At 51.1% G+C, this 140,063-nt stretch overlaps 6 protein-coding genes across 9 annotated transcripts in view; 4 read left to right on the top strand and 2 right to left on the bottom strand.

Annotated features, from left to right (window-relative positions):
* ZCCHC7 (zinc finger CCHC-type containing 7) overlaps positions 1-2,166 on the top strand; it is a 119,581-nt gene extending 117,415 nt beyond the window's left edge. Inside the window, exons 8-9 of the mRNA XM_086628971.1 lie at positions 973-1,090; positions 1,523-2,166. Of these exons, the coding sequence (XP_086485097.1) occupies positions 973-1,090; positions 1,523-1,959 (555 nt within the window). The 3' untranslated portion in view covers positions 1,960-2,166. The remainder of the gene's footprint in view (positions 1-972; positions 1,091-1,522) is intronic.
* Positions 2,167-29,928: 27,762 nt separating this feature from the next.
* GRHPR (glyoxylate and hydroxypyruvate reductase) lies at positions 29,929-36,236 on the top strand. Its single transcript, XM_086628972.1, has 9 exons — positions 29,929-29,993; positions 30,094-30,224; positions 30,361-30,433; positions 30,902-31,018; positions 31,640-31,728; positions 32,425-32,529; positions 33,679-33,814; positions 34,531-34,661; positions 36,115-36,236. The coding sequence occupies exons 1-9, from the start codon at positions 29,929-29,931 to the stop codon at positions 36,234-36,236; spliced, it is 969 nt and encodes a 322-aa protein (XP_086485098.1).
* An 8,013-nt stretch (positions 36,237-44,249) lies between these two features.
* On the bottom strand, positions 44,250-63,958 carry ZBTB5 (zinc finger and BTB domain containing 5). Of its 2 annotated transcripts, none has more exons than XM_086628969.1 (2): positions 63,938-63,958; positions 44,250-49,188 (listed from the first exon to the last, which is right to left on the bottom strand). In XM_086628969.1, exon 2 carries the CDS (start codon positions 49,182-49,184, stop codon positions 47,160-47,162), a length of 2,025 nt encoding a protein of 674 aa, XP_086485095.1. In that variant the 5' UTR covers positions 49,185-49,188; positions 63,938-63,958; the 3' UTR covers positions 44,250-47,159. The 2 variants fall into 2 exon arrangements, with proteins under 2 accessions (XP_086485095.1, XP_086485096.1); XM_086628970.1 differs by lacking the exon at positions 63,938-63,958 and adding an exon at positions 54,925-55,265.
* Positions 63,959-64,495: 537 nt separating this feature from the next.
* POLR1E (RNA polymerase I subunit E) lies at positions 64,496-82,873 on the top strand. The gene is made up of 12 exons (XM_086629311.1): positions 64,496-64,556; positions 64,689-64,792; positions 66,991-67,067; positions 69,754-69,839; positions 71,327-71,382; positions 71,777-71,921; positions 73,762-73,869; positions 74,351-74,447; positions 75,231-75,364; positions 76,379-76,460; positions 78,105-78,236; positions 81,160-82,873. Exons 1-12 carry the CDS (start codon positions 64,496-64,498, stop codon positions 81,317-81,319), a joined length of 1,242 nt encoding a protein of 413 aa, XP_086485437.1. The 3' UTR covers positions 81,320-82,873.
* A 6,840-nt stretch (positions 82,874-89,713) lies between these two features.
* Positions 89,714-109,994, bottom strand: FBXO10 (F-box protein 10). Its single transcript, XM_086629624.1, has 10 exons — positions 109,410-109,994; positions 105,704-106,552; positions 102,831-102,980; positions 101,254-101,390; positions 97,609-97,679; positions 96,875-97,027; positions 95,299-95,568; positions 94,872-95,182; positions 93,038-93,219; positions 89,714-89,905 (listed from the first exon to the last, which is right to left on the bottom strand). The coding sequence occupies exons 1-10, from the start codon at positions 109,992-109,994 to the stop codon at positions 89,740-89,742; spliced, it is 2,874 nt and encodes a 957-aa protein (XP_086485750.1). The 3' UTR covers positions 89,714-89,739.
* A 4,495-nt stretch (positions 109,995-114,489) lies between these two features.
* On the top strand, positions 114,490-120,530 carry SLC25A51 (solute carrier family 25 member 51). Of its 3 annotated transcripts, none has more exons than XM_086629628.1 (3): positions 114,523-114,562; positions 117,641-117,753; positions 117,846-120,530. In XM_086629628.1, the coding sequence occupies exons 2-3, from the start codon at positions 117,670-117,672 to the stop codon at positions 118,758-118,760; spliced, it is 999 nt and encodes a 332-aa protein (XP_086485754.1). In that variant the 5' UTR covers positions 114,523-114,562; positions 117,641-117,669; the 3' UTR covers positions 118,761-120,530. The 3 variants fall into 3 exon arrangements, with proteins under 3 accessions (XP_086485755.1, XP_086485754.1, XP_086485753.1); XM_086629627.1 differs by having other exon boundaries at positions 114,545-114,562; positions 117,616-117,753; XM_086629629.1 differs by lacking the exon at positions 117,641-117,753 and having other exon boundaries at positions 114,490-114,562.
* Positions 120,531-140,063: the final 19,533 nt, after the last annotated feature.

Below are 140,063 nucleotides of genomic sequence, written 5' to 3'. Positions count from 1 at the left end.
CACTAGATTTGGGCAGTGAAGTGGAAAGATGATGTTGCAAAGCACAACAGGTAACAAGCAATTTGCAAGGAGAAGCAAGCGTCAGTTAATATCACATATCTGAAAAAAAGACAGAGCCGTAGGAAGCATCCCAGGTAGCCTGGCTCGCAAGACATGGCTAAAACTTTGTGTACAGCGGTAAAAAAATTTGCGTTCCTGAATCAAGTGTTTGGGAAACAGGCTGACGTACACAAGATGCAAGAGCCAACCCCGTCCCACCAGGTTCAAGGCTCTTCCTCTTCCCTGCAGACCAGGCGGCAGAGGCTCCTGCTGGACTTGCTTTTGTTTTGTATCTGAGCAAACGGCATACAGTCAGGCACGCTGTTCTGGCTGCCAGTGGGATGTGTGAGGAGGATGCTGCTTCTTGCACCTGCACACTCTGGCCCTCAGCCCACCCCGGCCCCTCAGTCTGCCACATTTCGCCACATGCTTTCACCCAAAATGAGCCAGGTTAAGAAAGGCCCCCTGCCGTTAGAGGTATTTGTCTTCTGAGGGTACCAGGCATGTGGTTGTACAGGGAGACCAGAACAGGCAGCGGGAAGCGGCAAAAGCAGGTGACAGGGGGACCTGGCCACAGCCAGGACAGCCCTGTTCCCAGATCCAATGGCTCCATTTGCAGTTCACCTCGTGTTTAGCTCGTACTCACCTGCTGCTAGTCCTCTGCTTCCATCAGTGCTACAGATGTGTAGTAATCGCGGGAAGACACTGGATTCCCTCCGTTTGCTGCGAGAGGACTGCAGCTTGGCTCGTGTCATGCGTGTTTTGCTGTGTGCGCAGGAAGGATTCTTGGACAGTAATAAAATTATCAGTTCCTAAAGAATTGCTGGCCACATCCTCCACAGGTACAGAGCAGCACCTGCAGAATCCGACCTATTTCTCTTCCAGGAAAATCGCAACTCAGCCACATCTAGTGACTTGAAATGTGTTTTGCAGGAGTGCTCAGAAAAGCGGATGCATGGGAGCATGTTCCCTACTTCTCCATTTGTCTACTACTATGATGATGAATACGAAATCAAGAGAAGAGCAAACAGATTAGAAAGAAAGGTTGCAGGTACAGTATATTTTGGGAGATCCCTTGTGCCTTTCAGTTCTTTGAAATACTTTCTTCTGTGCTTGCTGCTTTTAGAAATATTGTGAGATTCTTTTCATGTGTTAGGAAAAGCTGTAGGGATTTGAACAGGTAGTCTAACGGTACTAAAAGATTTGTGATGTTATTCATCCGTGTCTATCACGGAAATTTATTGTGTCAAAGCCACTAGGTGGGCGTTGTCAGTTGTTTTCATTCTAAAAGATCCACTGACATTAAAAATGCTATAAAGTAACAGAAGAGGACTAAACTAATTTGTTAAGATTCTAGTCTGTTAACAATAGAAAAACACTATGCTAACTAACTTCATGCATGTGTAAGGAAAGCTGTGATGACTCGAGCACTAGGTTTTAGGTTTTCTGCGTGGATATTGATATAAACTGCTCTCTTTTGCAGAACTACAAGGAGCCGGCCTTCTGCCAGAGACACTGTGGCAGGAAGAAAAACATGGGGGGCACATGCATAAGAAAAAGAGCAAGCCTGGGAAAGAACATGGGAAACATAACAGAGATGGCGAGTGTCACAAAAAGATGAAGATGTCCCGGGCAGAGAAACACAGAAAAGAGAAACACAGAAGGGATGTTGAAATCCGCCATAAGATGGAGGAAGACTTCCCCAGAGGGTGTAAAAGGCAGGCATGTAAGGGCAGCAAAATCCGTTATAAGTCCATTTTCCAGGCATTCTCAGGCAGCAAGACTCCGTATGCGCAGGAGCCTCTGGAAGGTGCTAAAAGAAAGAAGAAATGGAAAAAGCAGAAAGATGCTAGTCCTGATATCAATGAGAATTTATTCCTCATAAAACAGAGGAGGAGGAAATCTAAACAGAAATCCTGATGATGAAGGAGTAGATAGGTCCACTGGCATTTACTGGCTCCGGCTCTGCCTTCTGTTTATTTTTGTCCCTCTCTTAGCACCCTGAATTCGAGTCTGTCCGTGCAGCGGGGCGGCGGCGCCCAGGCGCCAGTCACACATCCACAGTCTCCAGTTCTGCTCCCGAAAGGGAGTGCTCTGTCTGTCGCGAGCAGCCACTTGACAGGCAGGACTTGGTGCTCGTGCCTGGAGTGACTGTACTTGTCAGCAGTCCCAGAGTAGGCTGTAAGTTTATTTTCTTTGCTTGTGGGGGGTTGTTGGGGGAAAGGGGCCATGCTGGGTTTGGTAGATTTTGTTTCTTCACTAGTGAGATGTTGCTCTGCCTGTCGGAGCAGGATCTGCTGGTAGGGAGCACGATGCCTTTGGAGCTGACGCTGGAGAGACTCTCACGTTAGGAGGAGTCAGGATAGAGACCAGGGATGTGGATGTAAAGCACATTCCCCTCAGCCAGTCAATCTTCTCCAGAGTGCAGCTGGGCACTTTTCACTTCTGTCCCTCCTGGAAGGTGCTGCAAAGTCGTTCCCTTGCACTTTGGGACGTGACAATCTCCCACCTTCCACTCCAATGTGGTGTCATGGATCCATCACTGTCAGCGCCATGGCTTTTGGTGCCAAGCGCAGGTGAGCTCTGCGTGAGCCCATTCCCTGTCTTTGCTGGCCAGTCATCATGGCAGCTGTCAGAAGGCAGCTGAGAAATGGGACAGAGTTTACATCTTGAGTTAAATATGTACTTGTACCCGTTGATGTGGAAGTTGTTTCTGGAGAAAAGATAGCAGAGTATGAGAAATGTATTTGATTCCAGACATACTGTGCTAAAATTTAGTAATTTTTTTTAACACAGTTATTTTTGTACACTGGAGTTTAGCAAGTGTGTTGTTAAAAGCTTTGTAAGAATAAATGCTTCATCAAAGGAACAACCCAAATAAAATTTTACATGAGGGATATAAAAAAAGTAGGTTTGTTTTGCATTTTCTTGCATTACCAAGCATAATTAAAAACACTGTCTGCTTCTCTTTCCTGGGCTGAAACTACATCACCTCTGGCAAGAGATTTTCTGGCTTTGAAAAGGAAATTATCTATACTCTGTTGATTCATGACCTCCTCTGTTCTATACCACTCCTTTTGCTAAGCAGTTGATAGTAACTAACAGCACAATTTCGTAAAGGTGCCTGTCCTCTCTTAGTTCGTACTAAAAAACGGACCTTGGGCTATGGTTGTGTTTTAAAACTGGAAAGTATTTGTTACCTGTGCTAATGCAGGGATATCTGAGGAGGGGAAATGTGTGCTCTAGAAGAAATTCAGGGCTGACTGAAATTTATTTTTGCTTGACTTTATTGATGACTTGTTTTAAAAGTTTGTGGTGATATTGAAAAAGTAAATCACTTTTAGCCCTATTAAAAATAATAATAAATTAATTCCGCTCCTGAAAAGACTTACCACTAACATCGAAGCTTGTCTTTTCCTATGTGCTGTTTTTAAATCCCGTTTTGTTTATCAATACCTGGTTCTGTTTGAACAAAAGTCTCCAGTAGCTTTTAGCTGAACTAGCGCATAGACCGGTAGATAGGGAAGGAGGGCTGTTTTGGATAAAGTATTGAGATCAGCTCCGAATCACTGTGGTCATCTAGCCAACCAACTTGTCACAAGATGAGTAGAGCTGTGCCCTTCTTTAAAGAGCCACCAAGAGCTTGGGAGACTCTGTTCCCACTCTCGTGTCCCCTAACACTTCCTTGGACAGAAGTGATATGATGAAGGGAATTCCCAAAGGGGCCAGATTCTCCATCTGCAAGAGATGCATGGCTCAGATGTCAGGAGTCACCATTGTCTGGGGGTACATAATAAGCCTGTACCTACTGTACATGGACAGAGGATTGCATCCATGCAGCTCTTCTACCTCCAGGGATAACTAGAAAGCACATAAATACAAAAATTGGAATGGACAACTCCCCTAACCTGTGGTTAGGCAGATTTTAGGGAATCTTGCCTCCCACAACTCTTTTCTCCACTGTTTTTCAAGCTAATATTCAGTAAGTTTGGCGTTTTTTTAAGGTAAAAATGACTCATTGGAATTGTGGCCTCACCATTCTCTTCAATGTACAATAGTGTGGTAGGGACTGGTCCATGCTCTGGAGAGTTTTCAGATCCTCCATGCCTCTCATTTACTGAAGAACATCAAGAGCAGGTAGTTTTCTGCTTCACACCCCCAAAACTGAAGCATCTGTGTTTTCAACAATGTCCGAGGGCCAAGGAGAAAACTCTGAACTGCAATAGCATCTAACGAGAAATCACTCTGAGCCATCAGTCTGTCTTTTTATTGGTGCCATGTGGTGTGCCATAAAAGAAATAAGACAGTCGTTCTTGGATGTGAAGGCCAGAAGAGCATTATTCTGGTGGCCACTGGGGCAGCATGCTCTGGAGAGGTTCCCCACCGAGACCTTCTCTGAGTCTCTGCTTCTCACTGCCCTCGTTCCACCCTTCTCGTCCTCATTGTCAAAGGAACCTGCAAGAAAATAAAAGGTGTGATTTACTCATCCTCCAGGCATTATGCAGTGATGCATTAGCCAATGCGAGAGGTGACATCAGTAGTGGGGAAATTATATGCACTGAAATTGTTCAGCACCAGAAGGTCTATTGATATCAGCATTGCCATGCTAGCGAGGCTGCAGTAGGAAGACTGATGTGCCATCTCAGAGGCAGCGGCGTAGCCCCTGCGCATAAGAGGTGCAGATACCTTTACGTTGTCCGTGTGCAATGCCAATGGGTGGTCAGATATGGAGCGCGTCAGGGCTGTTCGTAACTCCTCCTCTAAAGATAAGGTGCCTGGCCATGGTGGCAGGAGTTAAGCCAGCCAGGAGTCCCAGGTTGCTTCTCTGATGCCCAGTGGCTTCAGCCAACAATATTTCACCTTGGACTCTTTGATGAAATTTTTCAAAACCAGTTAATCTGCTGGTGAGCAGAAGCCTGCCTCGTGTTGGGAAGCTAATGGTGGAAAGTTTAGGCAAGGTAACTCACTCAAACGCTTGGGTGAAACCCACAGAAGCCTGGTTGTAGTTGTGGCTTCTGCCTGTCACTGGCAGTGATTGCTGCAAGCACCAGATGATACGTTCATGGTGGACATCCTGGCTTTCCCTCTGAGTGCTGCAGCCACCCAGTTCTGCAGATATCTAACCTGGTTTTTGCTCTGATAGATGTCTGTTGCATCTGGTTGCAAGACAATGAGTAAAAGCACAGAGAAAGCAGGGTATTTGGGACCACGGGAAGAGAAAAAGATAAAACAGTTGGAAGCAGTGGGAGCTGCATGAAGGGAGAGCCTTTAGCAACCTTGCAGGTGGAGGCCTGGATCTGTCTGGCGGGGGAGTGTTGCAGCGCCGCTCCCAAGCTGAACACCAGACAGCAAAGCTGTGGAGAAGGAAACAAGACACCGCAGCAATGTGTACAACATGGAGCATTGACCACAAGGCCACAGGGCAAGGCAGGTTAAGACATCAGCTCAAATACTGACTCATGTCAGGCTTTGCACAGCAAGACACAGCGAATCGGCTGTAGAGTGCCCACCAGAGAATTCGGAGAAGAATCAGAAGGTCCAGATATTGCAGCTCACAAGGAAAGACTGACATGAATGAGGCTGTTGTTTTCTAAAGAAAAGCAGCTGGGTGAATAAGGTGTGAAGGAAAATGACTGTTCTTAATACAGGGGGCGAGTAGGACAACAAAGTGCGCGCTTAAGCAACAGAAAGAACGGTAGCTGAGGCACTAAGAAAAAAGATCTCAAAATGGTAAAGATGAGAGAGGATTGCAGCGGGTTGTCTGAGGAGGGCATGCAGTCTTGCTGGAGGGTTTCAGGGAAGAGTTGAACAAACATCTGCCGGAGGCAACAGTTGAGCGAGCCAATGAGCGAATGGACTGCTGAGGTCCCTTTCTTCAGTGGTCTCAACAGCCTGGTCCTGCCCTCCCTTCTGCTTAAGCAGCAGTGCCCTGACATGCTGCTGGGCAGAGTGAGCTGGAGCGTGCCCATGGCCAGGCGCTATTGGAACGGAGAGCAGGAGAATGAATACTCTCAACATCGTACCAGCTGCGTCGGACTGCCCTGTCTTCAGCAATTGCTCCCCAGCCCAGGGTAGTGTTTGGGTACCTGAAACTCAATGTCCCACATCTCACAACCAGCATACTCCACCCCAGCTTCAAAACCTTCCCTCAGACTAGATGCTGGAGCCTTCTTGCACGCAGGAGCAACAAGGTGCAGTGAGACAAGAAGGGTTTGTCTCTTGCCGGCCAGTGGAGCTGGAGCAGGGCCTCGGTCGCAGGTGTGTTTCCAGCTCTGGAGATGGAGTCCCACGGTACACGCCCAGTCAGTGAACCTTCTCCCCCTGGTCATTAAACTCAACATGGACCAGTCATGACATCATCTCTGCTTACCTGCTGGAGAAGCACAACCGAGCGTCTGGTCCGTTAGCCCACGCGGCACGCTCCGCTCACAGCTCGCTCTTGGGCCACTTGAAACAAAATGGGCTGTGTCCAGCAGGAGCAGACCATCACCAGTAACCAGTGCCTCCCAGCACTGCCAGGAGGACTTCTGTCGAGCAGCTGATGAATCCTACAGACCTTAGTGCAGCAGCAATACAATTGAAGATGTTTTTGCGTTAGATGAGAAGGACGGGATAAGGAAAATGCCAAAAAGGGGTGATGCGTTTTCCACCAGCAAAAATATCACCGCATGAGGTACTAGTTAGAGGAAAGTGCTGCATTAAAATCCTGTTCTGGACCAAGTGACTTGCAGACTGACTTAGTTTCATCAAGCTGCATTTTATCCTATTAAACCAAAATGTACTTCAGCCTGTCATTCCTCCCACCTGCTTTTTTCCCCCTCCTTTAAAGAACTGTCAGTCTTTACTCCAGAGATGCCTGGGACTGAAAAACATGCTTATCCCAGGAGAGGATAGTGTCTCAAGGTCACAGTTGATGTGCACTGGTGAAGCAGCATGAGGAAACCTACATTGCGTGAATAAATCAAGGGCCGTAGCTCAGCCCAGACTCTGTGGAGGAGACAAGATGGATGGATCAAAAGGTCAGAGTCTTGTTTGATAATGGGGGCAGTTGTCCCAGGAGTGAAGAGGGGAGAAGAGAGTATTTGGTCTATCATTTGTTGCAGCCACTACACAGCAAGGTTGAGGAAGGACGGAATGCTGTGATTTGAGGTGCACATCTCCGCACCACACCAGCATGCACTGGAAAGGAATTAAACGTGGCTTTGTAACACAGTGGAAGAGAGGGCTGGCTCCTGTTTGACGCTTTCTTTTCCCTAAAGTCTGCCTAAAAATATCTTATGTGTATCTCTCTCTCTCAAAGCACAAGCTATTGTAGAATCTGCTGGGAAAGTCATTTAACCAAGCGTGTCTGAGCTACGCAGCCGCACCATACCGTGCCACAGGGAGTGGTGCCCAGTGTTCCAGCTGCCAAGAACCACTCCCCACACCCCCATGCAGTGGGTGATGGCCATGGCACCGTGGCTGCATCCTGGCTGGAGCCCTTGCGCACAACCCCAGAGGAGAGCTCTGAAACCCGCGGCAGAAAGGTGATCTGCTCCCGTGTCACCAATGCCGTGCGAGTCTCCGGACAGATTATCAGGGAAGCATCAGGCATAACCACCATCCCGCCAACGGCAGGGCCAGAATTTGGGGCCTTCCCCCTCAGACAACACCACTACCGAGATTCAGGTCTCGTACTGGTCTGACCAGTGTGTGCTACCTCCTCCAGGCTGGCACCGTTCCTCCGGCAGCAGTGCTGGGTAGTCTGTCATAGACACCACAGCTCTCCGGGCTGACACCCAGTTTGTCAGCAAACTGGTGAAGGTGTTTGCCCGAGGGCGTTCCTGCAGCAAAACATTAGTTCCTGAGCTCCCTGTGGCATCAGGGCACCACAGGATGGAGCCATGTCCCAGTACTGCCTGGGCAGAGGCTGCAGTGGGAGTCGGTGGAGTGGGATGTCCGGGCGCTGAGCTCATACGGGCTGCTGGGCTGAGGAGGGAGCTGTTATCTCCCCGTTCTGTTGGTGTGGAGCCAAAGCCCAGACACGTATCCCCAAGACCCGCTGCAGAGCCAGGAGCGGAGTGCAGGCATGGCCCCCAGCACCCCCAAAACTATCCTTCCCCCAGCTACACGAACAGCTCTGCAGGCTCGGCAGAGCGCATGGAGCTTTCAGTCCTTGATCTTTGCAAAGAATTAAGTCTCTTGCTGTGAGTCATGTGCAGAGCATGGCTGGGATTTGATTTGCTGTGCTTTGCAAGGGAGCTCGCTGGCTTTGGCCTTCTTCCTTAACCACAGCTCAGAAGACACTGTTGCCTCCCCGCTCTGGAAATCCTGAGCCTGATTTGTCTGACAAACACATCATTTTGTTTTCCTTTGGGATGAGGAGTACACCTCTTGTCTTTGCTGGACAGGCAGGACCTCATGTATCACCATGGCCATGGTACCCTGAGCCGCCTCCGTCAGCAGCGGGAGGCCCATGCGCTCCCACCCCGTGAATTGCAAGCATGGCAGTGCGGGCTCCGGCCCCAGCACCTGTGTTTGCTGGCATGGGTAGACGTTGTCCATCTTGGTAGATGACGGTGGGGAAGGAGCCGTGGCTGGCAGATGGGCAGGACCAGGGGGGGGGCATCGCCAGGCCAGGCTGGAAGAGGGCACGTACCCGGCTGCGGCACCCACCTGGGTGTGGAGGAGGATGCTCTGCGTCGTAGGAGCAGCCGGAGGCCAGCGCCATGTGGGGAGGCAGCCATGGTTACTTCTTGATAGAGACGGCAGAAGAGGTGGAAGCCACGCTGGTTCGGGATCATTTTCTCACTCCGGACAGGAAGCGGTGTTGCTGTGGTGGGTTTGTGCCATGAGGGCACAGATCCCTGCTCCTCCCACACAGGAAGCAGAGTCAGGGTCAAGATCCCCCGGATGAGCTGTTGAGCTGATCCCGGGGAGCGATGGGTGTAATTGCAGCTGTGGTGCCCGCAGAGAGCGGGACAAAATTAACTGTCTTTATCTCCTGTCATTTTGCTTCCCCAGCAGCTCCGGACTAGACCCGACTCTGACAAGTCCAGTCCCGCCCATAGCGACCTTGCAGACCTGCAAGCCGCAGGACAGTCTCATTCTTACTGACAGATCTTGTTCCACCCATGTCACTGAACGGCTCTTCCAAGAGCGCCGAGATTTTGCCCGGTAAGAGAACCAGTGCAAAAGCCAACCCAAGGTCCAGTTTGCCGGATGTAGTGGACAGGGACACTTGGACGTGCCAGGCTTCGGCGGGCCGGATCAGCAAGGAAGGCTGCTCCTACAGTGCCGACTTTGCAAGCACCTTTCAGACGGGACTGCGTTCTGCTGCCAGCGAGTCAGCGGCCCCCACCAGAGACGGCCTTTGCCCCGCTGGGTTGGCTTCTGCCCAAAGGGGCTCCCACAGACACCCCAACACCCGCGTGCTGCAGGGGCTGCAAAGGGCAAAGTCCAGCGTCGGCAAAAGGACTTCTGGTGGAAAAGGGGCTGTGTTCAGCTCACAGCCTGTGCGTCGGTTGGGAAGATGATTTGAGCAGTGAGTCGAAATGCCAAGTCTGGATTAAGCCCTGTCCCCCTTCTCGGTGTCGCGGCACAAGCCCTCTCACGTGTCTCCACGAGGAAATCTTTTGCTCTGCAAGACTTTTTAAACAAGGCAAAAAATATGTCAGGCTAACGAAGCACGAGTGGGGGAAGCTGCCCACATGGGTGAGGTGCTCTGCGGACTGCTACTGCCAAAACGTCGGTGGGCGCGCTTGCTAAAGCAACGCTGGAGCAAGGGGACTGAAATCACCATGAAAGCCGGTCTCCAGCATTGTGACTTACTAATCACTAGGTCCTGCAAAAATTCATTTTTATCCTGTTCTTTCGGGCTTAGGCAGAACATAAGCTCTAAGAGCCCTGCTGTATGGGAAATTCAGCACATGCTGAAGCAGCCCAAGCAAAGCTTTATCCTCATCCTCCTCCTCCTCCTCTTAGCCTGTGTGTTAAGAGGTTTCTATTGAACTCCTGTGGATTTTCTATGCACCATGGTTTTTCATTTTGTCTTACCATTTTTCCTTTAATGATTTACTTCCAACAAAAGAACAAAGTCAACACCAAGCTATAAGATAATATTTTTTTAAAAATACACACTCACACTTTCTGAGCTTTTTTTAACTTTTAAAGTATACTAGCAAAACTGCCTCAGTTAAAGGTAGGAAGCACTACCTAAAGTGGACGTTGTGCATAGATCGTACCCCTCATCATCATCTTTAGAGCGCTAATTTGGTACCTAAAGACCTCTGCTTTTCTGTCTTCTGCATGGGTGCAAGAAAGCCAAAGGTGGTTAGACTCGTGCCCACCCTGTGTGTGCCCTGACAGGTAAAAGTATCTCCGAGGAGCACGGGGGCCAGAAGGGCTTTTGCTACCAGTCCTGCTTCCACCCTCAGTCTGGACAGAAGTTTGAGGCAAGGAGATGCAAGCTGGTGGCTGCATGTTCCTTCTGCTCCTTGCTGCTGGCATGGACGAGGACATCCTGGAGAGGAAAAGAAAGCCCCATGGCCTCAGCATAGCTTTTCCAAGCCGTTTGGGAAATGAATTCACACCAGCTGCTGCGCAGCCCCTGATGGCAGCACCCAGCAGCACAAACAGCCGCCCGTCGTGGGTGACGGTGGCAGAGCCGGACACCGCAGGAGGGGATGGCGGTAGCAGCAGGACTGTGGCATGACGGCATGGGCCAGCCACTGGCACCGCAGCAGCATGCAGGAGATGGAAATCAATGTGAGCCTGCAGTGTCCATGGCACGAAAGAGCCCTGCAGCCACCTGGGTGGGTGCCAATTGAAAAGCAGGGTCCAGCTGGTGGGATGCTCAGCAAAGCCCCTCAGCCCTGCCGGCCCCCCCCCGCCTCCGCTGCCAGCAGAGGCAGAGGGGACTGATCGGGCACTCGCAGCCCCGTGGCGCTGCCCTGCGCTGCATTCCAGCTGGTGCAGGTTTTGTCTCTGCAACCCTGAGTAACTCTTGGCTGCCTTCACTGTGCTCTCCAGTACTGATGCAGACTTTCAGTTACAGCTGACTGTGGCACCGAGTGGCACGGCAGTCGGTAATTGCACTTTTTTGCATTGCAAAACGATTATTAGCACCTCGGTTCATTATCAAAGCAAATTTAATTTTTCAATGTAAAGGAGCCAGTTGTATTTATAAAGGAAACACTGTTGATATAGCCTGGAAAAATTAATTCATGACAAATGTAAGGAAAATTAATAGTCTTTAACCGGGACAATATTTGACTGTGTCTAATTGTGCTTTGCCAGGTAAAGTACACTATCTTTGAAAAGTCCTGACAGAGATTCTTGCAGAAGCATTTTACACTTTTTCTGATGAAACTGCATTTAAAAATTAGGGTTTTTAATTAACCTTGTACCAGTCTGGTCAAATCATATAAAAACTGTTGTGGAAACTCGGTATTCTCTCTTGTATTTGTGCACTGGCAGAGGCATTGGGTACATTCAGAACAGTCTTGTCTAATCCAAACCCGTTCAGGCAGAAAAAAAGAAAAAGGTGAGGAGAAAGCACCGAGGGCAGAACAGCCACGGGGAGCCCCTGGACCGTGGGTGCAGGTCCTCAGTGGCGGGACAGCAGCGTGGACATGCAGACACCAGCCGGATTCGGAGTCAGAATCTGCTGCTGCTTTCCTCTGCCGGCCCTCCTGCAGCCCCTGCACGGGTCGGGGTCCCTCCCGTACGCCTGTACGCAAGAAGCGGGGCAGGGGGCTGGAGCGCAGAGCTGACAAAGTGGGGTGATTCTGCATTCCCCTTTGAATGGGAAGCCAAAGACCCGGGCTCTGCCCTAGGGCCTGCTCCCCTTGGAGAGCTTGTCCCCACTGATGCGGATGGCCTCGGACAGTCAGAGTCCCTGCGCCTTTCCGTGGGCTACGGCTGGCATCGCTGGCTTTCCCTGTGGTAGACAGACAGGGAGAGCACTGCTGCATTGCAACAAAAGCCCAAAGGCTCCTCACCAGACACACGTCCACATTCATCCAGGGCAGGACAAGTCGCCGGGTGATCTCCACTGGGCAAGGTCTTCCCTGGCAGATTCCTCTCCTCAGGCTGACCGTGGCCCGTGGAGCCTGCAGACAAGGGTGGCCACAGGGACCCCAAAAGTGGAAGATTCATCAGGTGTTGAGGGGGATGAGGTGGGGGAAATCTCACAGAGACACATAGGGATCTCTGGTTCTCCTTGGACAACATTTTCTGGTGACAACATGCTGACGCAGTTGACGTTTTGAATGATGGGCTGCTTGTGCGTAACAAGAACAGGTTCAGCGGAAGAGGCACAATCCTGGCCGAGCTTAGATGCCCCCTTGGGTCAGAGCACCAGAGGGTCTGTTTCTGCCTGGTTCTCCAAAGGTTTCCACATTTTCAGCTGTGGCACCTGCTGTCTCCATCCCTTGGATGCGAGTGCAGCTGTGCTGATCAACAGCAGAGAAGAGCTGTGTCCTTTGTGTAAAGAAATCCCAGGTATGAGCTTGTTACCACTTTCTCCATTACACTTGAGCAGGTCTCTCGAGAAGCTGGTTCCAGTGCCAATGCTCCCACTGCCTTCACAGGAGCCGCGTAGGCACCGTGGCCTTCCCCAGCACTCCTCCACCAAATGAAGCACCAGACTCCTGCAGCGCCCAACGGGCTGACAGTGGTGCATAACTCTGAACCAGTCCCAGGTTAAAGTCACATCTTGTCTCGTTTGCACCCATGTTGTCATGCTGTCTGCAGCCGATGACAGAGACGGGAACAGGACGGTGCTGGTCGGGGCTGTCTGCTGATGGATTGATGCTTCCCACTCTCAGGGGAGATTCAAAGCTTGTCCAAGCTTTGGAAAAGCAAACTGGAGGGTCCCAGTGCATGAAAGAACCAGGCAGGCAGGATGGGCCCCCCCATTCTCCTTGCAGGGTGTGGGTGTTGCAGAGGGAACGTCTGCCCCGCAGGGTCCTGCTCCAGTCCCAGCCTCTTGCTCTGCCACCACACTCAGCTCTCCCCAGGACAGCTCGGAAACGCACCGTTTTCTCAACTCAGCCTGCCAACTTCAAGCCAATTTGCATTGGATAATTATTTTCAATTAAGTGATAACAATCCTGTTCTGAACAGAAATAATCTTGTCCAAAGGCCAAACAGTTTATCCCGTCTCAGAGATGAGGCTGCAGCTTTGTGCAGGCGCACGTCAGTGTCAGCGCCGTTATCGGCTCTGCCGTGCCGAAGGGTACGGCTCCCGGCCAGGGCGGGCTGCACGCAGTCCCATGTGCCGAGACTCAGGACCCTTAATGCAGCCCACCCCAGCCACTGCTGCGCCCTCAGGTCCTCACCACCATCCGCTTCTCCTGCACAGGCGCACCAACATGCCCAGGCTCTCCTCCCACTCCCCCAGCAAGCTAAGGGGTTTTGCAGCTTGGTTTTATCCCAGTCCCTGGCTGGGAGCAGAGCTGGTTTTCATTTGCAGACCTCACCTGCCCGCTGGCTCTCTTCCTCCTGCAGCACCACGCGGAGCAGGCGTGTGCTCGGCACAGCACAGTAGAGCCGCAACAGTGGTGTGCACCGAAGCGGCCCCAATGTCCTCAGCCAGCCACCCCGACAGAGGACTTGAGTGTTTTTCTTAGCAAGTTGGCACCTTTCTGCTCCGTGGCTTCCTTCCCCTCATCCCCTGACGCCCGGTGCCACAGCCGGCGAGGGGCAGGCAGAGCCTACGGCTGCAGCAGAGGGCTGGTACGGTGCTCAGCACTCCGGCGCAGCCAGGAAGCCGAGCAGGACCCGCCGGGCAGTCGCAGTTGTATGGACACAGATCTCTTTGCTGCAGAGAAGTTGGGGGTTTTGTTGGTTTCTTTTAATCCACCAAAGCCCAGTCAGTTGGGAAGATTGGACTCCAGCGCTCCTGCAAGTGAAAAATAGCAAATCCAATATCTTTTTAGTGGTGTTTTTATATTCAAATTAGACATAATCTCCATGAATAAAATTACTGTTCCCAAAGGGATCATGCCCAATTTAAATGTATAAAATGTCATTAAAAGGGCGCTGGCTTGCTATTAAAATTTAACTCCAGCAAACCCCCAATGTCATTTGTATTATAGTTTTACAATTAAGCCAGAGATGTTGGAAATAATAGTTTTGATGTACAATCTGGTACCATACAGTAGCAGCGCATTGTTCCTAAGAAAACTGCAGCCGAACCCATCTCTGGAAGCACAGCCACATCAGAACGGTGATGCTGCCAGGGCCAGTCACAGCTCCTGGGGACAGGGCGCAGCCTTGGCACTGCCGAGGGGCATCCGGTCGGGAACAGGCCTGGCGCCACACTGTGCCCTCGACTCCTGCTCACGGAGCGGTCCCACCTGAGGCCAGCGGTTGCGGCAAGGACATGGCCAGCGGAAGCTGACGTCCCGTTGGAAGGACCCATGTACAGGACTGGGACCTTTCCAGGCCACGAAGCTGGCCTGGGACCACGCCAGGAAAAGCAAGCGGGTCCCTTTCCTCAAAGTCTTGCTGTCTCAAAAGCAGAAAGGTGCAGAGAGGGCGCAAGGGCTGGAAAAAGCACCAGCGGGCATGGCTGTGGAGCAGGGGCCATGGGGCTTGTGCAGCTGCTGGAGGCAGGCACTGGTGAGGAGGAGGAGATGGCAGTTAACAGTGAGGTGAGGTCAGAGACTGCACCAGCAGGACGGGAGCACCCAGGTGGTCCCATGCAGCTCCACTCCTGAACGTGTGGTGCCAATGAAAAGGTCCCACAGCACTCAGCTCTGGCCAAGGAGAGGCAAATGCGTCCTGCCCTGCCCCTGGCACCGCAGCTCTGTGAGCTCCCAGGGGCGCGAGGTGCCGCAGCTGCAGCAGCTGGTGTGCGTGTGCTGCCTGCCCCGCTCGTGCCGTGGAGACGGCTCTCCGCAGCCACAGTGGCCTGAGATGGGGACAAGGCACGGCTAGCATGGAGAGCAGCGTGGCTTTGCTCCTGGCTTTGCCCCTGGTCTGCTGTGCCAGTGCTGCATGCCGGGTCTGGACACAGGCAGCTGCACCGGGAGCTCAGCATGGAGCTCAAGGGCAGTTAATCCCCACAGGGATCGTCCCAGGCAGCAGTACAGTTCAGGAAGCAGCTGGAAGTGGCAGCAGGAGGAAGCAGGGCAGGAGGGAAGGGTCTGCCCAGCACGACGGTTCACCCTCCAGGAGCTGCTGGATGTTTCGCCCAAGGCAGAGGCAGGAGATCAGGGTGCTGTCACAGGAGATGACATCTGGGTGCACTTGAGAAAGGCCAGTGAGCTTTCAGACACAAAGACAGCCCCTCAGTTATCGGGTGACCTAACGAAAGGTCTTTTCTGTCTCTGTAACAGATGATGATGATGACTCTGCTGAGCATTTGCTGTAATGAACTACAGCCCAAAAGCAAAACCAGGTAATCCTGAGAGGTGACGGCAACTCTGGGGATGGCCCGCCCTGTCCCGGGTGCTGCCGGTCCTGCTCCCCTCACCGCGCAGGCTTCAGCTTTTATTTAATGCCAACTGGCGTCGCCAAGACAGCTCCCGACTCAGCACGCCAGCCGACAGTGGCCATCGAAAGAACACAACCAATGTTTCCTACAAAATCTGACAAGGCGAAGTGTCCAGCTGAGGTTCGCCAGAGTTGCCACTTTGGCAACAGTGGTCACCTACTCTGGAGCCTATGCTGAGCTCAGGCATCTCAAACCGTGACCCGTTCTGCTGAGATCTGCAGGAGAAAAAGGATTCTGAGTGAGCTCTCCGGACCCTTCCCTGCCAGCACTTGCTACAGCAGAAGGTGCACGTGGTCCCTGGGAGAGAAGCGGCCCCCCCCACCCCGCTGCACCAGCGAGGGTCTATCACTGCCTCCGGACACACCAGGTCAGCTGGCGGAGCCGCGGGCTGAAGCCAACTGGGGCACCACCGCAGTCCTTTCCTCTTCCTTTCACCCGAAAACCTGACCCTTTGCAAAAGGCAGGGGCTCCCTCTGCGAGCGCGCGCCCCAGCGATGTGAACAGCAGGGTGGCCGCAGTGGGAGGCTGCTGGCAACAGGCACAGTCCCGAGGCATCATGTCCGTCGTGTCCCAGGGCTCCGACTGGGCACCGCGAGCCGGGGCAGCACACGCAGCCCGGCCGTGCCCCGTCACCTCAGCAGACCCGACGCGGTTTGCTTCCGAGTCAACGCAAGACTGCACACACAGACGTCTGCTCCCTTGAAAGGGGCGGCTCACAAAGAGTCTTCGCTCTCTACCACATAATTACTATGCATTAAAGAGCATAATGCATATTTAAATATGCATTTAACTGTCACAGTAAGCAGGTGAGTGAATACGCATGTTATAAAAAATACGTATTTAACTAATATGGAATTAATGGGGCAAAACATTCAAAACTATTTATTACTTGTGGGAACAGAACACCTTCCAAAGCATTTTTAATTACTGCAGTAATATTCTGAAAACAAAGATCACATTCAACCTTTCCTCCTCTCTCTTCTTTTCCCCCAAAGAACAGAAAAACTATGTTAAATCCAGCAATCCTACGTGTCTGAGACACCGTTAAGCAAAACGGAGCGTGTGGACCCCTGGGAAGGTCGCGATCGAACAAACATCTGCAACAGGAGAAAAATAAATACCCCGGTGTGGACTTTCCAAATTCCAACCCAGCTTCTGGCCTCTGCCCCAGCAGCGCGAAGCCGCAGCCCCACGGAACACGCGGGCAGCGTCGCCGGGAACGGGGCCACGTCAGGACACGGAGGGGCTGCAGCACAGGTGGCCCCGGCTGCCGCTGCCGGCACTCGCCCTCCCGGCCGGGCGGGAGGCTGCACCCGCGGAGGGAGAGGTCCCATCTGCACGCCGCCAGCAGCACCAGCAGCAGCCGGGCTCCTCTCCTGTCATCTGTCTGGCAGTCGCCAGAGTTACTGCGAGAGCTCATAAAGCACATGCAAACAGCCTGCAAAATGGGAAGCATTCATCTGAGACATGCAGCCCAAGCGCGCTCCTTGCGCTGCGGACGGATCACTTAGCCTTGTCATTGTGTTTATGAGGGTGAGAGAATTTTTCACTGCTGCGATATTTTCCCATTAGCCATTACAAGGAGATGCTGCTGGAGGGAACAAGGAAAAGGCTTCTCCTATGCATGACTGAGCTGCAAAGGCCAAATCAAAGGGACAGGTTGTGCCCTGGGTAATGCTTACCTTGATTTCCATGTTGAAACACGATAAGCTATGTAATAAACACCCCTCTTCCTTCCTGCATCCTCATGTCCTCACTACTGGACCCCTCCCGAGCACCGCCCCATGGCCACGAACCCCATCAAACTCCAGCGACGTGCCCTCCCTCCTTGGGCCAGTGCCATCCCAATGCCCACAGCAGATCTTGACAGGCTGGGGTCTCCTCGTGCACAACAGCGTCTCTGAGGTGCCACTGTGGTCCTGGCAAGCTGCAGAGGTGCAGCGAAGCCTCAACGCGCAGCAGCATGGAGGCAAAGTGAGGCCCGGGGACCACCCTGCAGATCAGTGTGAGATGGTGACAGCGCCGTCAGCAGCCATCGCCGCAACAGGCAGTGCCCGTCTTCCCTCTCCGCGCTCTCTGGCCGGGATCCTCCCGCATGCACTGGCTGCCCTCCCACCACCAGCCGGGTGTGGCACAAAGGGATGTGGGACGAGGCAGCCGGTGGTGACTCCTGCGAGCTGACCCTCCCCAGTCCTCTGGCCACGTCACGCACGTGCCTTGTGGAGAGGGGCCATGGGTCCATGGAGCCCCTGCGGGCTCTGCTGCCAGGGGCTCTCCGGGGGCCAGGTGAGAAGCTGTGCAAGCCATCCCAGTGGTCCCTTATCACACCGGAACCAGCAGAAAGCATCGCAGGGCACCGCTGTGCTTGTCCGCCCCTTCCTGCTTCTCCCCTCCGTGGGGGGACATGTGGCCCCACCAGCAGCTGTAGCAGGAAGAAACCCATGTGAGTACCAGTAGGAACCAAAGTGCAAGTCGCGGTGACTGCGAAGCAAAACCCGTAACGCTACAGGCTTCTCCCCATGTGCGAAGCTGCACGGATCCGCTCGCTCCCGCGTGCTCTCAGACACCCAGAACTGCAGCGTGGTTTGTGCTGCGCCACCTCCCTGAGCCCCTTCTGCACATCCTGCCCAAGGGAGGGAGTTTTGCTTTTATTGTCAGGGAGAAGCAGCAACTTAAAGAAATATAAATTTATTTTTTTCTTCTAAAGGACGTTTCCAAATTTATGCTAATGTTAGAAAGCTCCTGAGTCATTAGGTGGCTGATAACACACTGGGTCATATTTTGCGTTAAAATACATGAAACCAAAATTAAAATACTGGCAGATTTAGCACCCGGTGGTCTCGTGGGGAATTGCCCCCATCCGGGCATTTCCAACAATAGATTGCATCTAAAACAGTTCTGAGTTCGGTCCTGACCACTAATGCTCTGCACAATCACATGAAAAAAGTCCCTTTTAATTCTTAAAAGGAAAACAGTTTAATCATTGTAAGAAACTATACCTTCAGGGTATCGTTTCAAAAATACAGGCAGAGATTAGAAGGGATTTGCGAGATTGTGTTTATTCCCAATTTAGGTGCTTTCCATAAATTAATTATAAAAGCAAGCCCAAACCAGTCAGAAGTACACTGGGAAATTCTCAGAGTGTTAGTCATTTTCATGCACTAATATTCATGCCATCTGCCTGCCTTTCGTCTCTTTTCTCTCATTGCTCCCTTGTTAGCTGTAGCTGTCTCCTGCCTTCAGTCCCACCCCGACCCTGCTCCGGCAGTCACCCTGCGCACGCTGTTAGATTCTTATCGAAAGAGCGTTAAAAGGAGGAAGGCTTGTTTTGGTAACTGGCACTGATGCACCTCATCTCGGTGCACACACGAGCCACTCGTTGTGTCCCTGTTGGGAGGATACTCTCCCGAGAGAGAATCTTCTCTTCATAAGCCTTTGCGGGCTCCCTGCCAGGGCAGTCCGCAGAGGACCACAGACTGGAGGCTCCAGCGGGATGGAGAGCACGGGGCAGGGCTGCACGTGCCCTTGGCCCTCCCCACACACGGTGTGAGGTCTGGGCAGACCTGGCGCCACGGGCGCAGGGTGGCACTGCCGCTGACAGAGGGTGAGGCAAAGCAGGTGGCACATCTCCACGCATGACATCCACGTAACGCAGCCAGCGACCGATTGCCGGGTCAGCCTGCAGTGGCGATGGTGAGATGGAGGTGCCCAGCGTGCCCCAGACAAGCTTCCTCTGGCAGACGTTACATCTCTGGAGAATGACATCAGCGACGCAAACCCAGCGACGCTGCCCAGGGTGGAAGCTTACATGGTAACACTGGGGGATGACAGGTCACCCAGTGACGGGACAACACCTACCAAAAAATGGTCCCAGTGCCATCAGTGCCACTGCATCCTGCTCTGGAGGTGTCTGGGGATTAAGGAACCTTCCCTTGTCTTGGGAGCCATAGTCTCAGCTTAACCAACCCCTCCCTGTCCCGCAGCTTTTGGCCAGGGAAGGGGGATGGGGTGAGCAGAGGACAGCTGCACGGAGGGGTGAGCCGCGTCCGATGCTCCCCCCGCATCCTGGGCACGTGTGGGGTGGGCAGGGAGAGCCGTGCTGGGCAGAGCCAGTGCTGCCAGCTAGGACACTCCTTCCTCTGGCCAGGCTGGTGGGGGTTCACCACCCCTTGCCCTCAGCTCTGGGCCAGCAGCCCAGGAAGGTGGTGCTTCCCACGTGTGCGTGGGGACAGCGGCTCATGCAGCCAGATGACCAGAACTGGAGCTCACTCCTCTTCACGCTCTGGCCACCACTCTGGCCCTACTGGGGCCACTGGTCAGTCACCACCTGTGGAGGAATCCTCCCTGGTCCCTCCGAAAACGGCTGCCTGCTGTGAAAATCCAGAATCCTCATCTCTGCCACCTCTCCTGCTGTTTGGCCAGCACAGCAGGGAAGCAGCCAGCAGTGGTTTGACTTTGTCAATTGAGACACCTGGAAACGGAAAGGAAGGGCAGGAGTTGGCTTGGAGAAGCACCCCAGAGCTGCCCTGGCTCCAGGGCCTGCATGGCTGCTTCTCTAGCCCCTGGTCAGCAGAGAGCCAGCACAGTGGCCCGGGTCTGGCTACGCCATGGCACAAAAGTGACTGACACCAAGTTTGATCCGTCAGCTCTGCATTCTCTCCAGGTAGAGCTTTGAGCCTTTTTTTAAAGATGGCAGTTGTCTCTTTTAAGAAAGGAAAATTAAAATATTGCTCCTTAGAACAGCATCATCCAAAGGTTTTGGTTGATCTTAAATACCAAATCCTAGCTATGCCTTAAGAAGGATTAAAGAAACTGGTGTGGTTGAAATCCCTAATGGAGACGATACGTTTCTCCTCCCTACAGGAAACCTCTGAAAATGCTTTAAAAATAATCTTGTGGTAATAGTCTAACAGCCTAAGTACACATTCGCCCTCCAGTAAGCACAGACTTTCATCGAGCTAATAGGCTTCTGAACATCACAGAGCCTGAAACAGCAGTGTCCTGCGCTGTGTCTCAGGTGCAAAACCCCCGGCCCTGCCAACCGCACAAAGGAGTGGAGTCGCCTCTGCTGAGAGCAGCGCAAGGTGAGCGGGGCACGGGCACGCGGCAAGCGGGGACGTGGGCTGCAGGCGTGCGGCGAGGCGAGCAGGAACTTCAATGGTAGGAAGCTCCGACCAGGACAGGATGGGAACGTCCGAGCTCCCACTGGCCTTGGGTCCCGGCAGGGCAGCCCATGTGCTCCTGTGTGCAGCTCCAGGCCCCTCTGTCCAAGAGGGGGGTCTTGGCAACCCCAGGACAGTGAGGAGAGTGGGGAAGTCGGTGCATTTGGTGGAGTGACCCCAAAGGGCTCCGACTCTGCATGGGACAGGGCGGTCCCTGCACGTGCGCAGGTCCTCAGAGGCTGTGCAGAGCAAAGCCTGGAATCACGGGCTAGGGGGAAGGAGGGATGAGCACCGATGCCTCAGGAGGGCCCGTGGACCACAGCAGGAGGCTCCTCCATGGACCAAACTCTTGGCACCACCAGAGATAGGTGATGACAGAAGAACAATGATGGAGCAAAAAGCTCCTCCCAGTGCACCCTGTGGGTCTTTGCCTCTGTGTCACCTCTTGAGTGGCCTTAGAAGGGCCATAACACCTTCAGGCAGCTTTGCCAAGCCCTCACCCTAAGCGGAAGTCTGGTGTTTGTGGGATAAAGGGGCCAGAGGTACTTGCTCAGCAAATTAACCCATAGCTTTGTCAGTATCTGACCATTTCCACAGTCCCACTGCCACATCCAGCCAGGGGACTCTGGTGACCCCAGTCCTGCTCAGAGCTCCCAACACAGGTATGTGTCTGAGATCCCGGGGCTGTGTGTCTGCCCCCAGAGGAGATGCAGCTGCAGCAGCAGCAGCATGACCGGCAGGGGTGGCAGGCGGCCACCAGCCCTGTCGATGGAAGGCTGTGCGGCATGTGGCAGGCCCATCCCACAGCAGGAGCAGGGCTCCAGCCTCACAGCCACCTTGTTCGGCACGGAGGGTGCCTCTGCCAGCACGGGCAGTGACGGCAGGCGCAGTGATGAGGCTGCAATGAGGTCCTGGTCTGCTGGGGAACGCCCCATGGTGCTGCCAGGACGGCTGGCTCTGGCTCAGGGCAGCCCCTTCCAGCAGCAGATCACTGGTGTGTCAGGAATAGACCCAGGCAGGGGCTTCAGACTACCGCCTGGGCAGGTTCACCTCCGGCTCTCTTGCAAGGAACCGGCTCTCTTCCTTCCGGTTCTCAGCAGGAACCCAGCCTGAGAGCAGCCAGCACTGCTGTGGTGGGACAGGACCACGTTTACCCAGGGGACGCCAAAGAGGAGCTGAGCAGTGCACAAGTGAGCAGAGCACATCCAGCCCCTTCCGCTATGGCGCAGAGCTGGGACTGCAGAGGGGCTCCGGGCAGGAGAGCCGGCCTGGCCCTGCTCCCGCGGGTGAAAGGCACGCAGAGCTGCTGGCACGGACACACAAGTCCTGTCACTCAGGCACACGGGTCCCCTACTCCTCCACGGAGCCAGCACTGCTGCTGGCACCCAGCTGTGACCCAGGAGACATGCAGCACATCCCAAAATGGGAACGCAGCCATGCCCAATGGCAGAGTTACTAATTAACCAGCTGGATCTCAACAAATAGGCTTTGCTCTGAGAAGTGACTGATGAATTTTGTGGGCGTAAGTGCGATTGGATTTGGTCCCATCACCAGCCCTCTGGCAGATGCTCCTCTAGCCCAGACTGACGTAAACCCCTGGGAAATCATTCTCAGCCCCAGCACTCCCTGGAGAATCATGGCTCCTCCTCAAAACCCAGGATGCACAGCCCCAATGGGATGGGATGGATGGACAGACGGACACTTGGTTGTCTGGCTGGCTTTTTGCAAGGAGCTGCTACACCTCCACACTCCTGTATCCCCTGGAGAGCTGCACGCTTTGCCAGGGATGACGCGTATTTTGAGGGACATGACCTTCATATAGTGAAAGGCAGTGGTTGCTTTTGTCCTGCCTGACATGCACTCCTAAAACCCCATCAGACTCCTGCTGTGCCCAAGAGGGTGACATTTCCAGCTCCTCCAGCAGGTCACACAGCCCAGAGCCAGTGGCAGGGGCGGCTGCTCCACTCGTAGCAGCTCCGTGGCCCCGCTGGTGATGCCCTGTGGCTCACGGAGGTGGAGGCAAAGCTCGGACACATCTCCCACAGCTGCCTCCTCACTCAGGCACCCAGCCAGCTTTGTGTCGAACCCACTGGCAGGAAAAAATGAAGGCAGAGTGTTGGGAATCGAACAGCCTCGCACAGGGGAACTGGGAAACCAGTGTTCGGGGAGGCTATTCCCATAGCAAGGCTTTTCCCGACGTGACAGCACTGATGTGCTGGCTGCTAAAGCAAATCCCTGCAAATCTGCACAGGAGGAAGGAAAAGCTGGCCCGGCACCAGGGGGCACCCAGCGTGCCCCTCCTCTGGCAGCAGCCCAGCGAGCAGAGGAAGACGTGGCATCTGGTTCTCCCTCTCATTTCAGCTTCCAGAAATGTTTTGCAGAGCTCTGCAGAGTTTCCCAGGGGTGAAAAGGTCTGCAGCTCTGTCTGAAACAATTCAGATGGTACAAACAGAATTTATAGCTCGGTTTTCACCAGGGTGGGCAGGTAACAGGAAAGATGCCAGGTTAGGGACGAGAGACCGATTGACTACTTCAACAACCTGAAATTGGAGTGAAGCGAAGTGTGCTAGAGGAAGGAAAGGCTCAAGGGGTGCCCAGGCCAGGCAGACTGACGGGCACCGCGCAGCATTTCAGCAAGAGCCAGCAAAGGTGGGCTGGTGGAAGGGGCGATGGTGGAGGACAGCATCAGGTGCAAAGCTGTGAGGAACAAGTGGAGGCAGTGGGATGCCCGTGCTGGACTCCCTGCAGCCACTTGTGTTGGCAGCCCGCCGTGGCCAAGAAGGCAATGGCTCAAACACAGCAGGAAAATGACTCAGAAGGAAAAGGTGGGATGGGAATACTGTGACAACTAAAGATGCCATGGCTAGGCCTGTTGTATTCACCTTCACGGCACGCTCAAAGGAGCGGAGAGCTGGCCAAGGGGTGCTGCGACAGGCAGCACAGGCTGGCATTTCACCAAAAGAAGGAAATTAGAGCAAATACAGAAAATACCAAATGTGAATTACACGTTTATGTGCGTGTATGTGTTTCTTAATAAAGATACACGAGTGTGATATCTATGGAACACCAAAATGGGAAAATGGGAATTGCTATCCATTTTGTCCCACAGGACAAGAAGATGAGAATGTTAGGTTGAATGGCAGCCAGGGTAAAACTGAGGAGAGGAAATAGCTCCTTCTCTGCGTACAGATGTGGCATAACCTCAAACCAGGCAGCGAAGCCATCACAAACAGACTGAACACTCCTGTGCATACAGAGACCGTTCAGGCTTAGAAATAGTCACTGCCCATGTTTTGCAAAGGGCACAATTTCTGTATGCAGGTGAAGTGCTAATTAATAGGGGTTATTTCTTGGGGTGGCTTAATGACATTCCTGCTCTGAGAGACCTGAAGCAGTCAGGACAGGACAGCCTTGGGAGCAGGTGGTGGGATCAGAGCACTCATGGCAGAGAGAGGTGGTGCAGCCACCAACCTGCTGCTCCCTGCCCTCCAGGGACGGGCAGGTCTGCCCACTCAGCGAAGGCTTCAGATTGCTGCTGTCCCTGCTCTTCAGAAGTGGCAGGGCAGCTGGACACCCCTCTGGATGTGCAGTACGGTCTCCTGCCTGATTTCTTATAGGTTTTCCCACCTGCCAGCAGCTGCCCCCATGAAACCCCTGTCCCCTTCCCCCAGACTCTGCTTCACAGTCCTGCCTCAGTCCCTCCAGTTCTCCCACAGTGCTGCAAGTTTTCTCCGCAGTCCCCAAGTGCTGGCACAGCAGGAGCCGGCTGGTGGTCCCAGAGGCTGTGCTGCTGCGACGGGCAAGCTGGCAGCACCGCGCTGGCAGCACGGGCAGCAGCTGCAGACAGACATGCCCCTACCCCTTACGGGGGCTCTGGCCCTGGTCTCCCTCCTCCACTCAGCTTAAGCAAATTTGCTGCCAGGCTGGAATGAAAGTGGATGGGGGTTTCACGTACATCTGGGAAGAGCCAACAGAGATGGGCAGACACGTCCCTGTAGGGAGGGAGGGGATGTGTGTCAGCAGACACTCCTAGCATGCCTGTGCTGGACAGAGAGCGACTCAGACTGCACTCCCCCTGCTCACAGAAATGGCATCAGGCGCCTTCTTCTATCCCCTTCAAATTACTTGCTCAAATAACATGAGGTCTTGGAAACATTGGGCCACTTTGATTTGCACCCTGCGTCTGGAGACGTGAGCCACATTTCTACAGCCTTCCAAATAAAGAGGTGGATGCGCAGATGACCAGACCTTGCCAGCATCCCATGGAGGGGAGGGCTGCATCAAACACTCAGGTCTTGTGAGACACCAGGTCAGTGCCTTCACCCAGTCCATCCTCATCCCCAGGTAACACTTCAATGAGACTCCATCTCCTTCAACACGATCACGGTCATCCACGAGCGAGAAACTCACTGGGAATCAAGCTCCATTTGTCCTGTGCTCACAGAACTCTTGCCTTTTTAAAGTCAGGCACACAATCCCGTGACACCAAGACCCATGGCTTCGAGCGGCATTTGACATGGGGTGATGCTGGGGGAGGAAGCCGTGGGTGTCAGGAGCAATCTCGAGCACAGTCCCATTTGTGCCCAGCCTGACAACACAGTTTTCATCAGTGCAGGAGCAGAGGAAAGAGAAGTCTCAAGGGGTCCTATTCCTGTGTACAAGCACCTGGTTGGGGAACAAAGATGCGGAACCCAGGCTCTTCTCAGCAGTGCCCAGCAGTAGGGCGATGGGCACACACTGAAACACAGGAAATTCCGCTGACACAGAAGAAAAACGCTTTTTCACTCTGAAGGTGGCTCAACACTGGGAGCAGTTGCCTGAAGAGGTTGTGGAGCCTCCATCCACGGAGACACCCCAATCCCAGAGAGCCACGGCCCTGGGCAACCAGCTCTATGTGACCCTGCATGGGGCAGGGCTTGGACAAGGTGACCTCTGGAGGTGCCTTCAGCCTCAGGGTCCTTTGCCTCTGCAGGTACTGAGGAGCTATCACCTTTCCAAGAGGCGGTGAGTTTGTCGGCCCAGTGGCCTGTGGCCTGTGGAGCAAACAGGCATGTAGAGTTAGGCTGCCACTGGCTCATACGATGCAAAAGGATTTTGTCACCAAACTGTGTGACTGAGATCATGCAAAGGAGCAGAGCTGAGTCTGCAAGCAAAATATCTTCAGGTCTGGCATGAGAGGCTGGCTTCATCCTTCTGGACCTGCATGTACATGATCCCTCGTCTGTGCCCAAATCATGTTGTCACAAACTTTTGCCACTGAGCAGTGATTTTCTGAGACATCTTAGACAGTGCATGGGGTGTGTTTACTGGGCAGCTCCTTTGGACCACTGTGGCTGGAGCCGGTGGCCTGCAAGGGTAGTGGCAAGCCAAGGCACTCCAGGAAAGGGTTTTTGCATATTTCATAGAATCATAGAATGGTTAGGGTTGGAAGGGACCTCAAAGATCATCCAGTTCCAACCCTCCTGCCATGGGGAGGGAAACCCTCCACTATACCAGGCTGCCCAAAGCCTCATCCAACCTGGCCTTGAACACCTCCAGGGATGTGGCACCCACAACATCTCTGGGCAACCTGTTCTGGTGCCTCATCATCCTCATCATAGAATCATAGAATTATAGCATCGTTTGGGTTGGAAGAGACTTTTAAAGGTCACCTAGTCCAACCTCCTTGCAATGAGCAGGGACATCTTCAACTAGATCAGGTTGCTCAGAGAATTTGAAGCCACACAGCTAAGGAGACAGTTTATAGATGCTCTCTGCATTTAAGTGTATCAATAAAACCACACTTTTGCCAGCATTGTGTGTTCTGTTTTGTAACTAAATCCTCTGGGGATGGGGGATGGGGGTCCTCTGTTTTGCTCATACCCATGCCACCAGGAGAACTGGCCAGGTGTTCAGACATTGCCACCACATGCGGTGCGCTGGCTCCGGCAACACGAGGCACCGGCAGCTGCGTCGTTTGCCTGGGCGAGGAGGGGAGGGCAGCAGGAAGGGGAAAAGGAAAACCTTGCAGCCATTGTGCCGCAAGATTAACATGGAGATGTCATGCTGGAGAGCATATACTCCTGACACAAATCCTTAGATGATCGGGGGAGAGATAAGATGTCAGCTCTAATGATAACCCAGCTCAGTAAAATAAAATAAACTTTCAAGCAATTATTAAAAAATAAAAAGGATTCTGCTGGCATAATCTGACAATGTACTGACACACATGCATCACGATAAAGGAAAATCCCACCAGTAGAGTACAGTCTCATTAGATAAGCTGATACCTCATATAGCACAGACGATTCGTGCCAGAGAGAAGTACTGCAAGTCCCCAGCCTCCGAGTCTTTTGTAGAACTCCCATTAAGATCCGACTGGTTGTGCACTCCTGCTCTTTCCAGCCCTCTTGCTAAAGCTTCCCTCGGATAAATAAGGCTCTTCTCTCCCAGGGCAATGATGAGGCTTCATAGATCAACCTTTTGTTTTTCCAGCAGTGCCATCACAGTGAGCCAGGGTGACCCAGCCAGGCTCTGACCACCATCACACCACAGCTGACGGACAGGAGTCACAGGGACCAAGCCTCTGGATGCAGATCATCCTCTTTCTAAACTCAAAACCTGTGAGGGAGTGTGCTGGAAGCTGTCCCTATCTCCCCCATGGCACAAGCCTGTGGAGCACCTGCTGTGGAGCAGCAGAAGGAAAACTGGCTAGATATTCTGGGACATTAACTCCACTTTTGCTCTGCCCATGGATGTGTTTTCTTTACTGGTGTGACTCTGTGCTCATTCCCAGAGATAACACACCTGTTTTGCCCCACCTTCCAATACAACCTCATGTCTTCTTCTGTTGTTTCCACACCCACCCTCACTCTTATACCTAGCTGCCTTCATTTTGTGATCATAAAGCAGATTCCGATCAGGTCTCCAGCAAATTTAAATCTGGCTATTAACAAGCAAAGTCTTTTTAACACTGGGTGTGGCTTTACTCTGCCTATATCTGGGCTTCGGAAACCTCCCAAAGTCATCACTGGAGGCTCTGAGGGGGAAACTCTCATCCTAAAACATTACCCAATACCTGTAGTATCACTTGCCAGCTATTCCTCTCTATCATTGAAACGTAGGCAACCAGCTCAGCCCAGACCCTCACTGAGGGGGCAAAGTGTCAGCACAGGGCTGCTCTGTAGCATCTCTTCAAGGAGCTGAACAAAGAGACCTTCAGGAGATGAATGCTGTTTCTGGAGCTGCAAGTTGGGCGGCTTGTTCCTCTTGGCTGCCATGTTCTCACTCTTGCTTTGGAGTAGTTACACACTGCTTAGAGATACAGGTTGAGTCTTAGCAGGGTGTATTATCATGGCTTTTCCCTGCCTCCTTGGCCAGCAGAAAGAGAAGTGCTTAAATGATACCTCTGGAAGGGAGAGAGATCAGAGCTCAGAAAACAGTTCTGGTCAGGGACCAGGTTGGGTGACCACAACAAAACAATCTGGCAGGACCTGTCACCCTGTATGCCAGTGCAGAAACCCACCGTCTCCCAGCACAAGTGGTACAGGTCATAACCAACTCAACTTCAACGACACTGGCACAAAGCCATGTCTAGTATCTGGTTGATGTAGTTTCAGTCTCATCTTGCTTACTTAGATTACCAGGCCCTTGGCTGATTGGTGATGATATTATACAGCATTAGACATTATAGCTTTACAGTGGTACTTCTTGTACAAACGTATGAAATTATCACTGTGATGTGATGATGGACAGATGGAGGAGACACCAGGGCTCACAGATAACACGCTGATGTTGCAAGGAATTTGAAAAGAAGTCAAAAGGAAACCAAATAAATGTGTGTAAATACATGTACATATATACATGCATGTGTGTCTACTCAAATCTTGTCCACACCAGGGTGCCCCTTGGAACCAAGGGCTATTTGGCCCTCCACATCGGCATGCACACCTACACACACACACACAGACACACGTGTGAATAACTGACAGGGGGATGCACCCAAATGGTTTGGTTTTGTCTGTCCTTCCGTTTGCCTGATCTGCTCTTCTGAGCCACCAGTGCATTGACATCTGTAAGAATCCAGCCAGATTCTATTAAAACATCATCTTAGGTTTAAAAAAATCTTTTAAAAGCCCTGCCAGACTCTTGTAAATCTCAGTCCCCTGCCAGCTCTCAGGAAGGGAGCAGGCAGGCAGATCACCAGCAGGTGTGCTCTGAATGCAGACATCTGCAAGCTGTAACACAGCGGGTAAGTCTCCTCTGCCATCCACCGGCACTCCATTTCCTGGGATTTGCAGTGTCCAAATCCATTCCAGTGGAGTTACTAATCTCCCAAAGGCCTACAGAAAGGTCCGATCTCCTGTTCCATGATGCCATCCACACTTCCCCTCTCCCATCCTTAAACATTCCCCATCAGCACCCCAGCCAGACTGCTGCTCCAGCCCTACGGGATGCCCACCTCCAGGCTAGGCACTCCAGGTACCCACAGACCCTCACTTCCTCAGGGTGCTGATCCAGTGGCTCAAAAGGCCGGGAGCCTTTCTCTCCTACTGCCAGCGACAGGGCTTAGGGGCATCTGTCCTGTGCAAGCCAGGGGGTGGGACGCTGCATGCGGAGGGGCTTCTTTGAGGCAGCCCCTGCAGGACTCGGCACGGGGCAGAAATGTTGCTAACTCCTCCTGGCTCTGGGGTCCTGCCACCCACGCCAGCACCAGCAGCAGCATAACGAGTGCTGCCAGGAGGAGCCGCGCTGCGGGAAGGCTTCCTCCGAGGCAGAGGTGGTGGCACGGTACAGAGCACCTGCTCCCACCCGGGCCTCCAAACCAGCTGGCTGCCAGTGCAAAACGGGCTGCGTTTCTCCGCGGGCACGGCGGAGGGCTCTTCAAGGGGAAACCCACACCCGAAACTCCATGATCATTTACCATCCGTTCTCACGACACCCTGCTGGTCCCCCCGCAGCCCGGACGCACGCCTTAGCCCCGAGAAAGCCGAGGCGACGCGAGCAGGACGGAGCAGCTGCAGGGAGGCTGCGAGCCCTCCGCGGCGGGTCGGCAGCCGGGGTTCGCGTCGCGCTCCACGGACGCCCTGCGCAGCCACTCCCGCCGCGCCGCTCCGCTCCCGCCGCGTGTCCCCGCCGGCCCCGCCTGCCGCTCGCCGTGCGCGGGCGCTGCCCGGGGGCGGGGCGGGGGCGGGGGCGGACCGGCGCGGCGCGGCGCGGCCGCCCGGGGTCGCTGCGGCGGCGAGCGGGGACGGCCGCAGGGCTATGGCGGTGTTCGTGACACGGCGGATCCCGGTCGAGGGGCTGCGGGTCCTGTCGCAGGCCGGCGGGTGAGCGCGGCACCGGCCGGGTCGGGTCGGGTCGGTCGGGTCGGGTCCGGCCCCGGCCCCGGCCCCGGCGGCGCGGTGACGGGCCATGCTCCTGCCGCAGGTGCCGCGTCCAGCAGTGGGACTCGGAGGAGCCGGTGCCGCGGGCCGAGCTGCTGGCGGGCGTGGCGGGGAAGCGCGGGCTGCTCTGCCTCCTCTCCGACCGCATCGACCGCGAGGTGCTGGAGGCCGCCGGTGGGTGCGGGCTGCGGCCGCCCTCCTCTCCTCTCCCTTCCCGTCCCGTTCCCCCCACCCTCCGTTCCTGGCCCGGCGCGGCCCGGCCCCGCCACCGGGCGACGCTGGGCAGCCGCGAGCTGGTGGTGTCTTGCAGGGCCCGGCTTGAAAGTCATCAGCACCATGTCGGTGGGGTTTGACCACCTCGCCCTGGACGAAATCAAGAAGCGGTAACCCTCGCCCCGCTCTGCCCCGCACCCTGCCCCTGCCCCTGCGAGGGATGGGGCCCAGCCGGGGGGTGGCAGGGGAGGAGGGCAAAGCTCGGAGCTCGTCCCGCTCCTGGCACAGCAGGTCGCTTTGGCACGGGCCTGGCGGGTGGACTTTGATGGAACATGGGGCTGAACAGGGTTTGGGGCTGAACGGGGTTTGTGATCGGCACCTCCCTCTCGCTGGGCTGTGGCTAGGGTCACCCCCAGCCCAGCTGTGGTGGGACAGGCCAAGGTAAGGGTAGGATAACCCCACCCCACTGCGGTTGAGAGAGTCTTTGGAGGAGGAGCTGAGGAGCCCAAAGGCTCTTGCGCGTGGTATCTAGGTGCAGATACCTAGAAGAGGTGTAGCATTAGCAACTTGCCCAGAAGTTCTGAGGCAGCACCCCAAGGCTGGCAGCATTGCCCTAGAGACCTTTGCTTGCCTTGCAGAGGAATCCGTGTGGGGTACACCCCCGACGTCCTCACCGACGCCACCGCAGAACTCTCAGTAGCTTTGCTTCTGGCTGCATGCCGCCGGCTCCCGGAGGCAGTGGAGCAGGTGAAGACGTGAGTATCAGCAGCTGCCAGCTGGAGCAAGGTCTGGCTTCTGAGCCCAGCAGCCCATTGAGTCGAGAGCTGCAGGAGAAAGCGTGCCACACTGGACAGATGAAAGGGGGCTGAAGCCAGCGTTTCCCCCAGCTTGCATTGAACATCTTGCAGGCCAAGGTGGAGTCTGCTGTGGTTCCTTGACGCTTTGGAGATGTGCTGCTCAGGGGCTGTGAGAAGGGCAGAACTTCCCTCTGTGTGCTAGGCAGAGGACCTGCAGGAGAGGGCACCCAAGGCCCCCACAGACCCCTCAAGGAGGGCGCACGCGTGGAAGGTCTAACCAGAGCTGACTGACTGGCAGGCATTCTAGGGCTGTGGTTGGCAGTGCCTACATTAAATCAGTTCCAAGGCTGCAGCTGCGCACCTGAGGTCCAAGCAGATTCCTGCGGGAGACCACTGCGGTCACTTGAAGCAGGAACCTGAGAGAGGCTGGCCACAAGATCATCTGAGTGTGCCAGAGGGGCTGGCCACCTGAAGTGTTGTACTCTCTGGCACACTTGCCCAAGTGCTGTCTGTACTGGGCTGTGAGCAGGCTCTGCCCTGCTGCTGTCTGACATCTTTCTATCTGGCTCTCTCTGCTAGTGGTGGCTGGACAACGTGGAAGCCCTTGTGGATGTGTGGCTATGGTCTGTCTGATAGTACGGTGGGCATCATAGGTCTGGGGAGAATAGGTAAGTGCAGGTCACGCACCAGATTTGTGTGTCTCCAGAGATGGCAGGGTGGTTTTGGAGGTTCAGCCAAGGTGGTGTCCCCATTGCTCACCTCTTAAAATCTATGAGAGTAACAAGGAGAGCTGGGTAGAGCCTCTCTGAACAGCGATCTTGACTCATCAGGCCTAAACCTTAAAGCATTCAAATGCATCTGCTACATCTGAATGCTGCAGCAAACTGGATGTCATCCTCTCTATTTTCAGTTAAACAAATGCCCTGACAAAGTCCAAGACGACGTACTTGTTATCTGTTCAGTTGTGGACTTTGTTGGCAGATGGATGTTTGTTTCCTCACTTTTCAGTTTACCCCCTAGAGTAGCTTGAGGTTTAACGTCCCACGGCTCCCTTTCCGCAGCTTCACTGTGGCGGGAGTTCGTCCCTGCTCGTGGGAGCAGCAGCAGAAGAAGGCATCCAGCCCCTGCCCCATGCCCACCATGCTCCGGGCTTCGAAGCAGCCTGGCAGGAGTGATCGCACCCCAGCGACCCTCTCTCAAGCAGTGAGCTCTGCTGGCTGTCAGCCGCATCGTGTGCCAGCTTGCTGAAGGACGGACCACCTGGAGCGGCCTGACAGACCCCTGGGGCCCAGTGTTGGTCTCTGTGCAGTACTCCTTGTGCCAGTGCTGGCACATGGCTGGACAGTCTTCCCTCTCACTCCTAGGACAGGCAGTTGCCCGCCGCCTGAAGCCGTTTGGGGTCAAGAAGTTTTTGTACACCGGCAGTCGCCCGAAGCCGGAGAGCGCTGCAGAGTTTGAAGCCGAGTTTGGTAAGAAACGTCCAGGAGCAGGGGCAGTGGCGGGTGGTCCACTGCTGGGCAGCACGGAGCGCAATGGCGGGGATGGTGTCACCCCGTGGGGTGGGTCGGCCAGCCGGAGGGACGGTGGGAGCTGGAGGGTCTGGGTGGCTCCTCGGTGTAGCTGGCATGAACCGCTCCGGGGTCACCAAAGAAGGGAATGGCACATGCCAGACTCTTCCCATGTGATGTTGGTGGACGACTGGGAGGCAAACCTGCCTGTGGTGAGTGGAGCGATTCCAGTCAGAAGGCTGGACACACTGGAGCTCTACCTGACCATCCGCCGTAGTCGTGGGCTGTGTCTGTTTCTGCTGCTTTTGCCTTTCATCATCCCCCTGTGTCCCTCTGATTTCTGGTTTAATTCCCACAAGGAGATGGAACATAATGAACCGGGAGGGGAAGGTGGTGGCTGCCCCTGGAAGGACGGGAACGGTCTGTGGACCATCCCTCATGGGATGGGTACTGCAGCATGCTGCAGGGAGGAGAGAGTAGGCTGAGGCTGACGGCTGATCTTCACTGGGAGTAGATGTTGTTTGCTGGAAACAAACATCAGCTTTAACCTCCTGCTTTAAAATCAATGTCACAGTGCAGCCAAGCCCAGGCATGTCTCTCAGCTGCTGAACGGGACTTTTCTGTGGGTCTGTTGGAGTCCCCAGACTTGCATCAAGGGCTAATTTTTAAATCCAAAGCCAGCACATTTCCAGTTAGTACTTTTTTGTATAAAGCCATTAGCAAACCTTTTCCTGCTTCTTGTCCTTTACTGTCCTCACATCCAGGAGTGAAAGTGGCACAAGTCGTTATCTGGAGGTACCACAGAGAGAGATGTAACGGCAGTATAAACTGCTGCTGTCTAAATGTGAAATACGTACCAGAGCTGCCTTTGGGACAGATGGCTGAAGCATCACTAGATTCCACTTTGGCTTGATTTTAATTTAAAAGTGAAACAAAACACTGCAGTAGTGTGTGTAGGAAGGTGCATTGTTTCTGTCTGGTGTTTGCTAGTCCTGGTGTCTCCCCCTCTGTGGAGAAGGGTCAGCCGGGTCTCTCCGGAGCAGCACTCTCTTGCTGGTGACTCGTAGGGATCAGAGGGTTGCTGAGCTGTGACTGTGTTCCTCCTTGCAGTCCCACTCACGAGGCTGGCCGAGGAGTCGGACTTCGTTGTGGTGACGTGTGCTTTGACTCCGGCCACCCAGGGAATGTGCAACAAGGACTTCTTCAGCAGAATGAAGAAGACCTCCGTGTTCGTCAACACGAGCAGGTAACGGCGGCCCAGCCTCCTGCACAGCTGTGGTGGCAGCGGGGTCGGGCAGGTGAGATGTCCGGCATCCAGGCAGCACATGCAGCCTCCGCGGCTGCAGCCGCCAGGACTGTGTGCCCCGCGTGCGGCTGCTCCCTCCACCCGAGGTCTGTCGGGACCAAACCAACGGCAGGATAAACTTATCGGGGGCTACAGCCTCTGTCTCCTGCCCAGGGCCTGTCCTGCTGTGGTCAGGTGGATGGACGAGTGACCGTTGGGTGGAGGGAGGGTGAGGCTGAGAGATTGCCCGGGAGAAGGCTGCGGCTGCCAGACGCCGTGCTCTTGGGACGGAGGCAGCTGTGACAGGCCTCCATGGGTGGGTCTGGCAGGAGCCTCTCATTCCCACTGCCTTCTCACCATGGTGAGGCAGAACTGGTGCTGCCCCCCATGCGGTGGCCACCCGGCCACCCAGGACACATTAGGCTGCCTGTGCCTCTCTCCATGGCTGCCTGTGCTCAGGCGCCCAGCGCTTCTCCCTGGAGCAGGAGCAGGAGCAGCTGGTTGTGCTGGGAGGCTCAGGCATATCCAGAGGGGTTCTGACCCCCACTCAGGCAGCCCCGGGGACGCAGGTGCCACCACCCAGACTGTCCCCCATGGCCCGTACCTCGGCTGTGTGCCCCTGGGAGCCCGTAGAACCCCTTGGCAGCAGCGTGGACCTCTCCCTCTGTGTTCTCCAGGGGGGCCGTGGTGAACCAGGAGGACCTGTATGATGCGCTGGCCCACGGCCAGATCGCAGCAGCAGGCCTGGACGTCACGACGCCGGAGCCGCTGCCCACTGACCACCCCCTGCTCTCCCTCAAGAATTGCGGTGAGTGGTGGTCTGGGCAGCCAGCCCTGCTCCGCGCTGGCAGCCCACACCTGGGCACCTGGTGTGCCCGTGGCTGGGGACCCACCAGCTGCCGTGGTGGGGTGCCCAGTCCCAATCAGCCAGCCGGTGCCAACAGGCACTGACACCTTATCAATGAGGTGTAAAGCAAGCATGGGAGGTATTTTAATTCAGCTGAGATTGGCTCATTTTTGAACACCTTCCTGATGGATCTTCATTTGATGGACCGAGGCATGGAGTGAAATTCATGGACGAGTCTGATACCAGCGGGTGACTGAATGAGAAACCAAATCCCTGCTCATGCCCTGCCACACTCCGGTGTTCTGGTAGTTCCTGGGCATATATTCTGCTGAAAACCTTCCCATGTTCTAAGCAGCTGGTGCTGAGTCTGCCCAGAGGAATCAGCCTCTGGAGCGCTACAGCCACTGCAGGACTCACCAGGGAGCCCGTGCAGCATGAGCCGAGGCTGCCCGGCGCAGTTTTGGCACATGTGCTCGGAATCACAGCTCATTTAAGTGCTGACCTTGTCCTGACATCCACCTTCTCCAGCGGATGTCAGCAAATAAGGCAGCCCTGAGCTGCAGAGGCCAGGAAGTGCCTACACTGTGGGACGAGCTGGTGTTTCTTTGTGGATGGTCTAGTGCATCCCCTGGGCAGCCCGAGGCAACTTTCATTGGGAAACTGGAGCCCGGCAAGCTCAGACAGCCTCTGTTCTGGGTAGTAACAGGCTTCAGGCAGTTAGGACAGTGCTGGTCCCAGGACCAGCACATGTCTTCTCCGGAGGTTATGTCGAGCGACGTTGTGGTTTAACCCAGCCGGCAAGTAAACACCTTGCAGCCGCTCGCTCACCCTCCCCCACCCCCAAGGGATGGGAAAGAGAATCAAAGGGGAAAAGGGAAGGGGAAAGCTCATGGACTGAGATAAGAACAATTTAATAATAACATAAAATTAAAGGTATTAGTGATATAATAATAATAATCTGTGGAGATAGATAGGTAGATTAGATAGATAGATAGATAATATATACAACCGAGTGATGCACAGAATAATTGCTCACCACCTGGTGATGCCTGTCCTGTCCTGGCAGGCGATCCCAAACTAAGTCTCGACATCACAGTCCCAAAAAGTGAGAGGCCCAAAAAGAGAGCATGTGAGAGGGAGAACGCTGAGAGTCTGAGAGGGTCCTCAGAAGAGAATTCCAAACTTCCCAGTCAGCTCTCATCAATACACTGGGCATGACATTGCATGATATGGAATGCTCCATTGCCCAGTTTGGCCCTCAATCCTAAATCCAGTGTCCAATGTGAGCTCCTGGTAGGGTGGCAGCTGGTGCAGGACCCAGGTTGACCTCCCCCCATGGGAAGACCCCCGAGAGAGGCTGTACAAGGTCAGCAAAGGTAAGAAACAAGCAAGTAACCTTCCCTGTCCTCTGCAGTGATTCTGCCACACATCGGGAGTGCCACGTACGCCACGAGGAGCACCATGGCGGTGCTGGCAGCCAACAACCTGCTGGCCGGGCTGCAGGGGCAGCCCATGCCCCACGAGCTCCTGCTGTGACGGCCCCCACCCCCTGCTCCTGCAGCGTGGCAGCACTTGGCACCACGCTCCCCGGAGAAGCCATGCAGACCAGTCCTGTGCCTTCCCACCTCTGCAGCGGCGTGCCCGCGGTGCTGGGTGTGAGGGAGCTGCACAGCACCCATTAAAGAGAAGCAGTGAATGTGTCGTGCTCATTTCGTTTGAGAACAGGGAGCCCTTGGGCATGTGGCGGAGCACACAGCGTGGCGGGGAGGTGGGGGCTGTGGACTCCACAGTTATCACTACTGCGCTCGACTGGCGACGGATGGTCTTGGGCCCCGATTCAGGAAATGTTTGCACTTTGAGGACTGCGGTGTGTTTTGCTAGCGAGCATCTATTGCACTGTAAGGGACTGCTGCTGCAGCAGCTGTCCTTGAAGCCTGGCTCCGGGGGTCACAGCAAGAGGCCGGGCAGTGCCGTACTTGAGCTCCCAGTTTGTAGCCAGGAACGGAAGAGAGGTAATTTCTCAATTGGCACAGGCCCACTGCTGCCAAGGGAGCTGCTGCCAGCCCACTGCCAAGGGCTCATTGAATGTGTGCCAAGGTGCGATGTTTCTGTTCTTCAGGTGTCTAAAGAGAAGCAAAAAAGGCTTGCATGGCTCCCCTGGCATCTCCAGCTCTGCCTTTTGCATCTGTAACTAATTCTGGGCATGGCTCTGAAGTGGATTGCAAACTGGAATTCATGCTGGGAGGTTCTGCAACCCCCCAAGTCCCACTGGCTCCAGTCTGGACTCCACTCCCCAGTTAATTTTTTTCCCAGATGCGCAATGATGTGTTAGTACAAAGAAAGACCTGAGCAGGTGCCAAGCCGCCAGCTGCCAGGAGAGGCCTGGCTGAGCACATTCAGGGACTTTGCGGGTTCCACCTCTCCTGCAGCGACTGTCCCACTTCTGTAAATGGGGTTTGGAACCCTTCTCTCCCATCTAGTCCTCCCCAGAAAGCTTTTGCTCCAGCTGGTGAAACAATCAGTGAGGCGTGCTCTTCGGATCACTCCTGTGTGCTGCTTGCTGTGCCCCGTTTGAGGGCAGCGTGCCCTGATGACATCTTAAGCAAAAGAGGAAGGTGGCTGCGACATTGCGTTGCAGTGGCAGGAGGAATTCAAAGCTTGTCAGAAATCCTGCTTTGAACACCTGTGTGTTGGGTGTGATTCCCAAGCACCTTCCTGCTGCAAGGGTGGAAAGGGTCGAGAGGGACGTTTTCGGGTTTGGAGGGGCCGTGCCCATGAGCCATCTACAGCAGTGTCTGCAGCAGCAGCACTGCAGCACCCAGCTGTGCTCCAGGACAGGAGCGCATGCTCCTTGTTCCTCAGTGGTGGGCTTTGCTGTGGGCTTGCAAAGTTTTCTTCCCAAGAACAAAGAGTGAGTGAGCCCCTTTCCCAGCGTTACCTTGCTTCCTCTGGGAGCTTGACTGAAAGGGGTAGCTTTCCTTGGAACGCCTTGCAGCTGCATCGGTCTTTCCTAGTCTGCTGCAAGCAAGCCCAGGTCACAGGGGTGCTCCTCCTCAGATGGGAACAGAGCCCTTTGGGGACCCTGGGGAGTCTTTTTTGTTTGGGAGCCATGGTTCCAGCTTGACAGTCTGTATCAGCGAATTTCGCATCCTCCTGTGCAGCCAGCACTCGGGGAACAGTTCTGAAAAGATCACTACACAGCAGGGGAAAACACTCAGCTGGGATTTTCAGAATAAAAGACAAGGATTTGATGTATAGGATTGTTGTATTTTGAAATCCACAGCAAAGTGTGTCAAACAGGCACAGTCACGTTACTTTGCTGGAGTTCCACGAGAAACTTGTTGTGCACCGACAGCACTGCCACAACTGGACACATCTGTGAATTCGTGTTCCCCACGTATGAACACATGTCTGATGAGGACGCCAGTTCAATTTAACTTCTCGTGTCCTACCTCTGCGGGGTGGTGGGGAAGCCTTGGCAAATGCAGCCTGCCGGGGCTGGTGGGGGGCAAGATGGGGGTCCGGCCGGCCCATCCCTGCTTGGTGGGGGTGAGGCTGCTTGCGGACACTTGCTGGCCTTGCCAAGGTCCCGTTCCCTCATGCCCTCCTGGCACCTATGGCCATGAGGCGGACGGGACAGCCCTGCCAGCTGCTGCGCGTCCTGTTTACAGACCTGCCAGTTGTGGCTGCGCGTCACCACCAGCCCCATGCATGCCCCCACTGCATGGTGTGGAGATCCCTCTCACCAGGTTTAAACCAGCCTCCTCCCAGCACCGTGTGGTCCCAGTCCTCGTGCTGGGGAGAGTGGTGAAAAGCAGACCTGGACTCGGGTTCTTTGTGAGCTGTGGCTCTCTGTCAGCCATCCTCCTCTCCCAGCCCCATCGCTCCTCCCCCGGTTTTGGCATTCAGAGCAGCATTTGAAACAAGGGACAGCCTTGTTTCCAAGGCTGTGGAAGGTGTGGAGGAAGTGAGTGAACATTTCGGTTCACTTTGCCCCAGGGGAATCCGTCTATCTGTCCCACAGACACGCAACACAAAGCATGCACGGTGCATCCAGCCAGGGCAGGGGCTGAAGCTGCCCAGCAGCGACAAGCTCTGCCAGCAGCAGCACCTGCAGCAGCCACCGGCTGCTCTCGGCTCATCTCCATCCCGATTCCTCTGAAGGCGGGAGTGGAGCAGCTCTGTTGGCCTCACAGGCCCAGGAACCCAGCATGCGCTCCACAGCATATCACATAAACGTGGCCCAGGAGCTCGTGGCTTTGGAGGAGCCACCATCAATCAGGATCAAGCATGATTAGAGATCGTGCCTTGCAGCTTGAAGCAAGGTTGAAAAGCTGTCCTCGTCCTGGGGTGAAGCACTGGGATTTCCACTCGGTGCATGGGGTGGGATGTGTGTGCACCCCGCGCTTCTAGCCATGCCAGCTCCAGCACGATCTCCTGACCAGTGCCCTACCTCATCCCCCAGCCCTGACCCAGCACCTGCCCGAGCCTGGTACCATCTGAATGTGTTCTTTTAGACAATCCACACAAGGAGGATTTGATGCTTAATACCAAATTTACTTCTCGGTAGGTGTTTGATGTTACCTTGGATTTTGATTTAGCAGAGTGATACAGCGATACCATTACAGTACTGCAGTTGTGATACATACACTGCAGTTGCAGTTGAAACGTGATGCCCATCACTGGTCTTCAGATGCCCTGCTGTCACCATCTTGGGCGTCCCCAGCCGCCAGGAGGAAGCATGTGAGCTGGAGACTGCTCCAGCCTGTTGCTCTCTTCAATGCTCTTTTTGCTGTTGCTCAGCGCTCACTCTCTGTGTTGGACTGAACTGGATGAACCTCCCCGTGGTGGCCAGGCTTGTGCAGGGGGATACTGGAGCTCCTTTGGTGATGTCCAGGGTGAATGGTAGCACAAGTGGCTGATCCACCCAGCTGGGAGGCGTGTTTGTGCAGGAGAGCCCCTGTTCCTCCATGGTCACTCACGCCCTCTCCTCTGCGCCTCTGCCTTTGCAGGGCTTTGCCAACAGCACTCAGCCCTGGCAGCAGTGGTGGCTGGGCCTGTGCCAGGTCAGGCACAGGCTGACGCCCACTCCAGCGCCAATGCGATGCTGCAGCTGGGCAAATGCCCCTGGGCTAAATGCACGACAGGCTGGTGTCCATCTCCGGGCCGAGTCAGGTTTACCCAGTCCCAGCGAATGTCACCCTTTGGCAGCAAGATGGGGTGAAGCACCACTGGCCAGCAGCTCAGCTGCTGCACCCCGACCCCACCTGCCCTCCAGCCATCACCGGGACTCTGTCCTGGGGCACGTCCCAGGAGTGGATGCCCTGACAAGGCAGCGTCAGCCTCACCAGCCCAGGCACCTCTCCGCATCCAGCACAGGGGGACACAGCAGGGACGAGGTCTGAGCACCAGAGGCAGCTCTCTCCTCCCCGCCGGCCAGCTGCCTGCTTCTTACAGCCGCTAAAGAACGTGCCAGATGCTGCGGGTGGCCTGGGACCTTCAGCCGGTACAAACGTTGCACCCACAGTGCCCCATGCCTCCCTACTGTGGCTCTGCCCAGACGTGCCACGTGCCCAGCCAGTGCTCCCGTGCCCTGGGAGGACGGAGCCTTCCCCTCCCACACTTCAGGTCTTGGTGAGAGTCGTTCGTGCCCACAGAAATTGTGCTGAAAAAAAGAGAAGTAAGACAAAGCCTCGCTGCTGGATGGATGCAAACCCACCGCTTTTCTGAAATGACAGCGCAGGGGGAGAGGGAGAGAGAGCTGCAACAGGCAAGAGAAGAGTGTCTCATTCGCAGCTCTGGAGCTTGCTGGCAGCGCTCCCAGCAGCACTGCCAACATCCCCTCTCTGCCAAGCTCCGGGTAGGGGTTCTTGGTGCCCACAGGCCAGGAGGAGAAAGAGTCTCGTGCTTCCTCCCGCAGGGAGGCTGCAGCCCAGCCAGACGCTTCCTGGAGGGCAACCCGTGCGCAGAGCGGCTTCGCCACTCTCCTCCCAGCGGGTTGCGCGCGGGGCGAGTGGCCAGAGGCAGCCAAGCCTGGAGGCAGTGAATGCTGTGCTGCAGCTGGATGGACGGAGAAAAGCCTCTGGAGGAAAGCCCAGGACAGTAACTGGCTGTAACGTGCCTGAACTGCTCAATTCACTGTTCATTATTGTACAGCACAGGAAGGTTTCTGGCAAGGGTAAAAGAAAATGCATGAGTCTGCACCTCTGAGGGCAGCAGCACATTGTTTTCTCCAACTCTCATTCTGTATAGAAGCTGAGCAGGGTGCTGCATAATAATCCAAAACATTTCTTAAGAGATGAGAGGGGAGAGCAGCAGCTGGCAGTGTCCTAATCCCAGTGCAGGGGGGAGCTGAAACACACAGAGAAAAGCCTGTGCTTGGGAATTAAAGTTCATCTAGTACACTCTGTACTTCTCTTTCTGTCCCATGGCAAGTGTTCTTCATGCTGAATTCTCTGCTTGAGTTTCTCTTGATGTTAAATGAACCATACTTTGATAGCAATAATAGCTATTGGAAGCTGTTCATTAATTAGTTATTGATGCTGGCTAGTTAAAGGAAGACCTTTGCTTCATGCCTCAGAGAGTATCTGACGTATTTATCAATAAGTTTTGATTCACAAGGCTTGCTGAATACTGTATGCCTGCCTGTCAGAAGCAGAAAGCGTTTGGGAAGTTTATAATGAGACCTCTGCTGACCAAGGAAAGGTTTGTAGCTGTGGTTGTAAATAGGAAGGGAGTGGGCTCCTGTGCAACTCAACTGGCTGGAAAGTTTCCTATTGATAGGACAGAAATTAGAAGGATTTACTTTGGTGTGAAAACCTTGGCTGTATTACCTGGGCACAAGTCCATCAGGTTAGTTTGCTGGTCTGTATGATTTTGGAAATCTGTTAGTTTTGACACAAAAGATTCTGGTATTGGTGAAGTTACTGTAATGCTGAAGGATGTTGACTAAATATTTGAGAGGTTATTGTGACCCCTAATGATGTGAGAAATAGTTAAGTGTAAAGGAGCACTTGTATTATATTCCCCAAGTATATTAATGGACATGAGCTTGTAAATAAGGCTGCCGGAGTGACTGAAGCACATTTCAGGTGTTGCATCTTGTAATTTCTTCAAGAGTAACTTCTGCAGCTGTCAATCATTTTGCTCTGCTAGCCACAGAAACCATCAGTATGTCCTTACTGAAAAGATTTTGTGTTCTAAAAATACTTTAAAACCGTAAAGGATAAAATGTTAACCTTATCGCTCTGCTCCTGCTTAAAGGAACCTGTAGTTTTTCAGGCAAGTCTGAGTGTGGCTGGTAAGGCTGAACCCACTGAGAGAAGCCTTGACGGGTCTCCGTCCGAAGGCAAACACCTCTTAACAGGATTTCTTGCTCAGCACGTGCTGCACATATTCCATACCAACAATCACTAGCCAAAACTTTGTGCCACCAACAGCTAAATAGTGAGCCAGCGTGGTGAGCTGCAGCAGCTTCCAGGGCAGAATAGCTGTGCTGAGCCTCCAGATCATTGCATCAACGTCTTCCCACAAGGAATTCAGAGAGCAACTATGACAATGGATTACAGATTTCACAGATGTCGCATAGATATCAACATAATTCCACTAACAACCATAATAATAAGCTCTTATGAAGAATATATTCTACCAGGAACAAAATTGTTACTGAGTAAAGTACAGGTTTTTACAGTCAGTGTTCCCTAAGAACAAGTATTTCTTTGCATGTGGGGATAAAGAGTAATGATCACTTTGCAGGTGCCTTTCCAGTGGCCTGTTGTGGTGAATAGCTGGCTGACGGTGCTGGTGCAAACAAGGAGACTCACACTTGGGCTGCTGTGGGGAGCAGCATTTCACATGAGCAGAGGGATTTCTCCATTCACCACGTGCTCGTAGCCGGAGGAAGAGCTCAGAGCACAGCAGGGAAGAGGTGCAGAAAGCTGTCCCTCTGGACAGGCAGCTGTGGAGGCGAGTGCCACGCTTGCTCTTTCAGCCGCTGGCAAGAGTCAGTCCCATCACGTAACACATGGCAGTAAATGTGTAAAACTGCCGCAGAAGAGACAGCATTCGCTGCAGCAATTCAGCACTCCAAGTAGCTACTGATGTTTAAACAACCATTGCCAGGGACAGACCCCTCCCTTGGACAAAGGTGCTCATGGTGTGGTTTGATAGTGTTTTACAGGGTTGAATTAAGAGCAAGAGATGCTCCTTGACTGACCTAGTGAGACTGGGGTACCCTGCAGGGTCACTGACCTGCACCGGCTGTCTGCAGAGACAACCGGCAAGGACAGAGCATGCGCCAGCATCTGCGCAAGTTTTGCAACAGGAAACTTTGCCACAGTCTTCCCGAGACTATTTTCTCTGGCAGGAACAGCAAGCCTTGAAAAGTAATTCCCTCGCGTAAGCGAACACACAGCCTCAGCTAAGCACACGCTCCCACAAAAGTTACACAGGTGGATGCATGGCTTCTACCAATGGACATCTGACATCAGTTCAGTCATTCCTTTTTATAGGAAGCTCCAGAATGAACTTATTTTCATGTTATTAAGAAAAATTAAGAGAGTGCAATACAGCATTTAAATTAGAGAGTACTGATTTTATGCCTTTAAAAAATCTATTCAACTACCTTGATGTCTATTCAAGACATGAATTATGCTATCATGTCATGCAATTTAGTCTCATCAGCACTAATACATTTTATTAAGCACCAAACCAGCCTGTATTAGCTCCCTTGAGCAGTAGACCTGGAAGGTCACTGATGGGCATTCAAAGACTGCTGCCAAAAACATTCATGCCGTTACCCAGCCACTTATCCTTGCTCCCTTGCCAGCACAAGCACCGTCGCAGTTGTAGAGTGAACTCATCAAGGAACTGATACAGGTGAAAAAAAGGTCAATAATTTCCATGTGTAAGTGGGGACGCTCCCAGAATCCCAAGGCTTTGCAGCCTTCGTCTGACGAGGGAGATGCAGGCAACATGCCCCTTCTCATCAAGGTTACAGTAGGAGCAAGAATCCCTGCAAGTGGGTCAGCTAGCCACAGGGCATCTCAGATGATCTGCAAGAAACATCTTTCATGTCACCTCCAGAGCAGAGTGCTAGCCAGAAGACAGCCCTCCACGCTGAGGCCGTGGCTCCACAGACACTAAACCATCCTGAGCCTGATCAAAGCCACTATGGTGAAGCCCAGCCATGCTCTGCTCATTCACACCAGCTCACAAAGCATTGATGGGACAACGCAGTCCTGCAAGACTATGTACTGGCGCAAATACACACCCACTTCTTGTTGATAGACATTACACGTCCTCTCAAAATTGGTAAAGCCTCAGCACGAAGCAGGAGGCTGGCCATGGGCAGCACTGTGCGTGGCCTCATTTGACACCTACGCGTGTGCCTACGTTTCAATAGGATTACTTTGCACTGCCAAGTGATCTAGTAACACAAAGAGCCCCATCAGCTAACACGCAGGCACTACTTGTTTAGTCAATCCATTATATGCTGTTGGCAAAGACACCAGGATAACATAAACAAGTAAATGAGGTCAGACACAGCAGCACAAAAACGTAGGGTTTATTTTCAGATGTTTCATAACACTAACATACCAACATCTTCACATGAGATCTTACCATAGCATTTGCAAAGTTAAATTTTGAACAAAAGTCAGGGTGATAAACTCCTTGACAACATTACCAGGCTTTAAGATGAGACACTCTCATTTTACAATAGGGAATAGCTGAGTGGAGACACCATTCTGAGATATTGCTTCGTACTGGAAGACTCGGAAAGCAACAAGCCGGCCACAGCCTCCTGGGTTTGCAGTGTGCTCCTCCAGATGTCACTGAATAATGAAATCTGAAGTTGTTGCTTCCAAAAATGTCCAAGTTTAATTTTTTCTTAAGGAGACAGAAGACCTCCTGCACAAGGTCCGATATTTCACTATGACATAATTTTTATAAAAACAGATCAAAAGTACAATTAAATATGTTTATCTGCTCATATTAGTTCTTAATTACTCTAATCTCCTTACTCACATAGATGCCTTATTTTTAGGTGTTGTAATAATTCAAGAAATTCGGATGTGCTATAAGAAACACATAGGAAATGTTAAAAAAAACCCTATTTTTAAACAAAACACTAGAAATGCAAGGAAGATGAAATAATCAGAACGTTACTAGTAAGGCAACACAAGAAAATATTAACGTAAAAAATACTGCATTTTATTAATGTCTCAGTGAGATTGTTTAGTATAGCTCAATGCTGTTAGTCCCCTCATACCAAAATTATTATCAAACAAAATGTAGCATATCCTAATGCTTAAAAAAAATGCAGCACATTTCCTTAATGCTTATAAAATCGAGAGCCAGAAATGTGACCATCCTGTAACAAAATTGTAACATTTTAAAGGAATTAGTCCAATCGTTCTCTATGTTTCCATGCTCCTGTTTACCCTGGATGCTCAAGGTGCAAATGACACATTGACAGTCATTTGGCATTTGTTTTTTCTTTTCCCCCTCTCCTATGTGGAACGGTGTACTAGGAGATGAATACACATTTCTTCATTAACAGACTACTGTTTCGCGTAAAGCCAAGTACAGAAAGGTTTCCATGTTTCCTTTGGTCTGACAATGACTGGTTTCTGTGCTTCAATAGTTTTGATAGTTCATCCTGGCAAATGACCTACAGGACTATAGTTTAGGATTTTATTTTCAGTTTAGCCAAACAGAAGTCCAAGATATTTAGGAAGGCTATTAGGTAGCACAAACTGCATAAAACTGCTGAATATCATCACACAGCTTACATTTGCTATACAGAATAACATAAGGAGGGGAAGGTTTGCAAATTTTTTTCAGTATTAATGGAAAGCTGTTGCTCTGTGACTGAGATACCAGAAAATGCAAATCCTCCGTCTCTCCTGAGCAGAAGGGACATGCTGTAGCCCTGACTCAGCTCCTATATGGTAGAGCAGCATTTAACAGCAGAAGTGCTCCAAAAGTTTATTTAGAAACCTAATATGCTGAACGCCAGTAGTTAGTTCACGTGCATCCTCAACAAAAAAAAAAAGAGACTGCAGACAGTATTAGTTATAATGGCCTCAAAGAAGAGGAAATTAAATCAAGATTTACATGATTCACTTGAAGAATACTGATCACTGAATTTCTGCTCTACAAAGTGTACTGTGCTATTTTTTAAAATTAAATTTATGCTAGATTTTTAAAATTTATGTGGAAAAGTACATTTATGACACTACTTTAAGTGGAAGGAACTGGATTTGACAACTACACTTTATAGAGAGACATAAATAAATATGGCAAACGAGCATCATTCCTGACTGGTTCGATCTGAGGAACAATTCATAGTTATGAAGGAAAGTAAGTGTACAGAGGAGGAAATTAAAGCCAGAAGATAACAGTGTCAGAAAAGGACAGTATGCTTATGCAATAATGAGGATCAGATTGACTATCAGCACCTGGAAACAGCAAGAGACTATCTTACACGGTAAAAAAAGCCATCACAAATTATCTCTCTCCTTCAAAATAACAAAGCAGACAAAGACAAGCTCTTTCAGACTCTGTGTATACAGAATTTTAACGTAGGAGATACAAATTGGGTAAAATACTGCTAAGAAAGCACAAACAAGAAACAGTACTTCACTTATCACTTAATACAAGTTTCTACAGAAAAAATCAGTCAAACATCCAGATCTTGCTGTATTCAAAGTATATATACATCTGGCCATCCAAAAGTTACTTGTCTTGGATTTAATTTAAGCACCTTCATTACACAGTGTCTTTTACTACAAAACAGCCAAACATACATTCATAACCCTAGAACTATTTTTATAATTAGTACATTTTAAAGCATTGTCAGACAGGTGCATCCAAAGTTGTTTTTCTCTTTTAAAGAAACGCAGTCTGCGTCAGTTACAGTAAACAGCTCTTGCACCACTGTCCATACATAATGCAGCAACTTGTTTTACAGGTCATTTATTTAAATGCTTTCACTTTTACAAAATATTTTAGAAAAAAAAAAAAAAGAGGAAATTTGCACTTCAGTTTCTCATTCTGGAAACATGCTACTTCACGAGATAACTACGCTCTCACCCCTCTGACCTGCAAAGGAACCGCTTAGCTTTAGTGATTGCATCCCCATCAGCCCAAGGCCTGAACGTACATCATAGCAATGCTTCACGCATCTACAGTGCGACTTCCGCGGACCTCCAAGTTCTTTGCTTAACAGCTGTTTAAGCCTCACAACACCCCTGTGAGGTAGGTACAGTAATATCCCCAATTGACAGAACCAAGACTTTTGTGTGTGTGGCACAATCACACGTTAAATGTTCACTGATCAGCAAGAGCAGCCTCTGAGCCTGCAGCCTTGAAGAAAGTAGTGTTTATGTTCCTGCGGTGCTTCAGGGAGCTAGACCTCTGCACCGGCATTCTCCTTCAGGGCCGAGGTGGAGAAGGTTAAAGCAACGTGCTAGGCAGGTTGCTGCTCTGCCACCTCAGGCAGGTTGTCTTGGAGTGCTTATAGAGGTGGCTGGACTGGCTGAACCGCTTGCCGCACTTCAGGCAGGCGTAAGGCTTTTCTCCCGTGTGCACACGGATGTGTTTCTTGCAGTCCGTCAGGGTCAAAAACGTCTTGCAGCAGATCTTGCACGCGTACTTGCGCGCACCTTCCACAACCAAGACGTTGTGCTCAGATAAGGCCTTCTTGCATTTTGAAAGGACGTCTGCAGATGCCCTTGTCAGCTGCGGCGGACCAGGTTGCGACGGATGCCCGTTTTCAAAAGAAGTGGTCCCATTCATGATCAGCTGGGAACTGGGTGAGTTATCTTGCAGCTGGGAGCTCCTGACAGAGGTCACCACAGGCATTTTGGGGGCTATGCGGCGGTAGCCAGGAAAGCTGCTAGCTCCACCTCTTACCGAGCCCATCACTGCCCTCGACAGGGAGTGCAAGCCCAGGCCCGACCGTGGAAAATCCATGCCGAACTGCTCCGCCGCCCGGTACCCAGAAGTCTGTACGCAGGGGAGACCCATCACATCCTGCATGGGTCTAACAAAATGAGAGTCTGCAGGCTCACTAAATGGATTCTCGACATGAGAGACGGTGGCAGACGAATGACCACCAGCAGGCCCTGACTCTGGACTCATCAGATAAGAGGCATCACTGTCCATTCTGCAGTCACTGGTGGTATTTGGAATGTTGTCATCACTGTTTTGACTAGCACTGAAGCCACCACCTCTGCTTTTATTTAGAAAATTTGAGATGCTGAAAGTAGATTTGTGCTCCATGTTATTTGACATCTCCATAATATGGATGTCTCCCACCCTATCAGTACTGGACTGTGGGTCGGAAAAGCTACGATCACTGCTCTCGGGACTCAGTTCTATCTTCTCTGCGCTCACTACTCCTCCTTCCACTTCAACAGACTCGCTGCCCTCTGCTTGGGAAGTGACATCGCTCACCTCGTCTTGAGGCTCTGGGGAACTCAAGGGCTCAGACTTCACCACCACCCTCATATGCTCTTTCTCATTCAGACTGACCTCTGGATTCTCACATGGGAAGTTGCTCTTCTCAGAAGCAGCCTCCTGGTCAAAGCTGGTTTCCACCTGTGTGGCCTGGGATGCCATGGACATCTGTGAAATGTTTCCTCCACTGTTGTCAGACTGGCTGGGCACTTGAGCATCTTCCTGAGCACTGAAAGACTGATCAAACATAATACTATTATCTACCTGGTTGTCAGCAACAGCATCGGCCTTAGAGTTGTCCACAATCTTCAATGAATCTGGTGAAAAGAAATCTTCCCGTGAATGAACTACTGACTGCCCGGTCTCTGCAGTCACATCGGAAACAGACTCATCCATGGTGGGCCTGATGCGCTGTCTGGCCCGATCTTCAGAAGACTGTTTACGTTTGTGGAGACGACGGATAGGAAAAGTAGTGCGCTGCTCGATGTTACTTCTCATTGAGGAGCTCATAGTATTTGGCTGTTCCTCTGTGCTCTGAGTGGAATTTAATGCAGAGTTCACAATGCTCAGTCCAAGCTGCTGGAGCATGAAAGACCTCTGCATGCGCGCATTTTGTTCTTGCACTCTATCACTTGGTGGAGACATTGGCAGCGTCCTGGTAGTAAGGTAGTGTTTGCATGCTTTAACAACAGAGTTCAAATGTAAGTGAGAAGCAGCCAGCAAGACATCCATAACATTGCTCTCCCCAAGCATTAGTGTGGAAGTATACATCATGTCTATCAGAGCAGCAAAAGCTTCTGCTGTCACCACTTCGCTGTCCAGCTGAATCATATTCATAGTCTGATCTCCTTCTGCTACAGTAAACAGAGCTCGGAAATGTGTGCTACATGCTGCCAAAACAGAGCGATGGGCTTTGAAATGCCTGTTTCCCACCACAATGACACAGTCACAAAGCTGACCATGAAGCCTCTGGTAGTTGAGCTGCTGAAAGATTTGCTCAAAGTGTCCTGGAAAATCCATGATCCTATAAAACAAAACAGAAGAAACAAAAATATTAAAAATGGCTGAAGTCCTATTCAGACCACAGCGAAAGTGGGTTTAAAATGAAGGATGACAGCTGAAAGACAGATGAACAGTAACTGATCTTCATTTACCACTGCTACACCAGTACTGTACCAAAGCTGGCAATTTTGCAGAGGAGGGCAAGGAAGAAAATACAGGTTCTGCCATGGAGCTGACCTGAGGCGGTAACAGCTGCCTCAGCATCAGCTATGTCACAGGCAGGTCTGCTGCAAACTGAGCAATGTACGTCATTTCACCTCTGTCAGCTCCTGCCCAAAGCAGAACACACTCTTAAGTAAACATTTAATCTTGTTGGTTTTTTTTTTAAAGAATCTAATTGTGAATAATCTACTGCAACCTTAGATAAATTGCTCACATTATCAGATAAGCTCCCACTAAAAAGCCTGAACTACATATAATTCTCATCTCATTTAATCCAGCTTCACTTTATGTGAACTACTTTCTGCACAGTTTCTCAGCTACTGTGCAGAACTGTCATTTAAGTATCTGCTTTTCACACAGAAACAGGGAAAAGAGTTAATGGAAGAGAAGGGATACACTTCAGTGGAAAAAGTGATCAGCTCATCTCAAACTGGCACCTTTAGCTATCAGAAGTGCACTACAATTTTCTTATTAACTATAGTTTGTCAGCTGGGATACACTGAAAGTCCTCTGTTTTCCCCACAAAATAAATAAAATGGCAGTAAAAGAAAAAAGTCTGCTGACATTATGAGCTGTCTCCGTACTTGCTACTCCTTATGAACCTTGTTGGCCCATAAGGAAGTTATGAGATGCTTTTGACAAAATGATGCACCGTTCATTAAATAAAAGGTCACACAGAAGCAATCAGACTTTTGAAGAGAGATCAAATGTGAGTCTGTCAATTTAGAAGTTCTGTCCTCAAATGCACAGATGTTGTGAATAAACTATATGCTGTATTTGCATATGCCCACGGTCACAAGCTATATGACTAAACTGCACACAAAGTCACTTTTGACCAGTAAAGAAAAGGTTGCTCAGAAGCAATGTTTGTATTTCAAACTCTCTGCAGGTGTTTCACTTTACGCAATGACTGCTCACAAGGTACGCTCACTCCCGAGACAGTGGCTGGCAAGTATACACATTCATTCAGAGTGAAACAGGTACAGCTGTTGATGCAGATGGTGAATTACTTTGCAATTTGTTCACCTAGATGGACATAGATTAACTTTTAACTAGGAAGGATCAGCAGGAAAAGCAAAACCTCAGAAAGGCAAAGAGCAACTCCCAAGATCACAGGCATGGAGCCACAGCAGCACGCGGCCACCACGGTGCACTCCGCCCGCAGCAGCCCAGAGCTCCACACCCCGCTTTGCTGCACGGCAAAGCGCAGCAAGGGAGGCAGAGCAGCAAAGGGGACCACCACCTTCGAGACACACACTGCTGCAGGTAGAGGTCAAAAAGCCAAGCAACACACAGAAGGTCACAGATGGATTTACACACTTATGCACAGGTAAGGAGGCAGGTGCAGAACTAGAAAGATCTGTGGTCTTCCAGCAGCAACTCAAAGTAGAAAAGCACATCTGCAATGTTCCCCAGCCTTGGACTATCACCATTAACAAGGCAAGGGAAAGTGGAATGGTTCTTGATCTTCTTTTATAAAGGAAAGATGTCACGAAGGGCCATGTGATGATAAGAGGGCTAGAGCACCTTTCCTGTGAGGACAGGCTGAAAGAGTTGGGGCTGTTCAGCCTGGAGAAGAGGAGGCTCTGGGGTGACCTTATAGCGGTCTTCCAGTACCTCAAGGGGGCCTACAAGAAAGACGGGGAGAGGCTGTTCAGGAGGGCCTGTTGTGATAGGACAAGGGGTAATGGTTTTAAAATAGAGGGAGGTAGATTCAGATTGGATATTAGGAAAAAATTTTTTACCATGAGAGTTGTAGAACACTGGAACAAGTTGCCCAGAGAGGTGGTGGATGCTCCATCCCTGGAGACGTTCAAGGCCAGGTTGGACGAGGCCCTGAGCAACCTGGTCTAGTTGGAGATATCCCTGTTCCTTGCAGGGGGGTTGGACTAGATGACCTTCGAAGGTCCCTTCCAGCCCTAACCATTCTATGATTCTATGATTCTATGTCTTTTGTACTCTTTCAGGAGTTATTCTGCAAAGCAGCAAGAGATCAGGTTCCTCATTAGGAAACAAAGTTAACACTTGCTCCATGTGCCCTCGCTCCCTGCACAATAACCCTGCTTGCTCCCACTCTGTACCCCATCGCGGCGAACGCCCTCAGCCCCAGCGGAAGCTCAGGCTGGGCCTGGGGCTGAGCGAGGTTTCCCATCACACCATCCACCAGCAGAGCAGAACAAGAACGAGCTGAACACAGGCTGGGTTCTTCATCCAGCGAGGGCAGAACGCGAGGCCCCCCTTTTCTGTTAGGCCCACAGCTACAAACCTTGTTGGACTTAAAATACTAATCTCCTCAGCCAAAACCTGCCAGTGTCTCCAACAGCTACGGAAGGGACGGGCAGATTCTTTGCGCTCTGCGCACTTCCCATCACTAAACAACAAGGTTGTGTGTTGTCAGGGACAGGAGACTGCAGACGGCTGTCGGGCAGGAAGGCCTTAGATGCAGATACTCTCTGGTTTTAGCCTGTCTTAAAGCTACTATGGACACTCCTGTGTGATGGGACCTGATAAGGTGCATCTGAGAAGTCGTGGCAGTCGGGTGAAGTTCCCACTGACTGGAAAAGGGGAAACATAGCCCCCATCTTTAAAAAGGGAAAAAAAAGAAGACCCAGGGAACTACAGGCCAGTCAGTCTCACCTCTGTGCCCAGCAAGATCATGGACCAGATCCTCCTGGTGACTACGCTATGGCACATGGAAAATAAGGAGGTGATTGGTGACAGCCAACATGGCTTCACTAAGGGAAAATCCTGCCTGACTAATTTGGTGGCTTTCTGTGACGAGGTTACAGCACTGATGGATAGGGGAAGAGCAACTGACATCGTCTACCCGGACTTGTCCAAAGCATTTGACGCTGTCCTGCATGACATCCTTTGTCTCCGAGTTGTAGAGACATGGATTTGACAGATGGACCACTCGTCCAAGGAACTGGCTGGATAGTCGCACTCAAAGAGTTGTGGTCAACTGTTCAATGTCCGGGTGGAGGGGCCAGTGATGAGTGGTGTTCCTCAGAAGTCAGTATTGGGACCAGCACTGTTCAACATCTTTGTTGGCGGCATGGACAGTGGGATTGAGTGCACCCCTAGCAAGTTTTCTGACAACACCAAGTTGTGTGGTGTTGTGGACATGCTGGAGGGAAGGGATGCCATCCAGAGGGACCTTGACAGGCTGGAGAGGTGGGTCTGTGAGAACCTCATGAAGTTCAACAAGGCCAAGTGCAAGGTCCTGCACATGGGTCGGGGCAATCCCAAGCACGAGTACAGGCTGGGCGGAGAATGGATTGAGAGCAGCCCTGAGGAAAAGGACTTGGGAGTGCTGGTGGATGAGAAGCTCAACATGAGCCAGCAATGTGCGCTGGCAGCCCAGAAAGCCAACCATATCCTGGGCTGCATCCGAAGCAGCATGAGCAGCAGGTCAAGGGAGGTGATTCTGCCTCTCTACTCAGCTCTTGTGAGACCCCACCTGGAATACTGTGTTCAGCTCTGGAGTACCCAACACAAGAAGGGCATGGAGCTGCTGGACTGAGTCCAGAGGAGGGCCACAAAGATGATCCAAGGGCTGGAATACCTCTCCTATGGAGACAGGCTGAGAGAGTTGGGGCTGTTTAGCCTGGAGAAGAGAAGGCTCCGGGGTGATCTTATTGCAGCCTTCCGGTACTTAAAGGGGGCCTACAGGAAAGCTGGAGAGGGATTTTTTACAAGGGTATGGAGTGAACAGCTACCATTCTGATTTTCAGGCTGATAAAATCTCTTAGGGGCAACCCGGACAAAGGGAGCTGCTCAAGTTTGCAGCTTTTGCTGCACGTGGACTAACATCAGGCTACATAAAATTAAGGGAATCAGTAATATAGTAGGCAAAGAGATCTGAATTCAGGCCAGAAGAGGTGGCAAACTAACATAAAAGCATAAAGGCTAAAACCATTAGGTCACAAAAAAATCCCATGAAACAGCCCCTGCCTACCCCAGCTGCCAGGCTGGAGCTAATGTAAGAGCAGCTGCTGTTCCCCAGCCGAGAGGCAGCTGGCATTCACCCACTTCCTCCTCTACAGCACATGACATTCACTTTGCAGGTCTATCCCGGAGAAAGATTTCACCACCTAGTCCACCAGACAAAGAACCTTGTCCCTCTCCAAAGGAGACTGGCTTACAAAGAACCACAGTTTTACCTGAACACTGAAGAGCCAAAACTTCTGCTGACAAAAATCTATTGCCGCCAACTGTAATTGTTTTCTGTGTATTTTAAAAAGAATAAATAAATAAATTACACTTGATGCCTTCCAGTGATGGTGAAGGTCCAGGCTTACCATGGCACCAAAAGTCCCCTAATTTGGCAGCACTAAGGCTATGATGCCTGAACGCCTGAAATAAGCACCGTAATGCGATTTACTGAAGTACTGTGTCACAGTCTCCCTTATCTCTATAAATGAAGCTATGCAATAAAACAGAAGAACGTGAGTTTGCTGCTTTTTTTAAAATAAGAAATAGCAATACAGATAATACGTGATTTTATTTATCTTTCACTGCCAATGTGTATTTGACAGTAAAATAAGATGACGTTTTCAAACCAAAAAATGTTAAACAAGACAAACTTTGGAATTGCACGGTTTTATTTCTACACATTTTGTCTCAGAGAAGTGTAACACAAGGGAAAGTGAGGAAATGCTTCCTGGTGGTTGCAGGAGGCGGAAGGAACAAAAGAGCAGACCTTGAAACTCACTGACCTCGTGCAGCAAGACAAAAGGAAGACGGAGAGCCTGTGACAAGAGCCACAAGCCCTGGCAGGAAGTGCCTGGAATGCAACAGAGGCCAAGGCTGCTTTGTGAGCAGGGCTGCTACATCGCTCTCTGCTTTGTCTGCTCCCGTACATCTGGTTAAACTCATGCCTGCCTTTGTTCCAGCAGGCATGGTGCAGGGACAACCTCCTCTGTAGGGAAAGCTGCCCTCCAGACAGGCGTCTCTAGGAAGCTGAGAGGGTAATGTCAAACAATTCTTCACTTATCTTCTTCCGCTCGCCTCTGAGATGGGTGAGGTGTTATGCCAGAGATTACGCTCTATCCTTGGCTTCATGGGACTAAAACACAGAATCTAGAAAAAGTTTGGAGAGAGAAGGAGGAGGAGATGGGGACGAGGCTCAACAGTTGCCAGAGCAACAAAGAAACTCTTTCGCTCCGTTTAGAGAACCATCACTATAGCATCAGTGTAGTCTTAGGGGGCCTGGATGTTGGTAAACCTTCTCTTCGCTTCACTCCTCGGTCATGAGTGACAGCTCCAAGGAACCATTTCACAATTGTGTGGCTCTGTGCAGGGTTGATTCGCACAGCGTACAATGCTACAGCGCACTGGCAGACACCCTGGAAAACACCAGGCACCCACCACACCAGGAGAGCCAAGAACTGCAGACACCATGGTATTAACTACAGTGACTTCTCAAAATACAGCAGTGCTGAACCACAACCACCACCACCTACAAACGTAGCTAAGACAGGAGTGCTTTGCTGTGCCCAATCTGCAACCAAGAATGAAATCGTCCCACTCGTACCTTTGCTGCAGAAAGCACAGGGCCTAGAAAAGACTGCTCCAGCTTCATGGGTCATCAGAAGCAAGCTGTTCACAAGCACGCAAGCAGTTCCCAGCTTTAGGTCATGTTAGGAAACGCACTGTAAAAGATGTAAAATACCTGAGAGCTCATGCACTGCGCTTACCAAGCCAATCCCAGGAACTGGTGTGCTTCAGAAGGCTATGTAGTAACGCGTTTGAACCAACATCCAGGGAAGACTGGAGGTAGAAAATCCCAAACCACATGAGGACAGGATTTCACATCAGTAAAAAGATTGATCTGGACTCTAGAAAGGAAGATCAGTTACAGGGATGGTCCAAGGTATTTCTGCCCAGGCAGCAATACGTACTTGAACCAGAGAAAACAGGCAAGAGTCACTGTTTTGACCAATGATTTGGGATTTCAGAATTCAGAGAGAATCTTTGCTTACAGTTACCAAAAGTGATTGCACCCTTTGTGCACCTGAAACAAGACAAACCCCAAATAACGTTAATTTGGCTTGGTATTTAACTTTTACTACATCATAAAGGCTGAAGTCCTTGAATCAGAATCAACACATGTCCCACAGTGAAGTGGAGATCTTGTACAAGATCAATTGAAAATGATAAAACTAGATTTGAGTCATTTATATTGCACGCTATGCACATACCGTGTTTGGTGAGGTATCAGTTACTTCAGGTTACTAAAGACATGCAACGCATCTAAGTCAACATGGAAATACACACAAGTGACTTATTTCTGGATACACACATTCAGTCTGTCTTCCCCTCCTGCTTCAGTGATACCTCACCTTTCAGCAACAGCTGCTGGCCATAAAGACGCCCCCGAACCACCCATGGGCTGCACATCCCCATCATTCCCCTGTCAAACACCCCAACATCTCCAGCACATGATGGGTGGCATCCCAGCACACAGTGTGCGAATGCCTGTTCGGAGGATGGACAGAGATGCTCCCAACTGAGTAGTGAGCTGTTTTAGTAGCCAGTCTCTGCAGCCTTTGTGAGGCTCACAGCCAGCTCCAGTTCACATGCTGGGCACCCAGGCAATGTTAGATGAAATCTTCCGCTGAATCAGATCCAGTCAATGGGACGAAGGGAAGGCAGCAGTGGTACAAACAGCAGACATCATGTCCAGCAGCCTTTTGGAGAGCAGCAGGAAAGGGAACAGCTTAGTTCTATAATCAAAGAAATGACCACAAGTGAAAAGAAACTATACCAAATTGTTTAGCTACGAGTAGTTTTACCATAAATACAAATAGTTGGAGCCAAGAAAATTTTAAGGGCAAGCAATGAAAAAACATCTAGGAAATCCTGACTGGAAAACAATCGTTCTGCCTGTCCCTGGACTAAGGCCTATGAAATGAAACCAACAGGGTCAGAACCAAAGAAACACTCTTTCACGTAACACAGGAAAGCTACAGATGTCCTTGCCATAGGGAAGCACACATGAATTCAACATCCATTACATAGATTCATCGAAGAAAAGTCAATTGAGAGCTATTAAATATTCAGATGCCACCTCTCCCTGGGGAAGGCATTACACCACAAGTCACTGGAGGTATAGTTTTACACACACTTACCTCTCTGGATTTCAATTTTACAGCTTGCTTTGGTATTTTCAGAAGAGTTTTAGGAGAGAATGATGAAATTTTTAATGTAAGATTGATTTGGTAAAAATGAATAAGGAAGCATTTTGTCCCTAACGTTTTGATTATACATTAAGAAGATAATTAGCCATTGAATAAAAAGTGTGCTCAGTAGATATTTAAATACTTAACTTGCCTACTTACTGCTAGAGGAAATCATATCACAGCAGATGCAACAGCCCGAGAGGCGAGGCTTCTGCTGCTAAAAGTCCCCAGGCCCCAGGAGGAGAGCAGGAGAAGACACACTCCTATCGGGCACAGATGCACAAAGCACCTGTATATGCTGCAGGAGACACTCAGCACCCACACAAACACAGGTAGCAGATGCCTCATCCTGCTCCGCTCTCTGGTGGGGCAGGATGGAAGTCCATCTGATAGAACATACATATGGATGTGCGAGGTGGACCCCTCGCAGCTGCTGTCCCCTTGGTCTCGGTCTCTCCATCCCCAGTCCACAGGCACACAAGCCCTCGAGGCCACAGCCAGGCTCCAGTGCGGCACAGACCATTGCAGGCACACAGAGCCAGCCAGGACTCCCTCGGTCCCACAGCTGACCCTCCCCTGTTCTCACCCCTACAGACACAGGCACTCACACACCCTTAGCTGCACTCGGGCCTCACGGCCACCTCTGCTCCCAGGCCACTTTGCTAGCTCAGCCAGGTCGACCTCTGCTGGCCACCAGAACTCGCGCACTGATGTGCTCCAGTCAATGTCCCACGGACACAAAGGCCCTTTGCCTTGCGCCTGACCCCCGCGGCTGCACTCACACCAACCAGAGAGCCATCACCCAAGACAGAGCCAGGAAGGAATTTAATCAGGAGCAGGATGGGCAGAACTGATCAGGTGCAGGGCATGGCCAGGTAAGCACACTAACCAGCCAACTGCTTATGCAGGACTGGTCCTTTTCATCCCCTTGCCTTTCTGTATTTCCACACTTGTTCCTCCCCCAATTCCCTAAACCTCCCCTTTGCCCCACCTTTGGCTCTTCCCCTAACATTCTGTAATAAGACCTGCGGGATCCCCAGCTGGTTCTCTCTGCAGCCCATGTGTGCACAGCAGGCAGCAGCCTCCTTGGCCTGACAGAGCTGCTCTGTGACTCACCGTGACGGGTTACGCTGGACACTGGGCAGAGGCTCTTCTGGGACTGCCCTGGTAGGGGCCTGGAGACGGTGCTCCGTCCTTGGGGCCCTTAATTTGGGTTCCCACTGTGCCCCTGCGATGGGCTGGCTCCACCGCTGCGTGGGAGCAGTGCCGCAGGGTACTGTCTGGGCCCCTCCTCCTGCCATCGCTTCTTCAGGCTCCCCTGGGGTCGTGCAGATCACGTAACTGAACACTCATGGTGGCACGTAGTAAAATACTCCTCATATATGTGGATGAAGATAAGGCTTAAATTTCTAAAAATAAGACTTCCATATTAAGAAAGTACCAGGATTAAAACCCCCTAATTAGGAAGAGGATGTGCAAGTGTTTTGAAATTCTAAGAAAAAAGACGTACAATTTACAGTTACAGGGCCAGTTTATTATAATCCCCCATTAGTTATTAACCTCAGAGTCTCTCTGTCAACTCCAACCAAATTTAACAAAGAGGAGATTAGATACTGAATTCCCACATTTTTTATTGAACTCGTCTGGTTTCAGAAGAAGCAAAACTTACAGGGACTGCTTCTCACAGAGTCATAATTAATTCCCTTATTCTCTTAAACAACACAAAAAATCCAAAACCAAAACCAGCCAGTTGGCCAGTTTGGACACATGGCTATTAATGAGGCACTCTTGCTGCCACCTGCCCAGCCAGACAGGTAGGAAACACCAGAGATAGCTGGCAACACAGTCACGTAGCAGGAGAAGGGACATCACAGATTTTTCCATAGGAATTCAGGTTCTACTTTTAGTAGTAAAAATTTCTTCATATGGTTTCTTTCTATTTCTTGAATGATTATCATTGGTAATGCCATGTAGACTTACAGCTCCTTTTTCTATCGAATCCCTCTGCCCTAATACTTCAGCTGCAGCAGGATGGGACAAGGCAAGCATTTAAGTACACTTGCACTGAAACTACTACAGAATGAAAAGCTTTTCTCTTGCTTCTTCAAAAAGAAGTTAAGTTACTTCACTATAAAAGAGTGTGAAAAATAACAGCTCTGAATAATGATCTATTTAAAATTTTATTACTATGTCCAATACTAAAGGAGAGTTTAGATTTCACTGCAATTCTGAGCCACTGTGAAGAAGTCAAACATACATAGTCAAACAAACAATCAAACGCAACCTCAAGTTCCCCCTAAAGAAGCTTTTAAAAAGTTTGCAAAGTAATTGATTTTGTGTTACTAAAACCTACAACAAAAGCCATCTCCACTAATACCATTCAGTAGAACAACATCAGAAGAAATCTCACATACGAATACACTCCTGAAAATTTTAAGACTAGCACTTGTTTTTTTCTTTATCAGATAAACAAAGGCAACTTGTTACTTGCAACTCAAACCCCATTCCCAAAAATCTGTATTTAAATGCATGCATTTGATATTCTAGGTACCAAGCCTGCAGGAATCTGTGACATACAGCCAAAATTTGAGAGTATGCCAATATAATATTAGCAACTGTTTGCCCCTTAGTTTAAATTACATTCTACAAATCATTACAATACACTTGTACCATGCTTAACCGTCGTGCTTGAAATAATACATCTCAAAAAGCTTCCCTGAAGCCTGAAACACAAACATAAATCTAGATATGAGTCAGTGATACAAGTGTTATTTTAGAAAACACCTTCTACAATCATTTTCTACTATTGGTTTTGTTGGTTTTTTTGCGGGATAGGGGGAGAACAGAGGCAGGAAGAAATGAAGTCTTCACTTTCTTCGACAACCTCAGCAACTTTGTAACACAGAGGGTGGGCGTTCTCTGCTCTGAGAGTGTTTTCAAACTGAACAATGGTGGAATTTTAGTTAATAGTAGTTAAAATGACTTCTGGATTTGCCCCACACAATTTAAGTAGACTCCAGTGTTGCATAGCTTTCGTGTATGTGACAACACAGTGAATGCCAGCCACGAAAGGCATTTTTTGAGTGAGTCTGACAAATACCTGCAACCAGTGACTTTGATGACTGACAGTTGAGCTTACAGTATCTCACTGGAGGCATTTCCTTAGCCAGGTTTTATATATAGTTCAACTCACACAGTTTATCTCCCTATTGTCAGGGAGGATGAGTTACAACTTGTCAAAGAATCAGAAAGGATAAACTGCACTGCAAAAGCTGCTGCTGGTTGCATCAGCCCTCTTGAGAAGAGTAAGAGATTAGCGTATGGCTCAGTATTTTCTCATCATCTGAAAGGTACTGCAAATAGATTGCCCAACCTATGGCAACATCGACTCATTAATAAACAGTAACAGCACAGCCTGCTAGCTGAAAAGAGCATCTCTGAATGGAACAACAAAAAGCTTCCTTAAAAAAGCGAGATTTTTCTTAGGAACTCCTAGTTACCTGCGGAAATGGACGCTACCTGTGACATGGCCATTCTCCTGCTTCCTCATGTTTCGGCTCACCTCCTCCCAGCCTTGTCATGCACCTGTCGGTCTCCAGATCCTGCAGCACAGTGTGACAGTTCAGAGGAAGACACACAGGAGGAGACTGAAGCGTGACACTCCCACATCTTGATGTGCCATCTCAGCTTGTCACCAGGGGGTTGGTTTCTTTGTTGTAATTCCGCCACTGAACGCACCTGTACTGCTGTATATGCCGAACTGACTGAACACTGTTTCCTTATAATTCCTGGCTAACCCCTTCACAGTTCGGGCTTCAAGGTCAGCACCATAAATTTCACAGACACCGGTCTCTCTCAGAAGAGCTGACGTATGCTTTTCTGGTCAACTTAGGAAAGCGCAGTGCTTTCTAGGTATCATAAGAAACAGGAAAAGATGATCATGGAATCTATTACTGATCTTATGAAGCCAAAAAACTGTATCTAGATATGAGAAAACAGTTGTTGCTAAGAGCACAATGGGATTTTAGGCATTGCACAGAGAAACACCTGAAGAAAGCTGTTTGGACAGTATAGCAATTTGATTTATTTACAAAAGGAGAAGCAGAGAACACTGCTACACAGAACTGGCATACAGCCATTTAAGGGCACGAGAAGACAAACTGCCATCAACAAGGATTGATCTGAACTCACAGTTACATTATCAGTTCAGAAAATCTCTTTCAGGTTCATGGTACCATGGCAGTCTCTGTCACCGCCATCGTCCTCTCACAAGAACGCCCAGTGCTGCAAAGGAAATTCATTTTGCCAGCTTGCCCTGCCTGCTGTCACCATCAGGTTCACGAATCTAACCACAAACACCACGCAGAACCAAAGGTCTGCAGGCAAGGATCCCAAAGAAAGGGCAGCCACAGACAGCTCAGTGCCAGCATCATGTCTTCTTGCTCAATATGGCAGTCATTTCTAAATCTAGCTCTTCGACTTCACTTTTTACCAGAGAATCAAGAATTTTAAACAACCCCGTCTAACCACTTTCCTTAGCGATTCCTTTGCCTAAGCTTTTAACCCCAAGGAAATCAGTGTTAACTGCATAATGAATAAATCTACTTTGCCACCACATGGTTTAGATCAAAGTAACAAATACTAGTTTGCCACCACCACAATAGGTTAGTGTCACACATCTTCAGACTGAAGAAGTAACTAGATCCACATAACCGATTTAACAGATGACTACTGTATTTCAAGTGAGAACAGTTGAATTATTTGCTTCTGATATTCCCAAACTCATCTTCTAACACTATCGCTTTACCCTCAGAAGGGAAAAAAAAAAAGAAAAAATCTATGTGGATGCACTGCACAGTTCTGTCCATTTTGGCATTGCAGTAGGTTGACCAGATGCCCACCGAGCTGCTCTCTCACTCCCCCTCCTTGGCAAGATGGGGGAGAAAGTAAGAAGAAAAACTTGTAGGTTCAGGTAAGGACAGGGAGATCATTCACCAGTTGTCATCTGAAACACTTGACTTAGGGAAGATTAATTTAATTTATTACCAATAAATTACAGAGTAGGATAGAAAGAAAGAAAAACAAAACTGAAAACACCTTCCCTCCGCCCTTCTTCCTTCTCCCCAGGCTCAACTTCACTCCCAACTCTTCTACCTCCCCACTCGGAGCAGCACAGGGGGATAGGCAATGGGAGTTACGGTCAGTTCACAAATCTTCATTTCTGCCACTATTTCCTCCTCTTGCTCATCCCCTGCAATCCAGCATCAGGTCCCTTCCATGGGAAACGGTCCTCCAAGAACCCCTCCAACATTGGTTCTTCTCACAGGCTGCGGTTCTTCAAGAACTGCCCCAGCATGGGTCCTTTCCACAGGGTGCAGTCCTTCAGGAATGGACTGCTGCAGTGTGGCCTCCTCTCCACAGGGTCACAGGTCCTGCCAGGAGCCTGCTCCAGCACAGGATTTCTACAGGCTGCAGCTTCCTCCAGGGCACATCCACCTGCTCCACTGAGCTTCAGCCAGACAACCTACATCACCATGGCCTTTACCACAGGCTGCAGGGCAATCTCTGCTCCAGCACCTGCAGCACCTCCTTCCGCTCCTTCTTCACTGACCTTAGTGTCTGCAGGGCTGTTTGATATATTCCCACTCCTCTCTCCCAGCTGCTACTGTGCAGCAGTTTTTACCCCTTCTTAAATACGTTATCACAGAGGTGCTACCAACATCACCGATTGGCTCAGCTGCGGGTCCGTCTTGGAGCTGGCTGGAACAGGCTCTGGCCAACGTACGGAGCAGCTTCTGGTGTCTTGTCACAGGAAGCCACCCCTGCAGTCCCCCACTACCAAAACCTGGCCACAAAACCCAATACAAGCACGTACTAAGAAAGAACTAAAAAGGAAGCATTCTCTTAATCATGGTCTAGAATTCACACTAGAGAGTAACAATTTACATGATTCGGATGTATAATGCTGAATTAACTGAATTCCCCGAGTAACTTTTGAAAGGCAGAGGAAGAAATTAAGCAGCTTTTGTCAGTTCAAAGATGGTAGCTTCCTCCCCTGTTCTCACACAGACACCACTCCAGGTCTACCCTTTTCTTTGTAACATACGAGTTTACAGCAGAGCGCAACACGGATACCAGCTTGAACACTGCAGTTTGCCTTTGTTAGCACAACCATGGGAAAAACTGGCAGTCGGTGAGGTCGATACCACAGAGACAACACATGCACTCCAGAGATGCAACTGGTGTGCACACAGCTTTTGTACACCAAAAGCACACGCAACGCCCCTCTGCTTCTATGCCGTCCTGTACAAGACAAACTATGACTCAATAATCACACCAAGTACAAGAAAGTAAAACCTAATTTACCACATGCCATCTGAAGATATGTTCATTTGAAAATTCCAGAACATTGAATTAGATGACAGATAAGAATGGCTGTTGTTCCTGTGCTCATTTCTGAACGCACTGAAAGGCACTGTACTTTTTTTTACATCACCTAGAATATCCAAGTTTTATGTCCCTCTCCAGACTCAAGATAGCACCTACATCTCGTCCTTCCACCATTAGTAGTCAACAACACAGCCAGATATTTAATTTTGTGTCCGACACAGACACAACAGAAAGGCCCTCCAGAGACTCCCTGTCAAACACAGCATCTCACACTCAGCAGCGCAGCTTTGTGTCTTGAACAGGTCAGAGACGGGCTTCGTTCCACCGATTCTGGCAGAAGCAGCGCCCGACCGCCGCAGGGGCTCTGCGCTCGCCGCTGTGACCCCGCCGCCGCGACCGACGGACTGGAACAGGCTGACGGAAACCCCGAGTTCCCGGTGGACGGAAACCCCGCGAACGAGGCTGTGGGTCCGGGAGAAGCGAGGCCCCCACCGGCCAGCGGGCACCGCGCGCTGTCCTCTGGGCTCTCCTCAAGCGCAGCAGGCCCGGCGGACCATCCGCGGCTGCTGCCACCCGCGGCCCTCAGCACCGCCTGCCGCACGGGCCTCGCCAAGCCCCGCGGCACCGGCGGCGGCGTGCCGATCTCCTGCGCTCCCCGTCGGCCGGGCTCCGGTGGCCGCCCTCTCCCGCACGCACCGGGGCCGCGGACGAGCCGCTCGCAGCTCGCCGCCCTCCCGAACACCTCCGCCTCCCGTGGGGCTGCCAGCTGCCCCGGCAGGACTGCCCGGGGCTGCGCGGCGGAGGCCGGGAAGGGGCGGCCGCCCGGAGCAGGCGCCCTCCCCGCCGGCCCGGCCTCGGCCTCGGCCCCGGCCGCCCACGTCACCCACCTCCCCCTGCCCCCGCCCGCGCGCTGCCGGCCGCCCCCCCACCCCTTGTCTGGCGCCGGCGCCGCCCGCTGCTCCCGCCACCGCTCACCTGCGGTCCCCGTCCCCCCCCGCTGCCTCTGCTCTCCAGGCGGCAAGGACCGCGGCCAGGCGCCCCGGGCGGCGGGAAGGGCCGGGCGCGGCCGTCTTCTTCGGCCCCGCTCCCGCGGCTCCGCCCCCACGGGCCTTGCGCTGCGGCGGCCGCGCCGGCGGCCGGAAGTGACGCCACCGCGCAGGGGCCCACTCAGCGCGCGCGCGGGCCCGCCCACCCGGCCACCAACCACTCAGCGATCTCGCTACCGAGAAGTGACGGCACCGAGACTCGGCAATAAGCACAGCCGTGATTGGGCGGGTCCCGCTTCTCCAGGGCCGCGGAGGGTCGCCCTCCGCCGGCGGGGCTCGGCCCCGGGCCTCGGGGCCGCTGGAGCGGCGCGGCCGGCGGAGGAGGAGCGGGCCCGGCGGCGGCAGTGAGCCGCTCCCGCCGTTGACGCTGGTGCTGGCATCCCCCGGGCGCCGGTGCCTGGCATAGAGCTGCTGGGGAGGCGGGCGGGCGGGGCTGCCCGCCGCGGGAGGGACCTCCCCCCGGCACCGCCCCTGGCTGCCGGGTGCCATGGCCGCCGCCACCTGGCGCTACCGCGGGAACCCCGAGACGGAGCAGCCGGCGGTGCTGGGTGAGGTGGGGGAAGGGGCGGGCGTCGGGCCGAGCTGCGGGGCGCCGCGCCGCGGGGCGGGCGGGGGTGCGAGGCGGAGGCGGAGGCGGAGGGCGCTGCCCGGGCTCACGGCCTCTCCCCGCCGCCTTGCAGTGCAGTTCTCCAACGGCAGGCTGCGGCGCTCCGACTCCGTGCGGTTCACCGTCTACCGAAACAAGGACACGGCCCATCCCCGCAAGAAGCACCGGACTATCCTGGTAAGGGCTCGCCCCGGAGGCGCACGCCTGCGGCCGCTACTCGTGTGGGCAGCGTCGGCGGCTCCGGGGAGGGCGGCCGCGGGAGCCCGGGGCGGCACGTGCCCCGAAGCGGGCCGCGGCGTCGGGTGCCGCTGTGGCTCCATCCACCCGCCCGCGCCTGTGGCGGGGCTCGCCGTGTAACGGGGCGCGCCGCTGTGTCCCGGGAAGCCGCCGGGAACGGCGCGCTGGGCGGCTGCAGCGCTGCCGCCTCCGCGGCAGATCGGGGGCGGCCGAGGAGGCGCGAGTCGTGCCCGCCCCGGCTGGTGGTGACGGGTTTTCACTCCTTCGTGCCCTTACGGCTGTGGCGATGGCTGCTCCCGCAAGTAGGAGCTGAAAAGCTCGGTGGGACCCGCAGACCCTGTGGTCCCGTCTCAGGGAGCCTGCTCTTCCTCTCCCGGCTCTTGCCTGCCGCCGTGCTCCAGCTGCACCCGTTACCGTGCAGGCAGCGAAGCACGGAAGGTCTGCGTGCAGCTTTACTTTGCAGCAAACTAAAAAAAAAGAAAAATAATCAGAGTTTAGCCCCAGTCCGTGTGAGAGAGAACCGTTTTCCAAATTTCACAAAATCTCTGGGATTTCAGAGGGACTTCTGCTTCTTACGTAGGCTATACAGTGGAGGTGGGCGTGATGAGGGGTGGCTGAACAGGGAAGCGCTCAACCTTCAGGGAAGCCCTGCGCAGGGGTGGGCAGGGGGAGAGCCGTCCCAATACCCCGTAGAGCGCTGTGTGCTGGCGAGCCAGGCTCCCTGCCGAAGCCGCACACGCTTCTGTGGAGACCCACGAAGTGTCCGCGGAGCCCGGAGAAGCAGGTGTGGGTCCTGCAGCCCTGCTGAATCTTGGGGCATGGTGGTTTCTGTGGAGCATTTCTGGATCAGACTGTGCTGTCTCAGGCTTGGTGTTGCAGGTTGACTCTCGGGACAAAAAGAAACCTGACTAACGCAATATGGGACATTTTGGTTGATAATATTGGGAGTGACGTGTGAGACTTAGTAACCTTTCCATCAGAACTGAATATGTGCTTATTTCAAAAATTTTGATGGGTACATGGTTGTGCATTCTTGGGCAAAGGTTGAGTTACTGAGGGGTGTGTGTGTGTGTTCATGATTTGTTTTAATAACCTAAAGGGAAATAATGTTTGAAAATCAAAAGCTATTACTTAACAGCTAGTCAGGTCGATTTGATCACAAAATCTGTTATATTCTGTGTACACAGTAAACATAGTGAATTCTTTACCAAAGTTGCTTTTCTCGTTAAATTACATTATAAGGAGATTTCTGTTTTTTCCAGTGAAGAAGAACCAAGCTTAAAGACAGAATTATGCTTTCTGCTGCTATTGTTAAGTTTTACATCTGCTTATGTGCATGATTCACTCCAGGAATAAATTACTTTTCAGCCAAGATCCTGAGGGGAAATATATGACAGTATAGTAGAGATACAAACATTTCAAAATACGTTTAGGTGGTTCAGCCATTCTTGGTAGTGCTAACTCTGTTTTTAGTCAGTGAATTGCAGTCACTTGACAGTAATGAAGCTTTAAATGCATCATTGAAAATTATATTTTCAGCCTAATTCCTCTAGCTTGTTGTGATGGCTGTGCCCAATGTGTGCCTTCGACCCAGGCTGAAACCTGTAAGGTTTATCCTGCCTGGAAGCTTAGAGAAGCTTTGAGAAACTGTGTTAAGGACCCTAAACCATTGGAAATAGTGTCTTAAATTGACTGACAGAGAGGCCTGATTGCTCTTCACTAGTGACTTTGTCAGTAAACCCAGTTTCTTTCACAAACTGTTGCTTCTGGATTAAAGTGCGGTGGTTGACTCAGTGAGGCAATTTATCTGCAGTGCCACCCAAGTTTGCTACACTGATAAACTCTAAATTATGATTTGTGTGATTTCTTTGCAATGATTCCTCATCTTCTGGCCCAGTGAAAGCTGAGGTGGAACTACATATCATGAGTGGTTTCAGCTTCAAGAAATGTTGTCTGTCTTTCAAAGATTTTGACCTGATGCGAAATGTACCCAAAATGGGCAAAGTAGAGTTTGCCTACGCATGACTAGTGTCCGATGCCTGGGAATGTAGAGCTTTGCGGCAGCAGGGAAGATAAAGTGGATGCAGAGAAGGTTTTTCCACAGCCCTGTATTCAAGTAACTTTTCTTTGTTTTTCAGGTCTCGGAAACTGAAAGGCTTTCATATGTGGGGAATAACTTCGGCAGCGGAGTTATGAAATGTAACTCCCTATGCAGGTATGGGTTGTTGACAAATGGGGGCAGGAATGTGGAGGTGGAAGTAGAGGAATTGCTCAGGTACAAAGTTCCTCCTTAGCCTGACTTAAAGCTGCCTCAGAAGTTCCCACTGAGGCTGTGATTTGAATCAAGAGGATTTTGCCAGGAAACTCCAGCACCTGGCCACTGCATTGTTTGTGCATGTTACATCCCTTTGGAAGTTGTGATGTTACATGCAGATAGAGTGTATTTGAAAAGGTCTTGAGAGGGTAAGCGAGGAGATGATTTGATGTAGCTGAAACCGGAATAACAGCTTTGTTATTAAGAAACTAAGATTAAGAAATTGCCAAGATCATCTTCTGCTGCCCAGGAAACCCCTGGCTCATTAATCACCATTTAACTTCAGAGCCGTGGCACAATGCTGCTATGTGAACTAATAAGCTCTCTGTGCCACACGCTGTGAGAAGAAGTGTCAGTGAAATCACCTGCCTTTACATGTCGTGGTTTAAGAATGTGACCTTTGTAGCATTGAGGCAGATCCCACTGGCCTCCTAGGAAGTATTCTGTATGCGAGATCTTTGTTGCTCTCTAAAAAGAGAACCACCAAATGGATGGAGAACCAATGTGAAATAATCTCGCCTTATTATAACCGAAGGTGTTTCTTTTCTCTTTTGATGCATAGTGCTGCTCCTACTATCCTACACAATGCTGAAATGTACGTAATGTACGTGTCCAGCTCTTGGTACCGAGAGCTCTGCTCTGTAGGTCTGCTCCAGCTGTCCTGCGTGGTTTGCTTACATGGCTCATCTCTCCTCTAGTTGGATTGCACTGACCTGATCGTGTCTGACTAGTTAAAGTACAGGTTGGGTTGAGGGAATGAAGAGCAAACTGAGTTGTGTAAAACTGTTAGGAAGAGGAGGTGCTTTCAGATATTAGTGCCCTGCTGGTCCTATGTTCTGAACGAGACTTGGCATTAGGAAGCGTTGCTTTATAGAGAGAGTGGTCAAACTCTGGAACAGGCTTCTTAGAGAGGAGGTCGATGCCCGTGCCTGTCAGTGCTGAAGAGGCACTTCGACAATGCCCTCAATAATTTGCTTTAACTTTTGGTCAGCCCTAAATCGGTCAGGCAGTTGAACTAGATGATTACTGTAGGTCCCTTACAGCTGAAATACTTTATTCTATTCTATAATTCTGTAAAAGGAGCTGGTTTCACCTCTGCAAATAGTCCATCAAAACATGCTAATACTAATCTTCATTCTTCTGAGAAGTGAAACCATCAGAGCTGGACTTTCAGATATAAAAGCCTTCGTTTTAAGATGCTGTAGCTGAAAAAAAGGCACCAAGGGGCTTTTTCTTCTTGAGTTTGGAGAGATAAATTTAGTTTAATCAATATATATGATACAGATATCAATGCAGTAGTATTTCTAGGCAGACCGACCACTCTGAACACTTCACATCGCTGATTAAGAAATGGTTTTAGTGGCTTATGTGGTTCTTGCCTGCACTTCTGGAGATCCCGAGCTATGGAAGCTAACAAGGCAGGCTAACTGCTGATACATGTTCAGCTTCAAGTATTAGCTTTGCATTAGGTGGGCGCATGCCTCAGGATCTCCAGAGATGCACGCAAGAATCAATTAAGTCATTTCTGCTTTTCGTTCAAGTTTTCCCAGCCCATCCTTCTGTCCCTTTCCTCCCACATCTGCTTCAGCTGCATGCATGGTGAGTTCCTCTGGTGGATCCGTTCTTGTAGCTCTTGGCAGCTGTCAGCCTAAAACTGCGCTCACAACTGCTGATGTCGGTATAACAGTGGGCACAAACCACCTCTGAGCAAACAGTTCAGTTTGTTCGGAGTGGAAAGTCGACCACTCTGCCAAACCTCTGGGCTTTCTGGGACAGCAGGAACTGCCCAGAGTGCCTTTCTGGCCAGTGGGGTGCTGTGATTCCCACTGTAGTCAGGCAGCATCTCTGAGTGCAGTTGCATAGATAATATTGCTCCCACTGCAACAAGCAGCCTGTTTCGTCTTCAGAAAGTCTGTCCTGTGTTTTAGGAAGACACGTTATGGGGCAGAGGAAGTTCAGGCACCAGTCAGAAGGGATCACATGGAATGAACTCTTCTGGCTGACTAAGAAACTGATGCACTAAAGCTTCAGCCGAGGGTGACAAACAGCCTGTTCGTGACATGATGAGGAGCAGCACAACCATTTGGGCTCACCTTTCTGAAATGTGGGATGAAAAGGGATTTACCTAAGAGAAATTATCCTATTTTAGAGATGGCAATGTCACACTTCTGAGAAGCTCTCAGGACTTAAAGTGGCTTGTACTAAGCAGAGAACTGGCCAAAGGGAACTGCACAGAAGTACTGAGAAACCAAAGGTCCTGATACATCAAAAAAGACAAAATAGCAACTAGCACTCTGGCACCTAGACTTTGTGCATTTTGGAGCTAATTTAGTTGTGTTAAGACTTCTACATTTACTTAGAGCAACAAGTCTGTATTTTGGTATGTTTGAGTATATACGTATATAATGCATGCCTTAGAGGTACCTTGTTCTATTGTGACGTTCTGAATGTGCTTGGAAAACTTGTATTTGCAAGGCAAAAAGAACTGGCAGGGGATGTGGAATACACATGGCTCTGCATCATGTATTTTAAAATGTTGCTTCCACTGGACTGTCTCTCACTAATCACTTGCCCCTGTTCTTCCCAGGCATTTTGTTGGTGTGTTAGACAAGGACTCTGGGCAAATGGAAGTCTATAATGCTGAAATATTCAACATGCAGCCCTTGTTGTCAGGTAGGAAGATCCTGTGTTTAACCACAGCACCAGAGTCACAGCATGCTAGGCCTGGGCATGCATTCAGCTATTAACTCCTTGGTTGCTGACAGCAGTGCTCTCTGTTGTCTCCCTGGCTGCTTGCTCTTCCTCATTTCTGCCTTATTCCCTTGGCAGGGAGGAAGGACGATACATTACACTCTTCTTCTCAGGCACTGCATGATGTGAAAAAACAGTGTCCTGGTTTTGGCTGGGACACAGATTTCTTTCTAGCAGCTAGAATTGCTCTGTATTTTGTATTTAGTATGGGATTTGTTATAAGAAGAATGAATAACTGCACTGATGTTTCTAGTTGACACTGAGACATCAAGGACTTTTCAGCTTCCCATGTTTTTGCCAGTGTGCAGAAGCACAACAGGCTCGGGGGGACCATAGCTGGGGCAAAGGGTCTACTTTGGTAGTCCAAACTACCCTTAAGAGTTGAACTTAGACTTAGGATTGACTGGTAAGTTCGCCAGTGGAGCATTCCATATCATGCAACATCATGCACAGTATATAGATGAGGGTTGACCAGGGAGTTTGGAATTCTCTTCTGTGGGTCTCTTGGAGTTCTCTCTCTCTCTCTCTCCCCCCTCCCTTTTCGAGCCTCTCACTTGTCTGGGATTGCAGTGTTGGGACTTACTGTGTCAGGGTCGCGTGCTGGGATGGGGCAGGTGTTGGTCACCGGGTGGTGAGCAGTTGTACTGTGCATCACTTGTTTGTATGTTTGTATGTATTATTATATTTATAATAATATGTATTCATATACTATTGTATTTTTTATTTTTTTTATTGTTACTGTTATTGTTGTCATTATTATTAAATTCATCTTATCTCAACCACGAGTCTCCTTCCCTTTTCCCCTTTAATTCTCTTCCTGTTCGCCATGGCTGAGGGAGGGTGAGTGAGCAGCTGCATGGCATTTAGTTGCCAGCCAGAGAAAGAAGGAAGTAGGGTGAAATTTAGGCTGGAGTTTAAGCAGAGAGCATTACAGGTGGGAGGATGGAAATGCTGCAGTCAGTAACAAATTGTCACTGTTCAGAATAAGTTCAGCCTTGTCTAGGCATGCTCTGCTGAGGGAAGCAGGAAATTGTTGGGTCAAGGGACTGGAAAGCAAAGCAGCTTTTCTTCAGCAGAACTGCGTTTTGTTACTGAACCCAGGACGATAATCCAAAGAATACGGTCTTTTGGGAGCTTATTTTTGTTCGGTGCAGCAGGACCTGGGTATAGCTGTAATCCATGAGTTACGCTCATAGGCTGTATAGCAAAACTTGGCCTGCTTTTCCGTTTTTGTTTTGGGTGCATACTCTTATATTCAGTGTGTTCTTTAATTGACAAAGTCCTGTGGAGGAGATCTTGAAGTGCCGTGCCAAGTCTTTGAGTAATAAATCAGAGTGAAAGTGATACCGAATATGTGTGTTGTCCTGGCTGCTGCAAGCCAAGCATACTAACTTTTGTTCTTTTTGTAGATAACTTAATACCTGATGACACGAAGGATTATCAGAATAAATCCTACAGGGAGAAGGTAAAGTTGAAACCCCATGTCAAATTCTGCTGTGATTATCCAGCTGACAGTGGCAGATGATACTTGTCTGAGACTGATGTTTGGTTTACTGCAGGGTAAACCTGTGCAAGTTCAGCACTCTCTCTGTGCCCTGGAGATCTATGAGACAGTATGTTACTAGTGCCTAACTTGACAGTATTTTCATAATTATTTCAGACTTGAATACTGTGCCAGTTACTTCTTGCCCCCTTGCAGATCAGTGCTTATCATAGGGTTGGGTTGTGCCAGTGAAAATATTTGAAGTTTTCCTAGAGAATGTGAGTGTGGAACAAGTGGTGATTAGCTGAGTTTTCCTCTTAGATGCAAAATGTCTTCAGTTCAGCAGCGTGTTTTAATTTGCCTCTCTCTTGTACAGATGGATTTGTGCATTGAGGCCTTTGGTACCAGCAAGCAGAAGCGAGCTCTGAACTCTCGGCGAATGAACGCAGTGGGCAATGATATTCTGAATACTGCTGTGACAAAAGCAGCAGCAAACATTATAGATGCAAAGGGAGTAACAGGTAAGAATGTTGTCTCAGGATTTTATGAAGGCAATCAGAAGTGCCCTTTTCTGTCTGTTCCTTGCTGAGTATGATAGGAAGAAGACGACATTTTTTTCTAGTGACCAAGGAAGCAGCTGGCTTAATAGCTGAGAAGGGCACGTGTGGAGGAATTCACAGATCTTTCTGGTGGAAAAGGAATTGCTTCCTTTTGGTCCTGCTAGACTTAGTGTGGGAGTTGGCTGAAGTCCCTGTGGTATCGATGTCCATCCCTGCCCATTCTTGGGAGCTCTTCTGGGAGTCCCTGGATGTTGGGGATAAAGGCAGTACATTGACCTGGTCTGAAGTGAGATGCTGAACGTTCATTAAGGTGAACTGTACCCTGGCTTCACAGTGGAATGTCTATGGAAGATGGTCCATGACCTAAACCGGGTCACAGCCTCATCAGTGCTGTTGTGATCCAGGCTGATGGACCTAAATCTGTTCTGCTATGGAGGAGCCTGCAGGAAAGAGGTGTCTGCTGTGGCCTTAGTTATTGTCACTACTCAGGGAAAGTTCACTCTCCAAAGCATCACAATGAGGTGGTGTTTCAAGGAGAGTTGATAACCCTGCTGCTGAATGCTGGTGAGACTGCGTCCGTATTGGGTTATCCAGCCTGTGCCACCTACCTACATGCCTGCCCTCATCAAGAAGGTGGTGGAGAAATGCCAGAGGAGTCAAGGCAGGGCAACAAGAACAGGCAGGATCCTGGAGCACACAACTGACAAGGGAGCTGGTCTTGGTTAGTCTGAGAAAGAGGAGGCTAAGGGGGACCTAACAGCAGCCCACAGCTGCCTGAAGAACAGAGAGAGCCAAACCCTTCTCAGCAGTGCCAACAAGGGTCAAGAGCACAAGTTGCAGTGGTCCCTGGACCCTGAGAAGTCCGTGTGGGAGACTTGCCTTGGAGGGTGGTGCAGCTCTGGAATAGGTCACAGAGCAGTGCGGAGTCACCATCCTTGGGGTTTTCTAACCTTCGGCGGGACAAAACCAGGGCTGTTCTGATCTAGAGCTATGACAGTTTTACTCTGAGCAGGAGGTTGGACAGGAGACCTCCAGAGCCCCTTTCCACCAGCACTACTGGGATTCTGAGTTTCATTGGCTATGAATGGGAAAGAGAGAACCCGTCAACTCTCATCCGTTGTGTTCCAGGATGGATATTGACTGTGCTCTCAAAGCCACCTTGTGCCAAATGAATGTTCAGTGGAACCCAGGCTGCCAAAACCGTATTCTGCCCACCCTGCAGGCAAGAGGCAGCAGCAACCTGTTTGTCTTGGTGCAGTTCTTTCGGAGATTTTTTTTTTTTTTTCCTAGTCTGAAGTGTCTTTTCTAGATTTTAAGGAGCAGCAAGTTCTTGGTAGAAGTGATGACACTGATCTAAAACCCAGCATGCTCAGTGTATAGCAGGTGCTATGTATATATATATCTATCTATCTATCTATATATATATATATATCTATCTCAGAAGCTTTCAGCCTTTCTGTGCCTACGGAAATGCTTTCTGCACAGTCAGCACCTACATATACATATATGTATATATACATATGTACATACATATGTACATACATATGTATATATACATATATACTACATATAGTGGTGACAAAACAAAACAGGGAAGAGCTGTAGCCTTTTCCTTACTACTGTCTCTAATGAGATAAACTGAACTGGAGTTTAAAACTCCAGCTGTGATTAAACTGTTGTTGATCCAAGAACCACTATTAAGTAGACTATGTTTAAAGGAAGGATTTGAGTTGTGGTCATGCTCTCTCTGTTTTTGTTTGCATGGTCCAAATATTTTCTTCTTTCCTGCTTCCCTCCAAAGGTTTGATCCAGGATGTGGCCCAAGATGACGTACAGAACATCTCCGTCTTCCTCCCACCGTGTAATGAAGATGCTGACAAACCAGAAAATGTTTACAAGTTTGAGGACAGTATCTTTTCTGTGGCAAAGTGGTCCCCCACACCTGTAAGCCTTGATGTTAGTGGTCTGGCACATAGAAGAGAGTGCTTCTAGGCGTGTGAATGAGCCAAGCCTTCTCCATTCGCAAGCCAAAGGATGAGAGCAGGGACATGCTGTGTTGAGATTTTTTTTGGCCTGCAGGTCTCATATCCTGCCTCTTTCCTACAGAGAGCAGGGTGCTGTGCCTCCCTGTTGGCAGCAGTTTGGCTGTGAATAGTAATGAGGTCAGCCACACAGGAGAAATGACTTGTGGTCAAGTCCTTTAGAGACCTTTGCCATTGGCCAGCTTCCTAGTCTTGTCGTTATGTTCTGCCTATTTAGAATTTCCTTCCCTCCTTCCCGGCCCCAACACCTCTTAAAGCAAGAGTGGGTAGAGCTTACCTCTCTGCGGGCTGTTCAGACCAGAAGGGAGAGCAAAGGCACTCTTGTTCTTTTCTTTAACATCCTCCCAGTTCTGTCCTCAGCAGAGTATGAAGCGTTGCGGGTTCCAGCAGCAGTCTTTGTTAACATCACTCCAGAAGAAATCACCAAGAAGACAGAAGATAAAAGGTAATGCTGCTGCAAACAGCTTTGTAATAGTCAAGCTGGGCCCTGTGAAACTAGTTTTCAATGGGGCAGGATGGCTACTGCTGCCAGCTCTGCAATACTCAGATACTCAGGCTGATCTTCTCAGTGCAGAGGGAGGACATTTGATCCAAGCACGGTGTGGCAGCACCTAACTTGGGGAAGGTGTGGTGCAGTTTCACAGGTGAGGAAGTTGTGTGCGTAGCAGCATGGCTGTCCCTTGGGGAACCAATTGCACAGGAAGAGAGTGGAGAAATCCAAAGTGGGGTCTGAAGGCAAGTATGTAGAAGGGGGACCACAGAGCTGTTCTGAGCATGGTATGGTGGCTAGGCACTGTCCAAGCTGAGTACTGACTTGCTGTGGATGTTGCTGTGACTCTGCAAGCTGACATGGGCATACACTTAGAGCTGTTAAGCCCCCTTGTGCTGAGGGGCTGAAGTGAGCAGGAAAAGCACAAACTGCACCTTACTCTCTGTCCTTCCTTTCTGCCTGTGCCAAAGTAGAAGTGTGTGCACCACGTTCAGAGCCTGCAGTTTCTGCAGTGCAAGTACCTTCTTAGTAGCTGCACACTGAAAGGGGCTGGCTGAACATGGTGGTCATTGACAGGAAAGTGTCCTCATAAAGCAGCTTTCTGGGCTGTCCTTTATAGATGTCCAGGGAACTCTTCTCAGACAGCTGAGCATTGGAGTTACAGGAGTGTCCCATCCTCCTCATGATGTAAACTGGTTCCTCTTTATTTGAGGCTCATCTTTCTCCTCTCTCCTTCAGCCATTGCTCCTTTGTTTTAGAGGAGCTGAAGTTCCTGCCTGCTGATGAGAAGAGCAGAGATCACAAAGCCCGATGCCTCTGGTTCCTAGACACCCTTATTAAGTTCAGCTACCTGAAAGTGATCAAGAAAAAGCGTAAGACAATTTTCAGCTCCTTCACTTTTAATCACCTGCTGAGACTTGGTCTGAAATTACTTCAGTAGCAAACAGTTAACGCTGCCCAGCATGAGCTGTGTGATCAAACGGCTGCAGCAGTTGCTTTCAGCCTGTTTCATGCTGAGGCTGAAGATCTCCATCTTGTTGAGGGTTGTTAGATCTGCATCTGCTGGAGGATGTATGTCTGTCTATTCTTTTTCAGTCTCTTTCAGCTCTCTCCCTCATCCAGCCTACATATTCCAGGTGCAAGAGGCGTACAGTGCACAATACATCCTTTGTATCTCTTTTTGTGCTTTGAGAATCAAGAATGTTTTTATCATCCTTTGCTTTATAGCTCAATGCGTGGATCACAGTGAGGATACCTCTGTTGTTTTCGTGATCTTGTGTTTAATATGGCAGGAACTGCTGTTCTCAAAAGCACTGCACAAAATATTTTGGTTGAGATTTTCAGGACTTGCTGTCTTCCATAGAACTTGTGTATCTGAGCCTCCTTGTCAATGCTGAAAATGTCATCATTAGCATTTTCAATGGCAGGAGGGTGGTGGAGGAGGAAATGGTAAGCCAAGCTGCATTGCTGGAGGCTCAGGAGTCCCCCTGTAGGACTTAGCCAAGGAGCATGTGGAAATGAGTAGTCTTGGTGGTGAAGAGAATTTGTTAGTGTGGTTTCAATTTTAATAATACTTTGTGACAGGACTGTCTATTAAAAGGCAGTAATCTATTAAAGAAATATATGCATAGGTGCATGTGTATGCATTTTAGATTGTGTTGTACTCAAGTGGGAGATCCCATTTGTAAAGAAGCTAAAAGCTGTTAGGAGTCTTTCTGACCTGAAAAATGATGGCACCTAGAAATCAAGTGCCCAGGTTCTCCATGTTCCTTGGAAGAGGCAGTAAGTGCCCTGGTAGTAAATGTGCTATTGTGATGGCTGGAGATTGGCAGTAGAACGAAGAGTACGTGTTTCTCATTCCATTGGAAAATCTCTTTCTGTCCTAGATCCAATGGGTCCTGAATGCCCAAATGTTATTAGCAGGAAACTCATGAAGAATTTCACTTCACTGACCTACAACAATGGCAGGTAAGGAACAATGTTTGCTCTGATGTTCTTGAGGCAGAGATGCAGCAGAGTTCAGCTTGAAAAGAACGTCCCGCCAAAATGGAAGATAGCAGTAGCTTCTTTTGCTTCACAGCCCCAGCCCTGTAGAACACTGGGTCGTGGCTGATGATAGTCCATTTTAGACAGTCCAGGTCTAAAATGTGACTGGGAGAAGCGGAGCCATGTGTGCAAAAGCAGGCCTGCACCTGTGGATTTAGCTAGCGTGACTGCGTAGGGTGCCCAGCCATCTGCCTGACGACTTCTGGATGCAGGATGGCAGGAAGGATACTTGCTTTGCAGCTGACTCTGGGCTGTGCAGCTAAACAGGCAACTGTCCATATGTACATTCTCACTGTGAACCGAGGCAGCTGACCAGCTGATGGATGCGTCAGCTCTTTCACCATTCCAGAGTGGGTCAGGACAGAGCTAGTGTAATGACTAAATAATGGTAGTGGGGGTTTTTGTGGTTGGTTGTTTTTGGTTTTGTTCGGGTAGTTCCATTGGCGTAACAAGGGTGCCTTTACATGAACCCAGACCTGACTTGACTTATTTGGATTCTCCATTGAAACCTACACAGGCAAAAACTGCATAAATATTTGCACTAGTTAACTTGCTCTGGGCTGACATCCATACCATTGCACTCATATGTATGCACGCTGAGGAGTTCTGCCTAAGCTTTGCCCAGGCATTGTCCTGCCTGCCAGCAGTGACAAAGTTTGATGTAGTAAGATAGAATCTGGTCCTGCCATGAAGATCAGGCAGGAGAAGCCGCCAGTCCCATAACTGGAGCAGAGGCTGGGAAGCTCCTGCGATGTCATCCTTTCCAGCAGTGTCCGAGAGCCGCTTGTGTGGTGCTAAGTGCTGTCTCACTGCAGGGAGGACATCAGGCAGCTGTTGGAGGCTGCCTTTGACCAGGTGGCCCTTGGTTGCAGCCTTAAGAAGGATGCCACTTAGAACTAGGCAGTTACAAATCTGGATAAACGTTTTCAGCAATCCTGTTGAGTGAAAGCACCAAAGTACAGGCAAGAGTGAATAGCATCCTCCCTCTTGCCACAGTGCCTTCCCCACACTCAGAGAGCCAACAGCCTCTCTCCTTAGAAAGGGCATAATGTCTATGCTCAGCTATCGCACAGCTGTGCTGCCGCTTTTGGTCTGACATGAGCAGAGAATTTGAGTCCAGATGGGCCAGCATTTGTCTGAAGGTGATAAACAGTCAAATGCTCTTAGAGGATTGCCAGCCAGGGATCTGCTTTTTGTGGACTGGGTATTTGACGTGCCATTAGAAGTTGCACTGAACGCCCTGTGAATAGCTTCCATTTGCTTTCCTCTTGCAAGGGACCAGCCTCCCAAAGAGGCTGAAGTGCCATTAGTTGGTGTTTTTGTTGAGGCTGCATAGTGATTAAACAACCCCAGGGACCTGCACTTCTGAACAGAAACAGGGGCATATGAGGAGGACAAAGCCTGTCAGGCACCTGTGATCGGAGGTCTCTGTTGCTTTGAGCTTTTGGTGTCTAGGAAGGTTAGTCATGTCTAACTGGGCCTCCAGTTCTGTCTGTATCTCATGGGGGTTGTGTTTTGAGTTCACTGATGCTCCACATCTCATGTGTTTTTCCTCTTGCCATGCAGTGTCCAGAATTTAATCTCTGCATCAATGAAGGCTAAAATCACAGCATATGTTATTGCACTGGCTCTGCATATTAACAACTTCCAAACAGACCTCACCATCCTGCAGAATGACATGAAGCTCCAAGAAAGCAGGTGAGTCATCATGTTTGTTCATACCTGCTGAGATAGGCTGTGATCCTACTGCAACGAGCCCCTGGGGAGAGAGCTCTGGAGTCTCTCTGGCACCTGGGTAGTACAGTGATACCTGCTGGTGAGTCCCTTTTGCTGTAACTGGACTCGTGTTTTCCAACTGTGTTGAAGCTTTGTTTTGAAGCCCTGATGCTCCTAAAGGAGAGTGGTTATACCTCTCAAACTTTGAAAGGGTGCTTGTTGCAAAGAGGTCCCCAGGTTCATCAGGAGGCTCTTCAGTGATTCTGCAGAGAAGGAAACTGAGGCAGGCAGCACCAAAACGGGCAGCTGGGGCAGATTCCAGGACAAGACCTATCCACTGCCACCCAGCCCATTCTTGCCTCATAAATCACATCACTCTTCACCATCCTGTCCTCTGTGCCCCCTCTTCCTGCAGATCGCCAGTCCCTGTCAGATGCCAGTCTGGGTATAGTGCAGGTTTGCAGCTGACTGCAACAGGAAAACTAGAAACAGGGATATTTTTTCTTTTCCCCCTCACGATTGCACTGTGAGCATCTAGTTGGTGTTTACATAGAGGAATCTCAGGCCTCTGAAATCTCCCCGCTCTGGGCTTGGCACTTTGGAGATTGTTTTTGTTTCTGAAATACTGATGGACTTGGGGATGTTTCAGCAAAGCATCACAGGGAGAGGTTGAATGCAGAGCTGCTGAGTGTAGCGTATGAGAAAAGGATTTGCCAAATCAGGGTTAGTGAAGGTGAATGGGTAGAAAACAGCTTGCAGAATAAGCTTCAAGGCAAATGACCCTTGCTGTGTTAGCTTTTAGGGCAGTTGCTCCCTAGACTTGAACTTTCCGTGGAAGAGTACGTTCCATGCACCCACTGTTGGCTGCAGGACCTGCCTGTCCCAGCAGGTGTCAGCCGGAGGCTGCTGCCAACTGCTCCGGCTCTGGGGTGCTCCACTGCGGTTTGTGCAGTCCCTCTGGCACCCGCAGACTACATCAGGAACTGAGTGGAGTGGCTCAGACAGCCCACGGTGCTTCCTAGGAAGTCTCCCAACAAGCAGACATCTGCGCAGCGGGCAGCTTGTTAAGTCTGCCTGGGAAGGGGTCAGGTGGCCCCATTAGTGACTGTTCAGCCAGTCAGTACTGTCTCTCTCCCATTCTGTCCTGTTCTGCGGTGATGGTGACGCCAAGAACACGTGCTTCCTAGGTCAGTCACATTGATCTTTCTCAGCAGCATTGTGTTAGAGGTTGTGCAGCCAGGTAGGCACTGCAGAGGGACACATACTGTTTGCTGCAAGGGAGAAAAACATTGTGGACTATCCTGAGGTTTCTGGCTGAGGGATGTAATGTAATGTCCTGTAATAACTGGAAGTTACGTAAGTCCTTAGTCACCTCGTGGTTTTGCAAGCTCCCTAGTCAGCCTTCATCCAATGACTTCTGATTTTGCCCCAATTATACTCTTTATTCTATGATGGGTAGTAGTGGGCTTAACAGCAGTGTTTGCTGCTGATTTCTAGCTATTTTTTTCTTTCCTTTTTTTTTTTTTTTTTCTTTTTGGAACTAAGCATTTTAAGGAATCCATGTTGTTTTCACAGTTGATGCCCTGGTTTTGTTCTTAACTGCTGTACTGGAGCTGGGAGCACAAGGCATAGGATGCTGTTGAGAAGAGGGTGGAGGAGGCTGGGACCTGTTGGAAAAATTGAGGCGCTCTGAGCCATCTGATAGGATGATCCTTGCTTGGAGTAGGAGGTTTGACTGAGTCATAGAATCACAGAATCATAGAATGGTTAGGGTTGGAAGGGACCTCAAAGATCATCTAGTTCCAACCCCCCTGCCATGGGCAGGGAAACCCTCCACTACACCAGGTTGCCCAAAGCCTCATCCAACCTGGCCTTGAACACCTCCAGGCATGGGGCATCCACAGCTTCTCTGGGCAACCTGTTCCAGTGCATCACCACCCTCTGAGTGAAAAATTTCTTCCTTAGATCTGATCGAAATCTCCCCTCTTTCAGTTTAAATCCATTGCCCCTTGTCCTGTCACTCCATACCCTTGTAAAAAGTCCCTCTCCAGCTTTCCTGTAGGTCCCCTTTAAGTACTGGTAGACTGCTATAAGATCACCCCGGAGCCTTCTCTTCTCCAGGCTGAACAGCCCCAACTCTCTCAGCTTGTTTTTCATGGCAGAGGTTCTCCAGCCCTCAGATGATCTTCGTGGCCCTCCTCTGGACTGAATCTGTTTGTATTTCAAAGATAATAAAGTCAGCTGGGAGGATTCTGAGACTCGTGTGTTCTCAGGACCCCAGCTGAGGCCAGGACACCCATTTCTCTGCTAGCTTCCGTCTGGTTGTGCTTTGTTCTCTCTGTTTGACAGGCCTCCAGGTGTGTTCCGGCTTGTGCCTTCTTGCCCAAGCTTTTTGCACCTCACATCTCAGCCAAACCCCTCTTCTTACAGCTAAGGATGCTGAATTTTAGTGGCTAAGAGGAGATGTTCTTGCTGTACTGAGTTCCATTCATGGTACCACACATGGGAGACGAGTGCACTGGGAAGCAACCATGGGCTGCTAGCAGCAGTAGCAGCTGAACACCAATGATGCCTGTTCTCTTCATAGGGAAGTGGACAGTAGCATTATTTTTTTTCTCAAGTCATCTGGCCATTGAGTAAGGCAGCGTGGGTTTACAGTGCTCTCTGAGGTGTTGGTGCACAGTTCAGTAGCATTGTAGCTTCCCTGGGAAGGCTCTACCGCGTAGTCATTGAATAATTCCAGCTTCTGTCTCCATGGTATCCTTGAGATGCAGAGAATGCACCCTGCTCACTGGTGCCTCCAGACTTCTCCTCTGAGGCAAAAGGCTGTTGATCTTTTGTGCTGTGTTATGGTACAGAAGACCTGTGTGCCCCACTAACACAGCATCTCTCTGGTGTTTTTCAGGATGATGGACATCGCAAAGGCTATGCGGTTGAAGGTCTCCAAGGCAAAGGGGCTGCCTGGACTTGAGAATGATGAGAACCACAAGCTGGGCACTCTGTCTCTTCCCTTGCCTGTGCAGAAGGCATCAGGGAACCAACGGAAGCGCAAGAAAATGAACTAAAACGTCTGAGCAGGGGCGAAACAGTTCCTTTCTCAGCTGCTGTTCTGTGCACAGAGCATCATGGGGATACTTTTGCCTGTTGCATTTGGCTGTCTAGCATCAGCATGTGACTTCTGAAACCCCGTCTTGAGGCTGGGCTGGAACAGATGTTCACCTCATTAAACTGCTGCTTTTTTCTATTGATGTAGAAAAAGCTATAACAAAACACGTCTTTATTCTTGTCTGTATGAGGGGAGAAAGAATGTAGGTCGTGCTGGAGCAAGAGAACACGGTTTGAAACTGAAGATCCTCCGCTGAGTGCTGTCTCGTTGGTTCTGGCAGTGACCTGTCGGCTCGTGGCCCATTTTACCCCTTTTTCACAGATGCAGAGTAGAAAGCGTAGAAAGGGGCAGACTAAGCAAAGCATCGCTTACACACAAGTCTGGCTCTGTGTGTGTTTGCTTCTCTAGAGATTCAGTGTTGTTCCTCTGTGTTGGAAAAGTGCAAAGGTGCAACACAGGCAAAATATTTCTGCCACTTTCCCTATCCTGGCTTCTTGCCTGGAGCAGGGAGAATTCTGCTGACTCAAGAGCTGGTGTCCTCTTCAGAAAGGGTTTTTAGTTTAAATCCACAGCTGTGGATTCCCAGTCCTTTGGGAGAGAGACTTCTGGGCTAGTTTCGCTGCATTTGTAAGGCTGCTGGACTGTAAGCCTTACGGCAGGTGTATACTAAGCAAGGTTGTAGGAGTCTGGGGCTTGTGAAAATCTGAGGATCACCTCCAAGAGAAAAAGCTTATGTGAAACAGGAGGAGCATGGGATGTCAAGAGCAGTCTTCTCTTTGAGGTGTCTTTGCTTCAGGCAGTAATTTGTGTTTAGTACATCCGTATCCCAAGGGTAACTCCTTACATGCCTTAATGACCCACTATTCACAGCTCTCATTAGAAGTGACACAAACATCCAGTTTTCTGGGTAGAGGATAATTCGTGTCATGGGAATTACAGGCTACAGATAATCAATAGAAATGTTTTTGTCACAGAATGGTTCGTGAAACTCCGCAACCTCCCTGGGCAACCTGTGCCAGTCCTCGGTCACCCTCCCAATAAAAAAGTGTTTCCTGATGTTCAGGGGGAGTCTCCTGTGTTTCAGTGTGTGCCCATGGCCTCCGGTTCTTTCGCTGGGCACCACTGGAAAGAGCCTGCCTTGTCTTCTTGGCACACTCCCTTCAACTGTTTGTAGACACAGATGAGAGCCCTGTGAGCCTTCCTGAGTGGTCCAAGCCTTTCCTCCTAGGAGAGATGCTTCAGTCCTGTCATTGGACTCTGCAGTCTGTCCATGTCTCTCTTGTACCGGGGAGCCCAGAACAGGACACAGCACTCCTCACCAGTGCTGAGCAGAGGGGAAGGATCACCTCCCTCGATGTGCTGGAGATGGTCCTAATGCCAGTCAGGACACCATTCGCCTCTGCTGCAAGGGCATGTTTCTGGTTCATGAATACATGCAGTATTCACCAGGACCTGCAGGTCCCTTTCTGCCAAGTTGCTTTCCAGCTGGACAGCCCCCAGCATCTCCTGGTGCATGGGGTCCTCCCAGGTGCAGGACTCTGCACTTCCCCGTGTTGAACTTTGGAAGCTTCTGACTTACTGAGGCCTTTTTGTTGGCTCTTCAGTAGAGTGAATTTGCTCAGGGAGTTGATCGGGCTGAAAGCACTTTGTGGGTTTTTTTAATTCTCATTAGGATCCAGTCTTCTGCCTATCAGAGCTAGCAGCTCTGACTTAGACTGCTAAGATATAAAAGAGATAGATATAAAATTAGTTTATCTTATCCTCTTCATCCAATTCTAGCTCATTGTTGCTGTGTTTCAGATGGTTGATGTGGGCAGGAGAAGGGGAGCAGACATGGATCACCCTGACAATGCCATGGGGTTTTAGATGAAAAGTTATGTGCTGTTGCAAAGCTGCTTGTGTGCCAAGGCGAGCAGAGAAGTAGAAGGCAGAAGCAGTTGCCTGACCAGCTGAGCAAGAAGTGATGCTCTTTTCCATGATTTAGAGCCACTTGCAACAGCGATGAGGATGTTGATAGCCTCCCTTGACATTACTGCTGTGTGCAGCAGAGCCTGTTCTGACTGCCTCCGAGAGCAGCACCATTGATTCGGGGAAAATGAGTGCTAATTTAGTCCGAATGGGAGAATGAGTCATCTGCAAAGTGTCTCACTATGAGCTGCTGCACTTTGGAAACCAGCTATTTGCCTTCCCAATAGCACAGCAGAGTTCTTTGCTGTATGGAAGGAAGTACCAAGGCAGGGATGTGGCAGTGGGGGAAGGGAGATGCCCCGCAGCGCTGCACAGCCCCCACTGAAACAGGCAGGGCAGGTCTGCAGGCAGGTCCTGCAGAGCAGACTCTTACCGGATATGAACCACATCGAGAGGAAGGTAGCCTAGAGGGAATCAGAGCCCCCAGTGGAGTACTCTCATCCCTGTCCACATCGTGGAGAGGGGAGTGTGAGTAGATGGGCTGATCCCTGGGAGGCAACAGGAAAGGTCGAAAGGAGAAGCCCAGTAGTGGTGGGGAAAGATACTTTGCTGGAAATAAGGAGAGGTTTTCTAACTCTGCTCGACTTTCCAGGGTCACCTTACTTGAGAGCACATCCTGGACAGGACAGGCTGGGAGAAAGGCTGTGCACTTCTCTCCCGAGGCCTGTGTGCAGGCTGCCCTGTGGGAGAGTGATGGGCATGGCAGCTGCAGGGGAGAGAGGGATAGCCCTCAGTGCCAGCCAGACAGGCTGGCGGGAGCAGGAGGGCCACAGCCGCAGCTTTCCTTGGACTGCCACCGAATGGCTCTGAGCCCGTGCTGCAGAAACACCGTGCCTGCTCACAGGCTGCTGCTCTGCAAGCGTGTGCTGTAGCCAGGCAGCAGCATCATGCGTGAGCCAGGACAGAAGGAGAGGAGTCAGGACTATGACGGGTTGCATTATCATCTGTGTCTGAGTGGGACCATGTTCCCGTGGGAGCCGGGAGGATCCCGCGGCTGCCTGGTTTGAAGCTCTCCCCACTGCTCCTCTGCCACCACCCCAAGATGACTCCAGTACTTCACTAGCGTACAGATGGCATTATAGTCCTCTCGATAAGGTGTCTGGCCACCAGATAAAAGGCTCTGTGAAATGGGCTGGGCACAGGCTCTTACTCTCACACCCAGGGCTCTGTAGGACATTGTTGGGTTGGAGTCAGCTTCTCTTGGCAACGTTGCCCTATTGTCTCACGACTGATTTCTATACAGACAGCAGGAGGCGGACACTCAGCTTTCCCCAGTGCTGCTTTTCTGGAAATGCTGAGCTCTAATTAACTTGCAAGCAGACGAATGCACTCTTTGAGCAAAGCAAAACGCAAGGTCTGTGCTGTGACAAGAAGTGGTTGTGCAGGTCGTGTGTGTGCACTAGCTTTGCACAAAGTTCAGGTGGTGAAAAAGCCAGCGGAGCTCCAGATTGTGCCCTCAGCAAGTTGCTGGGTCGGGTGGCTGGGGGCTATTACCCACTGTGTCACAAAAAGCACCTGAATTGGGGGTTTGCCTAAGTGCAGCAGCACCCCGTGCTGCTTCCGTTTTGCTCTATAACCTATCCACTGTAATATGAGAACATGAGAACATTTTGTGAATTCCAGAGAAAATTGATTAATGAATGCCCACTGAATTCTCTCCATACAAGGAGAGAATACTACTTTCTGACTTCGTGTGTGAAAGTCCTAACTGTACTGACCAGTCAGGGTCTCAAGTATGTTTGACGTAAAATTGGAAGATTAATTGGGAAAGCTAACTTTGTTTTTGCTTGTCTTGTAAAGATGAAGTCAGTATAGAATCATAGAATGGCATAAGCTGGAAGGGACCTCAGAGATCATCTAATCCAACCTCCCTGTCATGGGCAGGGACGCCTCTCAACTAGACCAGGCTACTCAAGGCTCCATCCAACCTGGCCTTGAACACCTCCAGGGAGGGGGTATCCACAACTTCTCTGGGAAATTTATTCCAAAGTCTTACCACCCTCGTACTAAAGAATTTCTTCCTAAGATCTAATCTAAATCTGTTCTCCTTCAACTTAAACCCATTCCCCCTTGTCCTATCAGTGGACACTCTTGTAAAAAGTCCCTCCCCAGCCTTCCTGTAGGTTCCCTTCAGGTATTGGAAGGCAGCTATTAGGTCTCCCCAAAGTCTTCTCTTTTCAAGGCTGATCAATCCCAGCTCCTGCAACCTGTCCTCGTAGCAGAGGTGCTCCAGCCCCTGGATCATCTTTGTGGCCCTCCTCTGAACACGCTCCAACAAATCTATGTCTCTCTTATGGTGGGGACACCAGAACTGGACGCAGTATTCGAGGTGGGGTCTCACAAGAGCAGAGTAAAGGGGGAGAATCACCTCTCTTGACCTGCTGACCATGCTTCTCTTGATACATCCCAGGATGTGGTTGGCCTTCTGGGCTGCATGAGTGCACTGCTGGCTCATATTGAGCTTCTCATCTATGAACATTCCAATTTTTCCATAGTGATTGATGGCACAAATATTAACATTTGAAGACAATATTTGAACTTTGTACTTCCAGCTCAACCTGTTGAAAGTTTAAGGATACTTGATCACGTGACCTCTTCCAGGTCTTTCTTCATATATTGACATTAACTGCATGCTCATACTCTGCTGTGTGAAGTGAGTTAACCTATATATATTTTGTGAACGATTTTCTGTATGCCTGCTTGACAGCCTGTGGATCCTCCATGGGGCATTTTGCTGGCCTGAAGTGCAAAAAGCACAGAATGAAAAGGACATTAAAGCTATTGTAAAGATCCCATATCTTAGTGGGTTTTGTTTGTTTGGGTTTTCTGGGGTCTGGCTGATGGGATTCAGAAGCCTCTGGGAAGTGCTGGAGCACGCTGCCCAAGAAAGTGGTTGAGTCACCATCCCTGGAGGTGTTTAAAAGGTGTTTAAAGCTGTGGTGCTTAGGGACATGGTTTAGTGGTTGACTTGGCAGCATTAAGTTAACAGACTTGATGGTCTTCAAGGCCTCTTCCAACCTAAATGACTCCATGATTCTAAGTGCCGGCACAGAGAGATGTTCTCTTAAACCCCATAGTTCAGGCCACTGCAGGCAGTCCCAGACGTTACACGTTCCCCATCTTGTTTTTGAGGTTCTCAGCATTGGCTCAGAACTATGTGCACGTTCAGCCCACTCCAGCTTCTGTGTGCCAGTAACCACCACTGTGAACAGTCTGAGCCTCTGCTCTATTGCAACTGTGCTATTTACAGCACAGGCATTTTCAGAGTAGTACTGAATATTTCCAGGTGCTTCTGCAGGCATACCAACCTTCTGGCTACTTCCAGTGTAAACACACTGCTATGATCTTTCTGTCTGTGCCAGCAGCCTGGCTCTGTCCTGACTCATGTATGATACCCATGGAACTTTAAACATAATCGTGTGTAAATACGCTTCAGTCATTAATCTGCAGCTCTATCATGCACGACATTCACAAAGCTGAGGATGGAACTTTGTACAAACTCCAGCAAGGATGGAACTTTGCAGCAATCAAGGATGCTTGTAGAGCATTTGAGAACGGCAGCAGTAGGTGCGTCCTGAAGTGAACTTCGCCTCAGAATGAGTAGGGGAACACGTACCCAAATGATCACCTGAGACACCCATGCGTGTGTAGTATAGTGTTGCAAGGCCAGCATTATGCAAATGTAGTAGATAGGTGGGATTTAGTGTGATGTATGTACCCTGCAAGCAAGATTAGCAAATATCAGCATTTAAATATGTTTTCTCTTCAATTTTGCACTCAGTTTGGGAACTTGCCCCCGAGTGTCCAATTCTGCACACTATTGAGTAAAGCATCCTTCCTAAATGTAGTCTCTTTGTCTGCATTTTGGGAGTTAGATTAAAATGATAACATGTACGGCCCACCCTTCCTCTCTCAGCTCTCCCATCTCCAAAGCTTCCTCAAGGTCACATTCCCCACCCCAGCCATCAAGGCTGTGGATCTGTGCCTTTGTACATGAGACAGGCAATACGGCAGAGACAGCTACACGGTGTCTGGGACTTCAGGTTCCTGCCCTGCAGCATGAATTTGGGTTCTCTCATCCTTCCCCCACACCCATCCCTGCTACCAAACTGTGCGTTTGTTCCTCTCGCTGCTTCCCCAGGGACTCATACAGCCACATTGTGTATTGGCATCTCTCCCACTACCACTGCCAGCTTCTTCTATGCTTGACACTACCCCTGCTCCAGGACCATCTGTCAAGGAAACCAGCCCTCTTATCAGCTGTAGGGTGGGTCTCAGCTAGGAGCTACAAGCCTTCCTTCCCCGGAAGTTTGTCTCCTCCCAGGTGGCACCGCCACAGCAGGGATTGCCCTGCAATGCCCCAGAGGGTCCCATCGTCCTGTTTATCTCACTACTCTAGCTCAACCATGCTTATCCTAAGGGAACCCCATGTTCAGATCCCCTTGTGCGGTGCGCGTGTGTCTCCCCGCTCTGCCCAGGGAACAACAACCAGCAGTTTGTTCTTCGGATTTGCTGGTCTCCAAAGGCTCGTGCTGGGTCAGCTTTGCCTTCACCTTGCAGCAAAGTGCACCTTTGACCAACTCACTGACCATACAGCACCAAAATAAACCGGGCGGTCTTTTAATGGTAAAAGGGTTTTTTTTGGTGGTGGTTTAAGACAACACTGTCCTGTACACCCAGAAGTAATGTGTATGTATAGCTACGGACGGGGATTTGCCAACTTACAATGCTGTTGCTTACCTCTGGTTTTAAAGCTACTCCTGAGCGTATGAAACCCTTCAGGCTTTGGCACAGGCGGTGTGCTGGCCAAACGCTTGTCCCTGCCAGGCGGGCAGGGCTGCATGTTACGGCCTTGCAGTGCAACAAATCCCTCTCAAGAGGGTCACCCCAAAAGCCACTCTGGAAAACTTTTCTCAGTTTGGAAAGCAACTCAGTTACTAAAATGTAGACAACTTTTAAAATCTAGCATTTTAATTGTGGCAGACAGTTCTGAAATGATAGAAAATAATACTCCTTTACAAAAAAGAAAAACAAAAAAAAGTGGACTGGATCTTCTTCCAGCATCAGTCTGCAGAGAAGCAGCAGAGGATATCAGACTGTGCAACACAGCTACACCAGCTTGTACCAGAGAAGCCTGTCTGGAAGGCTTCTTATGGGAAGAGACAAGACTGACAGCTCCAGGAGGCGGATGGCAAGGCAGAAACCACCAGCCAGTCCTGCCAGGTTATGGCATGTCAGCTTCCATCTCCCCGCAGCCCCGGGGAACGGCGGAGAAGCCCAGCAACACCCTCCTGCCCAGCTCCTCCCAGTCCTGGGAAAGCTCAGTCCTACAGGCTGGGGGACACCCGCCTTCTTCCAAGCACCCCACAGACAGGGTCTGTCACTGCCAGGGGCTGCAGGGGAACAGCATTCCAGGACTGCACAAGGTTTGTTACAGGATGACCAGGGGAGGAACCAAATGTGGGGAAACACAGGGATCAATGCAGTCTGGGGAGAACCAAGATGGGAAAACAGAGGGGTAAGGGGATAAAAAGTGGCCCATTGTGCATAAACAGGTGGCTGGTGGCCAAGTGCAAATGCTGGTCTGTGGCTGATGAGCACAGTCTGTCCTGTCCGCTCACCAAACGCCGTTCTCAACTCCCCCCAGGGTGAGGGCTCTCCCTTCGGTGGGTGCCAGCATCAGTGGTGTGTGTGGATCTCCATCTCCATGGGGTGGCTACCTATGAGGAAGTGAAGTGGTTTGGGAGCCCAGGCACTCTGTCTGTCTGCCTGTCTGTCTGTTGGCTGGGATTTGCAGCCTCTGGGGGGCTCATACGCCCTAGTGCCAGAAAACAGGGAGACTGGTACCCAGGGGCAGGTACTGGGCAGATGGAGTCTGAGCTGGGTTGCTGGGAGGATCCACACTGCAGTTGTGTATGTCTGTGCGTGCGTCTGTCTGCATTGATCTGGATGCACCTTCTGAGTCAGAATCAGCACAAACAGAAACTGCGAGATCACACAGGACATGTTGTCAGCCTCTGAGTCTTCCGGCACAAACGCAGATGTCACTGACAAAGCAGCTTCAAAGCAAGTGATTCCCAAATAAATGCCACAGGCTCCAGGGAAAGAGGGGTTTGCCTGGAGCTCAGGCTGGGGAGGCCTGGTCAGGTGCAACCCTGATCTTGCCAGGAGCATGTTTCATCTAAGGAACTGCTGACTTGTAAATTACTGCAGCAGCCATCTCAGTGGGTAAAGAGGAAGAAACTAACAGCTGTTTTCCCAGCTATTTTTTATTCAGTGAAGTGCCACTGAAATTGCAAAATCCTTCACAAAAAGGAAGATCAGTCCAATGGAGTTCCCCATCCCTGAGCTGTGAGAGCTTCTCAGTGGCCGCTCTGGAGAAAAGACTGGCGGAGAAACCTCCCTCTCTGGTCAAAGAATGGTGCAGAAGACGCTCCCATGGTTGTGGCAGCCTCCGTCCACCCTGGTGGTTATGCTGGAAACCTTTTGACCACCAGCCACCGTGCAGGACCCTGGGGCACCTCCTTCGATGTGAGGCCGTGCAGGAGGGTTGATCAGCATGCACTGCACATCGAACCTGGCAAAAGGAGAGACACCACACGCACAGCTGTAAGTGGGGTGGAATGGTGCTTCCAGAGCAGCCTTAGAAACGCTCCCTTGGTGTGCGAGGAGAAATGGGGCAGAGCTGTGCTGGCAGGTGCACAATACTCACCATGTGACATCTGTTCCAAAACCCAAGTGGGACAGAAATGGTTGGAGAATTGGGACAGCACATCTTGCTTTACTGCAAAAACTACATTCTGTGATTTCACAGCCAACACCTCTAAGTGACTGCAAACTCTGGGGGATGGGGCAGGAGCCTGCAGAGAGAGAGTCCATGCTGGGACCTCCCAAGAATTGCTTAAAGGGGGCCATATGGGAAAATGACTGAAATTGGAGGGGAATGGGAGAATATTGTTCCCCAGAATTCAGCTAATATTAGAGCAGCTCTGAGATGAAGCACAGCTGCTGCTCCCAGGAACAAACAAGGCCTCAATATCCTTGAAATGGGGAGTAGAGTGACACGAAGGTATCATGGCTCACCCCTGTTATCGGGGACAAGAAATAGCGAACAAGGCCCATGCAATACCCTTGAAATGGGGAGTAGAGTGGTACGGAGGTATCACGGCTCATCCCTGTTATCAGGGATGAGAGGCACCTGGTAAAGATAACCATAAAAATGCCATCCAGGGAAGTGAATCACAACCGCTGTTCTCAGCAGTGATGGCGAAATTGTGTCCTTCAGCTACTAAATCACACCTCCACCCGCCTCCGAGCTGCGACCACCCCTCAAACGAGCAATTTACACCAATCCTAATTTGTGAACACCCCTCACGAGAGAAATTTACACCAATCCTAATAAAAGTTATGTATGACTAGAGTTACTCGAGCTCCACCTAAAAGATATGAAAAAAGTATAAAATAGCAGCAAACAAAGGGGATGTTAGGGAGAAGCCCCTCCACCAGAATGTCTGGGATCAGTTGACGGGCTGAACCTCTCTTCTCCCCCCCATAGGGACGCCTATGGGGTAAGAACTCTGGGTTATGTGCACTTACTTGATTACTTACTAACATCTTGCTAGCCATTTAATATTGTCACTGATCTTTTGTAATATAAGTAATTGTCTTATATTATCACTGCAGTATTTCAATTAAAGTTGTTTTTGTAGTCAGTCACTATCACCGGCTATCCTCGAAACTGTATTCTGTCACAAATAAAATATATATGTATGTTTCCAGAAACTTTTGAATTATTATAAGGAGTTGGCCCATAGTACTACTAGTGACAATCCCTAATAAGTGGGCAAACCACCCTCCGATTCACTGGGCTGCCAAGGGAAGGCAGGGGGAATCGGACCCAAGGGTCTTGCCTGACTTGGGACGCTGATAGACTGGTCTTTTGACCTCAAAACGTGACAGGCCAGATTTGAAAACCTAATGGAGGAATCATGGAGCTAAGGGCACTGGGGGAGGTGCTAAGAGTCCTCTCTAGTGCACTTGACTTTCATGCTATGGGAGTCTGAAGGACCAGGTGAGAGCATCATCAACCTGGGGGACCACATGGCCTAACCTTCCTCCAGTAATGCAACCCTTCCAATTTCACTGTGTCCTCTCTGGCACCCTGGTCCAAGATTTCTGACCCAGACAGGCAAGTGAAGGTCAAATTTCTAATTAAACCGAACAATCCACTGAATACCCAGCCCTTGTATGGGTGACAGGGCTCCAGCTTTCGCTCCTCAGATATCTGCTGCAGAGTCCGGGTCTACAGTGACCTGTTTTGAACAAAGCCTGTAACAATGTGTCACTGAGATCTGGGTGACAGCCAGCAGCTAAGGAAAGCTTTGCAATACCCCATTAGGGGTCTGCAGCTACAGTGGTACCTCTGAAGACCACCAGAAGACACCTTTTCACACTGGCACAAAGACTGAGGTAGCTATATCATGCCCAGGAAAAACAAGCACTCCAAGATCCATTTTCCTATTCGCAATTTACGTTGCTGTCCCAGTTTTAGCTGGGACAGAGTTTTTTTTAACAGCCAGAAGAGCTCCCTGTTTTGGTTTCACTCAGAGGCTCACTCTGAGAAGAATGTTGATAGCAAGCTGATGTTTGTGGTTGGAAGTGAAACTCCAAGGACTTTTCAGTGTGCGGAGTACAGAAACACGGCAGGATAAGGGGGGAGCATAGCTGGGACAAGGGGGACACGATTCCCCTTGTCATTTGTGTGGAACTTAAGACTGAGGGCCAAACTGGCCAATTAGTATTCCATATCATGCAGCGTCATGCCCAGTATAAAAGCGAGGGTCAGCCGGGAAGAGGGGCTTTTGCGCTTTTGCTCTTTTTGCACTTTTGCTCTTTTGCGCTTGCTGCGCTGTTGCTCTGCTGGTTTTTTTTTTTTCTTTCTCTCTCTCTCTCTTTCTCTCCCTCTCTGCCCCTCTCTATTTCGGGGCCTCGCGTTCGTCCGGGATTTGCAGTTTTCGGGACGAGACGGGCTTCGCATACGAGGGGTGGTGAGCACCTACATTGTATTAAATCATCTGTATTAAATCACTCTTATCTCAACCCACGGGTTTCACGTTTATCCTTTAATTCTCTCCCTCATTCCTGGGGGTGGGGGAGGGGGAGTGACCGGCTGTGTGTGGGGCGGTTCAACATAACCCACGACAGTTGCTTTGGTAGCAAAAGCCTGGAGGTGGAATCTGGTGCCTGAAGCTACCCTCCTCCTCACCAGCACAGAAACACAACGTAAACTGGGGATGGCTCTGGCCATTTCTCCTTCCTCTGACTCTCTTGGCCCAGGCTACAGGCAAACACAGCAGCAAGGCCTCAAAGGCAGCAGCACTGTGAAGGAGGATGAGCTGGCCAGGGCACAAGGCAGACGTCTCTATACTTAGAGACATCGTGAAGACCCACACCAGCCTGTCAAGGAATAATCCAAGCCCCTCACTTGGCTTTAGAGGTATCCCATGAGGAACCTCTTTGCTCTACTTGATCTTCAGTCCTCATCTGCAGTGGTTCACCACACACGTGGGGCTGGTGCCACGGGTCAGCAGGTGTGGCAAGCCGGGAGGAAGAGCTACAAAGAGAGTGAGCTCTCCAGTGCTCACCTAACACAGGAGCACAACAGTGGCTCCAAGCTCACAAGTGCACCCCATGGTGCCAGGGGCCTCACCTTTTCTTCAAAGTGAGAAACACATTGTTTTGGATGATGCAATCCTCTGCATTTGACATTGGTCGCAAAATGGACTTCTTGGCTCTCCCTTGGAAAATGAGGTTTTCCTGCACCAGGCCTTTGGCTTCATCAAAGAGAGCAATCCCATAGTCCCGAAACGACTGGATCCTGTTCTTGGTCACCTGCAAAATAAGCTTTAGGCAGGATGGCTCAAACAGAAGGGCATTGTTCATAAGGCAATTTGATCAACACAAAACCAAACCCCAAAGCTCTTCTGCAGGCTCACTGTGCTAGGGAGTGCTTCCCTGGCAGTTTGGGAGCACACCAAGGGTTCAGACTGGAAGTGCTGTAGCCATGCACACACAAGTTTTCCCAAAGCTTTCCATACATTACTGGTGGCCCCATCTGGCAGCTCAGTTGCTGTCAATGCTAGATGCCACAAGCTTCTCTGCAGCTGCTACTCAACGCCCTGGTGAAACACAAGACCAGATGTCACTGCTCCTTGCCCTGCAGGCTTTAAACGGCTGTATTGACAGCTTGTCACTTCTTTGTATATGAAAAAAGAGCACTTGGGAGTCTCCTCTTCCCAAGAAAGACAAGGCCACAGCTCTTGCTGTTCCATTATCTCAAAGATCAGTTCGGTCCCTTTTCCTCCTTGGCTCCACAGCAACAGCTGCTGCGATGCTCCTTGCCCAGCACTTCTCCCTGCTCAGCACCACGCACCGTCTCACCTGCTTTCAGGCACCTCTTGGGCTCTGCCAGTGGATGCATGAGAAGCAACAGCACCACAGCATCGCCAGTACTTCAACAAAGACTGTGCTGCCTGCTCTGCTCCCCAAATGAACCCTGCAACATGAATCTTCCCCGTGCGCTCCAGGAGACTGGACAGCTGGGACCACGGAAAATGCAGCAGTTTTTAGCTTCTGGTCCAGAGGCCAAGATTTTTCTATGGGCAGGGTTTTCAAAAGGAGTCTGCAGCCCCTGTGGGACTCATGCAGAACATTTGCCTTGGCAGGTCTTTCTGTATACTCATTTTGGAGGTCCTTCACAGTGAGTTAAATTGCATTTATCTATCATTTTGATGTACAATGGCTTCATCTCCAACAAAGAACAGAACAGAGGCAACTTTGAGCTAGGTACTAAGGTACTACCTTGGGAACTGGCTAGATGCTGGAACATTGCATCTGACTTCCAAAAAATCTCATTCAGACGCCAGCTACCCGTTCTTCAGCACAGCTCACCCAGCCTGCAGATCTCCAACAAAGGCCTGTGGGATCACCCAGCTGAATGTGGCACTCAGTTAAACATAGGGGACAAGCCTGGGAAAAGATGGACTTTGTTGAATGTCATTGCACCAAAATGCACGATTCCCTTTGCCAGTCTGAGGGAAGAGAGGTCTCTCCTACAAGCCATCTGTGAATCCACACATGGGAAATGACAACTGAACTGTCCTATACCAAGGCTTAAACATCAGACAGATGTGACAAGCCACCTGTAGATCACTGTCAACAAGGATACTGCCTTGAGACAGGACTTGGGAAATTTACTCTTTTCGTTGCTACCTCCCTCAGTTGGCTGGATGCACTTCTAACGCAGCCTGGAAATTACACCCTCTCTAATCTCCGGGTCGAGGATGCGATCCTGATTGTCCACTCCTCCTGCTGGCAATGCCAGGGCAGTCCCTCCTGTCCTGCTTCCCAACCTGGGGCCTGCTGGCTTCCCAATTGCCCAGAGAGGGAGGGCAGCAGCAGCCGCCACAGCCTCTGCCTCAACCCTGTCCCCCCACGGCAGAGACGCACAAGTCGGTGCCCCTTCAGCTCTCCACAAGACGCACCTTCATGTCTGCTGCCTGGAGCAGCTGAAGGCCACACCTGTGGTTGCCAATGATGTCATTCTCCACGATCACACCCTCTCCCTTGGAGCTGATGCCATGGCTGCTGTTCTCGTAGATGCCGTTGCCGCACAGCTCCACCTGGCACGCGGCCTCGACCAGCACGCCTTCCCGGCTGTTGCGGGAAATGCTGTTGTTGGTGATGCACGTCAGCTGGCTGCTCTGCAGCACCGCCACCCCACCATCCTGGTTGGCGTGAATTACGTTGGCGATGATGTTCAGCGCTTCGCTGCTCTTGACGTGCAACCCAGCAGCTGCCAAACAAAAAGAAGAGCTATCAGTTAAGAGCTTGCAGCCTCAGTCACGATGACCACAAATGTATTTCTGCATGTCTCCTGGAGCCAGGGAAGAGCCCTGGGCTCGAGCTCACCTCCATTGTGGTTGATGCTGTTCAACTCCACCAGTGCCACGCTGATGGGATGCTGGGCAGCTGCACACTCCTCCTCACTGTCAGGGTCGTTCTCCCCACCAGCACTCTCCTCCTGGAAGCTCTCGCTGCTCCCCTGGCCAGGGGGGTAGTCACTAGCATCGTCCTTGCGGCAGAACACTGCCACCCCATAGATGCTGTTGTGGCTGATCTGGTTGTTGATGAGGTGTGGGAGGCTGGAGGACATCATCCACACGCCGCAGCCCTTGTTGCCTGCAGTATGGGGCAGCATAGCCCACCAACTCAGCAGTGCTTGGAGACCCCCAGCCCTGCCCCGGAGCAGCCACAGGTCCACATGTGGTGCAGGTGGTACAGAGGTGATCCTCCTCTCTGAGCACACATGAAGGCTAACCCTACCTGTCACGGGCTCACAGCAATCGTTTGGCCCTGACTTGGTCCTGCTGGGCTGAATCAAGCCCGTGAGCTCCGTGCCTTCGCTTCCCCACCTCTGCCCTCCCCTGGCACTGTCCGTGCTCTGACCCCAGCTCGAGTTCCCTGGTTTAACTCATGCAAACAGGAGCTAAATCCATGCCACCCTGGGGCTCTGCTGGGGCTCACAGCAATCGTTTGGCCCTGACTTGGTCCTGCTGGGCTGAGCTGCAGCTCGGCCACCCCCAGGGTGGCTGGGCCCTACAACCACGCTCCTCCTTCCCTGGCCACTGCTGTTCTAGAAACCTCTGGGAACTCCCTACCTGCGTACCTTACCCTCGCTGCCAGGGGCTGATGCTGGTCGCCAGCACTACTGGCCACCACTGCCTCCAGGGTTACTAGTGGGATGGACAGACAGCATTACAGACAGACAGATGGACACAACACTGTGGTACGTGACGGCCTGCATCCTGTCTCTATCCTAAACGGGGCCAGAGAGGACCTCAGCCCTGCCAGGACTCAGACCCGCCCCGTCACAGCGGTGGGCTCTCTGAAGCCGCTTTAAAACCTCTTTAGGAGAGTCGTTCCCACCTTCCTAAGAAAAATCTCCTGGGAGTTTACGCCCCATCAGACATCAGCCCAGTTGTCAGATTACAGACTCTATTGGACTCCCCCAGCCCCGGGTTAGCCGGGTGCAGGACAGCAGCAGACACGGCTTCCTGCATCCTGTGGGACCATGCGGCCTCTGCTGCAACCCTGTCCTGCACAAGGGCAATAGTGCAAGGCTGGCTTCCCTCTCAGGGCTCAGAAGGAAGCTCCTGCCCTCCATGAGAGATGAAGTGGCGGTCTCCACAGCAGGGAGAGGGCCCCTCGACAGCCACAGCCCAGTGGTGCCGGTGGCACAACCTCTGGTGTGCTTGCACAGGGCTGGGCCTGGTGCTGTTCCTGGCCAAGCCTCCTGGGCACCTACCGCAGCCCCATCCCGGGCACCCACCGCAGCCCCATCCTGGGCACCCACCGCAGCCCCATCCTGGGCACCCACTATGGCTCCAGAGTGCACTGGAGGTAAAGGGCAGCCCAGCAAGCCCAAGACAACGGGGAGACAGAGGAGAAGGCAAGATCCATTCTCCACTCCAGCTTGCTTCCTTACCGTAGATGGCGTTTCCTTCGATGAGGCCCTTCCCACGCTCGCCCACCACCACACCATCCGAGTAGCCACAGGAGATGAGGTTGTTCCTGAGGACAGGGTCGCCCCCATGGCGGATGTCTGCCCCGCCCCACTGGTTCTCACAGATGACGTTCCCTAGGGCCAGGCAAGGAGGACAAGGTGACCACATGGGCCTCCTGCTCATGGCAGAGCAAGGAGACCTGGCAAGCCGAGACCTGGCCTGGCCTCACAGAAAAGCTCCCATCACTTGTGGCATAGCCCAAGGCTCAAGAGCTTCCCCGTCCCTGCGTTCCCCACAGGCCACCAGTCATCAGCAGTTCCAGTAACCACCACCTCCCTGCCCTCCCAGGTGCAGAGTAAAGTGAAAAACTACTCCAAGGTGCCACGACAGTAGGAAAAGGTCATTGACAGCTTTAGCTTGTAAACTGGATGGCATGAGAGGGAAAAAATGCAGTACACAAGGCAGATGGCTCTGGAGCACAGTTGCATGTCCCAGCTGGGCCAGAGATGAAGGGAACAATAATTTGGAGGACATGCTGTGGAAAGACCTTCTCCCTCCATCAACAGCAGAAATGCCAACTAGAATATGCAAACTAGGGGACTATTGCACCTAAAGTCACCCAAGAACCACAGCAAGACAAATTTTGCAATCAAACAGACAGAGGCTCAACAACAGAAGCAAACTGGGCAGAATAACGCCATTCTCATTCCCATACCTGTGATTTGGCCTCTCCCATTCTCATTCACTGCTATTCCAGCAGCCAGTCCCTGGAAAATATGGTTCCCACTGAGGCAGGAGAAGAAAACAGAGTTACCAGCAGCAGTGTGGCCTACTCATGGTTTTCACTGATTCCCAGTGCGGTGGGTCTCTGCAGAGGTACCAGTCTCCCTGGATGGCTACCTGTCACAGGCTGCTGGCTGTGCCTGGCAGGGAGAGCTGGGCACAGAGCAAGGAGAGGGGAGCACAGCGGGGAAGGGACACGCAAAGCAGAGCAGAGCTACTGACAGATGAACAATTTTCAAGGAGGTGAAGGCACAGAAGAGGCATAGAGAAACACACATCAGTAAGAGCATTCGAAGAGCGGGAAGCACTCATGAACATCCAAACGGCCACCGCGCCAGACCTGTGCTCCATCAAGCCAGAGTCCTGTCTCCAGGAACGGCCAGCCATAGCTGCAGCTGTAGGGGATGTATGGACAGGGAAAACCAAGTGTTGCCTCCTGCAGCTGGCCCCTCCATTCTGCTGACTGCCTGCAGCCATCCAGGGTTAGCCCCAGACATGAGACAGACTTTCCTTCTCCTCAGGACTAAACTCACTCCTCTGCAAACCACCCTGCATGCTTGGCTTTCCCAGTGCCATGCAGCGCACGCCATGGGGAGGCAGACCATCCGCTGCCAGCTGCCACGGCCTCCCTGTCCTGGTGGGTGGTGAGGAGCAGGGGGCTATGAGCCACAGACACCCATGGCCCCATGGAAAAGCACAGGAGATGCACCATGAGGAGGCTGGACTGCACCGAGGTGGACGCCACAGAGGAGTCTGTGAGGGGTTTAGCCCGTTTCCCCTGTCCTCTCCATCCCAAGGAGGAGGCAAGAGGCTTTATCAGCCACAGGACGGCTGTTCTGAGAAGAGCCTCAGTGCCAGCAGGCAGATGGCGATCACAGTTGATTGCAGGAAACATTAAACATGAGGGCAGAAGCAGAGGCAGTGTCATGCTGGGAATGACAGCCTGGAGAGCAAGCTTGAGCCCTGTCGCAGATGACCAGAGGCATCACTCACTGTCCTCTGGGCTCCCACCTACCATCTGCCAGGAGGAACAAAGCCCAGGAGACCTGAGCCCACCATCAGCTCCTCCTCCACAACGTGACCCCATTATCTCTGGCTTGCTGCCAGAGCAAGAGAACAATCAGGTTGATCACGAAGGAAAAACACCAACCAAGCACAGTGCCTGGCACGGACTCTGCCCTGGAACCCACCCAGGAGCACTCACTGGAGATGGCTCCGCTCCACCTTGGCTGTGAAAGGAGCAGAGGAGCTTCTACAGCAGCGAGCCAGGGTGGGAAAGCAGCACCTGTGACACGCGATCACCAGCGACACGCGATCACCAGCACTGGTCAGGGGTGCAGGCGTGGGCGCAGTGCTTCACGCTGCTGTCTCGCTGCCACAACCAAATGCAGGCAAAGTGGAGGCCACCCCATCTGGCTGAGCGGCGAGTGCCTCTGCTGTCCTCAGCTGCCCCGGCACGGCTGCCCCTCTGCTTGCAGCTGCCTGCGTGGGGCAGTGGCTGCGGCTCCCTGCGCAGGCGGGGCTGCTGGGTCCGATGAGGGAAGCCCCCATCGCTCTGCCAGAGCAGCGCAGGCTATCAGCGGTGCCCAGAGAATGGAAAGCTGCTTGTGGGCTGCAGGGCCTGGTGTGACACACGTGCCTACCTCTAGAAATAAGGAGTAGGTGAGAAGAGCGCACGAGGCACCTGTACCTGAAGTCCACACTTGCACCAGCAGCAGTGAGGGTAAGGAGGAAGAGGAGCCATGAACCATCCCAGAAACAATCCCCCAGGAACACAAGGGAGGGCTCTCAGTTGCTGTGCTCTCACCAGCTTAGAGGAGCAGGCAGCAGCCTTGCACTGCTGGGCACCATCCTGCTTGGCACCTCCTGGCCTCAGCCTCGGCACTGTGGAGGACGTGGTCTTACCCAAACAGCTTTTTTACTGCTGCAGAGGGTACCTCTGACTGGAAGACGTACATGCCCAAGGCCCATGTCATGCTTAAAAATGGTAACTCGGCACCTGCATTGCTGGCACGCTGCTCAGAACAATACCCCCCTGCTTTCTGCATGGAGCCCCTCACAACGGCCCCTCACAAACCCCAGCCAGGCAGCCGCAGGCAGCAACATGGGGTGCAGCTGGGCTTGCAGTTCTCGGGGATGGGGAAAACATTTTCCTGTTTCCAGCTGTGGAAAAGGCACACAGCAAAGGACATTACTCCTCTGATAAACCTCCCCCTTCTGCCAGCCCTGCCTGCCCACGGCTGCACACACCGTCCTGTTGGTGAGACCCGGTGTGCCCAGCCCCTGCTGAACCCCGTGCTCAGCACAGCAGCACGTGGCAGCGCTGGCACAGTGTCTGTGCACACAGCCTTGGCCAGCATCGGAGTCTGCCTCGGGCCAGCGCAGCCGAACAGCAGCACAAGTGGAGCAGGGGGCTCCTCCAAAACAGGTGGCTGGTCAGGAGGAAAAAAGGCATCTTCCCACCAAGATTCCTCCCCGTTCTCTCTTACGTGCCAGCAGGCACGGACAGGCACACGTCAGTCACGAGGTGCACGCTGGGGTTGCAAATAACACTGTGAGAAAGTACGGAGGGAAGGGTATCTAGTGAGTCTCTCCATTCTGCAGTTTTTCCTCTGTGCTGCTGGGCATTACAACACAGCTTTTCTCAGAAATCAACACCTCTCTGAGAGAGCACCTTCATAAGCCCTTGTTGGAAAGCCTGTCCCTGACCTCTGTGTTTTCAGGGCTAGTATGGCTGGGGCACGCTTCTCCTCTCCAGGTCTACAAAGTGTCTTGGTAACCTATTCTTAAGTGTCTGTACAGGCCCTCTCTCTGAACCTCACAGCTCTGCACCCATATTGTGAACCTGCAAGAAGTCACTTTCAATAGGACTGCAGGACTCGAGGCTGAAGCACTATTAATTATCAACACTTCCAGCACAAATACTCACATCCAGGGCAACCACGTTCTTCTCTTTGTGTCCCACCCTGCTCTATAGCACTGTGGTGAGTTGTCACATGCCTGTTCCTTACCACCCACAGACACGGTGAGAGGCAGGAAGGAGTGGCAGTACAGACAAGATGCCCTTCTCATCTGCAACCAATACCATGCTTCAGCTGCCATCTCATTTCTGGGTTCATTGCTACCAGCTGACACCACCAGCTAAAGCCGATGGCATCAACCTGAAGAAAGTCTGCCAGACATCAAGACTAACATCTAAACCAAACACTACTAAACACACACAAGTCAGTAGTTCTTGGTGTTCAAAGCAGAAAGGTCAATTGAAGTAATAAGGATTGGAGTGCTGAGGTCTGTTTCCCTCTTTCCTGCAAAAAGCACCATGACATATGTGAATTGTTCATCTTGAACACAGCCTGTGTCCTCCTCAGACCCGGGGGAAAACCCAGGACTGGCACTTGACAAAGACCCGGGTACAGCAAGCAGATAGAAGGAAGTCACAGAAGGTGCTGGTGCACTGTGGCCTTATTTCTGCTTCACGGTGCGGATAGGAAAAAAGAGAAGAAAAGTGTGCACAGTGGGAGGAATAATTCTTAACGGACAAGGGAGGGGAGAGAGAGGCCAGTGCTAGCTAACATACCTCACAGCAGGGTTTCCATTATACAGAATATAAATGCCAGCTTCTTTATTCCCATAGATCTGATTGCTACGGATGATGCCTTTTCCGTTGCCAACGACGACAATGCCTGAGCGAAGGCCACTGTGTATCTTATTGCACTATGGTTTTATTTTTGCACATGTAGAGAGAATAAAAGCAAAAGGAAGGAAGGTCACTCATAAAAGTGAGCAAGAGAAGACAGCAACCACAGAGAAAACAAACAGCTCCCAAACCTGCTGGGGAAAAGGGCAGAAGGGTAATTAATTCAGCTGCCAAATAATCACTCTCAAACGGTCAAGGCAGGCTTAACTTTCATGTTTCTTTGAGGTTCTAGTATACAATGCCAAATTTCCCTTCCTGTCATGCCTGCAGCCTCCTCTTCCTCCAGCAGCTCCTGCTGCCATCTCCAAGGGCTGCCCTGGACCCGCTGAAGCTTTGTTCCCTGCAGCTCGTCTGACACTGGGCAGGGCTGGTGGGGCTGCAAGTCCAAGAACTCCCCATGGTCACCAAGAGGAAAAGATCCTTGGTGGCACCCTACAGGAGCTGGAGGCAGAAGTCCAAACAGGGGGCTTGACACCACAGCACGGTGCTTTTTCTCAAGCTGCTAGACAGCGCTTTGCACAGCCTGAATGACCGCTGTCAACAGCCACACAGCTGCTTCTGTCTGCGACAGGGGCCAGCATGTCCCCTGAGGACAGGAGCACGCCGGGACCCTCTGAGCAGGTCAGCAGGCCCAGCCCAGGATCTCGCAGAGTGGCAGGTTAGGAATCACCAAACCAGGCAAAGCAACAAGCAGCAGCTCAAATGTGCAACTGAGGCCAAGCGTAGCCCAAAGCTCCGCGGCTGAGCCGCCACCTTCTCCTCCACAGGGCTGCAGCTCTGCCTGCCCCATCTCCCGTGCAGAGCTCACATGGACCGCTCAATGCAGCCACTGGGTCACTCAGGTGCTCCTTTCTACCTGCCTCTCTGCCTCCCCCGGAGGCCTTGGCTCCTTCAAGGATGACTACAAGTACAGCGCTCAGTAAACAGGGACGAGGTCACCCACTGCAGAGCTGGAGACGCTACCGATTCAGAGCAAAAGCCGTGCCGCTGGAGAGCGGGCTGCTGCTCCCCTCCTGTCTGCGGCTGAGCAGAGAGCAGAGGCTCTCCACCAGCTCCCAGGCTAGATAACACGTTTCGCAGAGTGGGAGAAACAATTTGCAGTACAGTGCTGATTTACTTCCTTGCTTGCATGAGTTCACTCATTACACAGGGGTGTTTAGTTGACAGAGAAACATTCCCCTACCCTACCCTCTGTGCACAGTGGTTTTGACACATACCGTCAAACCGAGCAGGAGGCCATGCAGGTACCATGAGGCAGCGCTTTGCTGTGCCTTGCCCTTGGGGTTAGCTGTAGTCTAATTCATCAACCAAAACCTAAGAAGCGGGTTGAAGGGCAAAGCTAACAGAAAGGTCCATGTTTTCTATACTGGGAGATGGATCCCTGCTGCCCCTCAGAGAGAAACAGCACATGAGAGAAAGAGCATGCTGTCCTCAGGACAGCTTGGAGGGGTACATACCAGAACAAAGGGGTTGGCTCCCTTACGAATGTCCACTCCAGCCTCGCAGTTGGAATGGATGTTGTTGTCTGCAATCAGCCCTCCAGCCGACAGGCGGAGGAATATCCCTGATGCTTTGCAATGGTGGATGTCATTCCTCAGCATGATAACCTGCAGGGAAGAGGAGAAGAACCTGTAGCTGTAGTCAGAAGAACAAGGAAGAGGACATGATCAAAGGCTATAGCTCTCCCTTCTGCAGCCTGTGCATCTGTGACCACTCTGCCTCTCCCGCAGTTGGGGCGTGCCAGGCATGCAAGCTGGCTGCAGAGATCAGTGCATGGACAAGTACTACAGCTAAGCCTGTTGGGCATTACCCACTGGTATGGGTCTGTTCAGGTGTGCCAAACGGCTTCACTCACCGCATCATGCTTGCCCACCACCAGCAACAATGAGGACCCATTGCCCGTCCCACCTCCACACCGCTCCTGGTAGAACAGACCTGCCCCCTCTCCACTCAGGCAGGCCCCGTTTGCATCGGCATCCTCTCTGTTGGCAACAGGCTGCCTCCAGACTCTGCCGCACAGAGCTGCTCGGAGGCAACATCTCCAGTGCCACAGAGCCTCCTGTGAGCACGCAAGCTCAGCGTGTGACCTGCCCATCGCCTTGCACCTTCAGAGAAAAGACCCTGCCATCGGGGGGCAGAAGTGGCCCAGCCAGCACACTGCAGTCACTGACACCACTCTTAACGACCTACTGTCCTCTAAGCAAATAAGCAGTTACATATTTATGCAGCAGCAATCTTTAATATTTTCCAGCCAAACAAACTCATGTCTTAAATCCGTGTCTTACGAATACTAAGAAATAATCCACAAACTGCCTTTGCATATCCTACTTCAATGAGCAACACAGATCAGAAGGTAATTAAATCATACTTCCTTGTATTTGTTCATTCCAGAAAGGTGCTCCACTCAATCTCTCGACTAAACATGGAGCTCAGCAGGGCTTGACAGCGACCTGTGCCCATCAGTCACGCTTGGCTGCCTGGGGATGGAGCTACAGGAAGCGAGAAAAGCAGGTACCCACGCCAGCTGGGTCCCACACACCAGACCCTGGTCCAAGCTTGCCCTGCGCTGGAGGGTCCTGGCTGTGCCAGCACACTCCCACTTTGTGTTGCACCTTTCCCATCTCACAGCCGAGTCTCCCGTGGTTGGACGCTCTGACGCCTGCCTCTCGACAAGAGCCTCTGTGCTAATTCCTAGCTGAGCAAATTCTCACTGAGAGGAGCAGCTGGGCTGGCCTCCTCCCCCTCCCATTTGCTACCATTTAAAACTAGGCTGCTGAGTGAAATTGTTTCTAGCCTCAGTCTCGTGAAAATAGCCCGAGTAGCTCGGAGAGGCTGGGCGAGACAGCGGAGCCATGCAAGGTGCCTCTGCTCCCTCCTGCCTCCGTGCAGTGGTCTTCGAGAGGACACGTCTGATAAGGGTATCCCTTGGAAGAAAGGAGCTGTTCCCCACTGCCAAGAAGCAAAGCGTTTCTGCACAGGCAACAGCGCTCTGCAGGCCTTCTGTGGGGAGCACAGATGGGGAGCTAGCATCATCGCAGCAAAGCCCTTTCCTAGAATCGGGTGGAAAAACATTCCCCTTCCTTCTCCCGCACAAATCTTTTATTTGCAGTCTTTTAAAGCAATGGACTGGAAAAAAAAAAAGGCTGCCCCAACCAAGTGGTGGGGACGGTATTGCTCGGCGCAGGTGGCTGGAGAGGAGCCTCCAGCACTGCGGGGGTTCTGGCAGTGTAACTCTTCCCCCAGTCCTTGCCGCCACCATCATGTCTGAAAAGCACAGGCACAGAGGTGGAGAGCTCTGGGCAAATGCAGGGTTAAATGACGCTGTGCTGAAGGAAACCTGGGTGAGGCTGCACCTGGAATATTGTGTCCAGTTTTGGGCCCCTCGCTTTAAGAGAGATATTGAGCTCCTGGAGCGAGCCCAAAGAAGGGCGACTAAACTGGTCAAGGGGCTGGAAAATAAAACTTATGAGGAGCAGCTAAGGGAGTTGGGGCTGTTTAGCCTGGAGAAGAGGAGGCTGAGGGGAGACCTGATCACAGCCTACAAATACTTGAGAAGGGATGGTGGGGAGGTAGGGGAAGGGCTCTCTACATTAGTGATGGGTGATAGAACAAGAGGAAATGGGTATAAGCTTAGTCAGGGGAGATTCAGGTTGGATGTTAGAAAGTATTTCTTCTCTGAAAGGGTTGTCAGCCACTGGAATAGGCTGCCCAGGGAGGTGGTTGAGTCCCCATCCCTGGATGTGTTTAAGAATAGGATGGATGAACTACTTAGGGATATTGTTTAATGGGGATTAGGGACGGTTGGACTGGATGATCTCTAAGGTCTTTTCCAATCTAGAAATCTATGAAATCTGTGAAATCTATGAAAACCTCAGTTCAGCCTCTGGCACACCTCCCTGGCTGAAACCCCTCCTTACCCCCTTTCTCTGCCTGTGGCAGGGACCCACCCCTGCAGGATATCCTCCTGCAGGCTCTCCTGACACAGCCAGGACTGGCCACGGTGAGGGGCGAGACCAGGGGTCAATACCGCAGTTCTCAAGCCCCTGTGTTTGCTGCATGAACTGTGCTGGGAACAGCAAAAGTGATGATAACCAGTAGCATTTCTAAAGGGCAAGAGTTTAACTTACAGCAGAGCAGGCCTGACTACACGACCCCAACATGCCACCGAGTGAACGCCTCCATTGCAATTACAACATCACTGTATGCAGAAAGCAAGCAGCTGCAAGCAATCTGCCTTTCGTTTGGGCTGGTTAACCCAAGCCATGCACAGGAAACTAGCTGGTGGAGCAGGAGGGAGAGGGAAGAGGGCTCACAGAGGCCTTCACAGCACCTTACTGTTTTGTATGCAGCGCACTGCGTAGGTCAGATCCCTGAAGATGCTTCCTTCCAGTTTTGCTTGCCCTCGTGAATGAATGAAGATTCCTCCCTTCCCATCCCTGAAAAGGCACTGCCGGATGATGCAGCCCTGCAGAGAGTTGGCCAAAACCTGGGCCTCCTTGTCCTGCTGCAGCTCCTGCTGCAGAGACTTTAGCTTAAGGTCCCTCTGAAAGGCGTGCAGTCTGTTGCTTTGAAGCCTGCTGTCCGTAACATCAGCAAGCATGTGACTCAGGCTGTGGGCTTGGTGGGACAGTTTGTACGCAGCCTGAACATCCTCGTCATCATCGCTGTGTAAATCACTGTCACTGGAGTTTGAGTCAAGGGCCTGGTACTCCTCCTCCTTTGCTGCCCACAGGTTCTCTTCACGTTCAGTGTCCTCCTGGGCTAAGCCAAGCAGGGCTTGAGCACCCACAGCAGAGAGGAAGCTGCTTCGTCCTTCCCCTACAACAATCTCACATGTTCTCACTGGCCCCAGCAACGATTCTCCCCAGCTGTCCCGCTTTGCCACGGTGCGGCCAGATGGGTCAGGCTCCTGCACAGACACTGCACATGACTTGGCCATGTTGGCCAGGTGCTTGCAGGCCCAGTTACGGTCAGAGCTTGGGCAGCCCTCCACAGTTACAGAGGCGCTCTCACTGCCAATGAACTCGCAGTTCTCCAGGACGCAGAGGGCCACGCTGCGGAGGTGGATGCTGGACTGGCTGAAGGTGCAGAACTTCACCTGGCACGTCCCTGGCGCGTGGATCTGCAGCTGCCCACTTTCAAAGTTGCAATTGTCAAACTGGACGTAGCCTGAGGTTATCTGAAGAGTAAGCACAAGGGACATCATTGCACAAAGCAAGAGAAAGCAGTCCTGGATGTACCATGAAGTCCCTCCGCAGCAAACAAGCTCACGCTCACATAGTATTTGTTCGGGTGTCACAGACGCAGTGCTGCAAGCTCAGTTAGCACGTCTTGCAACAAGTGACACCTACTGACTTTCTTCCCTGCTGGCAATGTGTCCTTAACTTCCCTGGCAAGACAGAGCTTTGCAGCCTCAGCAAGGCCCAGCAGCCACACGTGGTTGCTGACAAGACCTGGATGTGCCACGACCACTAAACCTTAGCAGTGCGCCCTATACAGAAGGGTTTGCAGCCTTCAGAGACATGTATTTGCCAGCTGGCATCGTTAATGGGCTCAGGGGTTTACTGGGTGAAGCATCAGGTAAGACAACATCAAACATCACCTGGTTGGCCTGGAGAGCTACAATTTTCTCTGGAGCTGTTAGTATACTTGGTGGAAGGATGCTGCACCCGTGATGCATCAAGTGCAAAACAAAACAGGTACAAATTTGTGTCATACTGCTGTACAGGCATTATGTTGTGATGCTGCAGTAGGGGAGACACCAACAATTTCTTGCTCCCTGGCTATGGTTTCCCATCGGACTTGCTGGTACTTGCAGAATTGTGAGCCGTTCGTGCTGTGACTTTCCTGCTTTGCAAGGCAATGCGCATAGCCACTTACGGGTGCTGGCAAACCACCAGGACAATCGTGCATGGCCATATGTCTCTCTCCTGCCCAGGCAGGGCAGGTCTCTGCTTATCTACAGAAAAGGCCAACAGAAATGCAACAAGGTACAGGGAGGGCCAGGTCAGGAAAGCTGAGTAGTGTGCTCGGAACTTCACTGTGCTCCTGATTTGACTAGGAACCTCCTAAATCGTTATTTTTGATTCCCAGGTCATTCCTTGATTGTCTAGTGCACCAGATTGAAAGTGGACAGATCAATAGCTTGTGACAGGTGAGCTGGGGTAATTTTACAGAGATTTCTGGAGTCTGCAGCCAGCACACCATCCTAACATTTGTCTTCAGCCTAGAGCCCTCTCAGAAGCGGTCATACTGCAAACAGGGTTTGAAAGGAGCGGCTTTGTACCCAAAGCCAACCACACAGAAATCCCTTCAGACTGCTAGTGGGCTCCAGACTGAATCACACCTTCCCTTTACTAAAAAAAAGCTAATTAAAAGGGAAAAAAAATAAAATCAGCTTCTGAGAAGCTGCTTGTGAAAACCCTTCTGAAACTGCAACTCACGGGGTTTTAATGACTGCAGGTAAGACTGGCATAAGTTTGCTTTTTTAATTTGTTTTTCATTGACAGATTTGGGACGAAACACACTCGTTCCACCCACAGCAGCTGACTGAATTTTTACCTAAAATGGAGCCTCTCTCTCTGAGAACATCCCATCCTGCACGTACTTTTCCTTTCTTAAACTGGCTGAGCTTTCTGCACAAACCTGCTACAAGACCTTGGACCCTGGCCAGGGATGCTCGGCTGACTCCGCACCGTGACACAAAACATTTTTCGTGTCAGTCTGTTGCCTCGCTGGTCCCCCTCTGGCCCCACTTTTGAGGTTGGTTCTCTTTTCCCACCCGCCTCTGGGACAGCCAGGTGCCCCTCTGGGATGGTGTAACGGATGCACCAAGTGGGACCAAGTGAACAGGGCTTTGGTTCAGGCATCACCGAGAGGCAGCCCTGACTGAAATCAGCCCTGCCGCGCGAACCATGAGAAGGGTGCCAGGTCAGACCTTTGCAGGGACCAAGGAGGCTGAGCCACGCCTTATCGGGAGCCAACAGTGCCAGCCTGAGCTGGGATGAGACTAAAACTGCCACAGCTGCGCACCCGCACAAACAGCGAAGTGAGTCCTTCACTTTATAAACACCTGCAGCCCTCTGAGCCTGCGGAGCTCTCCTGTGCAGCAATGGGCTGCATGGTGGTGGTCTCCCTTGAGCAGGGACGCCTCTTGAGGTTACTCCTCGAGGCCAAGAGACCCCTTACACAGCATCTGATACCTATACTGAGGTAAGTGACATTTCACATTACAAACGTATGTTGTATGCTTGTGACATTCATATATCCATCTATAGCTTAATTACTAGAAGTGTAGTAAGTAGTAGAGTGTTTGCTGTCTAAATTATGGTTTAAATCATCAGTTAAATCAGCATCAAATCCTTATCAAATTGTGCTTCATTACCATTCAATTATTGCTTAATCACCACCACCAATTAATTACCATTTAATTATTATTATATCAATTAATTATCATGTGATCATTGTTTAACCGTTAATAAAACCATTTTAGTTTTCCTCCACAACAATGACCTCTCTTAATTCACCTGGACTGATGGTTTGGCCCCTTCTGAAATCTGTCTAATTCTCTCGATACATGTATAATATATCCATGTAAGTAATCTGTCATAAGCATATCTGCTGCTGTATTGGTTTTTAGTTTGCAGTAACCTGTAATAGCATTTACCCACTTGTTTGCTGCTGTTACTGGTTGTTGCTACAGGATTGATTGTTTCTGTCACTGATGGCTGCCATACTATTGATTGTTACTGTATTATTGATCGCTGATAGTAATTTGTAATAGCCTGATAGATAATTTTTTTTTTTTGCTTTATTAATCAAAGGCATTCTTGCTAGTGGCGATTTGTGTGATATTTGTGGCAATCTGTAACCAAGTAGAGGCATTCAGAGGACAAAGCCCTCGAGACCCCGCGCATCCAGGAGTCCCACGAGCCCCTGGCTGTGCTCTCCACATGCCCACTGAGCAGGGAAGCCCCTCAGCCCTGGCGCCCTGGCAGCCTCGCCACCCCCACAGCCCCCGCCCTGCCAGCCCTCACCTTGTAGAGCACGGGGGTGAAGCGGGCCGGCACGAAGACCACGTTGCAGAGGCGGGCAGTGGGGCAGTGCTGGTCGATGCTGGCCTGCAGCGCCACGTCCCCCAGCTTGCCGTGCCCCACCACCTCCACGGGCACCTTCAGCAGCACCGTGCTTGGCTCCTCGTGCACGCCGGGCAGCAGCACCAGGCAGTCGTAAGGGCTGGCGGCAGCGAGGGCAGCCCGGAGGCTGCCGAACTCGCCTCCCGTGCCCACGAAGAGCCGGCGCCGGCCCTTCCTCCTCCAGAAGAAGGAGAGGCAGCTGGAGGACTCCAGGTCCTGCGTGTTCCTGGTCCAGGTTTTGGAGGCCAGGTAGTGCTGTTTGAAGGCCTCTCTCCAGGAACGAGGCTCCACGCCGGGCTGGTTGGGCCAGTTGGGGTGCCGGTGCTCCAGGCAGCGCAGGCAGAGCTGCCGCCAGCGCGTCTTGTCCAGGCTGAGGACCAGCTCGCGCCAGGCCCTGCAGACCAAGCTGCAGCGGCCCAGGTCAGGGAGGCGCAGGTAGGACAGGATGAGCTGCCACAGCTCTGCTGGCAGGCCGCCGACCTCCATTGGCACCTGTGGGGACAGGACACAGCCAGTGGTGAGCGTGGAGGGCGTCTGCGGCACAGCAGGGAAGGCGAGGTTCGGACGGCGCAGGATCCCGCACTGACAGGCACACGGGTCCCATCAGCCGTGCCTCTCCAGGGGCCAAGATGTAGAGGAGCAGGCCCAGAGCAGCAGGCCAGCACGCCTCAGGCAGACACAGGATCGGACCTAGCAGCTTTCAGCACTCATCCATGGCAGGCTGCCTCCCTCCTTCTCCCATCAGCCCTGCTCACGGGCCAGCAGTGCTCAAACAAGTGCTTCTGAGGTCTCTGCTCTTTTGGGGCACTCACAACTTCGCTTAAGCCTGGGGCTCAGAGACTGTGCACAAACAAACATGCTTGCCTGACCCCAGCAGGCCACGGCATTGCCACCTTCCCCACGTGGTTTTGCCCTGCCACACTCCGTCAGTCCTTGGCAGACAGCTGGCCTCAGCAGCTCCTACCAGCCACCCCAGCAGGTGCAACACTTCCCTCCGGCGCTGCACCGAGACCAGGAGGCAAGGCGACAGTGGTGGGGGAAGCCAATGGCCCTGCCCTCCCCGTCTCAGCTGGACCCCCCCACACTCAGAGAGGCAGGGGTGGACAGCTGTGCATGGCGAGTGCAGCAACGGAAGCGTGCTGCTGGGGTGGCGAGCCATAGCACAGCTCTGCACAAGTCATGGCTGGCCACTGGGAGGAAGAAGGTGAGGCCAAAGCCTCCCAGGAGAGCACGTCCCTTGGCAGAGCCAAGGGCAACTGCTCAGCAGCATGCAGGCCTCTTTCGAGCGGCCAGTGAAGGGTCCCAGCCCCTGCCTCTGCCTCCCTGGGAGAGCCATCTGCCAGTGCCCACCCAGTGGCACAGAGGAAGACCCTGGGAGCGAGGGGCTGAGGTGGGGCAGGCACAAGGCTGGCCGCGCCTCTGGTGAGCAAAAGGCACGGCTGGGAGTGCTCGCTGCATGACGCAGAGCTGCTGCAAGTTCAGCTGGATCGTGCTGTGGAGAGAGGGCGGCACGGCCTGCGAGACCTGCCCAGCTGCTGGCGACAGTGGGGCTTGCAGGTCTGTGCTGTAGGGGAGAGAGGGCTGCGAGTCCCCAACCCCGGCCTGACAGGCCTGTCTGGGACGCAGGGCTCATTAGGAAAGGTGCACAGCTTTCTCCAGAGGCCAAGTTCATCCTGTGACTCAGTGCCCAGGGACACCAGCGAGACCCTCTGAGCAGAAGAGGGATCAAGAAGAAGAACGCACCATCAGCAATGTGGCTCATAACGGACCCCAGTCACCCGATCGCACCACAGCACGAGGCCGCTGCTGCTGAGGGCATGCAAGACCATGCCCCTCTGCTCCAGCTCCCGCTCCGGCCTGCCCAGCATCATTCTACACGTCCCACCCTGAGAAAAGCTGGCTGCTGGTGGCACGATGCCCCTCCTGATAGCAGGACTTCAGGCCCTGCTGGCCCTCCTCCCCAGCACACACAGCAGGATGCAAGCCTCCTGATGCCTCCTGTGCTCAGCGACCTCCCACTGCTCTCCACAAAGCACTGGACAAGTGGCTTCACTGAATCGGGAGGTACTTCGCAAAATTTACCATCTTGTATTTGAGAGTAGAATTGTTATTATCAGTGACGAGAAAAAATAATAATATGAAACAGTGAGCTCCACCAATCATCAGCACTTCCCCTGAAGCAGCCCACTTTGTGCACATTATCCAGCACGCAGCAGCCAGAGATCAGTGCTCTGGTGTGGTACATGCCCTACGAACACCACAAATAAGTGTGTACATCCATGGGCTGGCTTCAGGCCAGCTGAGCAGCAAGGACAGCCCTTCTTGGCAGGCATGGCTCAGACCCTGCACTGCGTGTTTCTTGCTCTGCCTCTGCCTACCCCACCAGGCCAGTTCATGCACCTTCATGTGCAGGGAAACGAGCTCAGGAGAGGACTGTGGTTACCCTCTAATGCCAGAGTTCATCTCACATATGATGCTGTTAAAAGGAGTTGGGAACCATCCCATTCCGTCTCTCAGGGATGCACGCTGGCATGGCGGGCAAATGCTTCATGCTTTCAATGGTAGCCTTTGACCAAACGTGGGGAATTTTACTCCTCCTTGAAGTCAGTGTGACTTCCAGCTATCCTGCAGCCATCATGAGGGAATCTGCTAAGGAAAACACAGGCTTGCCTTGAAGCTAAGTTTCAAGTTTGTCCTAGGGTCCTACACAACACCTGGAACCGAGTGGGGAATCTCCCACTTTAGCTTTGCTGGAAGAAATGCAGATTTGCTGCCACACTTCCGCGGCAGCACTCCATGCAGTCTGCTGGGAAGGATGGTCTTGTGACTGTGGTGCCAGGTCCCTCACAACTAGGGTCTGCAGGACTCAGTAGCTCTGAGCCTCTCCCCTGCCATGACATCTAGCACCCATGGATAAGCATCACAATGTCATGGAAACCGGATGCTGACACTGGAAGAGGAAGGGTTTTGAACAGAAATTCGGGGGAAAACTTAGTGTCACACTCTTTCAAGCAGGCAAACCGCTCAGCATTTTCTCCTTGCTGTCCCCCTTCTTCTTGCAGGCTTACCATTATGGGTTGAATTGTAATAAGCCTTACCATTAAACTTTGTGGTAGCAGCACAAATACTAAAATAAAAACAAGCCATTGTTATTTACTAACAAACTACTAACGAAACCCCACAACAGCAAAACAACACAACTACAGACTCTCTCAGTGCTTTGTGTCTTCCAACACTTCCCCAGCGAGAGGCAATACCGACGTCACGCCCAGGCAAGAGGAGAAGATGCCGCCTTGCCCAGAGGACGCCGAGGAGGCCTCGCTGACGCTTCGCACTGGCCCTGCAGCCCTCGGGGACCGAGCGCCCGAGTCCTCGAGAGCCTGGGAGCCGCCCCAGCGCAGTGCCCGTAGGCAGCCTGCCATCAGCCGGGTGTTCTCCGGGCGACGTTCTGCCGTGCAGAAACGCCTGCGGTCCTCTCCTCAGGAGCAGCCCTCTGAGAAGCGGCACCTGATCCTAAAGCAGCTTCTCGCGTCTCTACGCACAGGGCCGAGGGGTCGGCACAAACCCGGGCAAGCGTGGGAAGCCGGAGAAAGGAGAAATCAGAAAACAAGATCTGCCGAGCCTCCCGCCGGCAGCGGACGCCCTGCCGCCGCTCACCCGCCGCGCTCGGCGGCTTTTTCCCGGCTTTCTCCCCGAGCGCTCCGGGGTTCCCGCAGCGAGAGGCAGGGCAGCAGAGGCGCCTCTGCCGGCCCCGCCGCCCCCTGCCCTGCCGGCGCTCAGGGCTCGCACGGGGCTGCCCGGGAGCGCTCCCGGGCAGGGCTGCGGCCCGGCGCCCTACCCGGCGAGCCGAGAGCTGCGCGGAGAGGCCTCGCCCGGTGCTCCCACCTCCCTACCAGCGGGGCACACGCGAGGCGCGGACCCAAACGAGACGCCGCAGCTTTCTCCAGCACAGACGCCGAGGCACCGGGCAGCGCGGCGGGAGGCGGGGCTCCAGCCCCGGCGGCAGAGCCCGCAGCCAGCGCTGCCGCCGCTCGGGACCCCGCGCCCGCAGGCTGCCCAGCCCATCGCTCCCGAGCCCAGCGCTCACCTCCGCTGCACCCCGCTCCGGCGTGACTGCCTGAGCCCCAAACCCGACCCGCCCGGCGGGGCCAGCGCCCCGCCCCCGGCTCGTGCGCGCGCCCCGCGCCGCTGCCTTATTGGCTGCGCGGAGAGGGGGTAGCGCCGCCACCGCCCTTCCCCTGGGTCACGTGAAGGAGAGGCGCGCCCAGTTCCTTCGCCCTCCCTTCACGTCCCGCCTTGCGTCAGGCGGCGTGGCTGCGTCACACGCCGGCGCGCGCACGGCAGAGGCGGCGGGGCCGCGCCGCCGGCGGAGGCTCGTGTCCCGTCCCGTCCCTTCTCCTCCCCTCCCCTCCCCTCCCCTCCCGCCCCGCCGCTGCCATGGCAACAGCCGCAGGTGCGTCCTGAGGCAGAGCGCGCCGCCCGCGCCTCGGCCCGGCGGTGTGTCGCGGAGCCCGGCTCGGCTCGGCCCGGCCCGGCCCGGCGCGGCGCGGCGCGGCGGCCGCGCAGGCGCGCCAGGGCGGAGGCGGGCGGGCGCGGTTCCGCCGGGAGCGGGCCGCAGCCGCCGCCCCGCGCTGCGCCGGCCTGACCTTGAGCGCGAGCCCGGCCCGCGGGCGCCCGCCCGCCTGCTGGGGCCGAGGGCTGCCGGGGAGCCGGGCAGCGCTCCAGGCCCCGGTGCCGGCCCGGGAGGGCGGCGCGCTGGTGGCCGCTCCGCCGCCCGCGCGGGAGGGGCGGGTGTTGTCTCCTGCCGTCCCGGCGCGGCCTCCTCTTTCGCGCTTGTGCCGCGTTCTTGACTCGTTCTTGGCTGTTCGCTTTCAGGTCGCCTGCTGTCGTGCCCCGGAGGGGCTGCGATCGCTCCCGAGCGTCCCCGGCACACCGTCGACGTGGCCGGGCGGCCCTGCCGGCGCTGCTGGAAGGACTGAGGTCTCCTCAGCGGCACCGGACCGACGCGTTTGCTCGGGCAGCACGGCCGCAGGAAGCCCCGCGCACAGAATGCAGTGAGTCGGGACGTGCGTTGCTTCGGGAGGGGCTCGGTGCTTCCCGTGGGGCCGTGGCGAGGAGCCCTGGGCTGGTGAGCCCCGAGCTCTGGTAACCTGGTGTGTGTTACAGCAGTAGGCGACTGGCTGGAGAAACAAATGAATGAATCCGTAAACATTCCACCTTAACAGACGCACCTGCATGCCTTCAGGATTTGGCTAATTGTTTATGGTGAATAGATACCATAGTTGATGGCAAAAGAGTGTGAGTTGGTAGCATTGCTCTGATTTGCCATTTGAACAAGATTCAGTTCCCAGAATAATCTTAAACTGTGATTGAACCAGGAGGACTTCCGAGGTAGCACGTTGGTTCCATAGCAGTCGGGATGACAGGAAACACTGCGATCTCGTACCAGTATTACAACTACAGAGATGTAATGCAATATCAGATGACAAATGTCCTTTTCTTCGTTCTCTGCCTTGTGTTTTTCTGACCTAGTAGGTCCCACGCCAGCATTTTGAAGGCCAAGGTAAATGGGTTTAAGTCCTTCTTTAGAAGCACTAGATGTGCATAGCACAAGATGGTGACAGTGGCAGGCACCTGAGGTACAGACCTTGGATCAGGGAACATGATGTCAAAAAGGATCACTTGTGCCCCCTTCCTCAGAGCACTCTGCATTCAGCTCCTGGGTTGAGGGAACTTCTGTGTATAATGGGATGTTGCAGCAGTTCAGGGGTTTGCGTGTATAGGCAATGCCGTTGATCCAAAACTTTTACTCTGTTTTTGAGAACTCTTTCTTTTATGTTGAATTCTGACAAAGTGGCTGCTGTGCTCTAGTATGTGTAGGTAGCACAGGCCTTACAAATTAGGTCTGAAAGCAAGAGTTCTGTCATAAGCACTTCTGGGAGGACTTCTTGTGCCTGGCTCTTGGGAGTTCGCGATTCAGGACCATGATGACTTCCTTATGTAAGGATCACTGCAGTCGTCGGTGCTTCCCTACTGGACAGATCCAATGGTTACATCAAAAGGAGCACGTAGCTTCTGAAACCAAACTAAAGGTTTTGTTTCATTTTATTTATTACAAGTTTCTTTTGAGGGAAAAAATATGTTTTGGCTGCAGGCAGCTGCCACCCATATAAATGACTAGTTGTCGAAACCCTTTTGCATCATCTCCTTAACGGTGTTGTTTCTGGTGAGACTTTTCCACACTGTGTTAGTTGAATTAGCATGACCCACTGTCCCCTGTCTGAGACCAGTGTATCTGCAGCTGTGGCTTTTTTTAGTATATGCAAGTAGAACTACAGTAATCTGAATAATACTCTAAACTGCCGCATATATAAAGTGGCGTATAAGCCATGTAATATGAATCCCTGTCTCTGATGTTACTTCTCATATTGACAGAAACACTTCATCTTTGTGAATTACTTAGGTGGCATTTTCACTTGACAGACCTTAAAGGATTAAACAGTATGTAAGTGTAGGGGAAAAGCCAAGCCAGGTATATATGTGTTTTGTTTTAAAAATAAATTGTGTACTTGGTCAAAACCATCCGTCAGGTTGCTTCAAGCAATCCTGGTTGTTTCTGTATTGCCTCTGCCATGCGCCCTTCATGTAACAGCCTGTAGTGGCCACACCTTGAGAAACCGTTCCTCATGCCAAGGAGGGGGATTAGCTCCAAATACCGTTTTGAAATCAGGGAGTATCTCAAGTTCACAAACCACCACCAGCCTCACTTGATGGTTTCTGACTTAACTCAAGCTGTGCTGTAATGGAAGTTAGGACTCAGATCAGCTGCAAAACCAGCTTTTTATAATTATTGGATAAGTAATCCCATTTTACATGACAAACAAATGTTGCCTGGTAAGGATTACTTCAGTACTTCTCTGCTTTATTTCATAGAACTGTCTCTGTGTGTCCTTCGGTACCACAGATTTAGCCAAGCTCAAAGTCTTGAACTTCTCAACAGAACATTAAGATCAAGTGTGGGTTCAAGATGCTGTCTTTCTCTGCAGTTGAGACTGCAGGTTAATTAACTGGAACTTTCAGAAATTTTCAAAACTGTGTTAGAAGTGTTATTGTAGTTTAATTTAAGCCTGTGATTACAATAGTGTACTAGTTTTGGCTGGGATGGTGTTAATTTTTGTTACAGTAGGCTGCGTAGGGCTCTGTTTCGGATTTGTGACGAACATCAAACAATGTTGATAACACAGGGATGTCTTGGTGCTTGCTGGGCAGTGCTGGCACAGAGCGAAGGCCTCTTCTGTTCCCGACCCTGCTGCTGAGTGAGCAGGCAGGGGTGCACAAGGAGCTGGGAGCGGGTACAGCTGGGACAGCTGGCCCCGACTGGCCAAAGGGATACCCGACAACATACGTTGTGCTCAGCAATAACAGTGGGGGGATGTTGGCGGGTGGCTGCTGCTCAGGGACTGGCTGGGCGTTCATTGGTTGGTGGTGAGCACTTGTTTTCATTTGCATCTCCTGCTTTTCTTGGGGTTTATTTTCTTTTCTCTGTGTTTTTTGCCCCTTTCAGGTTTTTTTTTTTTTTAATTTCTTTTTAATACTTAAGCTGATTTTATCTCAACCCATGAATTTCTTTCTCACTTTTACCCTTCTGATTCTCCCTACCATCCCACTGGGAAGGGGCAGAGTGGGGGAACAGTGAGGGGGTGGTGGGAGTGGGTAGTGGCATGAAGAGTGAACGAGTGGCTGTGGGGTGCTTAGTTGCTGGCTGGGTTAAACCACGACAAATTGATAGTCAAATTATCTGTTGTTTTCTGCCACAGGGAAAGACAAAGGGGAATCATCAGAATTTGTAATGCTACTGCATGTATTTTATTTCTTTTTTTCCTTAGACCCTCTTGTGTCCCTATCACCACTGTGCTGCCAATGTGTGTTTTATTAGTGTGAGAGTAGACCTTTCAGTGTTTGAATTTCTTGAATTCAATTCATTATTGTGTTGAACAGGTGAATCTAATGTGTGAGCCTGCTCTTGTCAGCTGTAAGGTAGCACTTGAGAAGTTCATACCTCAGTTTTCTTCCCAATTTATTTCTATTTTAATTTGAAAATGTACAGAAAGGAAAAACTGCCACTTTTTCAGGCCTCTAAGACTTGAGTAGAAAACAGTGCATGCAACATCCATCGGATCTGGCATTTGTCACTTTTTGCCTTCAAATTTTATGGGCTTTCCTCAGACATAAGATACTGTTTGAGGTAGGTGCTGTTTGAATGATCCACTAGTGTGAAAAAAGCTGCAGGGTCACCTGCAGGTCTGCTCATGTTTGTTCTTTTCTGTTTTGATGCAGAGAAGGAGAACTGAGATATACTACAGTAAGAAAAACAGTATGATGGATTCAGAGGGTTCTGCCCCAACGAATTCAAAGGAATACCTAAGCAATGACATAATGACTACCTCTGGTAAACATTATCTTTGTGGCTACTGTGCGGCCTTCACAAATATAGCAGTCACTTTTCCCATCCAGAAGGTCCTCTTTCGACAGCAGTTGTATGGTTTGAAAACAAAGGATGCAGTACATCAGCTGCAGAAGGATGGAATTAGAAATCTCTATCGTGGCATCCTTCCTCCATTAATGCAGAAAACAACAACACTGGCTCTAATGTTTGGCCTGTATGAAGATTTCTCCTCTCTTCTCCATAGCCACACAAGTGCTCCCGAACTCTTCACTCGCAGCATGGCAGCGGTGCTTGCAGGGACCACGGAAGCTGTTCTTACACCTTTTGAGCGAGTTCAGACTTTGCTTCAGGACTACAAACACCACGATAAATTCACAAACACTTACCAAGCTTTCAAGGTACTGAAAGTCTATGGGATGAGAGAATATTATCGGGGATTGGTGCCTATTCTGCTCCGAAACGGACCCAGTAATGCACTCTTCTTTGGCCTACGGGGACCTATCAAACAGTGTCTGCCTGAAGCAACCTCTTACAGCACTCATTTGGTCAATGACTTTATCTGTGGAGGCCTGTTGGGTGCCATGCTGGGATTCCTGTTTTTCCCAGTGAATGTTGTAAAAACCCGCATGCAAGCTCAGATTGGTGGTGAATTTCAGTCCTTCTCAAAAGTCTTCCTGAAGATCTGGCTGGAACGTGATAGAAAACTGATCCACCTTTTCAGAGGAGCCCACCTGAATTACCACCGTTCTGTGCTGTCCTGGGGCATAATCAATGCATCCTATGAATTCTTGCTGAAGCTGTTGTGAAAACCACTATCTTATTTTGGCTCTTCTGTTCATGTGGATATCGGCACATATGATGTCACTGAATCCCAGGGAACGGTGCCTGCGTAGTGTGAAGGCAATTAGTCTTGGCCTTCAATATTTATGGAGTGAATGGTGATGCATCTAAACCTTGGTGCAATGAAGATGAACTTCTTAAAGTATTTATTTGCCGGCAGGTGATTTTTACCCATAATGGAGCTACTAGACAAATACAACCTTTAAAAAAAAAAAAAAAAAGACTTACATTAGTCGAGCAGCTTACTCTGTATCACTCCCAACATTTCTTAACGCTCCATGATGGAATGTGCTCCATTGTCCACATTGTACAACATGAAAGTCAAGGAGGCGCTGATGAAGATGTATTCCCTTGCCTGATAAACTTAAAAATCTCAATGTAAGAACTGCATTTTCAAATGTTGTAGAGTCCCAAATACTCCTTGTTGTTTAAAGCTGAAAGGACAGATCCAGATGGAGATGACGGATGTTTAGAACTTCAAGCTTAAACCAAGGCTACGCAAACTCTTCTGCCAGCCCTTTTGATGCTTGGCTTTAAGATGGACATTTCATTTAACAGTGTAAGAGTGGTTACTCAATGTTTAACTTCAGTGTAAGCTGACTCCAGTTCAAAGGGGGATATCTGTGTGTGTGTATGTACATGTGTGCCTTCCTGTGAAAAGGGAAAAGTGGAAGGAATGAAACAGCAACTTTACTAAAGCTTTATAAAGTGTCCTTCCTTGTGAAAAAAACCTTCTGCTTGTAAACATGGAGTTGGTTCTGCTTTTTTTTTTTTGTGGCAGTGCTTCTTTTTCTGTTGCTGATAGCTATGGGGTCAGAAAGCAGATGGCCCTTTCTGTAATGCTCATGAAACAGTTCAGCTTCCCACAATTGTGAAAGTAGTTAACAAACACAGCTCTTTTGTCCTGAGGTATCTTGTCTTTTGCAAATTACTTTGGTTTCATTTGGGCTGTGGAATAATGGATCACAACAAGATACTTTTACCTGAAACTTAAGAGTTCTGCCTACTTGATGTGTACTGTAAGTTCTGTAAGACAGCTGTACAGCAGCGCTGACAAGATGAGGTTTCTGGGTGTTGCCCACCTCAGTGGAGGTCTGTAAGTGTAGCAGAGGCGACAGCCAAAGATGACCTTAGAAGCAGCCAGGTAGGAAAGATACAGCATTTGCAGACGTGTTTAAGGACTTCTGTAGGTGAGTATTGAAAAAGACTTACAGAAATATGGAGTATTGTGTGTCTTACAGACTTGGGAGTTTAGAGATAAAAGAAAGATCTCAGGCCTTAAAGAAAGGGACAGAAGAGCAAGTATGACCATAAACCAGGTGAGGGTCTTAACAAAAAGCCTTTGATTCTCCTGGGCGACTTTTATCTTATGAAACTATATATATATTAAAAAACCAAAAATTTTGGATGATGGAGGGCAAGAAAGTTTTCAGAAACTGGTCTGAATTGGTCTTTTCATAAGTTTTGGAGTGGCTATTAGTTTTTTTGAGTTTTCCATTTGCTAAACTGTCCTCAAATATTGATTGTAATCAGTGTGTTATGATTATAATCATAATATAGTCCCTAGTTTCACAGTCAAAATGTCCAGGCTGAGCATTCTTGTATCTGAATGTTGTGATTATCTGCATTTAAATAAAATGTTTACTGAATGTTTGTTACTGGCAGAATCCGATTTTTACCTGTGTACTGTTTTTTGTAATCACTCCTTGATGGAATAAAAAAATTTGCATCCTGTTTTTCTGTGGAAGATACTATGTACTTCTCCAGTGTTGGGAAATCTGAAGTATTGAGGGTAAGAGTTTGACGTAAGCCCACTACTATCTGGTGATTGGCATTACTGTAGAAAAAAGAAAAAAGTGCAGTGCTGGTCTGTTGCTGTCTCTGCTCACGTGGCATGGTTGGTAGAGTGCAGTGCAGGTCTGTCATGACACAACTACACTCGAGTATCATCTTTGCTTTGCTTTAAAACCACCAGCAGTTTTGCCACACAATCAAAGGAATTGTATGCTTAACAACTTCCAGATGTTTTCTGTCTAAGAGGACAGGTATTTGTAATCAGTGGAGAGAGGGGTCCAGTGAGTTTCGGCACACAACTTACTGTGAGATGGAATATGTCATTTAAAAAGCAGGATGTGTTGCCAGTCTGGGAAGAGAGCACAGGAGTTGCAATGCCACAACTAACATGAAAACAATGCTGTTCAGGTGAGTTTCAAGATTGCTTCCAGCGTTGACAGACTGACTATGACCTGACTCAGCTCCATACCAACTTAATACAGTTGCAATGTTAAGAATACAAGTGATAGTTGGCAAGGATCAGGACAGACTGGATCTTCAAACCAACTCTCACTAGCAGTGTTTATTTGTGTTGTCTCGTGTGCAGGGCAGGGTCACTGCAGGCAATGCGAAGGAGAAAGTGTATTAGAGAGAGGTGGCCTTGGCCTCTGTTACCTTCCCTGGCTGGTTAACACCCTCTTCCACTGGATGGCTCAGGAGCGTCATCCTCTATCGCCTTCTGTTGCTACAGATGCAAGGGGAACTAAACTAGGACATTGCCTGAGGAGATGGAGGGGCCAGGCCTCAGTTGCTGCCTTCTCTAAAAACACGCAGCTGGGACTCGCAGTGAGGTTTGATCAACCTCTAAGGCAGAGTTTAAATGATTGCTGCTGCCTCAGTTGCTGTTCTTGGTGGACTACAACAATCGTTTCCAAGGGAGGGGGAGTTTCACCAGCAATGATAGTGAGAATGCTGCTGAGAGAAAGACTTAACAGAGGTAGACTTTGGGTAATTAGCACACCACCTCCAGATGCGGTCACATGACCCAGCCCGCAGCGATGGCAGCGACGGTGGAACAGGAGGAGCCACTGCTGCCGGGTGAGACCCACAACTGGCCCCACAAGTGCCCCATGGCTGCCCCACGGCTGCGGTTGTCCCAGGAATCTTCAGCATCTCGTGGCCCATCTGGAGTGCAGAATTCTGGAGTGCAGAATTCCATGTCCCAGGAATCTTCAGCATCTTCCAGCGGCTCCTCTATCAGATCGGGTTGACTGGAATAGACTGCTTCCATCGTTTCCAAGCAGTCATGTGATACTGGTTCCTCCACGATCCCACTACGGAAAGATGCTGGATTGACAATGTTAGTGACCACTATTTCCACATCATCCTGCTCCACCAGGACAGCCTGATATTTAAGGAACCTTTGTGGCGAGAGGCAGTGCCCTCCCTTCACCTCTAATGCTGCCAAAAGCGGTTCTACCAGGAGTCCGTAATTACACATCCATGGGCGACACCATCCCATCATTCCTGAGAACGTGCGGAGTTCTGTGGCTGGCTGCGGCCGAGGGCTCTGACAAAGAGTCTCCTTCCTTGTTGTTCCCAGGGTACAAGCAGCCTCCTTCCTTGTTGTTCCCAGGGTACAAGCAGCCTCCTTCCTTGTTGTTCCCAGGGTACAAGCAGCCTCCTTCCTCATTGTTCCCCAGGGTACAAACAGCCCCCTTCCTCATTGTTCCCCAGGGTATAAACAGCCTCCTTCCTTGTTGTTCCCAGGGTACAAACAGCCTCCTTCCTCATTCCCAGGGTCCGCTGGCCACGGTTATCTTGTATCCAAGGTAAATTACTGGCCATTGGGCTACTTGGACCTTCTGTGGAGACACTCGATAGCCATTAAGTCCAAGGAATTTTAGCAGGACACAGTCCGTGTTAGTTGTGTCTTTTTCCAGAGCCTGGCTTTTCCCATTTGAATGCAAACAGTAACTGGCTTTCTGGGCTCAAAGGAGGCAAAAGAAGGAATCTTTTAGGTCCAGTACGGCAAACCAAGCCAGTTCAGGCACTAATTTAGTTACAGGTTTGCCACGACAGGATGCATATCTTCAAAATTCTATTAATAGCCCTGAGATCCTGTACTATTCCATAATTACCATCTGACTTCTTGACCAGTAGAACGGGAGAGTTCTATTCCGATTCACCCTCTGTTAACAGCCGATAGTTCATAAACCGGTCGATTACTGGTCGAATGCCTTCCCTATCTTCTGTCCCAAGGGGATATTGCCTCATTTTTACAGGCCGTGCCCCTGGTTTGAGTCTGATTTTTCCTTTCTTAAATTTTATTTCCACTTTCACTTGTTCCAATAGGTCTTGCCCTAACAGAGGTTTTAGCAAGTTCGGCACATATAAAAATGTGTGTATCCCAAATTGTTTCCCTGATTTGGATTTAAGAGGTTTTAGGAATTTGCCTTTTCACTCTGGCCAGTAGCTCCCCTTACCGTTAAAAAATCACCCTCTACAGGTGTCAAAGCTTGACCAGCACTGAATCCTTTCAACAGATTTCTTTCCAGTAGTCATCTAGGAGCCTCAGGAAGGCAAAAAAATCCATCCAATCCTACATTTTAATAGTTTCAAAAGAAAGCTTTCCAACTCGCCCGGCCGCCCCCACAACACCAACAGTTTACTTCCAGGCCCCAAGGTTTTGATTCGATTTCATTCAAAATTACAATTTCCCATCACCAGTAAATTTGCCACAACACACACTGATTCTGCCCAATCGGGGCATTACCCGAGGGTCGACGAACACATTCTCGACTGCTTCCTCTAGGGGCGTTTCTTGTAAAGTGTCCTTCTTCTCTCTGGGGCAGCAGCGAACAGGCTCGCCCGCAGTTTCTGTCCTTGTGCTTTCCTCTGTCACCCTGGACACCACTTTGTTCTCCTCTCGCACATCATCACATGGAGAACACCACCTCTGGCTGGTTACAAGTCCCACTGGGCAGCTCTTCCCAGCTTCTTTTGCCGCCGTCCTTGTCATCATTTGCACGTTCTCAATACCATTGTTATCAGCGTCTGCCCATCTTTATCGGGGAGCAGCCGTTAATTCTAAATTTTCTGTCTCACCACAACACTTCAAACACGCCTTTTCAATGCTGCTTGCTGAACGGCATTTTTCAATTTTTTTGTTTTGCTTATTTTTATCCTTTTTTTAATGCCAAAACGGGTGGTCCTGAGTGGTCAAATTTATACCACGTGCCTTTTGCCACTCAGGATGATTTCTTGAAGTGAAAAACTTATCAGCATATACCACCTCATTCCACTTATAATTTCTTCTGAGAAACAGCATCAATTGCAATAAAGTATTAAAATTCCATTTTAAGTGACACGGCAGGTGGGCACTTGTTTGTGCCACACGCCGGACGGTTTCAACGCTACTTCCCCCTCTATTTCCTCCCGTGTACCAGCGGCGCTCTTGTGCGGCTCTTATCGATTCTTTACACCTTCCAAGTTCCCACAAAATACCTAGTAGCCTGAATGTTCAATCCCAGTTAGACCCGTTTTCCAGCTTTTCGCTACACCAACATACAACACTTACTCCGTTTCTCCTTTTCAACCACACCTAAACATTCTGTTTACCATCAAAGCACCCAAAACGTATGTGAGGTTGCATGAAAATCCCAATGCTCGCGTGTGTAATGACACAGTTTCTAATTTGTCACTCGCTTCGTCCGTCTCTGGCTGTTTCCCTCGCGGGAGAAAAGAACCGCGGATCAGACTGCGCACCCACTTCGTGCGCAACAGCACGTCTCACTCCCTGACGCACACGTACATTTTTACCTTATCAAAATTACTGAAATTGCAAGATCCGAGAGCACAAACCCAAAATCGTGAGATCCGAGAGCACAACTTCAACGTCAGAACCGAAATGTCGAGCGCTTCGTTCCTCTCCAGCCGCTCTCCTGGCAGAGAACACGGAACCACGGGTCCGACTCCGCATTCGCTCCACTGCCGGGCTGCGTCTCACTCACTCCAACACTCACTCGGTGATTCAGCAGCACAATCACACGATCCTACACTTCAGGGCTGGCCCAGCAAACCCATACAGACATCAAAGGCCTTGTCAGATACCCCGATGGTAGGAACTCTGGATGTATAAACTTTCCGAAATACACGGGACCAGATTTTACAATAGATGGCAACGATTATGGCAGCGCTGCACACAACTCGAGTTGCCATTAGCCGCGGTACAGAACGTACCCAGTTACCGTATGATGGAGACTCAAACCCCAAACCTTTATGGGGACTCAAACCCCAGACCCTTTATGGGGACTCAAACCCCAGACTCTTATGGGGACTCAAACCCCAGACCCATTATGGGGACTCAAACCCCAGACCCATTATGGGGACTCAAACCCCAGACCCTACGTTTCCCGGGGTGAGCACCACAGCTCTTTACCTCACGTAGGACATCTCCTCACGCCTTACAGGTATCCCCTTACTAAATTAAAACATACCTGGTCGGCCGATGATGGTCCTTGTCCGTCCCTGTGGTGATCTGAGTGAGTTGGGGATCCTCCTGAGAAATCTCGGGGGCGCCCAGAGGAGTCTCATCCTCAGCAGGTCCTGCTGCCGGACAGAGGATCCCAGCTGGGAGGCCAAATGGATGCACGGAAACAAACTCCGTAATCCCGGAGAGTTCTACAGCGGGTGTGTTTATTGCAGCGCTGGGTGCAAGCGGGGTCTCTCCTCCACAAACTTGCCTACCGTCTGGCAAAACAAGCACCTGTTTATGGTGACCAGATGGTCGTTAACAGTCCCTGTTATCTTCTTTGGGGTTCCATTAACAGTTCTCCTTGTCTTTGTGGCTCTACATGGCTACTTACGTGCTCCTCCTCAGGTTAAGCGGCCCTAATGTCACCAATATCAGTATTTTGCTAAACTATTTGATGTGTTGCAATGCCTGACTGTTATTTCCATATCGGTGTCCTAAAAAATGCCAGTGTCACTTTTGTTTCTCTTTTGGGCAATGCTCCTGATTCCTTTTCCTGCAACCAAGGAGAATGGGACCTGGTCTGACGCTGTGGGAGCCTTGTCCTCCCTCTGCAGCCACAGACAGCCCAGCGTGAAGTGTCTGGCAAAGCATCTGGCCAGCCTGGCAGCGGGGGTGGCACCTGTTCCCCGTTCTTTCCCTGGGTGCCCGCCCTCGGCCTGCACGGGGCGATGGAGCTGAGGAGAGCTGGACGCTCCGAGCCGCAGCCGCGAGGCTGCCCACGGAGATTCCACCCTCCGCCCTTCGATACGCTCGACCGCTGCTCTGCAGGTCCCTCTCCGGGGTTTCTGCTGCCGGGCGGGCTGGGCAGGCGGCTGCAGTGGAGCAAAACGGGATTTTTCCGTCCCTCAGAGCCGCTGCCGGCCGGTGCCAGCGGCGGGAAGGAGAGGGGCGCGCGCGGCGCGGGGCGGGGCACACTGCGCCTGCGCGGGGCGGGGCCGGCGCGGGGCCGGCGAGTGGGCGGGGCTCAGAGCGCGGGGCGGGGCGGGGCCGAGCCCGGCCGGGGCAGACGGGGGCGCGGGTGGGGGCGGTGAAGCCGAAGGAATGGCTGGTGTGGAGCGTGTTCCTTTAAAACCGGGAGTGCGACAGTGAGATCGTCACCGGCCTTTAAAATCTGGGAAGCCAGGTTGATAAAATTTGATAGAAAATGATAAATTTATGATTGAAAATGTTAAACTTTTGATTGAAAATGATAAACTTTTGATAGAAAATGATAAACTTTTGATAGAAAATGATAAACTTATGATTAAAAATGTTAAACTTATGATTAAAAATGATAAACTTTTGATTGAAAATGATAAATTTGTGATTGAAAATGTTAACCTCATGATTGAAAATGATAAACATGATTGAAAATGTTAACCTTATGATTGAAAATGATAAACTTTTGATTGAAAATGATGAACTCGCAACGAAAAATGATCATTTTAGAAGTGAAGCGGACCACCTTAAAACTGCGGTGGACCACCTTAAAACTCTGCTCGCTGCAGTGCAGCGCAGAGAGAAGCAGTTGCTGGAAAAACAATCCTCTGTTTCGGTGGAACAAATCTGTCCGTCAGTTCATTACACGGACACCGAGATGTGGGACGGGGACGTTCGCAGTGATGGTGGTGGCCGTGAAGTCATGGGCACCCGCGACCCCAACTCTCAGCCATTTCCTTCAAGACCTTTAGTTAAGACCGAAACTGCTGCTGGTAACGATGAAGAAACTCACACCACTGTGCCAACTGTCCCCTGGTCTGCCACTGAATTGGCAAATTTAAAAGAAAAAATACTCCAGACGCCCGGAGGAGTCAGAAACGGAATATGTGGCGAGTCTCTCTCACGGAGGGAGATGGGATTTTACTCAGTGAGGACAAGGCAGAAGGATGCTGGGATCCTGGCGTGTTTTTAACTCCTATACCTGGAAATCATTATTGTTCCTTGGCTGCACGAGTGGCACACTGGGCACGTGGTACAGATCCTCAGGAGAGAGGCGATCTGCTGAGAATTACCACTGTGGGGTTTTCTGATAGACAATAAAATGAATTGAATTGTGTGATATTAATTGCTGAATAACCCTGTCCCTGCATACCATCATTGCTATGGTTGTCACATTGTACTAATGCCATTATATTAAGAACCATCCAGGTTAATGAAGAATGAACTTTGACAGAACCAGAACTGATTCCAAACACGCAGCAACTTCTTCGAGATCAACATCTTCAACCTGCACACGGCGGCCAGATACGCCAGCTACGAGCTCCAGACACCACACGCAACAAAGACTACATGTCATCCATTCTACTGACTGAGCGAATTCCACATCGTCTTTCCTGCCCTGAGAGACTGCTACAACAGATGAAGACACATTTTGGAGGGATGACCCATGGCTAAGGGAATAGTATATATGTAAGGTTTGAGCATGACGTGCATGGTATGGAATAAGGGGTGGATACTGTCCTGGTTTTAGCTGGGACACAGTCAGCTCTTCTTTTTAACAGCTAGAAGAGATCTGTGTTTCGGTTTTACTCAGGCTCGCTCTGAGAAGAATGTTGATAGCAACTGATGTTTGTGGTTGGACGTGAGACTCCAAGGACTTTTCAGTGTGCCGGAGTGCAGAAGCACGGCGGGATAAGGGGGGAGCACAGCCAGGACAAGGGGGCCACGATTCCCCTTGTGATTTGTGGTGGAACTTAAGATTGAGGGCCAAACTGGCCAATTAGTATTCCATATCATGCAGCGTCATGCCCGGCATAAAAGTGAGGGTCAGCCGGACAGAAGGGCTTTTGTGCTTTGGCTCTTTCGCCGCTTTTGCTCTTTTGCACTTGCTGCGCTTTTGCTCTATTGCTTTTTTTTCCCCCTCTCTCTCCCAGTACTCCCACTCTCGGAGTACTCTCTCTCTTTCTGCCCCTCTCTATTTCGGGGCCTCGCATTCGTCCGGGATTGCAGCTTCGGGATAAGACGGGCTGTGGATAAGAGGGGGTGGTGAGCACCTACACTGTGTATTACTTATCTGTATGAAATTGTTCTTATCTCAACCCAAGGGTTTCCTGTTTCTCCTTTAATTCTCTCCCTCATTCTTGGGGGTGGGGGAGGGTGAGTGACTGGCTGTGTGGGTTTGGTTGCTGGAGCAGCCTAACCCACGACACTAACCTAGGCTTAACCCGGGCAAAGAGTGTCTGAGTTAGGCTGGTTCCTTTAATGCAAAGCCTCTGACTATAGACAGTCAGAGCTCTGACTCTGGCTCAACTAATTCCAGCCAGAAGCTCTGGCAGGCATGAATTGCGGCTAATGGCAGCTGCTTCTGGCCATAAAAGTCAGAAGTGCCAATCACACCTTTCCAGCAGGACTCTTGGTGACTGTACAAGGGGGAAGACTCTGGCACAGATAAGTTCATTGAATGACAGAGTCCAAAGTGGAAACTGCATCTGCCTTTTCGAACACTGTGCTGTAGCAGAGCTGTCAACTGGATGGCTAATCCAAAAGGGAAGCAAAATGGCAAGGAGCTTAAGCAGAGAAAGATTTTTTAAAATACATCTCTGTGATCTCTTCTAGGAACAAGGTAGGAGATTGCATAGATTCTTGTGCAGGGGTACATTCAGCATAGTACTGCTGGGGAGAGAGACATCCTTAGCTGACGCTAGGACTGTGGGAGAGGTGTTATTTTTCTTCAGAGCAAGTAACAAGAGATAAGGCAGCATTCAGGCCCACAGGGTATCCTGGTGCTTATGTAAACTGTGTGATAAAAAGCAGCAAACCCTTATGAGGAACGGCTGAGGGAGCTGGGTCTCTTTAGCTTGGAGAAGAGGAGACTGAGGGGGGACCTCATTAATGTTTATAAATATGGAAAGGGTGACTGTCATGAGGATGGAGCCAGGCTCTTCTCACTGGCATCCAATGATAGGACAAGGGGAAATGGATATAAGCTGGAACATAGGAGGTTCTGCTTAAATGTGAGGAAGAACTTCTTCCCAGTAAGGGTAACAGAACACTGGAACAGGCTGCCCAGAGAGGTTGTGGAGTCTCCTTCTCTGGAGATGTTCAAAACCCGCCTGGACGCGTTCTTGTGTGATCTGATCTAAGTGGTCCTGCTCCGGCAGGGGGATTGGACTAGATGATCCTTTGAGGTCTCTTCCAATCCTTAACATTCTCTGATTCTGTGATTCTGTGACTCAACAGTATCGCCATCAAGTGGAGCTTAAGGCCTTTCTTCCTCAGCCTGCTAAATGCTCTTCCAGGTACTTAAAATCCCTTTCTCCTCCTGCTGAGCTTTGTTGCACCCGCTTTTGAGACAGCTTTTGGTCATTGTTGTTGATCATTGCCATCACAAGGCAGGTAGGAAACACCTGCCTCCAGCTGGGTGGCACTCAAAAGGGCATGTTCCTGTGGCTGCCACTTCCATGCAGCAAGCAGCCGCCAGGTTCAGCTGGAGACAAGGGCAGGAGGCAGAATGGCAGAAAGGGAAGCGGTTGACGACATACGAGCACACAGACGCCCCAGTCTATGGCGAAACTAATAATGTCATTTCCTATCAGTGAATGAAAAGCTTTGAATGAGACCATTCGCCAAGCCCTTGCGAGTGCTGTCATCCTTTTGTTTCCCAGCAAGCGATGCCCATCCGCTGCCTGTGGCAGCTTCCGAAGGCTGCAGCAGAGCAGAGGTGGAATCCCTCGCCCTGAAGAGTGTTAACTTCTCTGAACGCCAATGACAGAGTAAGGTATTGCCATCTCCCTGTACCAGGTACTGTGGGGTAAAAGGAGGAGGCAAGGAATGCCTCTCTGCATGTGGTGAGGGAGAAGTTGAGCATTTTGGCTGCTTCGCCATGTGCCTTCTCCTCCAAGGGTCATCTTTTCTTTTTTTTTTTTTTGTCAAATTATAGGGAAAATGGTGTTAAAAAGACTCTGAAACTAATTGGGTGGAGAAGTAATATTTTCAAAATATGTCGTGGAACACTGTGGGATTGAGAAATGAGCTTGGTGCCCAGGGGTTTTGGAGGAGGGTCTTTACTCAAGAGGTTAGGAGGCTTAGAGGACCACTGCTGCCCAGAGCTCTATGTCCCATGTCCCAGGTTATGGGGCAGGAGGGAGCTTGAGCTATTGCTCCACCGATGTAGCCAGAAGCACCACGATGTGTGCCAAAATAGACAAGGGGAAGGCAGAGAGACTCTGCATCTCCGGTCCCTGCTTGCTGGAGACCCAGCACGGCAGGCTCGCTTACAGCCTTCGGGTGCTATTGAGAGTGACAGACAGTCTGAGCAGGTTCTGGAGCAGATGAAGGCCATCAGCTACTTGGCTGGAGGAGAGTATCAGAGCCTTAGTCCACGCCAAAGACATTGACCATCACCCTGTGCTGCCTCGCGGAGATGTTGGGAGAAGCGTTGGGGCTGTGTAGGTGGCAGACGGTCAGATAAAGTTTGCAGAATGACTTAAGAGAGAAAATTTGTTATCAGCTTCCTGTCACGAGAATTGACAGACTCTCTCAGCACCCTGAAGGCCACGCAAGACACGAAGCCTGAAGGAGAACCTGAAAGTCAAGACTCGTCCTTTTGCTTATCCCCCTCTCAACCTTCTGAGATGGGATGCTCAAACATAGTTTCGCCTGGAGACACCACAGCCTCCCAGCTGCAGGAGGAGAGTCAGAGCATCAGCTCCGAGAACTTCTAAACGGGGAGAGTTGTTTGTAAAATATTAGTTGGACTGCAAGGTCGGGGCTCCTGTTGCCGTGAGATGACAAGGACTGCAGGGGGACAATTGCCAAATGGACTGACCTGGTGTATTTCTGTGACACATTTCAGCTAAATTATTCAACAGCGTTTTTTTCAACTTCCCCAATGGTAAATGTGTGTGATCCCACCTCCACCTGGAGGCTGGAGTTTGTAGAAAAACTCGGTAAAGTGGGAGAGGGGTGGGGTGAAGCGCATCTTCCTTGTCCAGCCAAACACTACAAGCTTTGTAAATAAAACTTGGAAACATTCCTTTCTGCTCTTTCTGATCCCAACCGCTCTCTGCTACGTGCCCACTTTTCTTTGTTCCCCTTGGTCTGTGCACATGAAGGAAGACGGAGGGGACGAGGGCAATCAGGCCTGCCAAGTACGTGCTCTGCTGGATAACAGCATTTTTTTTGGATCGCAACATGTTGTTCAATAACAGCCCTCCCAGCTCCCTTTTTCAAGGTGACGTCCTCACAGCTGAGTCCAGTTCATAATTTTCCATCGTGGCCCTACACAGACCATCATCTACAATCCCTTACATATACCACCACGTGGTCCGTAGTTGGGACACAACGGTATTCCACAACCCGTACCACGGTGTGGTGTAAAGCTGCATCAACAATAGTTCAAATGATGCTAACCAGACACGGTGCACAACAGACCGAACATAACAAACAAATGCCACCTGTACATAAGACCAGTAATGACTGTTCTAACCAACCCCACCCCCATGTCCATCCAGCAAACGGGTTCCATCGGGTTGCTTTCAGTAACTGCTGGTTTAATTGGTGTAGCTCTTGCGATTGTGCATGGATGGACTTTGAGTGGTCACTCAAGTTCACGCAACATAGGCCTTCAAAGCCTCTACTCCTGGCCCCGCCCAGCCCCCACCATCTGATGATGTCACTGAGCCCTTTAGAACATCATCACACAGGTTCTCTAGATCTGGGGCGCTGATCCAGGACCTGCACACACACACCAGCATCAGCCGGTGCTGCTGGTGGTTGTTCAGCCCATAGGTGGCTGTCCGGGTCCTGCCGCTCCGCGGGGCTCAGCTCCTGGTTTCGCAGCCAGCACCGGGCAGTGCCCGCCGAGTCCTGCCTGCCGCCTCTCCCCGGGGAGAGGCACGGCCAGGTGAGGCGGTGCAGTGCCCATTCTTGCTGGACCATGAAGAGACTCTCGTGGGTCCTGTGGAGGGGGAGGCTGCCAAAGGAGCCCATGTCCAGTGCCAATGAGGACGGGGGTGACAGTGCTGCTGCTGGTGCTGTTGCTGCCAGTGGTGGCTCAGCACAAGGGCAGCAGCCCGTTCCCTGCCGCTCCGCAGGGCTCAGCACCTCAGCTTCCAGGCAGGACACGGCAGCGCCCGCAGGGTCCCGCGTGCCCCCGCTCCCTAGGCAGACCCAAGGCCAGGTGAAGCAGCACAGTGTCCGTTACAGCTGGACTAGAAGGATGATCTCGTGGCTCCTGCTGAGAGGAAGGCGGACAAAGGAGCCCGTGTTCTCCAGGAGCAGAGATGGCGATAAGCTCCAGCCGGAGGGCCAGGACGAGGTGCACTGTGCGGATGTCACCAGCGACATGGCCCCAATGCAGTCGCTGGTGAAGGAGCACAACAGCAACGGCCAGGACAAGGACGACAGGTAACAGGGCACGGGCAGGCGGGCGCTCTTTGGGAACCTCCTGCACTGTTTTCCTCCCCTGGGCTTTAGCTTTGTGCTTTCGTTCTCAAGGGAGGTAAATATGGAAAAGGCAGATAATAACGGGCTGTCGTTCTTGTGATAAGCAGTGCGTACAGCTGGCTGTGATTTCTGTCTTTCCAGGGATGGTCTCATGGTCTTTTTTGTGGACCGCAGGGCGCAGGAAAACAAGGGAGACCTGGGGCGCTGGCACAGCACCCAGACACGCAGTACCTGGTGCTGCTGGTCCAATGCCGATGAGGACAGTGGTGGCAGTGCTGCTGCTGCTGCTGCCGCCGTTGCTGCTGATGGTGGCTCAGCCCAAGGGCAGCAGCCCGTTCCCTGCCGCTCCGCAGGGCTCAGCTCCTCAGCTTCCAGCCAGGATGCGGCAGTGCCCAGCGATTCCTGCCTTCCACCGCCCCCCGGAGAGAGGAGTACCAAGGTGGTGCAGTGCAATGCCCGTTCCCACCGGGTCAGGAAAAGTACCTTGTGTTTACTGCGGAGGAGGAGAGAGGACAAGCCCAGTTCCTCTGGGAGCAGTGGTGGCAATGAGCTACAGCCAGAGAGCCAGAACAAGCTGCATCTAGAAGACACCGGGGCAAGCAAAAGCTCTGGCAGGGAGGTGCGTACAGAGAAAGATTTTTAATTTAGAGACTTAATTATAGGATTATATTGCACGTTAATGCAAAAAAAGACTTTTCCGTGAATAATGCCTAATGCAGAGTTGTTGAAAACTCTTTTATAATCAGAGCTCAAGTTGGTGACAGTTCTGGTTATAGGAAATGCTGCCACTATCTCCTGGTTTGGGCTCATTTCCTAAATTCTCTCAATCTCTGTTCTTTAAGTTTGAACAGGCAGAAGACGTCAGAGCCCAAATACCGATGGCAGGGTCAGATTCATCCTCTTCCGTCCTGAGCCCTGCAAGTCATCAAATGTCAGAGAGGGTCAGCACTCGAGGTTTTCAGGGATCGTGTGAGCAAGGGCTTCGAGTGCAAGAAGAGATCAACGAGGACATCGCTGAGATGCAAGAAGCCAATGACAAGAGCTTGTCTCAGCAGATGAACAAAGCCAAAAGAAAAGCCAGCAGGCTGGAAAAGGCAGCTTTATATAAGGCAGAAAGAGAATTACGTCGGGCCTGCAGTCAGGTAAACAAGTGGCATGCTCTATACTTTGAGAAAGATCAAGAGAGAAAAGATGCCACCAAGAAGGCAGAACGGCTTCGGGAACAACTGGCCCAGCTCCAAAGGGAAAACCTTTCACTCCATCAGCAGCTGGAAGACATGCAGAAGACGACTGCCCAGGAGCAAAGGGTGAGTGATGCCTTTACATGCGAGGCTGACAAAGTAGAAAAAGAGGTGAGGTGAGCAGCTACCAGGTTTGTTCTGATTTTGCTGGAATTGCAGGTTTTGGCAAGCCTTGAGGCACGCTTTTATGTCCCTACCCATGTGTGTGCCTCTACCATTGTCTACCTGGACTTGTACAAAACATTTGATACTGTCCTGCACAACATCCTTGTCTCTACAATAGAGAGATACGGATTTGACGGGTGGACCACTCAGTGGATAGGGAATTAGCTGGATGTTCGCACTCAAAGAGCTGCAGTCATCAGCTTGATGTCTGGGTGGAGTCCAGTGATGAGCGGCGTCCCACAGCGGTCCGTAGTGGGACCATTATTATTTAACATCTTTGTTGGGGACATGGACAGTGGGATTGAGTGCACCCGCAGGAATTTTGCAGATGACACCAAGCTGAATGGTGTGGTTGATACTCTAGAGGGAAGGGATGCCATCCAGGAGGACTTTGACAGGCTAGGCAGGTGGGCCTCTCAGAAACCTGTGAAGTTCTACAGGCCAAATGCAAGGTGCTGCACCTGGGTTGGGGCAATCCCAAACATGGATAGCGGCCAGGGCATGAAGGGATGGAGAGCAGTCCTGAGGAGAAGGACTTGTGGGTACTGGTGGATGAGAAGCTCAGCATGAGACAACGATGTGTGCTGGCAGCCCAGAAAGCCAACTGTGTCCTGGGCTGCATCCAAAGCAGCATGGGCAGCAGGTCAAGGGAAGGGATTCTGCCCCTCTGCTCTGCTCTCATGAGACCCCACCTGGAATACTGCATTCAGCTCCGAAGCTGCCAACGTGAGAAAGACATGGACCTGCTCGAGCAGGTCCAGAGGAGGCCCACGAAGATGGTCCGAGGGCTGGAGCACCTCCCCTGGGAGGACAGGCTGAGAGAGCTGGGCTTCATAATGCTTTGCTTTTCCTTACATACTGGGATACAGACCTCTTCGTTAAGAGATGGTGTTTCTTCTTTCCTTAGAGAATAGTGGGATGGCTGCAAAGAGAGCTTGCTGATGCTTTCAGAAAGCAGAAGACAGCAGAAAATTTACAGAAAGTTTCTGCACTCCAATGTGATTCCCTGAAGAAAGAAAACTCCCACTTGCAAGAGGACTTACGCAAGGCTGAGGCCAAGGTATACAAATTCTGTAAACACATCTATGTATATATGAAGCTGTTCTTTTCCTTCAATGCCCAGAAGAGAAGGAAATATTCTGGGAAAAAAACACAGAAGAGATTTCTCTGAGGACGTGACCGAGCTTCAACGTCATTAGCAATTGTTTTCCAGACCTAAGGGTGCTTTTAGCTCCTTTCTCCTGTTTGCCTCCTTCCCTCTCACCTTGAAAAACTCAGCTGGCTCTTGAGGGAGCTCGTTTTGGGGCTGAGGGGGGAAGCAGTGGCTTGGGGGCAGCATCTGAGTGGGGAAGAACCAAGTAGCTGTGCTCTTCCAAGACTCACTTCCATTCTGACACTGTCCAAGAGTTGCGGCCATGATGTGATATCGCGAGCCACGTGCTCCCAAATGTCTCTGGGCTCGGTTACTTTCTTTGCAAGGTTTTGCTTCTCTCGGTCTCTGCACATGATGGTGTCTGGTTCCCTGGTTGTAGTGTTTTTGGGGAAGGAAAGCAACCTTTTGTTTGCCTTTGTCTCGTACACGAGGCTTCAGCCTCCGTGTGTGGAGGGCCTCGAACCTCTTGTCTCTTCCCCGTCTGCCCCAGGCCTTGGCGCGGGGGGGTGTGTCTGGGAAGGAATGGGGCAGAACAGGGGTGTGCAATGGAGGAGGCAAAATCAATGCGGTGAATGTGACGAAACGCAACAGAGCGTCCCCACAGGCATGGACGCTGGATGATGCTGGAGAAGGAGTCCAGCACCTTTGCCATGGTGCCTTTTTGGATAGGGGGGCAGATGGAAGCTGGAGCGGTCTTTTTGACAAAGGCTTGATAGGTGTACTTAAATTCAGAAATCCAAGCGCATTTCCCTGAGTTGAAACACAAACTCACTGGATTACAGCTATGATCTCGATCGGTACATTGGATTGAGTTGCACAGAGATGGTGGACTACTCTGCTTAAAGGCGGCTTGGTTTTTCCCCACATACAGGTGTGCAAACTCTCTGCGCAGCTGCGGTTAGCGTTCCAACGATCTCCGCAGCTCAGAGCTAGAAGAAGAAGAGAAGCAATACCTCAGTCTACCATGGGAGAGAACCTATACCTCAGTCTACTTTCGCAGGTGAGTTCACGAACCGTTTGTATCTGTAGCCAGTGTTGCCTTCACTGGTGGTTGTGGTCATGGCTTTTAGGCCTTTTGTCTTGGGCATCAAGTTCTCTTGGTTAGTGCTGAGGGTTTGGCTTTCCTGTAGCTGCTCCTGGGGAGATGCCAAATGCTGTGTACAAGTACTTCTGTGTGCTGCTGCCGCCGTTGCTGCTGATGGTGGCTCAGCCCAAGGGCAGCAGCCCGTTCCCTGCTGCTCCGCAGGGCTCAGCTCCTCAGCTTCCAGCCAGGATGCAGTAGCGCCCGCAGGGTCCCGCCTTCCACCGCTCCCGGGGTGAGGAGTACCAAGGTGGTGCAGTGCGGTGCCCATTCCCACCGGGTCAGGAAAAGTACCTTGTGGTTACTGCGGAGCAGGAGAGTGCAGGACAGGCCCAGTTCCTCTGGGAGCAGTGGTGGCAATGAGCTCCAGCCAGAGAGCCAGAACAAGCTGCATCTAGAAGACACCGGGGCAAGCAAAAGCTCTGGCAGGGAGGTGTGTACAGAGAAAGATTTTTAATTTAGAGACTTAATTATAGGATTATATTGCACGTTACTGCAAAAAAAGACTTTTCCGTGAATAATGCCTAATGCAGAGTTGTTGAAAACTCTTTTATAATCAGAGCTCAAGTTGGTGACAGTTCTGGTTATAGGAAATGTTGCCACTATCTCCTGGTTTGGGCTCATTTCCTAAATTCTCTCAATCTCTGTTCTTTAAGTTTGAACAGGCAGAAGACGTCAGAGCCCAAATACCGATGGCAGGGTCAGATTCATCCTCTTCCGTCCTGAGCCCTGCAAGTCATCGAAAGTCAGAGAGGGTCAGCACTCGAGGTTTTCAGGGATCGTGTGAGCAAGGGCTTCGAGTGCAAGAAGAGATCAACGAGGACATCGCTGAGATGCAAGAAGCCAATGACAAGAGCTTGTCTCAGCAGATGAACAAAGCCAAAAGAAAAGCCAGCAGGCTGGAAAAGGCAGCTTTATATAAGGCAGAAAGAGAATTACGTCGGGCCTGCAGTCAGGTAAACAAGTGGCATGCTCTATACTTTGAGAAAGATCAAGAGAGAAAAGATGCCACCAAGAAGGCAGAACGGCTTCGGGAACAACTGGCCCAGCTCCAAAGGGAAAACCTTTCACTCCATCAGCAGCTGGAAGACATGCAGAAGACGACTGCCCAGGAGCAAAGGGTGAGTGATGCCTTTACATGCGAGGCTGACAAAGTAGAAAAAGAGGTGAGGTGAGCAGCTACCAGGTTTGTTCTGATTTTGCTGGAATTGCAGAAGGTTTTGGCAAGCCTTGAGGCACGCTTTTATGTCCCTACCCATGTGTGTGCCTCTACCATCGTCTACCTGGACTTGTACAAAACATTTGATACTGTCCTGCACAACAAGTGCTTCTGTGTGTGTCGTGGGACCTGCGTGTGTGAGAAACGTGCAGCCTTTTCCTCCTCCTCCTCCTTACACTGTTGTAGGCTGTTTAAGACCAGCTTTCATATAAAATGGCAGGAAGAGTAGTTTTTTGGGGAGGGATGGGCATCGTGTTTTTCTTCCTGTTTCCTAAAGTTGCATCTTCTGTTTAGACACAGACCAACAAAGTCAGAAAAGACAAGGTCAACACCGATCTCACCTCTTTGAGAAAAAAGCTGGAAGAGAGAGACAGAGCTCCAGGATTGCACACGGAGACAGCATGGGCCAGGATGGAGCAGAGCATACTGCAACAGGAACTGGCACATGCACAGGAAGAAACAAGAAGCTACGCAAACATGTATTTGGTGAGACTGGAAATTAAAAAAAGGCTCACAGAGAAAACTGAAATTCTGGAACTGTACCTGGAGAGAGCATGGAGCAGGGAGAAGGAGAGTCCACTGCAAGAGTCATGTGCGTAATCAGAACTACAACGGTACAAAAAGCATTACTTTGGAGGACAAGGAAATTAGAAGATGGACCAGGAAACTAGAAGATCTCTCACAAAGACATTAGGACAGCAAGTCAAAACTGGTGTAAAATTCAAGTGTTTTGGCAGGACGAGCTCTATCTATCCACCCCTGGGAAGGACAGGGGATGGATCTGTGCTGGGCTGAGAGATTTCCTTGGCCTGGCTTCAACAGAGAAGCTTTGCCTGTTCAAAGACAGACAATCCTCTTTTGGTCAGGAGAAATGCACAAGCTGTGCTTGTGCTCCACAGAAGCCCTCTTCTGAACTTCTGTCATGGTTTGGCCCAGCCGGCGGCTGAGCTACCACGCTGCCGCTCACTCACTCCTCCCCCCGGCGGGACGGGAGGAGAAAATCGGAACAAAATGGGCCAAACCAGTAGGTTGGCATAAGGACAACTTAAAAGAACAATATCTGGGAAAAAAAAGGAAAGAAGAGGGTCATCAACCATAAACGTGCAAACGCAAGGACAATATGAACCGACCACCATGCGGAACTCGACGCACCACCCGCTCCCGATCCCCAAAGCGAACGCTCTCCACCGGCTGCTCCCCCAGTATATACTCTGAGCATGATGCCACATGGTATTGAATAGCCACCGGCCAGACTGGGTCAGGTGTCCCTTTCAGCTTCCAATGAAAAAGAAGTTAACTCTTTCTCAGCCCAACCCAGAACATTATCCATCCCTTATTCTATACTATCTGCATCATGCTCAGAACATACATCTTCCAGTTAATCCCCTTAATGGGGAATCGACCATCCCTCTAACGTGTCCATTGAGATCTTTTAGTCCACGATGAAACATGTACGTCTGGTTTTTCCAATTTATTGTGTGGCAGTACTTTTAATCATTGTTATTGTAATGATGTGGTTATTTCCTCGGGAGTATTTTTTTATTGTCGCTGTCCATGTAAGGCCATCACTGCAGCCTGATCCCGATGCATCACAGCCACCAAATGTAGTTACCAGTCAATGTTAATGAGCTGTTAAAGTTGTTAAATTGTTGTTTCAATGTTAATTAAATGTTAAATTGTTAAGTCTCTCTTTCGATGTTGAAAATGGTTGTTGTTACGCGCCATCTCTTTTCTTCTTTCTTTCTCTCCCTCTATCACTTATGCCACCACGCAGAACCATCTCTGGAGAAACACCAATCATGGATGTCCATCTGAACGTTGGAAAGAAAGACCACTGACTATGCCAAAGATCTCCTGCCCTTCCACGAACCTGAGAGTGAGACAGGCTCCAGGAAACCCAGCCCCCATGCATGCGCCCAGACCTGGGCGAACAGAGTGGACTGGAGACCACCAAAGACTCCCGAAGACCCCCGAGCGATGGCACTGGGCATGCGCATCACCGCCAGGTCATGGGTGGGACCAAACAGGACGGGAGACTTTGCATCCACCTGCCGGATGAGTCAGACTGCTGGGATGCTGCAGCTCCGTGGTGGCAGCTCTCCTCCAACTCTTTCCTTCTCTGCATTTCTTCTCTCTCTTTCCAATGATGTTGTTTGGCTGTTTGGCACTTGACTCTATTTTAAGTCTCAATTCTATTCCTGGGAATATGAACAAAAAAACCCCACGGTCTATGACCGGCACACAAAACTAATGTAATACAATTTAATTCATTGGCTATTTTTTCCCAAAATCAAATCTCCCTGGGGTATACATCAGACTTCCCCATCCTTCTGCATCACCCACCAAGTGCACCCAGGTCCTTGGGCAAAAGCAATCCCACAAATGGATTTGCCTTTGCCCGAGGCAGGACTAACCCAGACCACCTTCCCCAACATATTCTTCATGCGCACTACGGGGACCTTATCCCCCTCTTCAACACATGGGAATTTTGATTGCAAGGGCTGGATCAACTGGCAGAACCTCTAGTGTTAACCAGCCAAGTGGCCTTTGCTAAATGAGTATCCCAGTGTTTCTGAGTTCCACCACCCATTGCTTTTAGTGTTGTTTTTAGCAGCCCGTTGTATCGTTCTGCTTTCCCAGAGGCCAGTGTGTGATGGGGGATGTGATACACCCACTCGATGCCATGTTCTTTGGCCTTGATCTCCAGCCATGCAGTTGTTGCTTCCACCATTGTG

This window comes from Tauraco erythrolophus, chromosome Z (assembly GCF_009769465.1).
Source record: "Tauraco erythrolophus isolate bTauEry1 chromosome Z, bTauEry1.pri, whole genome shotgun sequence".
NCBI classification, from domain to species: domain Eukaryota; kingdom Metazoa; phylum Chordata; class Aves; order Musophagiformes; family Musophagidae; genus Tauraco; species Tauraco erythrolophus.
Note: the sequence above shows the minus strand (reverse complement) of the source record. Positions and strands in the feature narration are given on the sequence as shown.

What these genes read in the sequence shown, in the direction of transcription:
- ZBTB5 (XM_086628969.1), bottom strand. Translation starts at nt 49,184, where the DNA reads ATGGATTTTCCAGGACACTTTGAGCAAATCTTTCAGCAGCTCAACTAC.
- POLR1E (XM_086629311.1), top strand. Translation starts at nt 64,496, where the DNA reads ATGGCCGCCGCCACCTGGCGCTACCGCGGGAACCCCGAGACGGAGCAG. An exon ending in ATAAATCCTACAGGGAGAAG is followed by an intron (nt 71,383 to 71,776) that starts GTAAAGTTGAAA and finishes TCTCTTGTACAG; the next exon opens with ATGGATTTGTGCATTGAGGC. An exon ending in TGTTTACAAGTTTGAGGACA is followed by an intron (nt 73,870 to 74,350) that starts GTATCTTTTCTG and finishes ACATCCTCCCAG; the next exon opens with TTCTGTCCTCAGCAGAGTAT.
- GRHPR (XM_086628972.1), top strand. Translation starts at nt 29,929, where the DNA reads ATGGCGGTGTTCGTGACACGGCGGATCCCGGTCGAGGGGCTGCGGGTC. An exon ending in GCAGTGGAGCAGGTGAAGAC is followed by an intron (nt 31,019 to 31,639) that starts GTGAGTATCAGC and finishes TCTCTCTGCTAG; the next exon opens with TGGTGGCTGGACAACGTGGA. An exon ending in GCTCTCCCTCAAGAATTGCG is followed by an intron (nt 34,662 to 36,114) that starts GTGAGTGGTGGT and finishes TGTCCTCTGCAG; the next exon opens with TGATTCTGCCACACATCGGG.
- SLC25A51 (XM_086629628.1), top strand. Translation starts at nt 117,670, where the DNA reads ATGCAACATCCATCGGATCTGGCATTTGTCACTTTTTGCCTTCAAATT. An exon ending in GACATAAGATACTGTTTGAG is followed by an intron (nt 117,754 to 117,845) that starts GTAGGTGCTGTT and finishes GTTTTGATGCAG; the next exon opens with AGAAGGAGAACTGAGATATA.
- FBXO10 (XM_086629624.1), bottom strand. Translation starts at nt 109,994, where the DNA reads ATGGAGGTCGGCGGCCTGCCAGCAGAGCTGTGGCAGCTCATCCTGTCC. An exon ending in GAGCCAACCCCTTTGTTCTG is followed by an intron (nt 101,391 to 102,830) that starts GTATGTACCCCT and finishes ATAAAACCATAG; the next exon opens with TGCAATAAGATACACAGTGG. An exon ending in TCCAGGCAGCAGACATGAAG is followed by an intron (nt 93,220 to 94,871) that starts GTGCGTCTTGTG and finishes CTTATTTTGCAG; the next exon opens with GTGACCAAGAACAGGATCCA.